Source organism: Thunnus maccoyii, chromosome 18 (genome assembly GCF_910596095.1).
Source record: "Thunnus maccoyii chromosome 18, fThuMac1.1, whole genome shotgun sequence".
Classification (NCBI taxonomy): Eukaryota; Metazoa; Chordata; class Actinopteri; order Scombriformes; family Scombridae; genus Thunnus; species Thunnus maccoyii.
In genome coordinates, this window is record NC_056550.1 from 13881304 (window position 1) to 14025482 (window position 144179).

Sequence of the window (144179 nt, forward strand, 5' to 3'; positions counted from 1 at the left end):
ATGCTGTTAAGCCTTACATAAATAATCAGAAGTGTATTTCAAGTGAATATTAAGGATGTGGTCAGCTTGAAGAACTGGGTCCCAGTCTAGCTGTCACTTTCTATGTTATTAAAAAAAACTGAATTTGTGACACCATGCAATGTAATATTCACACATGCAAATTGGAAATCCACCCCCTTTCTGTGTAAATAATGGTTGTACAGTAAAAGCTTGCAGCTAGTAGACCCAAGACTCTCCATCTATACCTACTATTTTCAAATACATTTGCCATTAAAGCACAAAAACCGCGCTTTAAAGCCCAAAGCTAAAGGTAAGTTCAAGGTAAGGTGTAGTCTTTGTAGTTAAATACTATCAACAGTGGCACATTATTACGAAATCTCTCCTAAGGAGGGCTTGCAATTCGGACGTCAGTGCAAAAGTAAACTTTAAAATGAGCTCCCAAGAATACAAGTTTTGTTGCATTATTAATGGTCACACTGAGACCAGATAGGGGTAGCGTAAAGGAAGAAAGGTGGAGAAAATGCAAGAAAAAGGAACAAGTAGGAGAGAGAGAGAGAGATGATGGCAAGAGGGAAAACAACAACAAGAAGGCAGGAAAAATGGAGAAAAAACAAGCATAAAAATGAAAAAAGAAACCAATAAATACTGAGAAAAAAAACAAGAAAGAAAGTAAATGACAGAGGATAAAAACAGCCAGAGAGAAATAGATTAAGATAGATCAAGTAGATCGATCTCATTTGAGCTCATTCAACTCATTAAACCAGTTCCCAGCTTTCTCCTCATGCGTGCTTCTGTCTGTGCCCGATCAGCAAGCCTCGCAGTCTGTGCCATCCTGACTCGCAGTACCTGAAGCACACGGTAAATTATTCAGAAATATCAGCACTGTGCTGAACAAACTCTAAAACTGATTGTCCCTGAACTTTTCATATCTGGTCCTATATGGTTGCTTGTTCTTTTGTAGTCATAAATCTCTTTCTCTCTCTCTCTCTCTCTCTCCCGCTCTCTCTGTCTTTCTCTTCTCCTTATGCACTTACTTATTCCATCATGAACAGGCTGGAAACAAAGCACGCTGTAACAGGACAGAGTGAAATTAATGCATCACGAGTAGTCTGGAGTGGTGCAGATGAGAGTTGTCCCTGGTTATCTCCAATCTGGATACAGCAAGCATTAGGATATCAGGCTTGAGGCACAAGACTGAAAATAGGGCACAGGCTGAGATACAGTGCAAGCTCTATTGATCTATTACAGTGAACAATGATTCGCAGGGTGGAAAATGGTATGTGATGGGAACTGGATTGTTTTCTAGCTTTGTGTGAAGTATCTCCTCAGCCATGCAAGCAAATGATAATGTCCTAATTGGAGCTATATTAAATAAAGGAGTTTTCAGAAAATAGCAGATCTTCTATATCTTACAGCACTGGCAGCAGATGAGCCACATTTGCAACTTTCATAATACCTCAACACCTCCCATTCCTTTGTTCTCTGACCCAGTTTGCTTCCCTCTCTTCCCTCTCAATGTCCCACCTCCAGACTCACCTCAGGGGCATCATCCCTCTGGCCCATAATCTTCATCCACACAGAGCGCAAACAATAACTCTTGTACCTAATTCCTCTTTATTTCCCCTGAGTGCAGTATTGAGTATGATTTTCAATAAAAAAGATTTAGTTTCCTCAATCAAAAAAAGGATATCTCGAAGCTTTAAGCTATGTTCACTCACTCTTACACGTCCTCTTGTTGTCAGTGTGATTGCTCAGTGTTGGTCTGCCAGGTATCGGGAAGTTTTATTGCTGCTGTATATCACAAAGCATCAGCCCATTGGATCTTATGTGGGAGTCTTTCAAAACTCTAAATTGAACAAAACACAAAGGAGATACTAAACTGCAGCAGCGCTGCAGTTTTTATAAAGTTCTATTTTACTCAGTGGATACGGTGCTGTATGAGTCACACGTAACAGCATCACTTTTTGCCCACAAACAAAAGTTCTGTGACGTGATTTTTATTGAGACTTGGTAGTTTCATCATCTCCTCACCGTAGTGCTGCAGGCTGACAACGAGCTGCACCTGTCAGAGGGATACAGGAGAGATACTTTCACTCCACACATCACACACATCCATCCATCAACTCATCCATCCCCTCCCTGCCATCCAACCTTCCCTCTCTTGGTGTCAGATTCAAATGCTGTCTAGAGGAAGGCTCACAGCAGTGTAAGAAACCTGTAAGTTGGCATTGGCAAAAACCATAAAAAATGAATGTGTTTTTGTATTGTGCTCTAGGGGAGGCTATCAAACCACCTTCTAAAGGCACCGAAACAGCTTCCTCTTTGTAGAACAAAGACAACTGGTTCCAGAAGTCTCACAGAGGATGGCACCCAAAACCTCAAAAGATGGAGAGAATCTGGTGCTTCTTCAGTTTTATTAACAAGAGTGAATTTTAGTGCCAAAGGTGAATGAAGAATATTTTGTCATTTATTGAATTTTAAAAATGTTGATGAATAATTCAAAATTGCATTAGTTACTTTGATGGATCAAAATAATTGCTGGGGCTGTGCAAGGTTTTTTGGATTGTGGACCGTTACAAAACAGGATGAAAGCCAGCAGTATTGAGGTGTATAGTGTGGTGGAAAAATGAGCAGCATCAATCCAAGAGGGATTTTTTCAGAGCTTTGATTTTTTTTACTTGCAAAAATAATTACAAAAAGTTCCACAACACTTGCAAAGACATAAAAAGGTTGGTGGACAAAAACTGGACTTGCAGGTTCAGCAGGTTTCCATAGCAGAGATGATACACAACCTAACCCCTCTCTCTGACACACAGCACTACTCTTTCACCCAGCACTTATAGTTTAGGCCCCTACTGGCCCCATTACAGAGCAAAGGGTAAGTGAAAATGCACAGTGAACTTACAATTTAACCTTAATAATATATATATATACAAAACACAAAGGACTTTTGACTACTACAGATTAAATTAAATGCATAATAATACATAATAAACTGAAGTAATACCAAACAAAAAACAATTTTAAATAAATCTCCTCTACCTACTGCCGTCTCTCTCCACTGACTACTTGGTACAGCCTAACAAGGTTATTTGGCAGCAGCTGGAGCCCTGTGGCTGCATTCTCAGGTGTTCACCCCAAGAAAACATGCCCAGCAGGAAGTAGACCTCAAAGAGAAAGCAATTAGTAAGGGTTCCAAAACAAAAGCACAACATAGCAAAATGAACTTCCTGTATTAGTCTATGACCAACTTAACAAAGACAATGTTCAATTGTGTTTTTCACCCTAGTGCTTTCTAGCTCCCTCACAGGCTGCTGTATGGGCAGAACATTCAAGGCTGCAGCCCCAGAGATTTTTTTCTTTAGCTCTGAATAATTCTCCACTTTGAGCGGTTTGGCACTAAAGAAGACAGCAGTGTTGTAATTTTGTATCTTCAGTGAACAGAACGGAGGCAAGAACAATGACAGATGGCTTACAGGAAAATATGTGGAAATATTTGTTTCTTATTAGCTGACAGGTGTCTGTTAATTCTTCAAGTGATGGGGCTACTATGCCAAACACTAGATCACACAGTCAGTCAGTGTGGGGAAAATATGGATATCGGTGATTTTTTATCACTAAAGGGGTTGAAGCTGAAGCAGTGGCATGAACATCCTCTCATGTTGGTGTGTAAATGTTTGTATGAGTTCCAAGTAACGTGAACATGATATGAGCAGAGCATAGCTAACGTACTTTGCACTGCATTGTAGCCAGCTAAACCGTTAGCAATGATAGCTTAGTTGTGCCTCCCCTTGGCTAGCGACGCCAAACTAGCCTAGTCTTGTGTTAGATTGCCAAAAAGTTTCATATTTTATCAGTCTGGTAGTCCTACAAACAGTGATAACACCCAAGGCAAGTTTTATGAGAAATCTAACTTTTTTACTGATCATGTCATACATTGAGAGCTAAGTTACCACAGCTTCCATAAAACAAAACTTTAGGCTACTAGCTTAGCTGATAACGTTAGTCAGTTTAAAATGCTGGCTCACTCACGAGCGATGTCAGATTAAGCTAGGAAATAAACACTGAATGTAATTGATTTAGATGTGTCACACACACATCACTGTAGGTCAGTGTCAGGTGTAATATACCGTATATTGTGTAATCATATATTGTGGTTCATATCAAGTAGGTCCATCGGCAATAATTTTGCAACCAAATTTTGCAAAGTTTACTCATTCACTTTGAGTAGTTAGCAGTTTTCAACTCTCATTCATGAAACTGACATTGTATTATGGGTTTTGAGGATTTTTCATCATAAAGGCCTTGTAATAATAGTAATAGGTAGGCTATTTGATATGACGCTCATTTTGGTTTGAGACATTCAAGTGGCTGGAATATTTATGTGCAGATTACATGGTAAATCAAATCCAAACTTTTCCTTCCTTCTCCAATTTTCACATTTTTAAGCAATGTGTATCCCTAATATGCAAGAAAAAATGCATGGAAACAGTCTGTTTAGAAGTACATTTTTTAAAGTTTTTTGATGGAGATGAATCTGGGCTCATGATAATGGTTAACAGTCCAGCCAAGTTCCCTGGGCTGCTATATGGTTACTCACATACACTTCAAGATAGCATAATTATAGACAGGGTCAAACACACAAGGAGGCAGACAAACTAACAAGCAAACCATCCAATATTTCAAGTTTAGCCAGGGCCAGCTAGAAGCCAAAGGTATATATAATGCTTACATACAAAAACAAGCAAACATCATTTCCCACACATAAACTGGCATTAATAAAAAACGGAATGTGCAATGAGTGTATGTATGCACTTTAGACCATACACATGGTTGCTGCAGGTGTTTTTTAGAGTATACAGAAATAATCAAATTACTTTTGTGTGATTTGTAAAGTCTGTTTCAAGATGTAGAGACCTATAAATTAAATTTTTAATGACCTCTCTGATACTTGTTGATGATGATTGAAATGGCGATTGAAAACTTTTCTAGAACTGATTTGGTATCCTGTCTTTCCCTCTTCCTGTTCTGTTCCAAGGTGTCAACATTAACTTTTCTCTATTGATGCAAAAAAAGTCTCAATGATGGACAGTTTATTATAATATGAAAGGCATATTTAATGTTGCTTATGCACATAAAAAACGTAAATACTTACTACTACTTACATACTTACTTGAATAGCTAACACTTTTCAATACAGTATACAAAATTGTGAGTAGTTCATAATAACAGTAATAAAAACTGATAATAATAAATTATTAATAAGTAGTTCTTGAATACAGTAACTCAGAATCAAGGACTATATAGTAGATACAGATGAGCTACTAGAGAACAGACAAGGAGATGCTGTATCAATCACTCATTAAGTAATTATTAGTTCATACTACAAATATCTGTCAACCAACATACTGACCACTTTCTCCACGATGTTGCTGATTAACTCTAAACTAGATGGTGAGCTGTATCTGGTTTGTTATTAAGGATCTAATTGTGAACTCGCCACTAAAAACTCAGTAGCTACTTGTTAGTTTTATAGGATGATGCTTTACTTTACTTTGAAAAGCAGGAAAATGGTAGGAAATAGGTATTCATGAAGTAATTGAGGGACTATGTAGTAACTACTCATGATGCACCATTTAACTAGAGGGTGCACATAAAGAGTAACTAATGGTTAAGTAATCAGTACTTAATGAGTCTTTTGTGCCGTAGGTTGATTCACAGATATTTATGAACTAATCATTACCAGTCTGTTCATCATTATCTATTATAAAGGTCTCAATTCTGAGTTACTGAGGAACTACTTATTAACGACTCATCAATTATCAGGTTGTTACTAATTCATTCCTCACTCGTTCCTTTGTAACTACTCACAGATTTGGTGTACCATATTGTATACCCTTAAATATGTGAATGTCATGATATACACAATGCAGCAAAAATAAAGGTCCATATAATAATGATAAAAATGACTGATGGAATTTGTATATCACTGTGATGAATTATAAATAATTACACAGCCACATGCAGCAACTGATATGTCGCAGTGTCCTATAGTTTTCCCTTATAGCCAATATGCTGAAGGATCTGAAACGACACACTACTAAGTGGAGAAAAAACATAATGATGATATTTATGATGAATGAAGTGTGATATATTGGTCATTCAATACAAAATTGTCTTTGCAGCAGTATCAATAAGCACTAAATTTGTACAGCCTAGATTCAGTGGACCATGACCTAATTCTTATGAATGAATGGAGTGCTTGTGTGAAATGCTCTAAGGAAGGAATGATCTGTCTATCTTTCAATCCATCTGTGTGTCTAAATTAATTTGAATACTTGCTGTTGTTTTGTCTCACTGTTCAGCTTCAGTTTCAGTAATGAAGAGGTGTTTTGTGAATTCAGCTTGTGTGTCAGGTTAGCAGGAGGAAGAGTGTGTGGGAGAATGTCTGTGGAGGGCTGTTACATGGAGTGAAGAAAATTACTAAGTGCATAATCATCACTGCTTAACAGTTTGATAAAACATTACCACACTGAATGCAGCTTCGGAGTGGTGTGGCATGTTAATGCCTTACTGCGGTTATCAGGCGATGGTGGTGTTTTTAAATTTAAGCACACATAAAATTATTATGAGGCATTCCCTTCAGGTGTTTAAATGAAATCTGACATTAAGAAATAAATTGTTTCACAGAGTGGCCATGAATGATTCTTACATATGATCCCTCTCATAGCAGTATAAAGAAGAGGTAGAATGATCACTTGCAAGTTTATGTTTAGTGTTTAACAATTGACTACTGTTGTCAATATTTGAGCTCCCTTACTGCGTCTGCATCCTTGAAACAGAGTGCAAAGACTGTGTTATGAACGCTTCAAGAGGGTGAGGCTGCAAATAAACAAACAGGATGCTGCTTGTGCAGCTTGTGGGTTCACGAACACTCCAGTTTGAGTATTAAAATTAACAAACATGAAATGAAAAACTTGGAATTGATGAAAGTGCATTTTAGATTTGCAAAGGAATTGTTAAACCTTTATGTAGTTTTCTAAATTTCCTTCATGATTTCATAGAAGGTGGCAGAGGAATTGCTTGGTGTTGTTTTTTGCCTTTTACAGTATCTACTGCAGCCCCCGCCAGGAATATTCTGTATATTATGCAAACTAATATATTAATGTGTACATAAATGTAAGACTCATGGATCCCTGCTGTATTTTGTGTTGCTGTTGCCATTTACATAGATGTCTTGAATCTCTACAGAAAGTATATGACCATCATTTATAAAATATCTCGAGATGTCTAAATAGTCAGTAAAAAGCAGGAAGCAAATTGGTCCTGAATGAAAAAAAAAAAAGATTTAACTAATTATTTACGTTTAGTATTCAAGTTGTGTGTCAATTATTTTCCGATGTACATATTACATATCGATCATCCACATTTCCATACCCTGGGGCTTCACACAGGATAGGCCTGAAGGCCAGTTTAATGTTCACTTGTTTTACTCTTTGACATCCACCAAGAACATATCTCTTTTGAAACAGCAAATATATCATGCAGCATGGTTGTTGTGGCATGTTAGATCAATGCAAAACACACTTGCTAAAATGGTCCCTCATGCCTTGTTTGTTCCACAGAAATATGATGTAACCCCCTGGGTTATCTTGTTCACAAACCCTAGGATATTTTCCATGTTTCTATGTGTATGGTTTCATAACATGTAATGTTGTGTTTGAATGTCTGTAACTATTTACATGGGGAGTTAATTTTGTAACTATTTACATGGGAGGTAGTGTGATTTACTGATGACAGTGAATGCAGAATAAGAATTTCAGTTGAAAGTAAAAAAATATGGACGTAGCCACCGTGATGTCACCCAGTGTGTGGCTCCGGCCGTCGCGATCTTGGCAGTGCTTGACTCTGCCTAACTCCTGACTAATCTGGCACCCAGCAGTCATCTTCTACAGAATATTCTCGTCAAGACTCCGAGTGACAATGAGCTCTGGCGGTCATCTAGAATTCATAGAACCTTAGTTACATTCGTAACTCTTGTTCTATGTCTTTCTTCCTGAATCTGTACTCACCGAGAATCAGTTGCAGACCGAAGGAACAGACAAAACTGCTGTCACCACAGGATAGGGGGCAGCCACGTTAACTCTGTAGAAGTAGGAAAAGGTACAGGAAGAAGCCCAAGCAGCTGCAGCACAGATGTCACTCACTGGAACACCTTTCAAGGTGGCCCAAGAAATGGACACATTCCTGGTTGAATGACATTTCACCAGTGGGACCTTGAGGCCCCTGTGCCTGTATGCGTGAGATATGGTATCGATGACCCTGTTCAAGAACCTGTTTAGACCAAGTACAACCCTTTCTGTGCCCTCCATAACAGACAAACAGCGCACCAGTCTTACAAAACCAAATGCATTGCCCTGAGACTTGCAAGGCAAGGTGAGGCCCACTGAAGGAGCCCCTGTGTCTGGTGCCCCCCTGGTGGTTCACATGAGGTTAACAAGAAAGGAAGAAATGCCTGAGGGCTAAGTGTACCGCACGCAGCCCCGGCACATTAATGTGCTGGAGCCCAGGTTCCCCTGACTACCCTGTGGTTCCACATAGCCTGAGAAACACTTGGCTACAAATCCAATTAAACCAGCACCTGTACTGCTGTAAGGCTAGTGATATAGTGTTAGAAAGAGAAACATTCAGCTACAAATCCAGAGTCACCGGTAATTCACACAGGTCACCCTGGTAGGTGTAATTTCATGTAATTACTGTTAACAGTGTTAAGTCAGTAGCCAAGGAGCAAAACAAAACACTCTTCTCTATGGTTCTCCGACTGTCGACACAGCTGTTGTCATGAGACGAAAACACCTCAGCAAGTCTAGTGTAGTGGTCAAGTATAAAACCCACCCAAGCTAATACAGCACATGATAGAAATTAAGCTGCAATGAGCAGAGGCGCTAAGTGGGTAAGTTAGCAGGGCACGCCTGCAGAGGAAATAAAGTTGGCTTCTTACTTGGAAAAGTCCAACACTTTGTGGTCAAAGTTTCAGCAATACTACCGGCGGAGATGAGCACCGGTTATGCAGCCTCTGGAGGACGGAAATGTAGCTCCAACTGATAGGTTACAAGGCTACTGGCATAGGCAGTAAAGCACTGATGCTAGCTAATGCTAACAGCATTCATGACCTGTGTGTTTAGGTGAGAAGATGAAAAGGAGACAATTGCTGGGTGCTAGGTCCCTTTATCAGGTTGCTTGCGTCACCCTGGTCACACATGTGACTTTGTTGGTATTATGTCTCAATGTCCTGTGCATACGTGTGATACATATCCAGATATTTCATACCATTTCTGATGGTCAGAAAGAATGAAATAGAACTTGAAATAAATTTTAAACTACAGTCAGTTTACATTCCATCACATCACACTGTGCTCCCTGTGTGATGTACTTACCAGGCCAGCTCCCTGAATAAAAAAAAATACTAAAAACCTTCTTCAAGGCCTCAGTGTCTCTTTTTCATGTGATGGTCTGGATAGAGAAATGCCAGGATGTTACTAATGAACACAAGTAGCGATGCCTGGAGAACTCGCCTTTTCATGGCTACTCAATGAACTGATTAGCCATTCCTTTTCTGCATTTGAAGCCAATCAAAGTAGCTGACAGAGCTTAATCACTTGATATATCCTTTCATTCCTCAAGCGTTTTTTTTCCCCGGTTTACATATTTGTTTTCAATTATGCTTAGAGCTGCTTTTACTCTTGGGCGCTAGAATTGAAAAATGGCTTTCTCACCGCTAAAGAGCAGGACGTAGAGGAATCAACAAACAAATGTAGCAGTTGCAGTCTCTTGATGTTAGGCACGTGCGGGGATAATAGCTCATTAGGCCTTACGGTCTGTGAATGATAGCTTATAGTGATCATGATAAGCCATCATTCGCTTTAATTAGGGAAAATGCATTCATCTTCCGCTGTGTTCTCTGCTCACACTGGATTCTCCTTGGGGATTCTCTCACTCTCTTAATTCCTCTCGCCTGCCTCCTCTATCTGTCGTAAGACGATGTAAGAGAAGAGGTGCACAATGTAATACACTTCTCAGTAATGCACTTCTTAGTATTAAAAGAGCCAAGTATTAGTGGCACCAGGACGGCATAATAATTAAGAAGACTATCTTTTCTCCTGCAGGATACATTAATGCCCTGTGGCAGTGCTGCCCTGTTCAAGTGTCCTTGAGTGCCACTTTTTGGTTGCAGATGTGTTGCTAACCTTGATGTATGACCTCCCTATTGAGATTGTAGTTATGTCTCTGCAATCTTTCGTGTATCCCAAAAACCTGCTGCTTATATTATAATTTAGGCTTAAATTGCTTTCAAGAGTCATTAACTCAACAACTGTACTCATTTACCCAGTGACCTGTTTAATGGAGTTTAGCAGAAGTTCACGACGCCTACTTCATTCATCTTTCTCTCCTCTACTGTTTCATTCATCACTCCTTTTAGGCACACCTCGTAGCATCTATCAATTCATTCATCATACACCTTGTCCTGTTAGTTTTAAGTCAAGAGAAAGCTCACTCCTGATTCATGCTGTCCTGGGGCCCATTTCACCAAATTTGCAACATGCAAACTGCAACATGAGATAATTTCCTCCTACCATGACTTCGATACCAGTTCCTGAATGATACTTTTTTTGGTACCAATTCTATAAAATCCATTTTAACAAAAAAATTACATAACATATTACGGTACACATCTTAAGTTTTATTTTTCAGGTCTTTGGCATTTTTCCACTCAAACCAGTTTTGAAACAAAAAATAAACCTATTTACCACTACTTGAAGTTGTTAACATAATATCAATAAATAAAAATGTATGAAAGCCGGAATCAAACTGAGAACCTTAAGATTAGATGACTGCTCTATCTCCTCCTGAGTCCTGAGCCACTGCCGCCCCAACAAAAAATATTACAGTACAAAGGAACAAAATGTAAAAGATACAATAAATCAGTGCAAATAGTTTTCATTGGAAAACGGACAGTTGCAAGTCAGTGTCTAGTGCTCACTGTTGCATTCTTAGGACCTTTACATCTTAGAGGTTTTACTCAGCAGTTCTTCTTCAGAAAAATCAACATGTCTGCTTTCTTCAGGTAACAGACGAGCCCGCTCCTGGCTGATGGTGTCCCCCGCAGTAGAAAATGTGAACTCTGAGGCTGTGGATGATGCTTGCACACAGAAACACCTGGATGCCAAGTCTGAAAGCACTGACAGTGTCGTTCATGTTCTACCACCAGGTCACTGGACTCACTGAGGTTAGGGTAGATGGCAGTGGTGGCTGGTGACTCAAAAAATTGGGGAGGACAGGAGGAAAACCAACCCATGGCGTCATGTTATTTTACACTAGTTGGCTACTTATCTCTACTTTCTTATGTTCAAGTTATGTTCTTATGTTCAGATGCAGGGCAGTGCAGAGACCTTTAGAGGGGCTGGTGCTTAAAGTTAAAAAGGGGCACAGGAATAAGATTTTAAAACATACACCAACACAATTTATAGCATAACCTATTGAATTATAGCAACCCATATTCAAACAGAATGTAACATGGAATCTTACAACAAACCGCATCATACTATATCATCATCCCTTATCCGATAAAATCAGAGTGGGGTACAATTTCATATGCCAATAAAACAATTTGCTTTCAAAAACAAAAACCCCTGAGTGGTGAAAAGGCTGCTTCTTTGAAGACATTTAGCATATACATAATGTCTCTAAACAAAGATTTTAGCCCTGGAGTGTTTCAGATGTGTCATTTAAACAACAATATTAAACAAAGCCAACTTCAAATTTATATTATTGTTCTACTGTGACAACAGATTTATGTTCTTATCAAAAACAGACAACATATCATATGATTTACATGTGTTTCCTTTGTATTTGCTGAGTACATAGAAATAAAGCACCACAAAGCTTATAATCTGATAGAGGTACAGATCAGTGCTAAACACTAGAAAGACTGAACACTAAAAACATTCACAGATCTAAAAGTGTAGGTTCACATCAAAAAGTGTTAATGCATGCATCACAACCTGGCTCAAGGCTGGACAAAGGAGGGGAGACCACACATGAGTTATAAATAAAGATAGATTTAATGTACATAACTTAAAAATAAATGAAACCAAACACAACCACAAACAACATGGTGAAAGCCAGAGGGAAGAGGGCAAATGACTGACTGCCTCCAGCTTATATGGAAGCTGGACAGTCCAGGTGACCTGAATCCTCCTGACGACCAAACTCCGCCCAACAGGCTCCTGCAGGTAGAGGTCTGTTCAGAGAGGGTCATCACACATATAACAAATACATGACTTACACACTTTTATCTAAATGCACGACATACAAACACTGTTGTTATTCTAGTTATTTTTTACTATTTAAAAAGCCTTAATTCTAGTTCATTTAAGCTTATTACTCAATATACGACTCAGCTTAAAAACAAACAAAAATGAAGAAATTCTTACAAGCAAGCAGCCAGACCTCCTGCATACTCATTCACAAATCACACAACATCAACAGGTGACTGAACAACCACTCAAGTAAAAAGTGAATGAATTCCACAGACAGCTCACTTCAACAGCTTCATTGTCCAGGCAAACTACCTATAGTACATTTATGATCTCTTTGCCGCATTCTTGTTATGGAGATAAATTCACAGCCACAGAGAGACATTTAACCATCAGAGAAGAAATGTGCGACCAAAGAGACAGAGAGAGAGAAGGTGTATCTGACTCATGTTATGTGATATCTTCTTTCTTTCATGGAGATGAAGTGTCCATGTCATAACATCCATTTGTTAACAGAACTTTGTTGCTGCTGGTTAACTAGTCTGATATCTTTAGCAACAATGACAAACAGGCCACTCACCAGAGGCGTCCTGCTGCTGCCATTCCCCCCAGTCCAGATCCATTATCGCTGTTAGCTTAACAACAGTCCTCAACAGTCCTTCAGGACTGCTACAACAAACTAACTATTGTGTTGGATAATGCAAGTAGCTATTTACTACTCGATAACAAAGGGAAATGTAGCTGCTAGATCTAAAAAAAGGAAATTTGGACTCTGTTGAAAAGGCCCAAACAAAATGTAATTTTTTAGTAATGCGTTTAAAAGTAGTTCCCAATTTGCATGTTATAATCTCTTAATATGCTACTGTATGAATTGATCTATCACTTTACCACATACAGTGGTAGAGAGTTGAAGATAAAATTTGGAAACTGTCATTGGACCAACACAATGTCAATATTGTATTCTGCTCGTTGATTGGTTAAGGAGGATGTCCTCCCTTAAAGCGCCTTAAAGTACATTAAATTGATATTCATCCTCCTCTACTTTCCACCACCACTTCACAGACTGACCTTTCCCTTCTTGCCTGCCCTGCAAGTGTCTCTGTTCAAGCATTTTAATCAGAATTTCAATAATTGATTTTTTCCAAAGAAGAGATAAAAAATTATTTTATAAATGATGCTGAGATTTGACAATGGTTTATTTCAACCAATTACTCTTTTTTTTCTGCCTCTATGGACAAGCCTCCTCTGGTAGATGGTAAACCTCGGCAGCGCTGTATCTCTTCCTGAACCTTCTCTGCAGAGCTGACAGTGTCCTATGATCTTACTTCAATTGCCATGTTCTCCTCTGCAAATAGCTCCTTAAGGGCAGAGATCTTTGGCTGCTTCTGCGAACAAAAAAGAAAAGGAAAAAAGAAAAAGAAAAATAGGACACTACCAGGGTATCAGTGTTGCTACTGCAGCTGTACTGTCTTCATCATGAGTCGTCATCATGGTCACTGGCTGTCTCTTCAAGATCCTGTTCAATCTGCCGGTCCTTGGTCATTTCATCTTTATTCTGTATTCAATAGATTATGAAGGTCATATACATTGATCTACAATGGAAGAGGAGAAAAAAAATTACCAATAACAATAAACACCTGTTGTGAGGTCCTATTCATGAGCTTCTCCTCTAGTCTGGTCCGCACTCTATCTGCCACTTTCGTCTTGAACCTTGGGTCCAAGGCTGTGCCCTCCAAGAACTGCCTGATGCTCTCATTGTGCAAGACAAAGACATAGTATAGTAGTCAGGTCTCTGGGTATACCTAATGAAAACAACTAGGCAGTGCTGCTGCTCCGCCTACGCAGAGTACGCAGAGCGCGTGGGCCCTCAAATACCAGGCAGGGGCCCCCAAAATTAACGCTCAGTAGGGGCCCGCTGGGGATGTAGTGCTCGATCCCGCGGGTGCAGCAGGAATAGGAGAATTTAACTCTCTCAGCTTCTTCTATTCATTCTCTATGGTGGTTCTCATCACTATGGGTGTAATACCCCCTCCCACCACAATGTGGGTTGCAATAGTAGAATGGCGCTGTCCGTATTTCTGCTCGTTAACTCTGCGGGAGGTGAAGACCGCAGAAGCAGCGATTCAAAGTTAATGACTAATTTCGCTGAAAACTTTATCCAAAATATGAGATATTCGCGCCTTTTTATATTTATGGTGAATGAAACTTGCCAGACAAAGTTTCAGCCTTCTGAGGCTCATTAAGAGCTATTTGCGATCGTGTGTGGATGAGGCCAAACTATCCAACCTCACTTTGCTGGGTGTTGAGCGGGACATAAACACTAATGACTAAGTGGTTGGCAGGTTTGCCACCTTGAAGGAGAGGAGGATGAAGTTTTAAAAGGGGCCGTGAAATGTACAAAGTTTGTTAAACTGTTCGGATTATTTTGTTCCATGGAGGATGGAGAAATACACAAATGGACTAACGTTACACTAAACTACAGTCTAAGCAGGGACAACAACTGGTGAGTGAAACATCCATAGTCTTTATTAACTTAAAAGTTGGTTATGAAGAAATGAGTCATAATGTTAGATTAATGTGTTGTTTAACTCCATGTTTACCGCATCTCAGCACCTGTATGTGTCACTGCCTGTGGTGTTGTAGACCGTCCACTTTGTCTTTGAATAGGCCTTGTAGTGTTGTGATGGCAACTACTTTGTCCTTTACACTGAATTCATCCAGAAAATCTCCTGTCTTGTCTGCTATAATGTTCCCTGTCTGGGATGTGTACACCGTCCTTGTATGCAGGATTTTCTCCTTCATGGTATCCCCTTCACATAATGGACTGAAACTGTTAAGTAGAGGTCCCACACCACACTCGTCCACCCATCAGCACTCACAGCCACATCCCTCACTCTCTTGACATTTTCCTTCTCTACTGCAGGTATGAGTGTATTTGAGCATGTCTCTTCTGGGGGCCTGAGACTTGGGGTTTAGGGCTCTTATCATCTCCCTATAATTGACAGAATACAAAATATCAACAATAGCATGGTTATATTAATACTGCTTATTATAGAAGTCAAACAAATTATCTATGCCAAAAGATTACCTCTGGTATATTTGCCAATTACCTTTAAGTTACAACAACACCCTTTACAACGTACTTACCTTACCACTGTAGAAAAAGGTAGCAAACCTTTAACAATAAAGTTGGAGCCCTGTGGCACTCATCTTTCTTTTCCTTGGAAATTTTTCCTTTTTCTGCCAGTGTGAACAGATTGACACTCAATGGCATTGTGCTCACACCAGGGTGGACAGGGGCAGAAGCTAATGTGAAGAGCTTAGCTGTTTAGCCAGCTGACCCAATAGATAAGCACATTTCTGCTCTTAAATTTATTCCATGGACCTTCAAGTGTTCCATTAAATTTGGAGCCACACTTTTGCATTTTTTACACCGTCGCGAGGCACACTGTGGTCATACACACACACCTGAGCCCTGTCTCTGAGAGTAATGTAGTGTTTTTCCTGCATGCCTCTGCGACATGTAACGTTAGCTTATCACCAGCAGCATTATTACTTGTTGGTATAAACATGCTGCATACTTATTGGTTCACTGACAATGATGAGATTAACTCCTTAGGTATTGGCACCGAATGACAGGGCATTTTTTAACACTTGGTAGTATCGAAGCAATTCGGTCGGGCCCCTGGTGTCATGGGGCCAGCTGAGGTAGACGTCTGGAGATCAATATGATGACTTTTTACTTAAATGTACAGCAGGTGGCACCAATGAAATGGAAACTAAGTTATGAATTTCTATACCTATTTATCACCTTTAATGTTTGTACTTAAACTAAGGAAGGTATTTCAAACAAGAAATTGACACAAAATTGAAATGTGGGCCTGGGGATTTAGCCTTGCCAGTGGCAGAAAAGAACGTCAACAACCAGAATTTTAGCAAGTTTTCTCCAAAGATGTATTCTCATGACAAACTGAGACATCTGGCTCCATAAAAATATCATCTAAGCAAGTGAGCCCCAAATTGTATGAGAACCGATGTTGACTTGGCAGATAAAAACACCTCTGTTGTACTCCTAGAATCCCTATATTTTTCCTTTTTGTTGATTTTGACAGAAAACCATGAATTCTATACAACCACCCCTTCATAGCTGGAAAGCCTGATACACCGCATGAGCATTCAATCTGGACAGAATTCAAGACTCGACCTACTGTTATTCAAGGGAAAATGTCCTTTATGATAGCACTATGCTTAAAAGGTACAGTGTTGTTATTACTAATGGGTCTATTCAAAGAACACTCCTACATTGACATTCACACCAGTGCTGTAGTAGCAAGAGGTTAAAACCATGATTTTTACCAAAGGGCTGTACTGAAAGCATCATGCTACATTGTAACTGTACACAATCATAACTGTAGTGAAAGAGTTTGATTAATTTGACATGCAAGTGCTGTTGATGAATGGTGTTTGCAGAGTAAATCAGCTCCATGTACAGTGTAAAGGATAAAAACCTTAAGTAAATTCTAATATGCATAATAAATGATACTAAACAGAAAATATTCAAGAAACTTTCCATTTAATTTAAAAGTAAGCTGCCAACATCATTTGCACAAAGACAGAAAAATTTAAAAAAACAGACACAACTGAAGGCACACTGGAGAGAAAGTAACTGTTTCTCTTGCACAATGCATTTATAAAATGTATCATTGACATGACACATGATGACTAAGTACTCCTGACTTTGCTACATTTAATATATTTTCTGTGTGTAGACATTTTAGTCTTTAAAAACAAACAACTGTTGCATAATGTATGCTCGTAACAGATCTTCGGTGGTTCTGGTTCCACATTGCCTCATTGACATTGCATGTATGTTCAAAAAGAACCTTTTAACTGATACTATGTCAATATAGTAACTAATAATCTAATACGACAGAACAAAAGCTAGTTTTACTGACAAAAAAGTACAAAAATACTTGTAAAATGCAGTGGTATTGTTAAACCCAACCCACTGATGCAGATGTCTACTGCTTTGAAATACCATATGACAACCCACTAAAGCATAGGTTAAAATACAGTTAGCAGCAGTATGTCTCTATGTCTCTTCAGTGAAGTTTGACCTTCAACTGTGTTCTCTACTGAGCGCAGTCGTCTTCGAAAATGAAATCTGGCTTTTTTTTTTTTCTTTTTTTTTGATGAAAGGGAAATTAGATTTCCCAGAATGCTCTGCCTGGTGGGCAAGGCGGATAAACCAACTAAGCTGAAGACTTGGTAAACATTTCACTTTTCATCATGAAAACCTCTCAAAATGTGCTTAAGAGGCGTCTGAAGATTCTCAGTGCTCCAGGTCAGGAGATCTGCAAGTAGCAACTCGAAGGCAACTGGGCCTGCTTTTTTGTTGACGATTCATCCAAGAGAAGAGGTGAAACATCCTCAAAACCTAACAGCAAGTCCAATTGCCTTTGACCTACTACTTGTGGATAAGGGGTGCAATCTTACATATATCTCAATCCTTAAGTCTCTGCACACTGAGTGAACAGTGATTTGGCAGCCGTTCTGTGTCAACAAAGCCCAACATATTCATGCACAGCTGTTCAACAGCAATTCTGCATGATTTCTGTTCGGCGATTCCTAGTAAATACCACATACTGTTAACCAACACAACACTGTCAACATGAGAGATCCCTCATTATGCAATCTCAGTACTGTCAGATTCTGTTACTGTTGACTGAAAAGAAATACAGTCCTGTACAGACTTATTTCAGAATGGTTGTGGCTCAATGAAACTACTTGGGCTTGATTAATACATACGTTGATGGCAGTAGACAGAGAAAGAAAGGAAAATTCAGAGGGTTTGATTATAATAAAGGTCGTCTTTAAATCTAGCAGCATGTCGCCGTCATTACTAAAGTATGCTTGGATGTAGCACTGATGAGCCAGAACACTTTGTCTCCCCTCCAAGACACATAAAAGCTGAAGTGGATTAATCATTCATGCTAAAGGTCCAACAGCCTCAAGTACCCAGCAGCAATGACAAGGTCTTATGTGCATGCATGAAAACCTTGGGACCTCTACTGTTTGTTTGAAAGTCTCCCATCACTAACCCTCTTCTTTATACTGAGCTGAAATATTGATTAGCATTCAAGTCTGCATTCCCATCTCAATCATGCCACTAACCAGTGGAGTACTTCTCAAAGCCCTAATCAAATTCCATTCCTTCTACAAGACTCTGTAAATTATTGTCCATATGGGATCAATTTAATCTTTCTATTGTATAGAGTGTCTTCCATTAAATGATAAACTTAATATATTTGCAAATATAGGAAATTGCAAAGATTTTGGAGATTCTTTGGCCTAAACTACAAAGCATCATTTTTCTGTCTCAGCACAAGGACACTAGTTAAAGGAGAGCAGATTTGTTGACAGTCTTGTTATTAACCCAGCGCTCATAGTCTGCTGAGAGGGACTAAGAAAGAGAAACAGGAGAAGGTCGTTTTGATCACTGGGAGTTGAGTAGCTGTGCCTGCTTCTTTCCCTTCAGTGGTGAACAAACATCTTTTTAGCATGCATGGTGTTTGCTTGGCCTCTTTGCATGTATGTTTTTGCATGCATTGTCGAGGTGTTTTGTTTCAGGCATCAGAGGTGTAGTGGTCCATCTCATATGCTACTCGTTTTGCTGAAACAACACTGACCCCTCTGTATTGATAAACTGCAAAGACATATTGACCAATTTACTGGCGACTGGACACCCTCCCCACCGTGGAAAGTTTTGTATGTTGTGTGGGTTATGAAAAGATCCCAAGTGGTCGTAAGAAAAAGGGGGTTGCTGAAAGATTCATAGAACCCTCGTTCAACAGGCGTTTCCATGGCAACACAACAGTCTCTGGCTAAAAGAACCGAAGGCCTCAATGCAGACGCAGTTCCACCGCCTCAAAGACCCTTTGATTTCTATGTACACAGAGAAACACAGACACGCACGCAAACACACACAGCTCTTTTTTTTGTGTGTGTGTGTGTGTATGTTTTAATATTGTGACATGAAATTTCCCTGCTCATTTTTGTGCCCCTCTTGGAAATCAGTTTAATCTCATTCTTGCTTTGCAATAAACACTTGACTTGATTTCTAACAACTCAAAGACAAACATTGTTTTCCTCATTTGAATTCAGCGACGAGTTTAAACAGATTTCCACGCTGTTACACAACTGATTAGATGCAATTACTTGGATACGGGATATTTGGATGAACGTGGGCAAAGTTTTAAATGATCATCTGCAAATTTGTCCTCCCTCATACTCATACAAGAAAAATTCAAACACATGCTCCTCCATAATACGGGTGCTTTGTTAAAATGCAAGTCTCATTTCGGACATATTTGACCTGAGGGACATGTGTCATTCATTATTCCTTAAAAAGATAGATCCCTTTTCATTTTTCTACAAATTGCCCCTTGCTATCCATAGACTCTGGCAATTAACCGTCCACCCACAGTGTAAGGTTCCCTTATTTCATAAATAAAGCATTCTTCTAAGTGAAACAATTTAGTGCACAAGCAGACAAGGAAGAGGTATTATTCTTGCAGCATCTCATAGACCCCAGCTAAGATTTGGGTGAGGTCTCACCGCATCTCCTCTTAACAATCAGTCTAACAGAGACAAGGGGGGCACAAGGGGAGCAATATCTGCTTACAGAGCATGCATGCTGAATAATAAAATGCTAAATATGTCAAAGCCCCTGTGAGACTATAGCAATGAAATAGGCTACTTAATGAAGAAATAAGATGCTCTACATCATTCAAGTTTCATTCATGTTTTGGCGGATTCAGCAATTGAATTTACAACCTTAACATAATGCACTTTTCCTCAAAAAAACAAACAAAAAAATAAAACAACAAAAACACACAGATTCAGTCCAATATGGCTACTTTTGCAGACATACAGTACTAATAAGGCTGCCCTGAAGAAACAGTCACATATACTTGTAGGATTTGTGATGCTAAAGACTATATGATGAAGTGAGAGGTCTGACCTAATTTGTCCATACATTCAGTTTTAATCCTTGTACTCAAACTTCCACAAGACTCTGGCAGTGCTATGTAAAATCTGTACATAGGAAGGCCATCAAGCAGTGCAAACAATACAGAATGAAGTGCAGAGGTTAGTAATGACTAGGTTTTAGCTCTTTAACACTGCTCCATCTTAATGTTGCACAAGCTAGGTGCATTCTTGCACTGTGTGATAGGTTACTTAAAACAAAAAGCTGCCTTGGACAAATGTTTTTTTCTTTTTTTCTTTTTACTCTTCCCTCACTTTGTTGAATTTTGTCTGAAGGCCTTTCAGCCCCAGCAGGCCTTGAAGCTAAGCTCACTACATAAATCACACACACACACACACACACACACACACACACACACACACACACACACACACACACCTGGGCCCAACAGCTCTACTTTCTCATCTGAACGACACAACCATCCTGATTCTCACTGGAGAGATTAAGAGATTACAGAACTCTCTTGCTGTGTGTGTGTGTGTGTGTGTGTGTGTGTGTGTTGTGTATGTGTGTGTGTCTGTTCGTTCCTTTGCCTGTGTGTAATGGTGGTGCGTGGGTGGGGGAACACGTGGTGGACCTGTCTGTAAGTAGGATCTTGAATTTCAGTTTTCAGTTTATGCATGTTGTCACACATGTGGGTGTGTTTGTGTCTGCATGTTTGTGGAGTAGCAACTACCTACATTGTGTTTGCAATGTTCAAAATATGTTTGGTCCTCTCTGCATGCATTTCAGTACATCAGTACACAGATCCTAAATATTGTCTGCATGATTGTTTGTGTGTTTAATGACTCTTTAGAAAGCTATTTTCTGGACCCTGAAAAGAAACCAAATTATTATCTGTTTCCTACTGTGCTGTTTTTCATAATGCATGTTCCAAAGAGGCCAGCTGTAAAGCCATTTAATGCTGCTTTAGGTTTTAATTGACCATCTCATATTGACAAAGAACCATGGAATGAAGACTGAAAGCATTTCTCATCTCAAATGTATGTTTCTGTTTCTGATTTATTCCAGCCTTTCCCACTGAACAAATCACATCTTTGATGACGTGTGAGCATCAGTGTGTCTGGTATTTAGAAATTTTGCATTAGTGGCGTCTGGGGATGACAATGACGTCAAAACAGAAGGACATGCCATTGTCCCAATACAAACAAAAAACTTCAGCTGTAAGAGAAAATATCACAGAAGATAAAGGACGCAAGAAATGACAAATCTCTTTGTATCAGATGAGTTATTTGATACATGTGTCTGTGCCTACAGCCAGCACTTTTCTTTCAAATATCTAGGAGTTAAAAAAATGAATGTGAAAAACTGGATCACCTAACTGGATATAGTCTGTAGCAGAGAGAAGTTTAAGCTTGCAGTGACCCCTGCTGTTATTTACCAAGTATTACAGTTGTGTTTCTTTATGTATTGGCTTGTAGGCAACAAGCAGCATACGGCAGGTCTATACTTTAGAAGATATTAATGTCACTTTGACATATAAATGTGCACGTGTTTAAAGGTATGGCCAGAATCTAAATAATTGTCGCTCAAGTAAAGATTTCCTGGTTATGATTTAATCATTATTTAACAACTTCATGACTTCTACTTGCTATGCTGGAAGACCCCATGATGCTTGTTATACTGTAGATAAAATCTGCCAGTTAATCGTGTATACTTATGTATGTCACTTATGTATCTATATTGAAAATCATTTGAGAGTTAACATTAACAAGGTCCGATCATATGGTATTGAATTGAATTAGAAAGATAGAGTCATAAAGAATGAAAGAAATGTACCATTATGTCCTAAGAATAATGAGATCTGAGTAAAATTTAGCCATAACTCAAATGATCTTAGCTCAATTAATAAGCACAGTTAAGAGAGTCTTAGTTATGTTGTATACTTGCCTGAAAAAGAAAGTGACCATGTTGTTTTTTATTTGTGTTGACAGAATTGTATTTTATATGGAATATTGTTTGGACCTAATGATTTTATTTGATCATGTAAATTTATTCTATGTTTGTATTGTGATATTTAGCATTGGCTGACATTAGCTTATCAGGGATTCATTCAAGGACTTGCATTACATCCAAAAGGATTACCAAGATCCTTGAAGTCAGATGAGTATCTCTCTGTTTGACACAGAAGCAGAAACTGCTCTTAATGGGGATGTCCATTTTGGACATATATTGTGTGTAGATAAAGCATGAAAGAGAACTGATATCGACTGACTGAATGTCAAGTTTTCATATATTGAATAGTCTTAAAAAAATGAAATTAATAAATAAGATTAAATAAATGAATAAGCCGAGCTACTGGGGATGCACAAGCCAGTGCATTCTTAGCTGTTCCCAAGCCCAGATAAATGGGGAGAGTTGTGTCAGGAAGGGCATCCGGCGTAAAACCTATACCAAATCAAATATGCGGATCATAAATCAGACTTCCATATTGAATTGGTCAAGGCCTAGGATACCAACAGTCACCACCGCTACTATTGACCAGCAGGGTGCCGGTGGAAACTATGCTACTGCTGGGAGAAGGAGAGGGGGAAAGGCATGTCTGGAGGCAGCGGGAGAGGAGGAAAGGTAGGAGTGTGGAGATGAGAGTTGGAGCTCTGGATGTCGGCACTTTGACTGATAAAGAGAGAGAGAGTTGGCTGATATGATGGAGAGAAGGAAGGTAGATATACTGTGTGTGCAAGAGTCCAGGTGGAAGGGGTTGAAGGCCAGGAGCATCAGAGGTGGGTTCAAACTGTTCTATCATGGTGTGGATGGGAGGAGAAATGGGGTAGGGGTAATCCTGAAGCCAGAGTATGTCAAGAGTGTGTTGGAGGTGAAGAGAGCGTCAGACAGGGTGATGAGTATGAAGCTGGAAATTGAAGGTGTGATGATGAATGTTTCAGCACATATGCCCCACAATGGGGTGTGAGATAGAAGAGAAAGAAGAATTGAGCTGGATAAATTGGTGAAAAGTATACCCAAAGAGTGGTGATTGGAGCAGACTTAAATGGGTATGTTGGTGAAGGGAACAGAAGTGATGAAGAGGAGATGGGCAGGTATGGTGTCAAGAAGAGGAATATGGAAGGACAGATGGTGGTGGATTTTGTGAAAAGGATGGAAACGGCTGTGGTGAATATGTATTTCAAGAAGAGGGAGGAGCACAGGGTGACGTATAAGAGTGGAGGAAGGCGCAAACAGTTGGACTATGTCTTATGCAGAAGGTACAATCTGAAACAGACTGCAGACTGCAAGGTGGTGGCAGGGGAGAACGTAGTTTGGCAGCATCGGATGGTAGTCTGTAGGATGACTTTGAAGACCAAAAAGAAGAAGAGAGTGAAGGTAAAGCCAAGGATCATATGGTGGAAGTTGAAGAAGGAAGACTGTTGTGTGGAACTCAGGGAGGAGTTAAGATGGGCGCTAGGTGGTAGTGAAGAGTTGCCAGATGGCTGGGTAACTACTGCAGTGATGGAGACAGCTAGGAAGGTACTTAGTGTGTCATCTGGCTAGAGGAAGGCAGACAAGACTTGGTGGTGGAATGAGGAAGTACAGTTAAGTGTGCAGAGGAGGAGGTTGGCAAAGAAGTGGAATATCCAGAAAGATGAAGAAAGTAGAGGAGTACAAGATGTGGCAGACGGTGAAGAGAGAGGTGGTGAAGGCCAAATCACATACCTGCAGAGGCATGGAGATGTCTGAGGAGATAGCAGTGGAGTTCTTAACTAGATTGTTTAACACAATCTTGAAAAGTGAGAGGATGCCTGAGGACTGGAGAAGAAGTGTACTGGTACCGATTTGTAAGAGTAAGGGTGATGTGCAGAGCTGTAGTAACTACAAAGGTATAAAATTGATCAGCCACAGCATGAAGTTATGGGAAAGAATAGTGGAAGCTAGGTTAAGAGGAGAGGTGATGATTAGTGAGCAGCAATATGCAATATTTACTTTGAGAATGTTAATGGAGAAGTATAGAGAAGGTCAGAAGCAGTTGCATTGTGTCTGTGTGGATCTAGAGAAATCATGTGACAAGGTGCCGAGAGAGGAGGTGTGGTATTGTATGAGGATGTCGGGAGTGGCAGAGAAGTATGTAAGAGTGGTGAAGGCTGTATATGAGGACAGTGTGACAGTGGTGAGGTGTGTGGTTGGAGTGACAGATGGGTTCAAAGTGGAGGTGGGATTACATCAAGGATTGGCTCTGAGTCTTTTCTTGTTTGCAATGGTGATAGACAGGTTGACAGACGAGATAAGGCAGGAGTCCTCATGGACTATGATGTTTTTGGATGACACTGTGATCTGTAGTGAGAGTAGGGAGCAGTTTGAGGAGAGCCTGGTAAGGTGGAGGTATTCACTGGAGAGATGAGGAATGAAAGTCATTAGGAGCAAGGGGAATACATGTACGTGAATGGGAGGGCGGACACTGGAATGGTGAGGATGCAAGGAGTAGAGGTGGCAAAGGTAGATGAGTTTAAATAATTGGAGTCAACTGTTCAAAGTAATGGGGAGTGTGGAGGAGAGGTGAAGAAGAGAGTGCAGGTAGGGTGGAGTGGGTGACGAAAAGGAGGTGGAGGTGGCAGAGTTGAAGATGCAAAGATTTCGTTGAGAGTGACGAAGATGGACAGGATTAGGAATGAGTATATTAGAGGGACTGCTCAGGTTGGACGGTTTGGAGGCAAAGTAATAGAGGCCAGACTGAGATGGTTTGGACAGGTGCAGAGGAGAGATGCTGGTTATATTGGAAGAAGGATGCTGAAGATGGAGCTGCCAGGCATGAGGAAAACAAGCAGGCCAAAGAGGAGGTTAATGGATAGGGTGAGGGAAGAAATTCACGTGGTTGGCACAGCAGAGGAAGATGCAGAAGAGAGGAAAAGATGGAAATGGATGACCCATTGTGGCGACCCCTAACAGGACCAGCCAAAAGAAGAAGATGCAGTCTTAAAAAAAATGTACATTCACTACTGCTAGTTTAAAGCACCTGCTATTCCAAAATGTTTGACAGTATTAAATAACTTTTTCAAGCATGCCAGCTAAAATGGTATTGCTGTATGTAATCCACCATTTGTCTGATTATTAATTTAGTAAGACACATTCTCACACAATCACACACACACACACACACACACACACACATACACACACTATTACTCGGTTACCTTCTTTCAGCACCTAATGAGAAAAGACTTTCTTAACTCCTTAATTTGCTCTGTGCTAATAGAATGCAGTGGGAAATGAGCTTCTAACAGCTTCTCGCTGCCCTCTGCCTCGACTCCTGTCTCTCTGTTGCCTCTTTTCTTTCATCCACCTTTCCTCTCCTCCCCTCCCTTTTTCCTGCCCCTTCCTTAATTCCCTCATCCCTTATCTCCCCTCCCTTTTTGACTCCTGTCTTCTCATTCTCCCTCCGCTCAGCTCAGAACACCCACTGCTCATGGCTGAGCGGTGGGCGCTCTCTCTCCCCTGAAGCCTGTCCCACGCTGAGGGCCTTGCCAATTAATGGCTGTCATGTTTGCTCTCCGGCGGAGCTGCCGTAAGTGGTGCGGACAATTTGTATTACAGAGGGTCCATCTCATGCATGGGTGAACTAGGTGATGGGGCCTGCCTGAGCTAATGGGCTGTGGATGCAGAGAGGCCATAGACCCCGAGCACTCCACAACTGGAGGACTTAAGTAGGTGCTAGTTAAATGCAGTATTCAGCCTGGACAGAAACTACATGGTTGCAGAAAATGGCAGGTATATGCATGGACAAGCATCATAGGTCATTCATGCAAACTGAGAGGCACACAGCTGTATGTGTACGTGTATAGTTGTGTGCTTCTTCTTCCCTCGCTCGTTCTCTCTTGTGAAGGCCCCTGTCTGCTGCTTTATGCCATCCAGACTTCTATAATTGGATCAAGCACTACAGATCACCTCTCATTACCTAAACTGACAGGGCCTGTCTTGGCTGCTTTGAGAGAGGACAAACAGCAAGACAAAGGAGAACATGGGTGGGAGCTCTGTGTGGGTGCACATGTTTGTGTGCTTGTGTGAACCGGTGCGAAAAAGTGTTGTCCTGAACATTAAAGTTTCAAATGCATAAAATATCAATGCTTTGACCCTTGGTTGTAGGTGAATCACCATCAAACATCATGCAACATAAAATTGGCTGTGTTTGTTGTAATGTAGGAATACGTCACCCATTCATACTGTATGTGTTGAATAGTTTTTGCAGGCTTTTGCTACATAGACAATTGTCAGTGGGATAAATGTGTTGTTGTTTTCATTTATATTAATATGATGAATAAAATATGTTTATGAAACAGTGAGCATTTACTGTAGCTGATATAACTGATGATCAGTCACAAAATGGCTCCAGATAGGTACGCTGAGGCTTGTGTATTCCCCCATTTTTATTGCTCATTTATTTGTTTATTGGTGTGTTTCTGTCCAATCTCCACAGGTGGTTGCTAAAACCCCTGGAGCAGGGGAAAGGTCAGCCAATCTGCATAATGTCCTATTACTGGTAATATGGGAAGTGATTGGATTCAGGCAGGCTGGCAATTCAAATTTTCATTTTGTATTTCATGTGTATGTGTGAATGATCACCAAGCAAGTTATGTGTGTAAGTGAGTGTGTGCGTATGTGTGTGTGTGTGCACTACATATATTGTGACTGCTATGCAATGATAACTTAACTCTGTATTGTACCAATATGCTTATATATACTTACATATATACTGTAGATAACCACCTATTATATGTATATAATAGGTGTCATTGTCCTTTACCATCTAATATTTATCTCAGCACTCTTTGCACTCTTCATTGCTTTGCACTATTTATATCCTGTTTACAGTTCACAGAAACGGTTTCACCTATATATAGTCATTCCTTGTGTATATTCCTGAATATCGTTGTGTTGTTATACTGTGTTGTTATTCTGTGTTGGTATAGATACCGATGATTCTGATACTGATATTCTTATATACTATATGTGCTGTATAAGCTGTATAAAAATACTTTCATAAATATCAGTCGAGGAAAAAGTTTTGTTCCTGAAAGTGTATTCAAAAGACAGATGTTGCCACTTGTGTCTCTCCTTGGGGGCGACGCGGGTAATTGTTCCATAATTAATACATTATCATGGATATGCTGAATGCAGTGCATATCCTGACAGAGAAATAAACACTGCTGTTAAAATCTAATATTGATAAGGGAATTACTGTACAATCAGAAAGTTTTCAGACCCCTTCACTTTTTTCACATTTTATTATGTTGCAGCCTTATGCTACATCACTTAAATTCATTTTTTCCCTCATCAGTCTATACTCAATACCCCGTAATGACAAAGCAAAAACATGATTTTAGAATTTTTTGCAAATTTATTAAGAACGAAAAAACTGAAACATCACATTGACATAAGTATTCAGACCCTTTACTCAGTACTTGCTTGAAGCACCTTTGGCAGCGGTTACAGCCTGGAGTTGTCCTGAGTATGATGTGACAAGCTTTGTAGCTGTGCAAATATATCCACTGATACTTCAGGACACACCTTCAGTGATGTTCCTGGAATCATTGGGTGTTTCGGGTCTTTCAACATCACACACTCTCCTCCGGGTAACCCAGCTAAGGCTGATCAGACCCAAGATTTTGACCAGATGGCAAACTAGCTACTCTGCCCCCATGTCTCTCCTCTCTTGAGCCACAGCGACCTTGAGGCTCTCTCTGCTGCATCGTTGGTACTGCAGATGGCTCTTCTCCTCCTCTCTCTCTCAATACCCAGTGAGCTAAGGGCTCTGGATAGAGATTGGGCTGCAAAGCTCCTGCACCCAACCCTCTATAGGCAAGCATCTTGCTCATCAGCCACCTTACTAACATTTTCTGATCAGACCATCATACTTGGTGAGCTTCCTCTCAAATGCCTCTTCAAGGTGGTCCCCCCAAGGTATTGTCAACTCCAGGAGCACGACTTGCTTTGTGGAATTGGACACCAGAACCAGGTCAGGTCTTAAGGTGGTGGTCGTAATGTGCTGTAGGAGCTTGAGTTGCCTCTCAAGGTCTACCATCAGCTATCAGTCCCTTGCAGAGGCCAGTATTCCTTCTGTTGTTCTCACAGAAGGTCCTGGCTGCTCCCCCGCTCTGACGAAGGCAATAGATTGTTTTGAGGGACGAGTCTTCTTGGCCGACTCCAGTGCTGATGGATTCTGTGATGGACCTCAAGACCTGGTAATGCCTCCATCAGTACCACCCCTCTCCCAGTTTTTTGGTGCAGCAGTTTAGGATGTGCTCGAGGGTTCCATGCTTCGAGCAAAGTGGACAGGCCGTTATCTCTACCTTGCCCTGTGTGTGGAGGTTTGACGGGCTGGGGAGCACATCATGGACCGCCTGGACAAGGAACTTGATCCAGTTGGACTCAACCTTCCACCGCTCAGCCCAGGTCACTTTCCACTCCATGGTATTGTCCCATCTGGTCAGTGCTCCCTGTTGGCTCATCGCCACCATTCTACAGGTCCTTTCCTCCTCCACCACTGCTCTCACCACCTCCCGGACTAAGTGTTGCTTCTCCTTCCCATTGGTGGTGACAATGACCAAAGGGATACACATCTGGATTTGTGGATTTTCTGCCATTCCTCCCTGCAGATCCTCTCAAGCTCTGTCAGGTTGGATGGTGACAGTTGGTGGACAGCCATTTTCAGGTCTCTCCAGAGATGTTTGATTGGGTTCAAGTCAGGGCTCTGGCTGGGCTTCTCAAGAACATTCACAGAGTTGTCCTTAAGCCACTCCCGCATTGTCTTGGTTGTGTCCTTAGGGTCATTGTCCTGGAGGAAGGTGAATCTTCGGCCCAGTCTGAGGTCCTAAGTGCTCTGTACCAAGTTTTCATTAAGGATCTCTGTACTTTGCTCTGTTCAGCTTTCCCTCAACCCTGACCAGTCTCCCAGTCCCTGCCACTGAAAAACACCCCCACAGCATGATGCTGCCACCACCATGCTTCACCATTGGGATAGTATGGGCAGTTGGTGAACGGTGTCTGGTTTCCCCTAGACATGACATTTAGAATTGAGGCCAGACAGTTAAATCTTGGATTCATCAGATCAGAGAATCCTGTCTCTCACAGTATGAGAGTCCTTTAGGTGCTTTTTTGCAAACCTCAAGTGGGATTTCCTGTGTCTTTCACTGAGGAGAGGCTTCCGTCTGGCCATTCTGCCATAAAGCCCAGATTGGTGGAGTGCTGCAGTGATGGTTGTCCTTCTGGAGCTCAGCCAGAGTGACCATTGGGTTCTTGGTCACCTGCCTTACCAAGGCCCCTCCCCCCCAGTCGTTCAGTTTGGCCTGGCAGCCAGCTCCAGGAAGAGTCCTTGTTGTTCCAAACTTCTTCCATTTAAGAATTATGGAGGCCACTGTGCTCTTGGGAACCTTCAATGCAGCAGAAATTTTTTGTAGCCTTCCCCAGATCTGTGTCTCGACACAATCCTGTCTCTGAGCTCTGCAGGCAGTTCCTTCGACCTCATGGCTTGATTATTGCTCAACTATGCATTGTCAGCTGTGAGATGTTATCCAAATCATGTCCAATCAATTGAACTTACCACAGGTGGACTCTAATCAAGCTGTAGAAACATCTCAAAGATTATCAAGACAAATGGAAGACACCTGGACTAAATTTCAGGTGTCAGAGCAAAGAATACTTATGTCAGTGTGATATTTCAGTTCTTCTTTTTTAATAAATTTTTCAAAAAATTCTAAAATTCTGTTTTTACTTTGTCATTATGGGGTATTGAGCATAGATTGATGAGGGAAAAAATGAATTTAAACTATTTTAACATAAGGCTACAACACAACAAAATGTGAAAAAAGTGAAGGGGTCTGAATACTTTCTTAATGCATTGTATTTGCCATCTCCTCCTGGCACCTCTGTAAGTGAGAGAGAAGTCTTTAGACAGTTATTAAAGCAGCTGCACTGACACCTTATTCCCATTCACCCAGCACTCTGCTATGGTTGTCAAAAACACTCCCCACAGATTAGCTACTAATGCTAACATTTCAGTCATCACTACAAATAACTGCACAGGCAGACACACAGACACTGTCACTGGAGGGATGCCTTGCACAATGATAGTTGATTTGATTTGCATTAACTGGTCTCCAGTTTAGGGGTTAGGCCTAGTTCTAGACTGGCTTTTTGTACCAGATTAACTCAAATGGTCTTTCTCAGACATGGTTTGGAACAGTTCTTGATTTACAGTCAGGTAGTGTTGAACAGGTTTCCTAACTAAAATAAAACTTGAATTAAACTTCCAAGGAGACAAGTTTACCTAGGCTGATGTGAGTTTCTCCTGTTTTTGTCAAAATATCCTCTGTGAGAAAAACAGTGATCATCTTCTCATATAATTAGAAATTAAGAAAAACAGCAGTACCAAATAAGAGTCAATCCATGAGTTGTGTGCTTGTATTGAAGAAGATGTCTGTAGCTCTATATGTGGACAGTTGTAAAATACCAGTAGAATGTGGGCAGATAGATGGAGTTGATAAGAGAGGATCATCTGATATCATGAAAGGTTGTAACTCATGAATGTTGCACAGATACTTGAATTTGTTTCACTTAAACACTACAATCAATCAGCAATTATAATTTGCTTTTTTGTACACAATTAAAGTTCAAATAGAAACTAAAATAATTACAAAAAAGTTAGATATAGATTTGTTTGCTTTCTCCAAGGTCATTTATCTATTTGCTACATTTCTACTGTGTAACCAACTACAATACTCTCTAACCCTTAAGTGGATTCCTGCCGCACTTGTAACTTCATGTTTTTCTTTCAACATGCAAAAGTTCTAGTATGCATCAGCTCATGCTCTGTCATAGTTTCATGCTATTTATTCTAATTATAGAACTCTTCCTTCTATAGAAGATTTCTAAACACAACCAACAGATTTGATATCAGCTACCTCTCCTTCTTGCCTGCATGGCAGGGCAAAATAAATTGGATACAGAAAAGTGAGAATGGTGGAACATATGGTTGATGTGGCCAGAATGTGTCATTGTTGTTGTGTAAAAGGGCAGGGCATTTTATAGCTGGAGGTAATAACTTCTCCTCACAGTTTAGATTCAGTGTTTTTTTTTTTTTAGCTTTGTTCTAATGGGGCTCTCAAGGTTGGAAGTCTATCAACAGAGGAAACATGTACAAGCTTATTATAAAACTGTGTGCATGTGTTTGTGTACATCAGCGTGCATGCATGGTACATGTGTGTTTGATTAGTTTGGTTGCGGTTTGCTTATGCACAGTTGTGTGGAAATGAGAGAAAATAACAAAAGGTACAGAGGAGATAAAAAAACAAAGATGGTTACAGCATAAAAGTGGAGTAATTTTTGAGCTGTAATGAGTGACAAATAGAAGCCACATATCATGTGTCAGTGTCATACTGAGTCATACTGGGATCTGTGTTGCAGAGAGAGGTTGTTTCTTCGCATCATTTTGTAGCTTAGAGATTTTGCATGTGTGCCTAATCAAAATGACTGCTTTTATAATTGGTTTCATTATTTTCTTTTCTGGGTCTCCCTGAGTACTAAAATGGAGGTGTGGTAGCTGAAAGCAGCTTTTCTATTTTACCAGTTTTTAGATCCTGTGTGTCTCTGATGTGTCCAGGCCTGTATTAACTAAAGTGTAAAGGATATCTTCATGTTAGTGCACTACAAGTACAGCTAATAGTAAAGAATGATAATTTACAGCAGTTTCTCACTCACACACACTGATAATTCTACAATAATCAGTCTAGTTGTGGTGAGAAAAGGTTTAGCTCATAATAAGGAGCTCTTTGTTTTTGAGCATGCAAGTTATGGATGATGGAATCTTGCAGTTGTTTTGTTTAATCATCATTTTCACTGTCTGTCTTCATGATTGATGTCTCATTATATTGCCGTCTTTGCTGTCTTTTATGACTGCTGCACACCACGTGTTTGAATTTGTCTCCTGAGATTGAAATGCTCCCTGAAAAAGAGATATCTGGCAGGACGGCAGGTGTACAGAAAATAAATGCTTTATCCATTAGTAATAGCAATTAGTGCTATTACCCACAGCATGCAATGCTGAGGGCGGCATCTGTGATGCAGTTGTCACTCATCTTTTTCATGATTACAGAGGCAGAGGCTTTAAACACTAGAGGGCACTCACAGATCTCATCACAATCACACATAGACCTGGATTCCTTTGTTCCTTTGGCTGTAGAAAATAAATACACATCACTTCCTTGTAGACACACTCACAAAAATACTTATAAATATACAAATAGTGACTTGTAAAGCCAGTATAAATCTTTTTGTTTTCTTTTTTCGTTTTGTATTTTAAAGAATTATACATTAAATTACAACAATTTTGTATTTTTTTCAATAAAACTAATAATGTATCATATTTACAGTATATACAAAAACATAATGGAGAATTTGTGTAGCAGCATAGATGTGGGTCTATATATATATATATATATATATATATATATATATAGACTTTTTTTTTTTTTTTTTTTTCTTACAACCCTCCAGTCCTCCTTAATAAATAATTGTTGGGAATATGCACTGATGCAGGACAACACACCATCAATAAATGCATTTGAAACTTTGATCAGTAACTTGTTCTTCGAGGTGAAAGAATGAAAGATGAGGAGAGAAGTTTAGAGGTAAAGTCTGAGAGTTTCTGAGTATGAAAACATTCAATTCAATTCAAGTAGGCTAAATTCAAGTAAATTCAGTGGGCTTTATTGGCATCAAAGTTTCAAGAACGATGTTGCCAAAGCATTAAAATACAATCTGGATAGTACAAAATAACAATAATATGAACATTAACACAACATTAATTATCAGTGGGTATCTGCCTTATTCTGCTCTACATGCATTTATTGGTGTTTTTCTGTGTACATGTAAAACATATCTGCAGAATTCTGCACGTAAAGATTCTGTTGGATGTTTGTCCCAACGGGTATAGCTATGATGATTGAGTGGACCCCATACTCCACTACCATAGAGCACAATGGGCAGGATCACACTATCAAATATTTTAACTGGGTTGCCACATTTTAATTAGAATTTGGAAATTTTCTCTTAATTGCAGTTAGAGCTCTTCAAACGTTTTCTTTTAGTGCATTCACTGCCATGTTGAAACTCCCTCATGCTGTTATGGTTATACTAAGGTAGATATAACTCATACTACGTTCAATTACATGATTATTTATGGTGAAGTGGTATTTATTCTCCTGACATCTGGGGCATTTTTGAAAAATCATGACATTTGTTTTCTTCATATTTACTGCCAGGGCCCAGTTCTGACAATATTTTTCTACTATGTCCAGCTGTTACTGTAGTCCTTGTTCAGTAGGAGACAGTAGAACAAGGTCATCAGCATAAAACAGAGACTTCACCTCTCTACCTAGGAGGGAGAGACCAGGAGCAGCACATTGATCCAACTGAACAGCAAGTTTATTTATATACACATTGAATAAAATCAGACCTAAATTGTAACCCTAACAAACACCTAATCTCTGGGTGAAGAACTCAGTTTGTTTGTCTCCAATTTTAACAGCACACCTATTTTCCAAATACATTGATTCAACCAGATCATACATTTTGCCCCCTATAGGCAAAGCAAAGCAAGGCAGGTTTATTTGTATAGCATATTTCAACAACATTGCAATTCAAAGTGCTTTACATAAAACGAAAAAGGCATCAAGAAAGAATGTGAAGCAAAACGAGGCAATATAAAAAGACATTTAAATATAATGAAAACAGTTACGGTGCAGTGTAAGATATTAATCAATACCACAATGTAGAAATCTGTAATAGAGCCCTTCATGCCAAATAGTCAAAAGCTTTCTTGAAATCAATAAGAATAATTTCCTTACGGTAGTTACTAGGGTCTGATTTGTCCCCACTCTTATGAATGTGGGAAATGAGCCCTTTGCACCAGATGTTAGGAAAACATCCTGATTGTAAGACGATATTGAGCAGCTTCTACACTGCACCCTGCATCTCTGGGGTGCTGCATTTGAGCATTTCATTTTTAATGCTGTCTAGACCACAAGCTGTCCTTGGCTGGAGATATTTTGTCTGTGTGGTCAATTCTTCCCAAGTAATTGGGGAAATCAAGGGGGTTTTGTTGTCTTTAATTGTTTCTTCTATTGTTTGGAGTTTTTCTTTTATAATACATTGATCTAAATTAATTAGATTTATTGGTATTTCTTTGCACAGATTTTCAAAATGTTCTCTCCAGATGTCACCATTCTGGATGGGTAATGCTTGTGGTTGCTTTGTGTTAAAGGTGTTCCACATATCCCACAATTGATTTTGATGAATGGCGTTCTCAATATCTTCAAGTTTCATGTGGGTATAATTTTGTTTTTTATTCCTAATTGTATGGTTATATTTGTTTAAAATTTAATGCGTACTTAATGCGTAAGGCTGGTTGTTTGGTTGGCAATGTTTTTCATTTGCTATTTTTCTCAGGTCTTTTCTGATGGTTTTACATTCTTGACCAAAACATTTGTCAGTGTTTTGCCTTTTAACAGGCTACAATTTTTATAAGGTCAGCTTTAATAGCTGCCTCATGGCCTTTTTTTTACACCATCTCTGGTAGGGACATATTGATTTTGGTCATATATTGATATGTCATTCATCAAATCAGGGGAGTTCAAGGCCATGATGAATCTGTCTCCACTGTCTGGGCCCCCTCAGATAGTTTTGTGTCACTCATTTGACCTGAGAGTTTAAAGAACACATTTATTTGGTCATGGTCTGAAAAGAGGGATTTTTGTCTGACAGTGAATGCACTGATAGTGGAGGGGTCCATATCAGTGATTGCATAGTCTACTACACTAGACCCAAGAGCTGAGGGGCATGTGAAACTCCCTGAAGAGTCCCTGCTGAACCTACCGTTAACTATGCATAGGCCTAAGGCCCAACAGAGATGCACTACCTCCTTGCCATTTTGATTTATTTCAGAGTCAAGGTTGTTCCGATGGGTGATGGTTGGTGTGGTAAACAGAGGAGACTGACCAAACACATGGTTGTTTTCCTGCGGGTTGATGACATCAGGTTCAATTCCTGTTCGTCCATTCAGATTTACAGTTAGAAGCACGTTTCCCTGGGCTTGGAAATAGGCAATTTCTAAAGGAGAGTCTCAAAAATGTCTTCTTCAAAATAAGAATCTTCTGGGGTTATACAAATAGCACAGAGATATTTATTGATCCCTATCAGTTATACCCAGGGTTTGATCTAACCTTAACAAAATGTTTGATTTACCTTGTTTTACTGATAAAATCTGATGGCAAAGATCTCCTTTATACCCCACCAAAACCCCCCCTCCCCCACAAATACTACTACTTTACTGACTACTGCTGTTGCTATTATCCCTGCTACTAACTAGCAATACATTCCCATGTTGTTCTGTTACTCAAGTGGGAAGGTATTCTCAGTATGTACATCTTAGCTGAACATAAGCAGGGTGCAAAGGGTGTGCACCATCTCCCCGATGTCTCCCAGCTCAGAGGTAGTAGGGGGAGGGACTGTGGCAATAGGCTGGGCTACAACTGCAGCATAGCTCCACTGCTGTGGTTGGGGAGAGGGACAAGGGGCAGCTACTGCTGTGTAGCTCTGCTGCTGATGCTATAAAGGGGGTTGGTGGGCATGGGCTGAGGCGGGGGAAGGTAGACTCCTCTGAATGTGCTTCACAGTGGTGAGGTGGTGGGCATGTGAGGAGTGGGTAAGTAAGGTGGCAAATCCTCCTCTGATCTCCATATTAATGTCATGGATGACATGAGGAGGGGTGTCTGTCCTAGGCAGCAGGGTGGAGACCACAATGAGGTGCTGCAGCGTTTAGACAGCACTTTGTTACCAGGAAAAAGCTTGTTTGTGGCCAGGATTTTCCCATTAGAGTCAGCCAGCAGGACCACTTGTGGGGCTTGCTCTTCAGGGGGAAGCTGAGATGGGCAGAGCTGGCAGTTTGCAGCTGACTGTGTGGATGTATCAGGATGTGCCAGGGTGTTGTTGGGCTGGGTGCAGAGTAGAGCGGGTGGAACAGAGACAAGGCAGGGGTTTGAGACACTCGCAGGGGAGAGTCTGTGTCTCTGTACTTGTCATTGTGGTGACTGATGAAAGTTGGTTTGTCAGGCGTTGGACTTGCCTGGTGAAGCTCCTCTCTTTATTCTCAGCATTCTCCGTCACTTTGGCTAACTGAACACGGAGCACACTGATCTCCTATTTGAGTGCCTCTACACTTCCTCTGAGGTCAGATGCCAAGGCCCGGTTGTCTCTCTTGAGCTGCTGGAGCTCCTCTTTAAGCTGCTGCAGAGTGTTGTCTGGGGGGTCAGACAGTCTGGGTTGGGTCAGCTATTTGAATTCAGCAAAGTCCAGCTCTAGCAGTGACATACTCTCCTTCAGCTGGTTGGTGGAGTTGGCAGGTGTGGGAGGGCCAGAGATGGACAAGGTGGTGGGCTCTCATCATCTTCACTGTCAGAGGGGACACTGATCTTCTTGGTGTCCACCTCAGCTTTCAACAGGGGGAATGTCTCTTCAAAGGACCTCAGATTGGCTTCATTCCCTTGGACCATGACCTTTCCTTTGGTGTAATATGTGATAGTAAGCAGAGGGTCATCCTTGTCAAGGTGTTCATCTTTACAGATCTTTAATCTGCCTCCTGAGCCAATGCCCTCACTGGATATGTATGCATAATCGCTGCACAGAGTATCTCTCTGGATGTAGAAGGAATCAGTGAAGAATATGAGGTTGTTCTTCCTTCCTTCTTTGTGCTCTTTGTGTTCCTGCCTTCTATTTGTGTTTCTCCGTAGCTGTTCCACTCTTACATTTAGCAGGGTTGTCAATTACCCTGCACTCCGCTCTGAGGGCTGTGCTGTGCTTAGCTGTCTGCTGACCAGTTTCCATGGCGACCGCTTGTTTACTCCAAGGGGAGCTAGGCTAGGCTAGCTTTTCTAGCCCATCAACACTGGCTAAAAAACAAAACAACCCCCCCCCTCCCTCCCAAACTACATACAGTTTACCAGATACATTAATGATACCAACAAGGATCCTTTAATTTTTTTAAGTTTGTCTTCTTGTTTTCATAAAATAACTCTTCTGTTAGCTTTTGTCCAAAGATGAAATTTCCTCTTCTGTTCTTGCTGATTAATGCTGTTACTTTTTCTTGAGAGTCCTTTCTTCAGATTATTTGAGGGTTATTTTGCAAAATGTCCCACTTTTTTTAGGTCCAAGTTTGAGATGTATTCAGGAGCTCATTTTTGGTGCAGCTACTCTTCTGGAATTCTCTCTGAATCAAGGCCAAGTGTTGTTAGATTGTAGCACACTGCTTTTCCTCAGAAGTCCCAATCTCTTCCTCCATAAGTTCCCCAGCTCATTCTTGGTATCCAGTTGTTCGTTTTTTCCCATAAACGATATCAGTCAAGACCTGCCATTTCCTTTTCCCTGGTTGACACGTGATTAATTGACAAAATGATTTACTGGCAAATGTCATATACCACACAGACTGGGGTAAACGGAATGGAGGATATTGGTATTTAATAGTGTGTGTTTATGTGTATTTGGTGTTTTTTGTTGTTTTTTTTGTTTTTTTTTAATCTAATCATTACCCTGTTTATCAGTTATCCTGTTCCTCAATGTCTGGTTGGTTGATTATAATATTGATGTGAATGTATGTATAAACTGTAGCCTCCATCTGCCACTTTTCCTATGTGAGTGATGGCTATAGGGGTCTTGCAAATAGCAATCCAATCTGCACAAACGTAATGAACATGGAATTATGTGTAATATGTGTATTGAACACTGCTGATAGAGCCTAGATGACCACACACACACACCCATCTGCAAAATATGGTTAAGGGCACAAACAGAGATCAAATTAACATATCTTATAAAATTATTAACACAGAAATGTAGATGACCAGGAGCAGTAATACCAACTACAGATTTGTTAACAGCCACACATTATACATGTCACCAAACTGTATTATTACTGTTTTTTCAAGAATCAATTGATTTTAGGCCAATTTTGTAGTGTTTTCCATTGCTGGTCAGAGGTTAATGTCAAAAAAGGACAATGAAAATAAATGAAAAAATAAACACTGTACTACTGTGACAATCGCTCTGCTCTTTTAGGCATATTTATATAAAGCAGTTTAAGTCTGCTACATATAATGCAGGTCCTGCGAGTATTACAAATACTGCACCTGAGTGCAGAGAACTTTAAAGATTGGCTCTGTAAGGGAGCAAAAGAAGACAATCATTTATATTGACTGGGTCGAAATGTGTGCATGCTGGTCTGATGCAGGAGGGAAATGGTGGGCCAGTTTGACTCTTCAAAGTGGAGTATGGAGCACTTTGTAAGTAAATTACTCTAATGATTCAGCCAATGGAGCTGTAATTGCCAGCAGACAGGGAGGCATGACTGAAGAGGGCTACTTTCTTTCCTTCTTCATTCCCATGAGAAACTTCTCTTATTGCTCATCTCCCACTGTGAGGGCGGAGAAAGAGACAGATCAGCAGGTTCAGAGTTGGTAGTGCGTTCATGGTGTTCTTATACCTTATATATACCTGTATGTGTGTGTATATATCTATATCTCTATATCTATATCTATATTATTATTATTAAGTGTTTATTTACTATATTTTGTAAATAAACACTTATCCTAAGTTACAAAACTCGTCTGGTTTCCCATATTTTGTCGCAGCCTATGAGCCGGGCTGTGACATATGACCTTCGCAGTCACCAGATCTCAACCTAATTGAACACCTGTGAGATTTTGGACTGATGTGTTAAACAGCGCTCTCCACTACCATCATCAAAACACCAAATGAGGGAATATCTTTTTGAAGAATGGTGTTCATCCGTCCAGTAGAGTTCAGAGACTTGTAGGATCAATGCCAACGCTGAGGAACACCATATATATATATATGCACTTACTGTTACAAATGCATTTTAATTTCATAGGACACTCTACAAAGTGACTGAACGAGGGCATTCATCTCATGTAACCCAGACAGGTACTAGTCTGACAGATAGTATAGGATACTGTGTCTATATACAGTTTGACCTTTGTAAAACTGTTTCTTTTCATGTTAACCTTCTGCAAATTGTTTTATTTGCTTTTTGTTCTGAAATTAATCAGATTATTTTTTACATCAATTTATAAATTTGTCTATATAATATCAGACAGTAGTGGAAAAATGTGCATCGCTTTATCCTACAGCCTAAATTAAGTCTTCATATTGCTATTTTTATTCAGTCAACAGTCCAAAACTTAATGGTATTCATTTTACAATAACATTACACATAAAAAATGAAACAAAACAAAACAAAAACACATTAAAACTAATTGTAACAATAAAGCTTGTTAATTCACCTTTTGGTTTAGTACAAGTTATGCTATAGGCCATGCACCTGTCGTATGAATCACAGGTCATACGACAGATATTATGTGATTCACAACCCCCTCTTCTGCTCTCTCCCAAACCACTTTAAGTGTAGCTGGCAGGCAGATCAATGGCACAGCCTTAGGGGGAGTGAGAGAGGGGCTGACTGTGGGTGTTCTGTCTCTTAGCTCTTCCTCTCTCTACTGGGTTTCTGCACTTCTTTATCAGAGATATAGAGAATAAGCTTTCCCCAACACACCCAGGCCTTTCTCCTACTCTCACATGCTGTACTACTCACTCATTTAGTGTGCTTTACCTGTACCTGAGTGTAGGCCATTTGTATGCCAATATGCACTGCACTGGTTATATTACTTTCAGTACACCAAGCAAATGTGTTTTTTAACAAGTACATAGTGTTTTTCAACTGTAAATGTGTACGCTACACAATAAAATTTACGGTATTTTATTCGCAACATTAAAGCAGTTTTACTGTATGATCAATGGAGTCATTAATCATCACATTAGTTACAAGTGAAACAGTTTGCTGGATAGTTTGCCAAACTAGCGCACAAGTTTAGCCTACAGTACTTCTAAAGCAAAGTCATATAACAGGCGTGTCTGTTGATTGCTGATAATGAGCACATTGCCCTCATTTGTGCTCAGATCATCACAGCATCACAGTGTCATCACAAGTTTAGTATCGCTTTTTATATATTTCAGTTCCGTCTGGTTCCATCTCTGCCTCTAATTATCCCAGTCTTCATCTTCTCCATCACATTTAATTCTTGTTCTCTTTTTTGTCTTTACACTCTGCATTGTGAGTAAAAAAAGAAAAACTTGTGTGCAATTCGTTCCATTTTGATTTTAAACGCACAATATTTAATTTCTGCTGCTAGGGGTCTCTCAATCAAAACGATAACAAAAGACGAAGTTTGATGACGTTGTGAAGTAGTGCAGGATCATGGGAGTTGTCTTTATTGTTAGACAACCAGCTTCTCTGGCTTGGGATTACTTCTAAAACAGATCTGACTAAATCAGACTAAAACAGACTGATTAAAACAGGTAAAAACAGTGAATAAAGCAATTTCTTCATTGCTGTTAGGCAGGCACAGGACATCCAGGAGGGGCTGCTAGCCGAGCTGCTGCTAATGTTTGCTCAGCTTGTTTCTCTGATAACTTAAGATCCAGACGTCTAACGACTAAAATCCTTCTTCCAGTTAAAAGTTACGGTTAAAAACGACCAAGATCTAAAAGTTTATTGTAAAAATGTTGCTTAAAACTGAATGAATATCCATTTATAACAGTTTCTGGCGGACAACCAAAACGCCAACGTATCATCTTGTATGCGCATACTCTTTGGTAAACGCCATTGTGGCGGATGACCACAACACCAACACATGCATCTTGTGCAAGTATACTCTTTGGTAAAGGGTAACAGTTTTGCTGCAATGATGCACAATTGAGACACAATTGAGAATGGGGTTTTGGTTTTGATGACTGTTTCTGTTTTGTTACAGTCACATACAGTGTTTGTTTATTGTATTTAATTTCATAAATAACTAAAAAATGTATGTTGGTGGAAATAAGCGGTTATGCTTAGGCTGTCAATCAGCTCCAATTTTAAGGCAGCTTTTAGATGACTAGTAAGGTGTTGCTTACTTAACAACAACAGGCTTAAAGCAGTTTATTTTTGGCGTCATCAGGCAAAAATAACCTTTGCATATTGTTATTCAAGTTGTCTGAGAGAACACTAGACTTCTGCACCTCCTCTTGGCTCTGTATTCAGGCTTTAGAATATCTAGCCCGTTACAGGAGATTTAAGCCAAGCATGGGTCATTCTACAAATGCAGTTCAGATGGTGAAAGCCTGTTTCAGTGGTGGAAAATCCTGGAGAAAAAGTTGTTATTCCAGCATTGGCAACAACCACCTACACTCCACATTTTTATGTACATGTCCAAGAGGTTCTCCTTCAGCCCACCTGTGTGTATGAGGCTTGTGTCCTGCCTGCAGGCCTGGATTATAACCATCATATCCACAGGCCAACAATGAAAAACAGGGATGGAATTTTGCTATATGTAAAACCCGATTACCGTGTTAAACCACTGATTTACCTGTATTTATAATTACAATTACAAATACAACTTCTACAAAAACTACTACAAATTAAGTGTCATCATGTACAACTTGTTGTGTTGTCTTTTTTTCTTTAGGTACTGCAAATTCTGAAGCAAAAATTCCAAGAGATTAAGCTCACATATACTGGTGCAGTTCCAAAGGACTACAGTGCATGCCAGACCTGCAGAGACCCATCTTGAGAGGACGGCTGGCTGATGACAAGGGGATGCCAAGGAAGAGAGTGATGCATCCCTCAGAACCACAGCAGGTTGGGCTTGTCTCTAGAGTTCTAGCCCTGACATCACAGAGCAGCTCCTTGAGCATCAAGTCAGCAGGAGACTTGGAAAAGGTATACTGACATACTTTTCTGGAGCAACAGGGTACCTAAACCAGACTCTAGGAGCTGCACTTTAATAACCAGATTCATTTACCTGACAGATCTAAATAGAAAGATATCTTTCATGCAGAAAACATTAAACTAAGATTCTGTTTCTTGTTTGCCTAAACGGCAAACTATTTTTAAAAATATTTCTGTAAAAAATAATAATTTGGAAACTTTTTTTTTTTTTTTTTGACACCATCAGTACCACATGATAACCAACAGTCGACCAGAACAGCCGCCTTCCAATCGACCTGGCAAATGAGAAGAAGAGATAACCATGATAGGAGATGGATACTGATTTAACAGTGTACGTTATTTTAGGGTTTGACATTTTATTTATCATGGTTGTGGTTGGTAATTCTTTCAAGTAGAGAGCTGACACATTTAGATGAAATTATAATTAATAAAATTTAAAGGTTCTATATGTAAGAATCAGAAATTCCTTGGTAAACGGTAAATGGACTGCACTCATATAACGCCTTTCTAGTCTTCCGACCACTCAAAGCACTTTACACTACATGCCACATTCACCCATTCACACACACATTCATACGCTGATAGCAGAGGCTGCCATGTAAGGTGCCTACCCATCAATTTCTGTTGCTCACACTCTTGTCAGCGCGATCAAGTAGCAGCGCAACACTATTGCAGGTAATATCTTAACATAACATAAAAGATCCCTAACGTTGCACCATGCTTCATCAAAGCATCTCTCACTCCCACTTAGTCATCCCATCCACTGTACGTACCTGCACACCACCAACTTTACACTTTACAGTGGTAGGCTCAATGTGGTGTGGCCGGGGAGCAACATGCTGCATTTTATTGTGAAATGTGTGGTGGTCGATGGAGGCAGCTAGCCGTCTCAACCTTTGTGAGACTGAGAGCTACCTGAAGGGTAGAGCATAATATGGGGGGCTACTTGTTTGATACAATCTTCCTAAATAATATAAATTTGCTCAGTTTACTTTTTAAATAATGAATATTATACATTTAAGAGGCTACATATGTTAGGAGACTGTCTGTGTTCACTGATTAATGTTAATGATTCCTCGAAATCGATATTAATGTTTATCCAATTGATCATAAGAAAACAAATATATATATATATATATATATATGTATTTAAAAATGCAAGTTTAATGATTTCTCTGTTAATCTCAACAATTAATCTGTTAAAACATTTGAGAGTCATACAATATCACATTTGTCACATTTACAATAATATTGAAGTTTAAAGTTAAAGTTCCTAAACTCCTTTTTTATGTTTCAAAAGAAAACATCTATAAACACCTGTAAAGGTCTTTTAGTGGGAAGCTTGGCATTGCATACTGTTTACAAGTGCACTGTAATCAGGGATATAACTTGACACTGCAACTCTGATTGAGTCGTCTAGGTGTGTATCAATAAGGCGTGTTCTGTGTTTATTCTTAATGAAATTCATATCAGAAAAGGCTGATTCACACTGATGGGTTGAACCAAAAAGACAGGCAACTTTCATAGCTGCTGTGCATACACCTTTGTACTTTTCTGGGTTCACAAGGCACCAAAAGTTTGGGCTTTGAGGTTAATGTCACTATGCAACGTGAGAATTTCCATCTTTACCTCACCAGCATCCAGGCTGAATGCTGCACTTAGTTGCTCAGCAATGCATGTCATGTTCATTTGCATGAAAGGATTTGAAATGAATAACACACATGGCTCCAGCTTATCAAAGTCACAGAACCTGTCCTCAAACTCTTGCTAATTATGAGTTGGGAGTACTTTTCTGCAGCCCTGTTGAAGGCCCCAGATGCAGAAGCATTGTTATTCAGCACTGACTTTATCTGTAAATGTCCATCTTGGCTTTCAATGTGTTTATAGCACTGATCATGTCAGAGACAGTCCTGCCTTTTCCTTGCAGTTCACAGTTCAAGGTCTAGTATCCACTCAGTGTCCTGAAGCAGCGAGGCGTGCTCTACTCTGGATTCCATGAACTCTTTGATTTCGCCCAAAAATAATAAAAAAACACTGCAAAATTCTTTCCCTGCTGAGCCATTGGATTACAGTGTGTAGTAACCAGTCACCATATTCAGCTGACAGTTCCTCCAACAGAACTTTGAATGACCTGTGTTGTTTAGCTTTGGAGCAGATGCTGTTTATGATCTTCATGACTGGAGTCATTACATGATCAAAGCCCATCACTTTTGCACATATCGCCAGCTGATGAATGATGCAGTGGTAATGTAGAAATTTGGTGAAATCTGGGTCACCTTTGCATTGCATGACAAAGCCTGTTTGACAGCTGATCATCACAGACACTAGTTTTTTCAACAGTACCTTTTTCTCCACGAAATACCCTTGCACCGCATTGTAGATATCAACACCCCTTGTAGTTGTCTTCAGTAGCAGTAGTGTCAGGCGTTCTTCTTTTGTGGAGAAATCATGGAACACCATTCGTACAAACACAACTAGCTGCGCCATACTGCTGGTGTCCACTGACTTGTCGCACTGGATGATAAACCACCTGCACATACTCAGATCTTGGTCCAGCTGACAGTCTTCTGGTGATTGTATTTACCCCCAGTTGGATGTCGGAAAAAGCAGAGATGACTTCGGGCCCATTCTTCTCGTCTTTGAAGATATTTGTGATCAGCATCATTGCTCCTTTCTGTGTAGCTCTAAACAAGGCTTCCGTTGCTGCTTGGGACTTTTTCACTGGCCTAGTGAAAAAAGATTGCTGTTTGCCCAAAGATGTCTTAACTCACAGGCTTTTTCTACCTGTAATGATTTGCCTGGCAGGTAGCTAGCATTTAAGGTCTTGCGGCATGTATTGAAGTGTCTCTCTATGTTGTGCCGCTTTGCCGTTGCTCCACAAATAAGACATACACCCTTTTCTTTTACTTTTGTGAAGAACTCTTCCTCCCACTGCTTATTAAAGTTGTATTTTTTCCTCCATTTTTCTGCCATATTTTACTGCATGCGTAGTTATTTTTTATTATCATCATGGCATTTCATACTTTTTACTTATGTTGTATAGCCCATGTAATGATGACAATACATTTTTTTAATGATATACATAAATAATGTGTGTGGGTGTGTCACCTGGTGATACATCATACAATAAGTTATACAATAAATTAAAATAATAAATAAATAAATAATGACAATTTTACAGTACTAACTTTGATTGTACAATGTTGTAGTTATTCTGAATTAATAGAAAAACGTCTTTGATCCCAGTTCATATTTGAGAATTTACTTGAAGTATTCCATAAATCCATAGTTTATTCTTCTATCAGAATTTCCCACCTTCTTCTTTAGAAGAGGAAGATAAAGAAGGAGAGAGGAAGAAAAAAAAAAAAGGAAATCTAAGACAAAACATACAGCATCAAAGAGCTGAGACAAAGGCAAAGACAAAAACAGAACAAAGTAGGAAGACAGGGGGAAGAAAGAGGAAAAAAAAATTTTTACAAGTCCTCACTCCAAGTAAGTTACATGTAGTGCACCCCTAAGTGACCCTCAGCCTTGAAATGTCCAAACCACAAACCGATAGCTTCAATTCCTTGTTCATTTACCATATTATAATAACTTGACCATTTGGACCGTCTTTTTTCAAATAGCTTCAAATTCCCCCTGATTTTATAAGTTAAGTATTCCATCTGATATATTTGTTGGACTGTGTCTCTCCATTTATCTGTCAGAGGACATGTTTTTTGGAGCCAGTTTCTTGTTATCTGTTTAAGTGCTGTTATACTGTTATATATCCTTAACAGGTATTTATCATTTTCATTCCGTATTTTGTCTACTGTATTGCCTAACAGCACAAAGTCTGTATTCAGATGAATAGTAGAATTTTAAGATAGTATTGATTTCTTTCTGTATATTGTGTACAATTGTAATGATGGGTAAAACCAAAAAATATGACTAAAGTTAGCATAGGGTCCACCACACTCCCTCCAGCAGTTCGGTGATATATTACAATTGTATTTAGCTTGTTGAGCTGGTGTTAAAAAGTAGTGTGATTGTATTTTCCATGCATACTCTCTCCAATAAGGAGATGCAGTGGTTGTATGTAGATTACGATTCATTTCCTTCCAAGTGTACTCATATGTTCATGTTAAGTTCTTCTTCCCATTTTAGTTTTACTCTTATGTCTTGTTGATTGTGGCTGTTTTCTAAGATAGCGTAAATTGCTGAGATTTGATGTGGCACTCTGATATTACTATAATTCTTTATCAGAAATTGCACAAGTGGATGAAGATCACTGCTGATCTTCCTTCCTATTTTACTATTCTGAATATAACTTCTCACTTGTAAATATCGGAAGAAGTAGGAGTGTGGTAAATGGTAATGTTGCCTTAAAGATTCGAATGTCATTATTCCATTTTCATTTAGGCATTGTCCAAATATTGTTAATTCTTTTTTGCCCATGTATTAAAAGCTGTATCTTGTGTGTTAGGGGTAAATTCAGGGTCTTCCTTTATTTCTCCCAATGCAATTAGGTCATCCCTCAAGTCACAGTTTTTCTTCATTCTACCCCAAGTCTCCAGAGTATTTCTGATTAGTGTATTATCAGTTATTTGTGCCCTCCATTGACTCTTTTTACAGAAAGGTATTGTTTTTATTGAAACTCGACACATGTACTTCTCTATTGGCCTCCACCTTGCTTCAGAGTTATCATTTAACCAGGTACGTATTGGTTATATTTGGGCTGCATAATAGCAGTGCTTTAGATTGGGGAGAACAAGTCCACCCTTCTCTTTAGCCATTTTAAGCGTCTTCAGTTTATTCTTGGTTTTTTACTGTCCCATACAAATTTGCTTATCATTTTGTCCCATTTTTTAAAAGCATTTGCACTTATATACAGAGGTATTGTCTGGAATAAGAACAAAAAACAGGTGAGTACGTTCATTCTGATTGCATCTATTCTTCCACCTATTGATAGAGAAACAGTTCTCCACTGATTCAGATCTTGCCTTATTTGTGCCTCCAAACAGTTATAGTTCACTTGATATAGTAACTTGATATTCTTTGGTATCACAGTTCCCAGATATTTGACTCTATCCATGTCCCATCTCCATTGATATTCCTTTTTCAATTCTTTGCTGACAAGTGCACCTAAAACCATTGCTTCACACTTCTGCATATTTAGCTTGTACCTTGATACTAAACCATAGTTATTAATAATTTTCATAGGTATTGGTAATGATTTTTCTAAGTTTGTGATATATAGAACCACATCATCTGCATATAAGGCCAATTTGTGATATTCCTGTGCTATTTTCACACCTTCAACTTCATTGGTCGCTCTGATGTATGCTGCCAGGGGTTCAATAAAGATCGCAAAAATTAAAGGTGGAAGTGGATCCCCTTGTCTCATTCCCCTATTTAATTCAAAGCTATCTGACAGGGTCCCGTTCGCTCTGATCTGTGCTCTTGATGTGTTATACATTGCTTGCTCCATTTGATAAAAGTGTCATGGAAACCGAACTTAACACAGGTTTCTAATAATAAGGACCATGACACCCTGTCAAAGGCTTTTTTAGCATCCAAAGTGAGGATCAATGTTTGAGTATTCATTTTCTGTGAGTGGTCTACTATATTCAGGGTTTGTCTTCCATTATCAGATAAATGTCTGTTTGTGATAAAGCCTGTTTGGTCTGGGTCTATAATGTGCGGAATTATTTTTGACAATCTATCTGCTAGGATACTGCATGCCTAGTTAGCTCATCATCGTAGCTATGCTAGCTAGCTGGCATAGAATGAATACGTGAGAAGAGGAGACGCATGACATAATGTCAAGCTAACCTTTGACGGGGTTGAAGCAGGTCAAAGTTATAAATTATACATCCATAATAAATTGATATTTATAAAATGTTATATGCAATGTTAAAGTAGTTATTTTCTACATTCTACTAATATTATACTAGTATACTACTAATACTAATACTAATACTAAAGCGAGTTTTGAGTGTGGAAACATGACAAAATTAAATATACTTAAAGCAGTCAGTATGTATATTAAAAAAAATTGATTGCTGTGCCACAGTTTGACATCTGACAGAGCAGGTATTGTCTTCTTGTTAGTATAAAATGGCAAAGAATGTTGATTTCTTCTATACTAACCGTAAAAACAGTATACCATAACGATTATATATAAGTAGTATAGGTATATAGTACACACTGTATACAAGTAGTAAGTAGTATAGAATTGGGACACAGTTATAAAAAATGAATAAAAAACCTTGGGTGTCCTTCTTGAGTCCTCTGTCTTTGCTACTCATCAAAAGTAAGACCAGAAAACCTAAAAAAATGAGCTAAAAGCAGCATAAAGCTTCAGACTCAGGTATTGATTCTCAGTGGGATCGGTGCTAGTACCAGGCAGTCATCTGATTCAGTGTTAATTTCAGAGCAATTGCTTAATTGAGCTTTAACCTACCTGCTCCCCTTCATTTTGTCACTGTCCCCCCTCCACTGTCTCCTTGGCAGAAGTCGGTCGAAGTGCAGCCAGAGGCATTTGGACAAAGACCTAATCACTTCACACCACACTCTCCACTTCACATTTTCCCATCCTAGGGTCCAACCCACACTTTTACAAGGACACTGTGCTTGTAGCCTGGGGATACTGCTAGTTAATGTGAAGAAGTCAAGTTAAACCACACACAATATTTGACATGAAGAGAAAGGAGTTTCTTTCTGTCCTTGGAGGCCATATTCTCTCCTCATGTAAGAGAAGGTTGTTTGGAAAAAAAAAAGCGCATATGATTTAAGACTGTAGCGCACACAGTCGAAGTGACTCATTTATCACATCTGGAGCTGTATAGGGAAAAACCACGGAAAAGGAGTGACACAAAAGGAATATAAAGCAGAGAGAAAAGAAGTAATTTCTTTAGGTGCTTTAGACTCATCAACCTCTTTTCCCCTCATCACCTGAGCCCCACCCAAGGCTCTGTCCCAGCGGAGCCAGTCAATTACATTGGGGCAGTGGTGTGTACGGTGTGTGTGTGTGTGTCTACCACAGAGTATTTGCGAATATGCATCTTCAATTATTTTGAATGTATAGCTGTGTGTGTGTTTGTGAGTAACACCTGAGAGGCACGAAAGATTGATGTACTGCCATGAATCAACAGAAGGTGTTGTAAGGGATTGTGTGCCTCAAAGCTGTGTTCAAGCTCTGTGTGTGTGTGCATGCACTCATGTGCAGGATTGTGTTGATCCAAGTCTGGCTGTGACAGCGGTTTCGCTGGAGTGCTGAACATGATCTCTATGGGTAAACTTAGCATTCTGCAATTCTTTTAGTCATAAATGTTTGTGTATATGTCCATGTCAAAGTGTGTCCGTGAGGTATGCAGGTTGGAGGTAATTTCAGACAGCTGAGCCAAATCAATACAAGTTTAAGTACATTGAGGGCAATCAATGTTTTAATTTGTCTATAAGTAGAGTTAGTGGGAGGAGCGTGGTTTCTCTGCAGTGGACAGCAATAGCCCTGTCTTCTGTATGTATGTGTTTGTGTGCACATGTCATGGCCAAAGGCTTTTTCATTGATTGATTAGACAGATATACACTCTGGGTTTAAATAACACAGGGACTTGGTCTGTGTTCCTCCATTGCCTTGAGATAATCAAAACATGTAACCTAAAGACAGCAATTCCCCTAAACATATGTAGGCATTCTTGAGGTGAACACACAGCATGCAAAAATTACAGGAAGGAAAGAAAGTTGAACCACTCCTCATTTTTATTGGCAGTTATTTCAATTTAATTGTCTTTTTTTCATTGGTGCTGTAGCCTCTAATTCATGTTACCCAGTATCTTATTTTGGCTGGGCTTTGAAGCAGTTCTCTGGTGAATCCCATGGGCCCCTCAGGCCCGGGTTCCCACGGTGTTGGTGGGTAACGTAGTCATTATCACCACTTTTAAATAGCTGCTATGTATATTCTCCAGAGTACTGTATAATGTGTCGGTTTGTGTGAGTGTGTATTCATCAATGTGTGTTCTTATGATTTTTGTTTGTTTGACAAGACTGTGGTGCTAACTGCCTGCTAAACAGCTGTCTACTCCCCTCTGTCTGGAAGGCTACTTTGATATCTAACTTTTAATAAACCTCTGAGGGGGATTTATTGAGTGACTGAACACTTAATGTAGATGATATTTATTTGAGCAACCCGCTCTGATCTCTTCTAATGTTAACATCTGTGTATTGTGTTAGGGTCACATTTCTTCTACCCTTTAAGACATGGTGAATATCTTTATAGGATGGTACAATGCTAGTTATTAAGAAAAGAGTAATACATAACAAAATTGCTTAAGGGACTTGTGTCTCTTCAGAATGACTATAGACTAGGCCACCTTATGGGTCAATCAAATGCAAACAGTGACAATAATCATCTCATGCCATTGCAAAGTATGCTTCACACCCTAATCTAAACAGTATTCAGATATTTTTTCAAATTGGGATGAATATAGTATATACTTAACTTAAGTGAACTTGAAATGTATGTGCCAGTTATCATCACACATAATTTATTGCCAATTTAGGTTTATTTGAGCCATTACAGCAAAAAACAACACTGTAGTTTTCGCTAATTTTGTGTTTGGAGCTTCTTTGTCTCAAGCACAAGAAAAAGTGGGTTTGTGCAAAAAAAACCTGGCATGCAGAGTGAAAGAGACAAGACCCATGTCATACACAGCTCTTTCACAGCAGTAACAAAGACTGTGCTGTTTTATAATTATAGCTTTGTTTGCAATATGTTACACTACTTTGTGACAGCTCCGATGACTAAAACTTTAGTATTTGAAGTTCATTACATAACTACAAAGTTGCATTAATTCAGGCTCTACATTTATCTATGAGCACACTGGTGGATAGGCTGCTATAACCTCCATGGATTTTTCGGACTGTTGCTTTCATAATGCTAGCGCTGGCTGAGATGTACTGAAGGGTCTTGAGAAGTTTGGTGAAAGATTATTTAATATATAGTATTTTTTGTTACTGAGCCTTGAGTTTTCTTTTTTTCAGACATTTCTTTATTGGTGGGTGCTTAGCTTACACGTGCTGCTGTTACACGTTTCAGAAAAGGCATATACTGCGGGTAGCATTGTGCTCGTACAGTAAATAGCGAAAGTGCACATAATGACTCATAATGAATCTAATAAGGAAAAAATATGGTGCAGTTAGAATTTCTATTCTAAGCTGATGTAGCTGCAATTTTTGTCATCAAAAGAGTCTTTGATCAGATACTTAAGTTGAGTCTCTGTAATTGGTACCTGTTCTCTAGGATATTGTTGGTTATGTTTACAGAGGTGGAAGTCTGTATTCTTCACTTGATGTCTCATGTGATCTGCATACCATTCACTCTTTCTTTAAATTTAAGCTGCTATGAGCTTATCTGTGAGAGGAGGTGAATGTGTATGCCATGTGCTTTCCACAGTGGATCCTCAAAATGTCATTGTGTTTACATAAAGCCATGTTATTGGGAGAAATCAGGTTAAGGCAGGAAATCTGAGGATACGCTACATGCAAGATACGTTACTGCACTGCAGTAACATGTTTTAGTGTAAAACTGCTGTTGACGCTGCACATGGTCAAAAATCTGATTTCCCCCCCTTTGACATTCTTATATTTGAGAACCAAGTCTGGCATATATTTAAGTATATCATTGCTATATACGATGCAGCAACCAGATTTCTATGATCTTTTGGCCTAAGTGAGATGGCATGGTTGTAATGAGAGAGCACACTGACGGACTGTTTCTGACCGTCTTCTTGAATGGAGGAGATGATTGCAAGGACAGGTGAAATGGGCCTATTGAACTGAGAGCAGAAGACACGCACAGACACACAAAAGATGCAATCACACATTTGTCACCCTGCATGTGTGAGGGTTGTGATTTTATAACTGCTGACTTCTTTGTCCTCATAAAGATCATTTTAGTCACACACACAAGCACTGGTGTGTCAAAGGGTCATCATCTTTAGCAACTTCTCAGCAAGTGTTTGCTGGCTTTCAGTAAACTGGCCTCTCTGAGCTTGTAAAACTGCATTTTCTTCTGCCCTTTGATACGGCTACATGTCTGGCCTTTTAAAATCCGTGTGGGCAGCAGGCATATAGACACCCACCAGACAACAGACATCTCATGGACCACCTGGTACATTATACTGTAGCTTAATATATGCACTGTGTTATTACCCTTTCACAAATGCACAGCATGCCAATAAATAATCAGTCTTTGTATTCTAATGAAATCCCAAATATTCTCTCAAATCATTTCACTGATATAATTTATAGATGCTAGAATCTAGCCTGCAGTAACTCATTATATTAGGCATTATACATTAAAGGTTGTGATAAATGAAATACATGTCATCTAAAAATGACAAAAGACAGGAAATTTCTATGTTTACCACAAATATCCCTACTCGGTTTTATATTAACCTTACATTTATCTACTTTCTATCAACGGGTGGTTACATAAATCTGAGCTAATGACTGAGAAAAATGGAAAAAAGAGGGGGAGTACGATGGGAGGGAGAGAAGGAAGAATGAAACGCCATCACACACTACCCCCTTGTCCTTGTGCAGCTTTTTAATAGAGTCATAAATACATGAAGATGTCAAGTGTTCCATGATGGTGGCACTGCACAGCTTCAGGGCTGTCATACATCCATGAGACATAGATACGACAGGGCAGGTAGACTGGAGCAGACAGCTATTAGAGAGCACGGTATGGCCACAGTACGTCAGCGGGCATGGTGGATGGCTACTACATCAACGTGCTGTCCGTGAGGAATTGTAAAGACATGCATATACTCTTTTAACACATAAATAAAAAACTATATACAGTTTGTTCTTCATATGTAAGATGACACATGCTCAAACCTTACCTGTCAAACTGCATGTGCTGAACAAGTCATAGACTTTATAATGTCATTCCAACAAAGAGCCATTGGAGAATTTGTTGCTATTTCTCTAGTTTTAGGTGATCATTTTTTTCGGTCATCAAAGAAGCTAAATCAAGACACAAGGAGCCTTGTGCAAGAAATGAATAGCATTCACTATGAATAAGAACATAAAACTTACACACCTTGAAATATTAAAGGAATAGTTCCACATTTTGGGAAATTCACTTATTTGCTTTCTGGCAGAGATGAGAAGATATCATATCTGTCTGTTAAATATAAGGCTATGCCAGCAGCTGGTTAGCTTTTTAACAAAAACAAAAACAAAACAAAACAAAACAAAAAAGCATAAGAAATTACAATTCAGTTTTTTCTTAGCTGGGACCAGTAACTTCCTGGATCCTACAGATTAAACAAATTAGAGTAGCATGTTAATTTGTGATCTTTAGCAGTGCTGGTACGCTGATTTTGTTTAAATTGGACAGAGCTAAACTATGCAGTTTCCCCTTGTTTCTAGTCTTTTTGCTAAGCTAACAGTATCCTGTCTCCAGTTACACCAGATATGAGTGGTTTCAATATTCTCATCTAACTCTCCGGCAGCAAATAAGTGTATTACTCAAAATATTGAACCACATTTTTTAAGATTTTGTGAAGCTGATGTTGTGTCTTTGTTTGATTTTCCTAAATGAGCAGAGTCTCAGTGCACCTCTGAGCTCACCTCATTGCCCATGCTTGTGTCAATGATCACCAGAGAACTGCATTTCTGCTCACCCATAAACACAGAACGAGGCAGAGGGAGTGCAAGCGAGAACACACCCGGTCCACCCACACACACCACAGCTAACGAGACTGATCACTCAGGCAAATTGCATTCATCACAGCCATCTGAAATTAATGTATTGACATCAAAGGAAATATGAAAAGTGAAAATGATGGCAAGGTAATTTTCAAGCATGAATACACATTTATGCAAAGCTGAAACACTAAAGCAAAAACACATCTATTGAACATAATTAAGCCATCACCAAAACGCGGTTAGAGAAAAAGACAAGCTAAAGGTTAGATAAGAGCCTGCAAATGCTGCTATGCTAAGGCACAAATATAGCCATAAATTGTTTTTCCAATTAAGCAAAAGTTCATCAACGGACTTGAAATAATCACTCTGGAAAAAGGTTGCTGTCAGTACATTACATTCATGTGTAGCCTTTCTGTTATCGTTCCCATTATTCGAAACATTTCCTTTGCTTTTCTGAGGACATTCCCTTTGCTTCAGTCTGTTTCCCTCTTTTCTAGAGGCCACTTCAAAATCAGTCATAACCTCCCTATGTTTATTGTCTTACCACTGTTTTTAAATCAGTGACAGTCCTCCACCCAGCACACCACCAGTGTCCAGGATTGATTGTTTTAGTATCAGAGGTCCATCATCTCACACATAAACTTAGCCTTAGGAATTTTATGTTCAGGTTCTTTTATCAGGCAGACAGCAGCACTGGGTAACCAAGGATCACGTGAAAGAAATTAATAAAATAATAATTTAGTACAGAACTTTAGAATGAGAATATAATAAGGTAAAAATGTCAACACAATAAATAAATAAAAGGTGCGCCCATGGGTATGCTGAAAGAGAGAGATACTCAAGCCATCAATGACCAAAATTGCACACACCTAGCATCTCTGTCATTCCCCTCAGGAACTCTCACACCGCCGCCTCCTCCTCCTGACACATGCTCTCTTCTCTGCCCTCTTTTCTGTTTCCTGCTGCCGCCTTTGACCTCTGGCAGGTAGCCAGTTGTACCTTCTCTGGAGGTACAGTTCCGCCTTCCCAGCCGCCTCTCTGGCCCACTGCTTGCCGGGATCTGCATGCATTGATTAATTAGAGGTACTAGACTGCGCAGAGGTGTGGGTGATCTGGCATGATCACACAGGCAGGTCAACATACATGCAAAGAAATCCAAAGCAACTAACATGCAAAGCAAAACTACATAAACACAAGATAACTCAAAATACATGCAAATACTACAACACAAGATCAATCCAGAATAAATACATAAATATTTAACTCAAATCTCTGCTGTGTGACAAACTCATCTACAACATCACTCAGTTACATTAAGAAGTTTGAGCCAGCATTGGCTTTTAGGCCCAATTATCTTGTAAATAAGTAAAGTAATTAATCTTTTGTTGGTATCTCCTTGTTGAACTACTGTTAGACCTGGTATGGGTGGATGCAAATAATCAGGATGACTTGATGCTTTGCCAAGCAAGCGTAGGGCTCCAGCCAGCTGCCATTGTACAGCACTGAGCAGGATGTGACTGCTTGGGTTGACAGATGGGCTCTGTCCCTCCATTTTTACTTCTCTTTGATCTTTGCTGTCTGTGACTGTCAGTCCGCCCCCCCTCCAGCTGTTGCAGGCAGGGTGAATGCCAGACGATGCAAGACAGTTGCAGAGATGCCAGCTGCCAAGATACCCTCAAACTGGCATCTCAGAAACTCTAGAGGGGCTGAAGTGGGGTCTATACCACCCTGGATCAAGGAGATCAAACTGACAGTGTCAGTGTCTTCTTTTAAACTGCTTTTGAAATCAAAGTTTTATCACAAAGCTTTTTCACTACTTTATGGTCTATTGTGTTGGTTTTTTGTAAGAGATGGGCTCAGCACCACATTATAGCCATTTGGTAGCTGTATATCAGTGTTGTTGTGTTACAAAGGAAGCGCAAGACTGTAATCAAAGCATAGGAAAATATCTGAAAAGGCATTTCACGGCTCACTCATTTTTTCCATCAATTGTCTGTCCTCTGAATTTGACTTGAATCAAGTTTACCGAAGAGGCTAATTTTAGTGAAAATAAGCTGATTGCACACTAAGGTGAGCAGAAATGAACTAAAAAGAAAATCACATAGTCTGACAGAACACTGAGATGTATTCTTTGTTTTTTATGTGGCTTCACTAATTTGCTGACGTATTAAAACGGTATGACATTTTCAGCAAGCATCTGAGGTTGGATGATGTAACAAGGTCAAACGTTGTGCTAATATGCACTATTTATAATGTATGTTATACAGTATGAAGTACAAGCAAGGTGCTCAAGCACAGCACCCTACAGAATATTACAACTACAGCTGATGCATCTTGCCTGCTTCATTATGAAACACAATCTGTCCTCGTGTCACTTTGTGCTTGAAACGTAAGGTAACTTGAGTGCAACATGGAGAACATGAGAAGAAAAATCACTTTTGGCCACAGAGAGAGTGCGGGAAGAAGAAGGATGAGATATACTGTAGAAGTTTTTGGCCAAGGAGAAAGGAGGGGTATTATTGTGATGATGAACGGAGGATGAAAATAGAAAAGCAGACAAACAAACAAGGCTCAGTGTGAGAGTCTGGTATGTAAGAGACGTGAGGTTCCTGCCAGGTCTGGAGCCACCGCTGATTTGGCCTCCCCCTCGTCTCTTTGGTTGTCTGATCCCAGCTCAGATGCTCTCTCTGTGCTGCAATTTGTCTCCAGCACATATAAAACTTTAACACATACACTCACAAATCTCTGTACAAGCTAGAAGGCTGGCTGTGTCTTTCATTCGGCTTGCTTGCTAAGTTTGTTTCCCTATCATGTTTGTTCTTTGTTTCGGGTTCCCTTTTTCTCGTCTTTTTTGTTTCTCTCTTCATTATCACTGCTTCCCTCTTTCTTTTTGTCTTCAACTCTTTTCTGTCTTCTAATCCTCACGCAGCTTTGAGACTGTACTCTCCGCCTCACTTTATTTCAGGCTTCAGGTTGTTTTAATGCACCAATTAGTCTGTTGTCTTGACTCATACAAAGTGAAAAGAGCAGAGGGGGGGAAAGTAGATTCTTTGGGACAAAACAAATTCATCATAATCTTTTATCGAGAGAACAATTGACTGACTGGATTGAAGCAAATACAGAACAGCAAACGGGCCACTTGTGAGCAGTTTATAATCAGTCACATGCCCTAAACGTGTGGGACTGGATATTGACAGTGACCCCGAACACACATACACAAACAGAACCTCTGACTGTCTTGGCCAGGTAGAATTAATTTGATTGTCCTTTGGCTCCCTGCAGTATCCCAACTGCCAGGGTCAACGGAGCATTGACCTTTGACACAACATGGAGGTTCAGAGAGTTTGGGCTCTCTTACCTAAACCTCTTGTGGGCTGCTATCTAACAGAACCCTCACTGAGGTAAGTACGTTCAAAGCCTTGACCTGCCCCTCTGACATCCCAGTGGATACCTTATGCTGTCATGAATATGGTCATGAATATTCAACAGCCTCTTTCTTCCTTTCAGATGGAGTTGAGAGAGGGAAGGTTCCACCGGCTGTTCTTTTCCACAGACTTAAAGAGGTGCCATATGCTTTAAAATGTCACTCCTAACTGTAGGAATCCCTTTGACAAACCCGGCTGTTAACAAATTCTGTTGTTTTAAAGATTACAAACAGAAATGTTTGTTTGAAATATGAAATATGTCTATCTCTTGCACATTCGGGTAAATTTATTTTCCTCCTTATCTCCTCCAGCCTATTCCACTTGGATCAGGAAGGTGTTTCTAAGCTCTGACTTCATTAGTTTTTATAGGTTATGGTTGGTGAGATAACCTTCAGGTTTAAGGAGGTTATGGCATGAAATTCTTTTTCCTCTTCAGGCATTGCATATGTATTCTAATATTACACCGATAAAAATATATTCCCTTTAATCTACTGTAGATACTCTATGAAATGTGTTATGTAACATCAACTCTAGCATGTTTCCGTCCTCCAAAAATCCTTAACTCAAGCAATTACCATATAAAAGGGCATAAGTAAAGAACATCTTGCTGTTACATTTATTACCTATTCATTAAAATTATTAAGCATTTGCCAGATGTGATTTGCATACAAATAATCTATAAATAAATCATAAAGTGTTTCTCACAGTTTTATATTCTTTTTTCTTCATTTGTTTCAGCATTAAATACTTGACTGTCATCATGAAATCATTCAAATACCATGGTAGTAAATAACGACTCATAGCGTGGTCAGTCACTACTTGGATGTGCTGAATGCAAAGTTATTTCCAGGGAAAAGGGAAAGGAATAGCGATGATGCAACTGTGATATTTCCACATTCTTAGCATTTTAAAAACACATTTTACACATGTTTGTATGATGACCAGTGTAAATATTCCTCATAAAAATGTATAATGTGTCATATTTCCATTCGGGTTGTGATACACAGATAGATGTATTTTGCATCTCCCGGCCCCAGCTGCTGAGGGAATTACTTGTGATTCCTCTGACAGTTGTTTCGTGATTAATGCTGCAGTGTGCAGGACAGTAGTGTTAACTCATATACCTTAAAAGTTGCAACTTAACTGTCAGTAAATTTGTTCTTTGTGCTCTTTACTTTAGAAAGACAGTGGAATATAAAGTAAATGATGCTGATGAAATTTGATCAAATTCCAAATCCATTTCCAGAAGTTTCACAGTTTGCTCTGCACGACTCCAGAGAGACCCAGGTACACACACTCTAAGGTCACCTTCCCATCACTGTGTCCTTGTTTTGTTGCTAAGATACGATTGCAACTGTTATGTTACAGTGAGAAATGACTCAAAGGATGCCATTAAAGTAAAATCTGACTTGAATATAAATCAATGCTAATGAATCTGTAGCTACAATCTATGGTGTACACATTTGTTCAAATGTTCTGGACCAACTCTATGTCTCACTAACAAAATTAAGATCTGATGACACAAAGTGTGCCCATTTGTTAATGTGATCATTTTTATTTATGCGAATTGTAGTAATTGCATAGAAACCAAATGTACTTTTCTTTTTATGAAGTGTAACACAACAGAACAAACTGTATAGATCTCTCAAAAACATGTCAGTTTCATTTTTTAAATTATTTTGCAGAGCTGCAAAAACTAAAGTTCAAGATGCAGACGAGTGTAACAAGCCACAGGCAAATTTATACTGCATCGACTTTGACAGCATACGTATCCACCATCGCCGCGGTATAGAGTATGTGTGTGTGCATGCATGTGTGTATGTGTGACCAATATTTCCCCCCATCACAGTGCCCTTTGACATGGGACAAGCTTGTAGTCTGTCACTTCAAAACTCCTGCAGGCCAGGTCAGACATCAACCAACAAAGGTGCAGAGGAAGGTGATGAAAGAGGGGGAAGAAGGAGGGAAAATAAACCGGAGGAAAATGCTCAGAGACCCGTCAGACCCCCAGTGTGTGTTGATATATTGGCCTAACCTTCACGGCCAGATTCCACACTCTGTCTCATTGCTTTGCTGCTTTGCCCTCATTATGGTGCTCTGACTGGTGTCTGGACTGAGAGTGTCCAAGACAGTAATACAGTCAGCCTCAAGCCCAGAATGCCTTTAATACACCAGTTGCCAGCAACGGACTGTATGGAGTACAACCAGCTAGTCCTCATACCTTAATAATAAAATATGTTGTTTGTTAGTGGCTTCATAAACAACTATTGACTATTCCTAAAATGACTTCTTTTTTTTTTTAAACTGTTGCCACTAACTCTTTGGTTAAGGTTATGGAAAGACTGGGTTATGGTTAAAGGAGTCATGCACATTTCTTTATTTATATTCTGGAGCTCTACTAGAATATATTTGCATGATTTACAGTTCAAAAAAGTCCTTATTTATCTTATACTGGCTCTATCTGCAGCCTCAGTCTCTAACAGGCCATTTTACCTCCAGTCTCAGTCAGACCCCCTTCCCGATGAGCCCACTCCGCTCTTATTGTCCAATTTTGGTTCTGGATGCTACGTAAACAAACAGTAGTGGTAGGATTTAATTTCTTTTTCTTGTTCTTAAGTTAAAATGTCAACTTTTCAAATACATCCATACATGTTCAAGCCTGTATCCAATCTGAAATATGTGAGTGGACAACATGCACAATGTGTGGGAACAACCTTGGCAACAAAGACTACAGAATGGACAGCAGTTTGTGGACATGCATGAACAATGTGACATCATCACGAGGAGGAAGTCGAGGTAATATTGCAAACCAACCACAAGAGCAGGTTGGAGCCCTGACTTTTGACTTGTAGGGAGCATATGTTCACCTCAAGTTTTAGAACTTTGACCATGTTTAACATAGACATCTGACATCATGACAAGATTGGGTTTTGGTTAAAAGAAATCCTCTGTCTCCGTTGTCGATAGGTTTACTTTGCAGCTTAATGAAGTGAAACACTAAAACATTATGAATCATAGGCCTCATTACAATATGTCATCTTAATTGACAGTTCCATTTCCTCTGCATACCCTAGAATACTATTTTGGTCATTCCTTTAATACAGTGGCGACCTGTTCAGTGTGTTTTTCTCTGCCTTATGCCCAATACATGCAGGGATAGGCTCTGTCTGTCTGAGCAGGAATAGGAAAGACTTTATACAAAGAATGAATATGAATCGATAGAACGCAAACACTTAACACACGTTTACATATCTACACACACGGACACACACACCTTTTAAATAAGATATTAAGTGATTGGTATTGAGTGATTACTCCGGGAAGTGTTTCACTCTTGTGGAGGAGAAGAAGTGGAAAAAGAATTGCTTGGCTTTTAATTAACAAAAAGCTGATAAGGTGTTCTAGGTTGGCTGAAGGTGTGTGTATGTGTGTGTGTGTAAAGTTTTATGATGTCAGTGTTTGTGTGCTCTGCACACGAAAGGCTTCCTTTTTAATCAGACACACAAATGTCACTTACTGGCAACCACGTATTTACATCTCACATATCTTATTGTTCAAGATTTAATAGTTTTGTTCTGATGTATTTATACTCATTTTTAATTAACATATACATATGCATTATTTCAGTTCATTTATATTAACATTTTAAATATCAAGCCAATCATCTACAGCACAGTTTGTAAACAGCTGTGCCACCCACTTATCTGCATGTAAAATAAAGATGATGCCATGTGTGAAGCCCTCAAAAGTATTTGGTAGATTAAAGCTTTAAAATGTCATTGCCAAAAACAAAGGTGAAAACTCACATGGCAACTCAAAGCATCATACATCATACATTTCACACAGGACATCTCATGTCACAGTTATTTTTACATATATTAAAATGTAATGGTATATGTTCATGACTTGTATCATCATCTCTTATATGCTAATATGCATCTCTAATGTATGAAAATATTTATAGTCACATATTTAGTGACTGTTAACTGATTTTTGATATGCAAAACAAAAAAATTTAATTTTCTTATCAAAAATATGCACTTTGAATTCAATTTGGGGTAATACTTTCACTTTGTAGGAAACACAGTAAATGTTCTTGACCCAAAAAATTCACATTCCTTAATGTTTTAGTTTGTTGCCATCATTTTTTCAGGTTAGTAAGGACAGTTAGGTCCAGTAAGCAGGTGATATAGGATAAATAAATGCATCACATCTGTTAGGATATACAACAAGATGATTATACAACATCCTACACTGACAAGGAGAAACAAGATCCCCATTGATTTTCATTAAACATCTTTATCTTACGTGTGTGTGTGTGTGTGTGTGTGTGTGTGTGTGTGTGTGTGTGTGTGTGTGTGTGTGTGTGTGTGTGTGTGTGTGTGTGTGTGTGTGTGTGTGTGTGTGTGATTGCATTCATACTAAACATCCAAAAAAGAGTGCAGTGTTACACTTTACAAACACGATCATTAAGGAAATACGTATCTGATGTTACATCTACTGTTCCTTTAGCACTGGTGTTACTTTCCCTGCCTTGCTAATGAACACGGTGTGTAGTCATGTACTCCCCCTCTTTGTGCATGTATTTGTGTGTGTGTGTTTTCATAAAACCCCCTAAAATAATATTAAGAATGTACGTATGAGTGTGTGTGTTTGATGTAATTTTCAGGCTCAACTGAAGAGGAAGGATCCACACTTGTTATGCACTTGTTAATGCAGAAATGTACCCAAATACTGCAACATATACACAGGAGATCAGTGAGTCAGTGCTTCCAGTATCTGATTATCCCTCATATTCCACTGAGAAAATGTTGTCTTTATTAGTATACACGTGTGCAAAATGAAAAAAAAAAAAAGTAGTTGCAAGCCTTAAAATAATTACAAGTGAATCCCAACTTTCTTTTTTATTACAAAAACAATCCTTCTTAGTAGGGCAGATAATTCCCATGTTTTCTATTTGCCTATCAATCCCACTTTTCATTTCAAACCAGGATTATAATCCACTTTGTTGTTGTTTGTAATAAAGGCTCTGTGCCCCTATAATGTGATTATAGTGAATTGAATTTTGGATCAAAGACTATCCTTAGCGAGAATTATGAAATGCTGATGGTATGAGCAGACAATATATTTAGACAACAAATTGATGTGGATTTAAAGACTAGTACTAGACAACAGCAAAATCCAATTTATGAATGTTCCCTTTAAAAGCAAGCAGTAAAAGAGACATAATTTTCATTGATTATGGACTAAAAACATACCAAGGACAAAGTACAAGAAAAAAAACTTTGATTTTAAATGTGAATTTACTGTACCTCAGATTTATATGGTAAAAACTTCCTGATTGGGCCTTTAAATGTCTTTTTGTGTGTTTGACTTTGAAACTTAAGAGCAGTTGTGGATGCTGCTGCCTCCTCTGGTTGCTGTTAATGATTTTAATAGCAGTCTTAAATGAACTGAGTGACTGTGAAACAGTTACTGCTTAACCTCACACTGCTTACACACACAGTTTGAGGGATACAGCAGGTGTAGATTTTGCAATAAAGTTTCTGACAGTTTCACTGCACTGGACATGAAATTTATGGTGTTTTTTATGGCTGTTTGTTTCCACTTTCTGTGTACAAGGGTAGAATATGTGATCGTTGTACTTTTTCTTTGTAGCCACACCCTGATGCTGCACATTTATACTATACATGTTTTTTTCAGTATAGACCTATGACTGTATTAAGAAATGCCTCTATCTAAAAGAACACTGGTATAATAATTATATCCCATAATAATATCCCAATATCTAGAATGAATTAAATTCAAGGGGCACACCACCCACTCCCATCTGCTCACATGGCTGTGAAAGAACTTGAAGAGTTCACTTCAAAACTTTCTGCATTTGAAATGCGAAGGCTGGTTACTGTGAGGCATAAAAACACATTTTCAAAGCAAACAACTAATGTATGTATAGAATGTTGTCTCTAAGAAAAGATAAACTGTATAGTAGGAGATAATGAGGGAAATATCGCTCTTGTGGTCCCATGGTGCAGTTGTTTTCCCACAAAACATTTCTCTAACACTGCACTTGTTGTTTTTCAGAAATTTTAGGGGTATTTTAAGCTGTTTGGGTTTTGTTAAGCTGTAAAAAGATTGTACTGTTAACTTCGAGAGCTTTTGCTATGATGGAATTACAAGGGTTTTGTTGATGATGTTCCTTTAAAATTAAATGTAGTTTCAGCTGACATGAGACTAATTAGATACAGTAATGTCTCAGGTTTCATTTTTCCTATAACTATTCCTTTAAATAAACACATTAAGTCATATCAAATACAAAAGGGCCAAGGACATTGTCAGAGGATTTGTCTCAGGAGGCATGCCCAGTGGACCAAAGGTGTCTGTGTGAATTCTGGTGCCTACATCTGGACAGGACTTGGACAGGTCCAAGATCTCTGACTGGGTGACAGGATTGTCTGTGAGCCAACCTTGGCCAGCTGAGATGGGGGATGTGGTGGGGTGGTCAGGAGCAGGGATTAGTAAGGTGTCAGGCTTTGACAAGGGCAGACAGGACGGCCAAGTGTCAGAGAGTGAGCCTATCTCTGCTCCTCTGTCTGCTCAATTCTGTTCCCCATTTTGCTTCCATATTTCTCCACAAGTCATTATCAAACAAGAACACAAAGACAGATCAGTCAAGCTTTCAGGAATATAATGAATGAATTACTGCTTTGTTCTGATGCAATTTTCTTTTTGCTTTGAAAATCTATCCAAGCATTAAATGGCCAGTTCTTAACAAAGCTTTTGAAATGTATTTACAACTTTGGCTACTGTGAGTCACATTTTCACTTAGATTAAAAGTGATTATCACGTTTAAACTTTTTTCCACTCATGCCAAGTCATAATCAGTATGCTTGGAGGAGAAATCCAATTCTAAATAACATTCCCAACACAATGCCTCAGCCAAGCAGCAATGGGCTGAAATAAATGAGAGATTTCCGGCTGCTGAAGAAACACTGTTGTCATCAGTCATATTGTTGAGATTTCTCTCCTCAGCATTCTCTCTTTTTGCCTATGTATGTGTGTGTGTGTGTGTGTGTGTGTGTGTGTGTGTGCAGCTGAGCACAAGAGAACATACATGTGCGCAGATGAATGCATTCTCCACATGTTTATCAGCTATCTGTGTTTGTGTCTAATCTCTTTTCTTACTGAGACACACAAAAGCAGAGGCTCTCCGTAAAGTCCAATAAAAGAGATTAAAAAAGACAGGGGTGGTACAGAGGCGCCGTGGAGCAGCTGCAAACCTCCCAAAAAGCTGTAATTACTTTCCCCTTCATCTTTCCCTCTCTCACCCTCTCCCGGAGTCTGATTACTTACATAGGAGAAAATCTAATTGACACAGCAAATTGGCAAACACACTCTGAGAACTTCAGCACTCAGCCAGTCGATCCTGACTAGATAATTGGGAGAAATATAGCTTTGCACCTTTCTAGGTCTTTGTGGGAGGGTTTAAAAGGGGATGTGGTATCTGTCTTTTCAGAGTGGTGATTAGAATCAAATAGAGTCAGTAATTACAGATTGGAATACCACTGGGAAGGCTAAAGACCTAGAAAGAAACAGGGTGAAGAGTTATTTGTAAAGACTTTCTCCACTTGTTAAGGCACACACAAGACTTGTTGGGGCCACTTTGAAGTTGTTTTTGTTGGCTCTGTGAGTCTTTATGTATTCTTTTTGTTCCCATTTGTTCCTAACTTGCCTTGGCAATGCTACTAGAGGGCTTGTTTTGTTACAGGTGATGATTTAAATCAGTTGAACTTCTAAAATTTGTTCAGCTAGTAGAGTTTTTAAGTCAGTGTGGTTGTGTGTTGGTTAGCTGAGTGGGCACATGCATTTTTATGTTGGATTATTAACTTTGGAAGAATTTTTTCTGCATGTATTGACCATTTGTTGCTTTGCAGTCAGTCTGAGTTAATCATTGATTAACTATTGTGGATATTAATCTGACTTTGGATCTACAGTTGAAGAATGTACCAAAATCTCCAGCCCATACATTCATTGTTAAAGGCAAGCTTATGTATAGCTGTTGCAAATTTCTGACTTCATTTTAAATAAATTATTTGAATGGATTCAAGCCATTTTGAAATCCAAGGCAACATTTTCAAGGTCGTAGGCAATGCCCTCCGCCTCAGGTAAACACGAGTTCACAGAGAGCCCAAACTATTTGTTTTTAACAATAAATGCTATGAAAACTGGTAGCACTAACTTCTGTCATGCCACAAGCTAGCGTGATGTCAGCTCTGGTGTACTGTGATGGTGCGTTTTTTTAATGGTGCACATCCTGCTAGTTATCCGAAATGACACACCAACGCTTCTATCAACAGTTTGCTTTTCAGCTGTGAAATTAGTTTGGTTGTAATGTTTTGGTTTCCAAATGCAATATCTATTTTAAACAAGGCCAAATAGACTGTCACTACTTTTTAATGCACCTTTATACACCTGCTCTTATTTATTTATGGAAGTGTTAGTGTTTTAATGTAATTTTATGTGAGTCTTTCATGGGTGTATGGTTTTATGTTGTTTGTGGCCCCTAAGACAAATTTCTATCATGTGATAGACAATAAAGTCTATAAAGAATCTTGAATACTGTTCAGTAAGTTGCAATATAGTCTTAAAAACCAACGTGAAAAAGAATCGTGATAAGATTGTGGATCACGATCCTGTCTGAAAAAATTGTAAGGAATTTTTCCACATCACCTACCCCTATATAGACTGTTCATGATATTCTTACAATAGTTAAAACAATATAACAACACAGGCGATTCAGTCTGAGACACTTCACTTACTTCATAGAATTCACCATTTATAACAAATGGTTACAGTTTGGTGGAAAAAAAAGCTTTGATCTTTTAGGGGGTTCTAACAGAATCTGAGCAGCAACACATACATGAACATTACATCTTAGTAAAAGTCTCAAAACATAAGGGGGAGCTTTGGTTGGTGGATAGAGCAGCATCAAATTGACTATTATAACATAACTACTTCAGTAGAGTAATAATGAGAAGTGTCAGGTTATAGTAGCCATGCTCTACACCTGATTGGATGTTATTTGTCAGCTGGTAGCCAAGCAGCTGATGAATGAGCCAGCGCTGGTGAAACATAATAGAGCAGCTGATGCAAATGGGATTTTGGGGCTCTGCTTGCACTACATAATTCAATATGCTATATCATAGGATAATCATCTACCGTATGTTACAAAATCTGTGTAAATAAAAGAAAATGCACTCCTCAAATAGTCAAACCTTTACCGTATTTATTTACTGAATTATAAAGGGGGTTTTAGTTTGAGTTCTATAGACAGCAGTGATTAAACAATGTGTACCAAAGTCTGAGCCTTCAAAGTTCAAATTAGTTAATATATAATTATAATTGATTATTAACCCTAATCACATGTACAGTAACTTCCCCCTGCACAGGCCTACTCCTGCATGCCAGCTGCAACACATTTTAATGAGTTCTGGCTGGACCTCAACATCGACTCTGACTTTCTAGGCTTAGTAAGGGACGGCTCAGTTTATTTGTTTGATGAGAGAACTTCTCTGGAAGTGTTGCAGAGAAGGTTTGACTGTATGACTCAATACATCACACTTACGCTACTCCCTCCTCGGAGACAGACTATCCTACAGGGAATACTGCAGGGAACGCTCCTCTTAAAAACCATAACAATCTTTGTGCCAACATAAATAAACAGCACTACAAGTGAAATTTATAACAAGGCCACTTACCCAAGTTCCACGGGGGAATCAGCATTAAACAGAATATTGGGACAATTTGTTGCTCATTCTTATCCCTTTGTTTGCTACCCATGAATTTCAATAAGAGTTATCCAGTGTTTCAGTCAGTTGATTTAGTGGGTTGTCAAAAATGTTACCCTCGAAGAAAGCTGGACTCCAATCACCACAAACAAAATGGAAAATCAATGCTTTTACTACACAGATGTCACCCTGCATCATGGCTTTATTATAATTCCTCTTGGAGCATTTCACCTCTTGTCATTCCCTCTGTCCCTTTGACTGCACAGTGGAGCTACAGGGAGGGTCAGTCTGGTCGGACCAGGGTTGGAGCAGAGGTCTTGTGCACCAACCCCCCCACCCCCTACGCTCATCTCAACATGTAAGAGCCACGGCAGGCAGGCTCCTCCAGGCGGTCTGCCCAGCACAGTGACCCCACTGACAGGGAGGGAGTCGGAGAGAGAGTGGATGAAAACAAGAGAGGGAATATGTGAGAGCAAGAGAGGGATGGATGTGAGAAAAAGAAAGATAATGGATAGAGAGAGAAAGGGGGAGCCAGGCAAGAGGGACAAAAGTGAAAATGAGACAGAGATGGAACAAGATGAGTGCAGAGTACAGAAAGACGAAACAAAGAAAAGTGACAGAGAGAGAAAGGTGTGATGCCCAGAGATTAAATCTAGAGAGACAAAGGACAAAAAAGAGAGCGATAGAGGAGCAAAGCAGAGACGGACAGTCACTGTGACTGCTTATGCACAACCCTACAGGCCATCGCGGACCAGTCCTCCAAATGTCAGCACAGTCAGGACCACCCTGGGAAGCCAGCAAGACCCCCTGGGACCTCTAGGAAAGCAGATAACAACTGACATGGGAGAGCTGAGCAGCCACTTGCACACATACAAGCACACGCCTGCCTCTTCTCAAGTCTGGGCTAGTTGTGTTGCCATGCCTGAATTTGCTCCCTCATCTACATGGGTCAGAGCCTGTTTTCAGACTTCACCACAGCCAGTGTGGGCTTGAGTTTTCCTCCAAATTTAATTCTCTGGGACTTGGAAGACTCTGTTTTTCCCCAGACATAGACAGCCTACAAAAAGGATGATAGAGGGTGGTAGTAAAATGGCCTCATTCTTTCAGTCTCTTACCAACAAGGAGATGAAGAAGAAATGAAAACCGTCCAGTCGAGGGAGCAGTCAGAAAGCATGTGAGAGGAGGGGTGGGAGAAAGGGATGGTGGATAGATGGAGAAGCAAAGATAGAGAAACCGAAAACAAAAGAGATAGACAGAGAGTGAGAACAAAGCGCCCTCTCTCTGCACAGGGGATGGAGACACAGAGAGAAATTAGAGCCAAAGGGAGACAGAGCAAAAAAAAAAAAAAAAAAAAAAGGAGGCAAGCAGGAAAGAGCAGTCTGATTAATTGAGACAGAGTCAACTGACCGCAAGTCATTAAGCTGCCACTGGGCTGAGCGCCAGTCACTATTCATTCTCCTCACTACCACTCTCTGCTCCTCTGCTCGGAGCCCTGTATCATCCCTGCGTCAACTCCCTGTTTCTTTCACACACTCACTAACACATGGGCGTAATTCCTTCCAGACAGGAGGCTGTTCTCAAAAAGAGCTTTTGTCTTCATTAGGCATCCACTTGGAGGGTTGTCATTTGGGACGGCTGCTCTTGAGTGTGGGATGACAAATGATGATTGTTTCACCGTGCTGAGACCCAAAACAATGCGCTTCACCAGTCTGAAGGCATACGGGGGGGGGGGGGGGGGGGGGGGGGGGGGATGACATAGCGTAAGCTCGTTTCACACATGGAAAATGGAACATTGCTGGTTGGTTTGAGATATTGGTGTAATTCATGCAATTTGGGGGATTTACGCACATCTCCTTCCTTGTGTCTCCTTCCACACGAACATTAGCGATTCCATGTAGACTCTTTTTGTGACATGACCGTTCTGGATTGAGTGGCTTGAGCTTTGCTGGAGAATGACTCAGAAAAAAATGATGCCATAGAAGAAGTGTGTTCCCAGCTCCCACAAAGACCACATTAGCAATGAATTTCAAAATGTACTTCTAAGTTTTTTGTAGTTGTCTAATCATCATTTCATACCCCTACTAAATCAATTTAGTCACGACAGCTTTAAAAGGTAGCTGACAATTAACATGTTTGAAAGTCTTCAAATCAACATGAGGCTACAATATAACAGATCTGCATTGAGACAAAGAGAGGACTAAGCACTTCATTTCACAATGACCTTTATCAGATGATTGCTGTGCAGTGCTTCGAGCTTTAAATTATCTCATGCATCAAGCAATTTAATCTAGTCCTTTGCAACCCAGTCTCACATCAAAATGTGTAATAGCTATGTTGGTCCACAATGCAAAACATATTAGTTTTACAATAACAGCTCTAAAATTGTGAGATTCCTACAGTTTTTTGGCCTATTATTTTTTATTGGCCTACATCCACATCATGTGACTGTCAAGTTTCTCTCTGCAGAAAAATTCTCATTCTCAGTGGAAAACGCTATATTTTAAAATCGTTTCGGCATTAAAATGCATTTTGATAACGTTTCTAGTGAGGAATGTGCATTTTATTTTCATAATCTTCATTCAGTGAATGTATATGATGTTTAGTTTGTCAGTTATCATGAAGATTCTTTCAGGCGTTCTATAGTTGCTATGGTGGTTGCTTTGGTGGTTGCTATGGATGCTACTATCGCTAAAATAGTTGCATGTTGTTTGAATCATTGTCTTTGTGTTGTGCAGTTATCTGAGCTGTTATGTTAATTGTGTTATTTTATGTAACTGTTTGATAATATTCTTTCAATAAAAAATGTAGATTTTAGAATGCGCAAGGGATGAATTGAATTTGAAATCCACAAGCTTTGCAATTGGCTGATCGGAGGACCCGCCCAGAAGTATTTTCCTCACTGTCACCGTGTTAAGGTTCTCTTTTAATGATAAACAACACAAAAACAAGTGTTCTTGACAACTCACCAATACGATGGGTTAATGTTAAGGCCATCAGTTTTAGCGACAGAACGGTATTGTGTATTTGACTACTGTTTTGGGTTGCCTACCATCAGTGGGCTTCATTATATTTCTACATAATATTTATATATAATATGTGGCTGAGGATATTTAATATAAAATCATCTTTCTTAAAGCTATAATATGTAACTATTCTGCATTAAAATGTCCAAAAATGACATATCATATACTTTGTAACTTAAATTATCAAAATGCCAAATGTTTCCAACAATTTTCAAACCCAGGGAAATCCGTAATTTTAATCAAAGTAATGGTCTGTTTCATTTGGTCACCTGTCAATGGCGTTATACCCCCTCCAAAAGAGTATGGGCCCTATCATACGCCCGGCACAAAGTGGCGCAAAGCGGCGCCAAGCGCAATGCAAGTGTCTTTGTTAGTTTAAGACCGACGCAGTTGTCATTTTCCCGTCCAGCATCCGCGATGTTTAAATAGCAGATGCACTTGTCTTAAAAAGAAGTGTGGTCAGGTGCATTGTTGGTGCATTGCTATCTTGAGGCAGCGGGGGGAGCGACTGCACTATTGACCAACAAAAACGTGGTCTGAAGTCAATGGCGCAGGGTTTCATGGTATTTTAAGGGCGCATTATCAAGACAGTAATATGCAGCTAAATTGACTGTCATTCAGTTTTAAGCCACATTTTTACAATAAACTTTTTTAGATCTTAGTCATTTTTAGGTATATCTTTTCACTGGATGAAGGATTTTGATCATCGGACATCTGGACTTAAGTTATTGGAAAAACAGCTGAACTAATGTTAGCAGTAGCTGGGCTCACACAGAGCCCCTCCCGGACGTGCTCTGTCCACTGTTGGAGAAAAACTGATTTTTAATGTGAAACTGCTTTATTCAGTGTTTTTAATGTCTTAATGTCAACAAATCTTATGTGCAGGGCCAAACCAACAATGAACCGATCCTACTTATTATTGTGTGTGTATCCAAAGCCTGATATATATTATTCCTCTATGCCGTAGACTTTTGTTGTTGTCCAAAAACATTAAAAAGACATCAGTGAGCCACATCATTGCACTGGGTGGCATATTCTTTATGGGCACACAAATTTGTTTAGAAACAGCTCCAAAAAATAATAACAGATAATAGATCACACTTTCAGTCTCTGGAGAGTAGTTCTGCATAAGGCAGACAGCACTGCACATGCACTGACTGATTTCAGCTACTTCAATAAATGTAAATTTAAACATTGTCACTGAAATGCTTTTAAAGCGCATTAAGACTATGCGCCCTATTTAAATTTTTTTAAAAACTCACTTTCAAACTACATGCTGCCACTGCACCATAATCCTGCTCACTCAGAAATATTAACATATAATCTCCAATATTATAGGAATTATGTTCCATCATTGCGACCAATCATATCATGAATGACAGAGATAATTGTTCATTGACCCTACGTGTCTAAAGCCTCATACAGAAAATTTAAACTGAGGTTACACATTATGTGCAATAAACATTTCAGTACAGGAACTGCTCTAACAAACTGACAGCTGTCTTGTGTGCACAGAGTCACAGTGTTATAAGGACATGCAGAGGTTTTATTCTGAGCTGAGGGTGAATTCATACTGTGTAATATTTGAATGTGACAGCAAAAACCGCTGCTCAAAGAAATGACTGATAGTGCATCAAAGCAGTAATTTTAGATAGTCCTTGAGTAACACACTAAGATCCAACCCGGATTTTGATTCTGACATACAGTCAACCTCTGCTAATTAATATGCTTCGATATGTGCTTTGATACAGACTGAATGAATGAGGAAATGAAACAAAGTGTCTGACTCTGTAAAAGGGAGGAGACAGAGAAAAACTCAGGGTTTGTTGAAGAAAACCTGCCAGAGAGCAGGTTAGCTTCACAGAGTCAGTTGCTACAGTAAATGACACAGAGTTTAAGTTATCTCTCTTTCTGAAACTGAAAACCCAGAGTTTCCCTCATCTCAGGGTTAACAAATTCAGAGTTTTCACTAAACCCACTTTCCAGATGACCACCCTATTGTGCTACATATGACACATGTTGTCACCATAAAATAGTCAAATTTGATTTTCCACCTGGATTTTTGTAATTCTGATTACACAAACAGTATAAATAGGCCAGGAATATGAGATTGTGTCACAGCAGGGGGCACAGCTACAGTGTCATGAACAGCAGGGGTCCATTTCACAAAACTAATTTGCAAGAACTGTTGACACGCAGAGTACAAATGGCAGCAGCGTCATGTCTCAAAAAAGATTGTCGCTGGGAAGTTGCAGATACAGTACATCTGCAAGTTCACATGGCCATCTTAAGCTCATGCACGAGTCGGAATCATGTTTTGATTATTGAAACATGAGCAAAAGGGAATTATGTCATGTAGCAAATTGCTGTTTGCATGTTGAAACTAGATAAAATGGAGCCCAGGGGCACAGACAATGTCCAGTCTCCAGATCTAAACTTCTCATCATACAGTATGATCAGTCAGATCCATTTTGCATATAAAGTAATCAGCATCCTGTTCTTATGAAAGACTCCTTTAACAGCCCTTTTTGGTTCACCTCTTGCTGAATATAAAATTAGTGAGACAGGATGGTGTGCAGACAGCGTTCAGTGTTGGGATTTGCCCACGCACACTCAATTTAGTCCATTTAGATAGCCTTCAATCAGAGACTCCTGATGAGGCTAAACAGTGCCAGAGAGAGCACGATGGGGAGCTGTGCTACATGGAGATGAACAGCTATTAGCAAAAGTTTTAGTTTTACTTTGATTAAAGCCAAGTGCACTCTGTGTCAAGTCGAGTTCATGCATCTCATTCATATATATGTGTTCTGTTCATCAAAAACTTCTGGAGCTCTTTTAGTCTATTTTATTTAGTTGATTGATGAGTTCAATTGGTATTGTCACTGCTTGAACTGAAAGGTCAATAAGTTAAGGATTAAGGCTTTCTTGCATACTTGTTATTAGCACATAATTTATGCTCATTGAGCTCTGAACTCTTCATTGTTATTTTCTGTCTACTCTGAACATACTGCACCTTTTATCTGCCTATCCAGAGAGAGAGATTCTTCCTCTGCTGCTATTCTCCTTTAAGGTTTTTAATGATTTCAGTGCCATTATGAGGTTGACTTTTTCGGTTTTGACTGAAATACCTTGACGGCTTTTGGTGGATAGCTGTGTTACAGATATTCAAGGTCCCTCGAGAATACATTTTACTGATTTTGGTGGTTGCCTTACTTTTCATCTAGAATTGTCATCAGGTCAAAATTTCTATTTGTCCAATACTTTGGTTTATAACCAAATACCTGCAAAACCTCAACCATACTTTGTGTTTAGTGCTACTGAGTAAATGATAGCATGCTAACAGGCTAATGTAAGATGGTGGACCTGGTAAATATTATATGCTGTTGACCAGTATGCTGATGTTGCATTTTGCTCAAAGCACAGCCTTGTAGAGTCTTAGTCTTGTTTGTTTATTTTTTTCTTTTTTCAAATCAAGTGTCTGATTATAGTGTCGGGTGTCGTATGTTGCACATATTTTAAAGCCCTCTGAGATATTGTTGCTGGTAACCTGTGCTCCAGTCATTTTTGCCCATTTATAACATTTTGCTACTCTCAAGTCTCAAACAATCTTAATGCTTTATTTTGTTATATGTATGTCTCCTCTTAAGCTGAAATTATAGTTGCCGCGTCCGCGAGGGTCCACGAGGGTCCGCTATGGTCCGCGTGACGTAAATTTCGTCATCAGATGGTGTGCGCGTAGACACTGTGCAGACATCCGCGCACCTGCAATTTGTTGTGTCTGCGCAAATCTGTCCGCACCAGTTCACACGGTCGCAACGCTGTGTTCCTGTAGAGGGCAATCTACTGCACAGGTGTGGAACACGTCCTCCATGTGGACCCCACCCAGAAGGTAGTATAAACACATCAACAATCTGTCCGCAGCTGTCCGTGTGTGCATCCGCTCAGGAGTATAAATGAAGCCTGAGATCCTACAGCATCAGGCACTTATTGACACCCATTCTTGCCATGCACATATTGACTATTAAGAAGCCACAAATTTTATCATCTGTATCATGCTGAAACTTTCATGTACTCTCTCTCTTTTCTCCTTTCACAATCACAAACTTACAGCCAAAGATGATATCACTTTTCCTACCAACTCAAGACCAGGCTTGTATGACAGTCCCATCTCCCAATTGTTTCTACACACCTCCTGACACACCCCTCCTGCCTGCACACCCAAAACAACAGGAGAGAGTAGGAGGCGGAGATCCACTCAAATTTACCCTTTACACCAAATGGCATGGAAACATTTCCTCAAAGCTTAGTCACTCAAATGGCTGCAAGCCACCAAGTTCTTTTTAGGCATACAGCTTCTCATTGAAACATTGGTCTGTGTTAAGCTTTGTACTGTCAGGCTGTCCATTTCTATTTCCTGCCCTGTGTGATCTGGCCCTATTACTGATTCCATCACCTGCTGTGACAGGATTGGTTCTAGATCAACTCCAGTGCCGGGGACGTCATTTGGCTCAATATTCCTCAGTCAGTGAACTCTGTCATCTTTCGCTTCACATGGCCTTTGATGAACAGCCTACTACAGTATGCAGGGGGGGTCAGAGTGTCTGCGCTGCATGTTCAGCTAATGGATTACTGGGTTGGTTTTTCTTTGTAAAGCTTTGATGATAGCCCTTCACTATGGCTCTCTGCAATGGCAGGTTAATATAAGTCTCATAAAACAATGGAAGGAAGAGCAGGGTGCCAAGAGGATGGTTAGAAATGTAACAGAATAATGATTTAGACTTTGACACAGGAATAATTTATCTTATTTTCATAAGATGACAGGGATTCATATTCACAATTTAGTTTTTTGAAAAATGTAAAACGAAATGTCCAATGCCAGTTTCATACATGCATTGACTGTTATATTTTGGGCCATGTACAGAAAAGTTCAAGATAAAGCCAACTATAATGATTAAAGTGACATTTTTAGCCATGCTAGTGGCATGGTTCCTGAGGATATCAATGTAAGTCTGTCAATTGGTCTACCACTTTGGTCCTCATGCACCACCATTTGTGGTTTTGAGTAAAATGGCTCAACAACTATTGGATAGATAGCTATGAGATTTGGTGCACACATTCATGTCTCCCTCAAGATGAATTGTAATGACTTTGGTGATCTCTTAACTTTTCTTCTAGCACCATCACTTTGTTTATGACTAACTACTAATGGCATTCCCTTCATCCTCTGCTGTACTTAAAAGTAATTAATGATATATAATAATTATCAGATATAATTATTAATTCTATTAAGCAATAAGATTTAATTTACATTAAATCCTCCTCAGGGCACCACCCTTAAAGAAGGGAAAAGGTAGCCTATTCACTGATTTAGTCTCGTAAAATGTACTAAACTATCAATTTGGAACTCTGATTAATAATTAACTTAATTACAACCCAAATTACCATATCAATAGCTAGTGAGGGTTGAAGGATTTAGAAGTTTTGCAGGGTAGAGGCTGGCAGTATTTATCCCTGTACAACATTAAACAGACGAGCAGGTATATTCAGAAGCAATCTAACTAAATGTACTACATACAGATGTAAATGTGTATGTGTGTATGTGTGTGTGTGTGTGTGTGTGTGTGAATTGCAAAAAGGGAAAGACAAAATGGTGAAACTCAGACCATGTGCTGGCTGAGACAATTTAAAACTACAAACAAGATGGGGGAATCAAGGAAAACTACAAGCAAGATGGTGGAATCAAAGATGGCTGCTGGGATTGCATGGTGTATGTATGAGAGAGAGAGATGATGGTGGAACTAAGTTATCTCCGTGCTCAACCCTGTGCTGGCTGAGATCACATTTGCGTGTGTGTGTATATGTGTGTGTTTGGTGCCAGATTAGAAAAAGGTGTTTGTTAGTTGCATGCAAGACATACTAGTTCCTGTATGTAGCTCCAGTCTTATGAATATGTGGAAGAAGCATAACTAACAACAAGACATCATAACAATAAAGTTAAAATGATTTACACTAAGCCAAATCAATACATTAACATTGACAAAGGTTAAATAGCCTTGTGCTCAGCCATGTGCCGTTGCTATGCTATGCTATGCTATGCTATGCTATGCTATGCTATGCTATGCTATGTTAGCTAAGCCCAATTTGTTACCAGCCTTTGGAGGGAGAGAGGAGTTTTGGCTTGCTGCTTTGTTGAGCTGGAGATGCCGTCAGTTGTTGATGAGCCAAGCTGGGAAGAGTTGTGGTGTGGTTCTGATGTTGGATGATGCAATCTTTGCTGTGCAGTCTTTGCAATGCTGGAGGAAAACTGGTTGCTCCTTTGTTCTGCTCACAGAATTAGCAACTTGGCGCAAACTTACGTAGTGGCTCCTATTGTTTGGTTGGCAGTGCATACCTTGCTAACAAAGGATCTTAGCCAGGCTGTCACATCTATGCTGTTGAGAAAAGTGTTAAGTAGTAAACTCCGGAAATTGGGGAGGGTCCATAAGCATTAGCTCACAATTACAGGAAGTGACTGTACAATAAACAGCTGTTTGATTGATACTCCCTGGGGTGCACACAAAAACATATCATTTAGGATAATAAATACAAACAGAGATATCTGTTATTACAAAAGAACCCCTCAAATATGTTCTGTAATTATTAAACAATACTTGCATGTTATGAAATTTATTCACATAAATAATAAAGTGAACAGTAGGACAAATTACATTTTTTTTTGATCTCTCTCTCTTCCAACACACCTGATTCAAATGATCATCTTGTCATTTTGCTCTGCAGAAGACTGATAACAACCCATTCATTTGAATCAGGTGTGGTGGAGCAGGGAAACGTCTAAAAACATGCAGGGCAGGGGTGCCCCCAGGACCAGGATTGAAAAACACTTCGATAAACAGTTCTCACGAAAAGCATCACAAAACTCATATGGCTGGAAAAACAAAGCCAGCATCAGTAAACAAACACCAATACATTTAAGCCCACGGCGCCCTGATTTAATAATTCATCCGTTTTGCATAAAACAAACCTGAAATGAAAATAAAATACCAGATTTCAGTCACAGCACAACTCCAGGAAGCTCCAATAAATATGGCCTATCACTCACTCACTTAGAAAACACCATTAATCTCATGTTAGGTGCGTACTCATGATATGATACTTGCCTGTGAAGACCCACCATGATCTGTCATTTTTCCAGAAGGCAAAACAGAAGAGAATATGAGGAATCAATGCACATAATTTAGTATGAGTGTATCTTCCGCCAACTAATTAGCGTAAGCTAACATAACAGTCTAATTTGTTAGCTAGCTTAACATACCTTTTGGGAAGCAAGATGAGCTAACCTAACTAAGAAACTTTGATTACCATTACATAGCTAACCAGCACACCTATTTAAACTACTGTATAAACAAAAGTATAATGGTTTGTGATATCAGAAAACATACCTTAAACATCAGGTGCCAGCTCCTCTACTGAACCGTCAGAACGGTCATGTAATGTTAGAAGCTGGAGATTTGAGGTTGGAGGTTTTTTGTTTTGTTTTTTCTGTTCGGGTGCCATGGGATAGGACAGGCACCCAAACAAACAAGCTTATGAGCGTATGAATTTCTTAATTTGTGATTCGTAGAAAAGGATTTGTGCACCTGCAATGAAGAATTTAAGAAGGTGTAACTGTTGTGTTGTTTGTAGGATGGAAAAAAATTCTACAAGTTTACAACTGCAATAGCTTTTTTTTTTTGTGACTTCAAATTTCCTGATACACTTGTGTGACTATTTTCTACAACTACAAATTCCACTGTGACAGGTGTTCAGTTGTTTTGCTCCAATAATACCTTCATATCGGGCTCCTGAAGAGCAGATGGCATTGCCTCGGTGCCACAGGACAAACACTGACATACAAGCCTGAAAAGGCGTGCCAAATTGTGAGGGCGTGTGCAAACACTCTGCCAGTGCCAGCTATGCGTTTTTTGACGTCCACTTTTAGGTCGGACCACATCTTTTTAATTTCAGCAATGGTCTGACCTTCTGAGGCAGCAGCATTCAAAGTGTCAGCCACATGCTGCCACTCTAACACCTTTTTGGCATTTGTAATGCCCACACTATGTCCACCAAACAAGATCTTTTTTTTCTTGTCTCAGCCTACCCAACAAGAACCTCGATTTCACACTGTGTGAAATTTGCATCTGAAATCAAATATTCTATGTAAGTAGTCATGTGTAAATGTAAATCTGTATGTGTATGTTTATGCATTCTGTGTCACCACATGCCACTCCTTGGCTTGTTTATGCTGTGTGTGTGTGTGTGTGTGTGTGTGTGTGTGTGTGTGTGTGTGTGTGTGTGTGTGTGTGTGTGTGTGTGTGTGTGTGTGTGTGTGTGTGTGTGTGTGTGTATGTGTGTGTACTGCATTGCTGCAGATGTGTTTTGGCCTGTCTTTCTGTGTGTGAGTTCTTCGTAGAGGTGTCTCATTAACGCTGCAGTGGCTTGTTCTCTCTCACATCCAGCACCTCAGGAGTGGATCTAGTTACTGACTAATGGCCGTCACCCACCCCAGTTCCCCACTGGGGACAACCTGACCCAGCTCCGCAGTGCTGTCTTTGAGTCACACCAGCCAACTCGGTCCAAGCGGGGGCGTCTGGATGGCACAGTATGAGCTGTGGGTCGATTTTACTTGTATTTCAAATACTGTGTGGTTCTTAGTTTACTCACATGGTTTTATGTTTTCATAAAGTGCAAGGAGCATATGTGTTTGTTCTGTCTTATGCATGGGTTTACGAGTGTGTGTAAGTATGTGTGTACATGATGCCTGCATATGCCTGCTGTTGTCAAAAGAAAACAGGCTGGATGCTGTCTGTAGTGAGTTGTTTACCCTCCTCCTTGTATCACTGTTCCCACCTACCATTTCAGTATGTTTAGCCCTCATACAGCAACACTCGGGGAGACACTGATGTAGGCAATTTAAACAACCAAGACCTCAGCAGTTTAAATGTATCAGTCATCAGGAGTTGTCTATCAGACACACTATCCTGCCTGTCTTTGAGAGTGCTGCTTTTCTTGCTGTTCAGAGTGTTTACATAGAGTATGCAGACACTGACAATGCAGAGTTGAGATGACACTGATGTGTATCATCATAATCCACCAAAACAACATCATATCAAAAATAGTTAAGAAACAAGACAAGTCAAAACCTAGTATATGGCTGGACTGTGTATGATAAGTGTGTGAAATTGTGGCAAATTTGTTACAGGGATAGTCAATGGTAGTGTCTATAATATGAATTCCTGGATGTTAAATGTTCATCAGCAATTTTCTGTAGTGGTCCCAGTAATATTTGTTGTCAAATTGTACTGAAGTAGCATATCACATGACATGGTTAAGCAACATTTGAGAAAAACAAACAAAAAAAAACCCAAAATAAAAAAAGGGTGTAAATGCAGTTGCAAGAACAACACTCATATGTCACCTGGCCAGCACAGTGCTGTTAAACCAGAGACACAGTGGCTACACCTTATTTTTATATAGTCGATGGGCTATACATGGTAATGCCAGCGATGCAAGCCACGCTAACTATCTGCTAGCTGCCGTGCAAGCTGGTCAAATGGATGCATTGCGTCTCTTTGTATCCACGGGTTTGTGCTCCTGTCAGTGTTTGAGCATCCATGTGAGATGCTTCAGTCAGTAAATGTGTGTTTTAAAAAAGTTAGTTTAAAAGTTATTTTCACTCTTAGCAGGACTGAGAGTGAAAATAGGGGGCTCCGCTTTAAACACCCCCTGAGGACGTAATAGAAACTGTTTGCACCAATTCATTTTGAAAGAGCAACAGCCAGTGGGGAAACACTGGGTTGGCCAACCAATGGTGTAACTTCATCACTCAGTGACTCAGTGACTCAGTGATGGACAGACATTTGGGGTTATAGGGCTGGTCCATGGCCAGTCCAGCCAAAAATATGCATCTAAGCTATAATGGAACTGCACTTGTATTTTTCCCATACCACTGTAGATACACACACTATACAAAAACAAGTTTCAGAAAAAGTTGTTTTTGTGCTCTTTCAGCTGACCCCTTTAATTCAGTTGCACTTAAAAACACTTAGCAAATGTTACTAAGCACCTTGTGCCCAGGCTGATCGACTGTGCAGAAAACCATTTTACTTTACAGAAATGCCTTTAAACTTAGTAATGCTTCAATGGAATATCCTCAGTTATCAACACATTCTCATCCCAGGGCATCAAATACCAACATCTTGTCACTCAACATTTAACGCTTTCTGTCATAATGCTCTTTTAAAACCCCTGTTTAGATCCTTGTGGACCAGTGTTTCGTGACAGTTTAGCAGTCAAGTCAACCTAATGGTTAATGTCTTTTATGTTTACTCTATGCAAAGCTCTGCAGTTAGCTAGATAGTAATGTGGCAGTATTAATTATATTATTGTAGTTAATGTTAGCTGGTCTGTTTGCCACAGTAGGTTGAGGATGACGATCATATTACATTTGTAATAAACGTTGCTGATCGTGGTCGTGGACGATAACTCTGCTGCAAGTCTCAATCATTGTGGCTAATATTAAGATAACTAATGGAAGCTAATTATTATGACTGGCTCACAGAAATAGCTATAGCCACAGCTACAGCTACAGAAATGGATACATACATAGCTACAGCAAGGCACACCCATCTGCACTGTGGTTGCAGCTAGTGGCTATAGAAACAGTTGGAGGTCAGCTTTCTTTGTTGTGTGCATGCGTCAGACATAGTAATACATGTGTTGATTTCTGGAGCTTTTATTGTTGAGCACGATGTTCGCATACCAAAAGTTAGTTCTCACTACAACAGCATGCCCCCCAGTTCCAGGTTTTAACCAGTTTCACTCAGTTCTGTTCCGTTGTCTCTGTTAAATAACACTGACATCACAACACATATACACATACAACCTGACCACAGATCCACCTGTGACCTCCAGGTCCTCTTTAATTCTGCTTTACAACTTTACTGTGGCAGTGCAGCATACTGCAAACTTTACTAAAACTTATCCAGACATTGGCAAAAAGTCTTTTACGCTCTTGTGAAACACCTGAACACATATAGTACAAACACCAACCCATGTGTAAATTACACCAGCTGCGAGGCAGTTTAGGAGCTGGGGGTCATGCTGATTTTAACTATCCCAAACTTTTTCACTGTTGACATGAGATATTCCCTGACCAGCCTTCCCACTTCAAAGTTTCCTAAGCTAACATACTTTCATAAAAGACAGAAGCGTTGTGCTTCACATTGAGCCCCAAATTGTATGAAGGGACTTGAAATTAGAGCTGTTACGAAGGAAAACATGCTGTGTTTTTTTCTCCAGTGTTGACAGAATTGAAGAACCAGGGTAAAGTTATGTTCTGTAGGGAGGGAAACTGAGGTCTCTCTGTCTTGTATTTGTATCATGTTGCCTAGTGATGATGGCTTCCGTGCCACTTAAATTATGTACCTCAAACTGCTCTTATTACACATTCCTTCCACTTCTTGCTTTAGTTCTCTTACGCCTTTGTAAAGCTTCATCAGCAGTCACAAGTCAGTTCTTTACAACCAAAGTACGATGTGTCTTTTTTCCTTTTCACAGTGTTTTCTGTCTACACAGGTGATATTTCAGAGCACATCCAGAGGTGATAATTGAAATGCTAGAGTGCTCTTACTCATCTTTTCTCCAGTTCCCTCATTAAAACAGTACAATAACTTCTCTCAGCAGCTAATGGCAACTCATTCCATTATCTGCCCTGCGCTGATGTACATCCACAACACAGCCTAAAGGGATAACCAGCACAGTCTTCTTTATTTTCTTTGAATCCCTGGATCAAGTGGTAAGACTTTTGTGTTTAATGCTCTGACGAGTAGTCAGGACCCCTGGGTAGGAATCCTAGCCAGCTGTCTTCTCGCTGTAAAGCTCTTTGAAATGAAAGTGAATTCCCCCTGCTTAAACAGCCTGAGTAAATAGCTAACTAATAAGGACTGAAGAGAATGGAGCTGAGCGAAGATGTCAGGATAATAAGTCAGCAGCAGAATTAAGTTAGACTTTAAACAGTGCAGGATGTAGTTTCTGTCTCTTTCATTGTCTCTCTGTCTTTGTTTCCCTTTCTCTAGTCTTGTTCTCCCATCATCTATCTTTCCATTGGCTACTCAAAAATGTACTATGTCCCACATACAGGCGTTTACAGTGTTTTGGTGTAACCAAATAGTAAATTGGAAGAGATTTTATCAGTGTATAGGTACCATCACCAACCTGGGCAGCATGCCAAGTAGGCATTTTCTCACAGGAATGTTGGAGATAATCAGTTACTGGAATCGCTGACTCACTTATCTATGTGTTTGTGTGTGTGTGTGTGTGTGTGTGTGTGTGTGTGTGTGTGTGTGTGTGTGTGTGTGTGTGTGTGTATGTGTGTGCGCGCGCGCTTGTGCATTTGTAAACTACACAAGAGAAATTCATAAAGTAGGTAATGTTTATTCAGCCTTTATTTCAGCCAGTACTGTCACCTAGATCAAAAATCTTGAGTTATTAGTGTGCAATTGCACAGTTCACAACAAAAACTGTGGATAAGGTCCCTGTCAATGTTCCAGTTAATGCCTGTAGTGCATTCTGCTTTTTTTTCTGGCCCCACTATCTAAGGACTACATTACTTATCTAATGGCTACATAGGTGACTGTCTGGTTCAGTTTCTACCTGAAATGATGGACTGAATGTTGTATTGATGTTGTATCTGCTTTTTAGGTACAGATGGGCCTTAATGTCTGTAATCACACTCTTTTTTTTCTCTAATTTTTCATCCTGTGTCTCTTTATGATTCATTCTATCCTCCCTCTCCCTCTCTATCACAATGCCTCATTCCCCCTCCATCACCTTGGAAAACATTTTAGGATAATTTAGATGAAATTTTTGCCCCCTGTGTAAATCAGGCAGTATAAATAGCTCTCTTTAACTGTGGTAGTGATTTGAAGGTCATAGGTGGCTTGTTGAGCAATGGATGGCTTTTAATTAAAGGCGTAAATTTTCACCACCATTAGGGCTGGGTGCCGAAAGACAACAGATTAATTATTAAGATAATAAAGCATGTTCAGGATGCCCTCAGTCTTGATTGGATTAATTGGAAGGGCTGTTTCTGAACAAGTGGTCTGGGATCATGACGAGCCACTAATTAAGACTCCAGCATAGACAAAACTGTTGCTTTTTAATAATACAGGAAGGCATAACTAAATGTAAAGGTGTCTGTACTCAATAATAGTTTCCCACAAACACTTTCTCTCCTCCACTGGAGCTATTGAATCCCTCTCTGCAGTTGGGGCTTGTGTGTGTTTGATTGATCCACTTGTTAAAAGCAGACTTATTTTGTCTTTTGTTTACAGGATTTGCACTCTGTTTCATTTGCATTTATTCTTACAAACTTTTGCCACACAGGAGAGCTGTAAGTTGACATTTTAGCATGAAAAGTAATTGGAAGAAACAGCTGCAGGCTGAAAAGTTAAGCCAATTTTCATATTGAAGTAACTCAAGGTCATACTAAAGTATGTATGACAGTTGCAGTAATGTTAATGTTGTTTGGCAAAGGCCTTTTTGTTTGAGGACATGCAGAAGTCTTAAGCACACAGCCACACAGCCACATAAATGCCAAAAACTGCCTGGTTCCCACAGTCTTTTTTCTTGGTAAAAGGGAGTGGATTTTGGCTAGAAATCCTGGTAAATACAGGGATTTCAATTCGAGGGTTACAAACCTACAGTAGTAATCATCTGTAAAAAAAGAGAGATTCAAGGCCCTGAAAAACTCTGAATAAGACCTCTCTATTCTATCCTATTTGGTTAAGAATGGTTTTCTTAGCCTTATGAACTGTGGTGATGGTGTGAGGTTGCTTTTGATTGGACACATGCACAGTCTGCACTATGACTGTTGTGGTGTCTGCCCTGATTCCCGAGTCATGCTCTCTGGGAATGTCAGGTATTGATGTAAAGCCACAATAGAGCCACATGTTTCAGATGTGTAATCCATGGCAGGACTGCAGGAGAATATTATCCCTTTTTGAATCAAGGGGATGGTGCCCCACTTCATGGCCACTGATGTTGTGTATATATGCAAAGAGGACAATGAGAAGAGGCTCACATGCATAAACCTTAATCTAAAAGAAGACAAAACCAATAGAGTAAAAAGAAAAATCTTCAAGCCATTGTTTGCACTCTCAGAAGAGGTGATACGTATTTCTCGTGTTAAGCCAGCACTAAGTGGTGGAGAATACGGGCAGAGCTGTCAAGCTTTTTGTATGAGGTACTCTGCATTTATGAAGAAATAGATATATTCTTTTCGTCTCATATAATCTGCTATCCCATTCCATGCAATAAATTCATAAAACCTTTGGCAGGTTGAATGTAAAAAATGCCTCATTATAATCCTTGGCAGAGCCATTCATGAAAGGTAGCATTTGTATTCAAAGTCAAAGTGCATTCACCATCAAAGGACTGTATAGAGGAAATCCAGTCGTCTCTACTTCATTTACTGTAGGTAATAGAAAGATAGAGGGGAGAGGAGATTAGGGGAAGGGAATGTAGAGAGTGGAAGAAATGTGAGATAAAAAGTAACCTCTGGGGATTAGCACTTTCCTACAGTAGCAGCAAGTTAACCATTTATTACTTTCCCTACTAATATAACATTCGTTTTAATTTCTTGTGAGGATGTATGCATGTATGTAACCAAAGCAGAGCCCTTTAATGTGGTTACAACAGCAGACTTAGGATACGAGTCCTTTTCTAAGGCCAAGCATCGCTCCACTTTTAGACGGAGAGAGACAATTACTTGTTCTTACCCAAAGGTCACAACCAAATGCACAAATGTTATGTTGTGATTGTAAAAACACTGCTGAACCCCATTTCAGACAAAGCAAACAATACAAGGCAAAATATTCATAAATGTACCCAAATGTCTCTTAGCTTTTAAGACTCCATTTTACAATAAAACAAAATATGAGTTCTTTTGATTCATTTAACAACTAATTTAATAAATACTCAGAGTAGTTCCTTGTCTTTGAGGCCCCACTATGTTGACTGACTGTTTGACAGAAGCTCTACATTCCTGCTGCTTGAAGGGGGAATAAAAATGCAGCGTTTTTTTGCAGTTCTTTTTAAAAAACCTTTGAGGACTGCTCCAGAACAAGATAAAAATGGAGAGAGAGACAGAAGTGAATATGAGAGAAAACAAACAGTCCAACAAAGTGAAACAATTAATTAAAGTTCCAGGATGTACAATACGGTACATTTATAGCAACCTCACATTACATCTGCTCATTTAATATCTCTTTTTATTGTGCTTCCTCTCCCACTCTCTTTCTCGATCTCTTTCCCTTTATTTCTGCTATTAATGTAGAAGTTTTAGATTTATTTCCTAATTCTAGCAGGAGTCATACATATATATATATATGTACTACCAGTCAAAAATGTGGACACACTTTCTCATTCAAGTGAATGGGAAGGTGTGTCCAAACTTTTGACTGATACTATATTTTTCTCATCATTTTAGAATTGAGATGTGTTGACTGAGCATGTGGAATGGGGGAAAGATTGAAATGCTCAGAAACATTTCAACACAGGGTGGTGCAGGTGTTGACTAGGTTTTCAAGCACCAAAATCTGATCAAAAAAATTGGTCACTGGAGATGTTGATGCCAAGTGTGAAGTCTGATCCTCCTAAAATGAATCTAGACACGATCTGAACATATTTGGTACAAAACAATCAACAGGAATTAGCTGTACCTTCTCTTTCTGACAGCCATAGTGGTAACTCAAAAAAAAATCTGAGTATGTTTACCCTTTTAAGGGATGACAGTTTATTCCAACAGTTCAGCACTTTGAACACCTTGTTGTTTCTTTGTAAAAACAGATAGACACAACAACAAACACACATGTGCAAACCAGTGCATACTGATGAGCCCTTATTATATCTGCATGGCTAAAGAATTGAATTTGTCATTAAAGCTCCTCCTTTCGTAATGGCAATGTTTCAAGTTGGATCCAAATTGCTTTCCCATTTTAAAGGCTAAAATGATAAATTCCCCCTCTGATTGGCTTAAAAAATCAAGACCCATGTCACTTGTGCTCCATCTCCACTATGAGGTAATATCGATGTTTTGCTCAACCTGAGATCAATTGCTTGTCACGGCTCATTAAGCCAGATAGAAATGCTGTTTACTTTGCACGCAGTCGTGGGGTCTGTATAATCTCTGACCATAGAGCGTCTCTGTGATGCATGCTAACAATGTAGGTCTCATGGGTGTTTGGTGGCGGCTCAAGGTCAGGGGTATGTCACTCAGGTCTTGGATTAACTGCCCTCCGGAGGTTTTTCATCTTTGTGAAACAGAGAATATATACCTTGGTGTTTGACCTTGGGGAGGTTGTTTTCTGCCCCTCTGGATCTGACAACACAATTTCAAAGCTGTGGTCAGTGGCTCCGTAGCCAAGGTGAATGTTGAGGAAATGATCTGGCAAAGTGAGATAAATTCTCCAATTTTTCTTTTCCATTTCAAACTTCTCCAGAGCAGTCCCTTTGGGATGGTACAAGGCTTGTATGTGTCTTACAACTGAACAACTTACACACATTCTCATATGAATCTATTGATTGCTTTACTTTAAAAATATGAGCTGGGAATAGTGGTGCCTCGTTCTTTGTTCTGAGCCAGAATGTCGGTAGACTGTAATATGACAACAGCAAATATGACTCACCAGACATTCTGCGGTGGATCAATTGTTCTTAAAGGATCAAGTGTTTGTGAGACAAACATGAAAGAGTTTTAAGGTAAAATTTCACAAAGACAATCTAACTTTACTTCTCTTGTATTTCTTTTGTGGTTTAGTCTTTGACATCTTTTCATTTTTTTCGAGTAATAAAGAACCAACAGTCAGCAGCTAATATATCTAAGGATTTCAACACGGTTTTCTTTATTGATGTGTGTCTTGATGTCTTACAGCCTCATTTTCTTTGATCAACTTAAAAGTAAATCTTGGCACGCCATGAGTTGATATACTTGCAGTAAAAACACAACCTGCTCAATTATTTGTTTTTATTGTGTTTCAAAAATGATGAATGGAAACGTCCTCCCGACAAACCTTCCTAATCTGTCTGTGTGTGTTTCACTTTGAATAATTTGTCTAGCTTTCCCTCTTTTTTTCAATCCTTTTTGATACTCTGTTCTCACTTTATCTATTAATCTTAATCACCAATTAAGAAATGGAACACTTTCCTGAAAGTGCCTGCAGCCATAGTGCTGGTTAGCTCAAAAGTCCCCATCAAAAAACTCATAAAACCATTACAGACCTATTCAAGTCACGCTGGATGAGATTTCAGTAAAGAGCCTTTGCCAGATGGTTTTCTGGGAAAGGATTTTCAGTTAATACTACACTATAATGTGTCTCCTTCCACTCTGTGTTCCCCCCATTGTTCCACTCACTCCACTGCCTCCACAGCTCTTCTACTGTATGCATCTAATTACCAGGATGCCTTGATAAGGCTGTCTGCATACTATATTTTATTACTCCCTACTGAACTTGATAGCATCATTATATATTGTATACAGCTGGGCATTCCCAATCCCCTCTATGTCTCTGTACTGTAGCACTCATGCCAGATACGCTGATAAATATACAACTATACGTGTCATGTCTATATCTATGTACTTGTTTATACCTACCGGCTGCACAAAGTCCTGCACATACATGCAGATAAACACACACCCAAGCACCCATACTAACACACAATGTGACTCTTAACCTAAAAATGAATAGTCACTGCTCATTTTTAGGTGTCATATAAATGAATGAAACTATTGCTAAGCTGTTAAACTACAATTTATATTAAAAATACTAATTATATAGTTGGTAGTTACTGAAGAATTAAAAAAAAAAAAACATACACATAATTTGAGTATGGAAGGTCACTCTTGACCTTAGGAACAGTATGTATGACAAAATAATCTCAATTCACTGGTCCACTTACTAGCGTCACAAGGATTAAATATGTGAAACATCAGTCTCATGATAACAAGTCGTCATATATGGGTGGGGATCATCGTCTCTGCTTTAGGAGGCTCTTTGGTACTGGATGTGGCCCACTTGATGTGTCTTCATTTGTCTACTGATTGCTGGTCCTGATTACCAGTTTTCTGCTTGTACAGCCTCTAAACATGTTGATTGCATCATCATCATTCACAAAATTTGTTTGACGTCATCCAGGTTACATCTAGTTTTTGTTGTCTTTTATGCTGTGCTACCTTATTCATTGTGTCTTTAGAAGCTTTTCTTCACAGCACAGCAGCCTATCAAAATGTCAAATTTAAGGAAATATATACACTTGGAAAGAGTCTTTGCAAATAAATCTGAAATTGATATATTTTGATGAGATACCTCATCTATGATTATAATCTTTGTAACAGTGAGTCAAGTACGATTTGAATCTCTTCAAAGTTGTGGAAAAAGCACACTACCAGATTATTTGCTTATACTGTATCAGTTTTTTCTGGTAAACCAAATATACAAGTATAATCAAATCAATGCTATGAGACTCCTCTACAACAGAAACAGAAGCTGCAACAAAACAGTGTGCAGACGATTTTGTTTCTAGTCTCCCAGCACCTGTATGGAAATTACCACATGTGCAACTTTTACCCTCAGTGGTAAACCAAATATAAATTCCAGTTAATCTTAATGTCTGTCTCTGTCATGACTTCAAACATACAGTATTTAACTTTGAATCTCTGAGTTTGCAGAAGCATTCAGGTAGGAGAGTCTGGTAGCAACACCAGCCATGGCTGTATCTATAGGATTACCTCTCCAAGGTCAGAGTAGTTATCTTTCCCTATTTCCTGCCTTTCTTATCCTCCACCTCTCTTATTCTCTACCTCTGAGCTCCCAAAACGATGGTCCCAGCTGGAAGGAAACAGAAAAAGATGTGATGGTTATTTAATATTGTTTCTGATTGATCTCTATCACAAGATAAGAATCAGATGCTTCATCTTCGTGTAAAGATGCCACATTATTTATAATTGGGTACAGGAAGACACTCCATTTGTTATTGACATTGTCAGGCAACAGAATGGGCAGCCCCCCAAGTATTTTGTTATCTAGGTGATATATGAGGCAGCAAATTAAGGTCCCCAGGTAGTTTGGCTGAGATGCAGAGATGGGATATGCCACCAGAATGTATGTGTGTGTGCACAGTTATGCTATATATGTGTGTCAGTGAAATGGGTTATTGTAGGCTGGGATCAGATTCTATATAACACAGATTGGTTGTGATGAATGTCAGCCTAATGTTTCTGCTCTGCTGAGTGGCAGACTGATGCATTTTAACAGCAGCATATGCTGCATTTGCTCCTGACAGTCATGTGTGATCACAGTTTGCATGAAAGGAAATAATCATGAGAGAGTGAGTGAGAGAGAGAAGATTCTGATAAAAAAAAATGTAAGTATTATTCATTGATTTGTTCTTTTGGGAAATAAAGATGAATACTTGAGAAATGGAAGAAGTCATTCATGAGATAAATGCTTTGGCTTTCTTTTACCAATACTATTGCACAACTACTCATCCAATAAGCCTTAATACATTAGCTCAGACCATCTGTGAGAGTAGAGGTGGATTAGATAAGAATGAAGTCAGTGTTAACCAAGCTATACTCTAACAGACATAGCTTATTGTTATTTCATTTGGATGTTTGAATTTCAATGTGCAGAATGATGTACAGTATGTGCAGAGTTTCACACCATGAAGCTATTTTCACATTCATCTGCTGGAAGAGGAAAGTTTCTCTGTACTCACCTTAAATCTGAGTTTATGCCATGTACCTGCGAGCATGATTTTGTGAAATCTGGAAGCCAATCCTGGTTCAAAATTCAACTTATACAAGTGGGATATGGAAATGTGAAGCATCCAGTGTGCATACACTGGAAACTGACTTTTCAGTGACAAAGGAGAAAGTTATGTCCAGCAGTTAAATTCTAATTCTTAGTTCTAATTCTTAATTCTAAGAATTTTTAACAAGTAGCTTTTTTTTCTTTTTTTTTTGCTGAAAAGCCATATGAAACACACACACTAGTCTCAGTAAATAAGGTTTTAGCTAATCTTTTTTTCCTCTGAGATAATTTCACATCTGTCTTTTCACCTTAATGTCTCTGGCTGTTTTTGTAGCCCAGTGATCTAAGGTTCTCCATTGTAAAGGATATGCAGTTTGTGATAGTGAATCTTTTAAAAATGTGTCAGGAGTTTACTTTTCTGATTATGATGTGCCAAGCTTGTTATTGCTAATGAAAGAATACATTTTCATCCCTGCCATTTATAGAAGATAAATAATTGTTCAGGGAGTTTGTCTTATTCTTTAGAATGTCCTTGCCATTTTCATTAAGTTTTTTTCTGTGATAATGTTTTTATTGGCATTTAAACATGATTATATAGAGGTGAGGTTATAAGTTGGTAGATCACAAATAAAGTAGATAAATATATAGTAATCACCATTTTCATTAAGTTTAAATATTTTAGTGAAATCTTATAGTATTGTTAAAAGAAAAGTCCTAATAAGGCATTAAGGGAGGCCTACCATGTGCAGATCTACAATACATGCCTTTCCAACATGCCAGCAAGAGTAGAATGCACATGCTTTTAAAAAAAAATACTAAGGGGTTGAAAAGCCCAATGGTGTCCATTAATCACAGATAGTAGCACTCTGCACTTGTGTATCAAATGAGCAACAGGGACAACCTCATAAAGGGTCTTCTGAACCACGACATAATCATCAATTAACTGTGTAATTGAATTTAGCACATAGACAATCCACATTTATGTCACATTCACTAATGAATAGCCATGCTCTCAGTCCTTAAGACCCTATTTCTGTAGGCACTGAGTTGACTGTTGTTCCTAATAGAGGAGTAGCATCAAAGCCTTTCTCCCTGCAGCTTCTGAGTGAAGCCTCCCGGGCACTGGCTGGTCCCTGGGGTCCTGGCAAGTTGACAGCCCAGTGATTCCTGCAGGCTTCTTCCCAAGGCCAAGGCATTTAACTAGACTTCCTGTCTCAGCCATTATACCCTGCTTCTGTCTCCCTCTCACACACAAACTTGCACAATGTCAGTATACTGTATGTACTGTGACACACAAACTTAGCTAGACACACAAAACTTGGCACTGGGGAAAACTTTATATTTTATTAGGGAGGAAATAAGATAATAACACAGGTTGTGCAGGTTTATAGCTCATGTATTGTTCTATATATTCAACACACGGAGGAATACTTTTTTTTTTTCTTTTGTCATTGTCTCATCCAGGCAAATCCGGACTCACCAGCTCCGCTTCTGCACATGTTGTTCACTCCCTGAATCCCCAGGCTCCAAGCTGATTATAATATGCCCTGCTTGGGAGAGGAAGAACTTGATACATATCGCACACATGCGCATACACGCACACACACACTTTTCCTTTCATGTTTCATTCAACCCTTCTTCTCTCCCTTCTTTTAATATTGTGCATGGCCTCCCGCTATTTGTTGCCATAAGCATCATCCATGATGCCAGGAAATTGACTTGCAATAGCAGTTAGTATGTTCCTTTTATTCCTAAACATAGCTGAAGATGGCAGCTTCTGCCTGGAGTAAATCCTGCAGTGACCTGTGTTACATCTTCATCTGTTGTCTTGTCAAAAACCAGATATAATGATAATCTAAATGTATGAGTTATTAAGAGTGCTGGTGGGCACCAATCACAAATGTTGCTAATTTACAGACTAAAAATGTATCTAATCACCCTGTATAGGAAAGGAAAAGTTGATGATGAATAGTAGTGTTGAAAGGGTCTAGCAAGTAGTGATAAGCAATGTTTGCTGTTATGCTTAAATATAAAAGTATATAAAAAAGTTTTCATTAATTGCTTTATAAAATTGTAAGAAAATTTTCTGTTGATTTAACCAGGAGGTGGAAGGACTTCCGGTATGCTGAAAAGTACCAAGATTTTAGCTCTCTGGCAAATCCTAGAATTTAAAGTGTAAAATTACCCTTGAATCTTTAAAACCACTGAATATTCTAAAACTTCTCCTAACTACCTCATGGGGCAGAAAAAAAAATGTCAGCGCAAAAGAGATCAGAAATTGGCAAGCAAAACTTGCAAAACGACTACAAAGCATGTGAAGCTAACATGGCCACCACACAGCAGGGGGACACCAACAATGCTAACCCAAGCAACGGAGGCGTTGTGAGGGCAATCGAAGCGATGGGAAACTTTGTCTCTACCAAAATAAATGGAGTCCTAACAGCTGTAAAAGAAAAAAGAAAAAAAAAGAAAAACTTAGAGAGGCTGAGGAGCATATATCCTGTGCAGAAGATGACATAGGAAAAATACTCTTCTGTCAAAACACACTGGAAGCCCAAGTCAAAGCCCTTCAAACTAAAGTGGATGACTTAGGATAACGCAGCTGAAGAAATAATCTCAGAATCGTGGAACTGCCTGAGAGAGAAGAAGGCCTGGACATGGAGCAGGTCCATTTTTCCCACAATTTTGTGGGTGTCTTCCTCAAGCTCAGGTCCTCTATCAGAGGCAGAGACCTCAGATGTTGTACCTGGAATCTGCTGGAGCCACTCTCCCAGTTTGTGGGTCACAGCCCTCAGAGCTCCAATTACCACTGGCACCACTGTTGCCTTTACTCCCCACATCTTTTCTAGCTCTTCTTTCAGCCTTTGGAATTTTTCGATCTTCTTGTGTTCCTTCTTTCTGATGTTGCTGTCGCTTGGGATTGCTACATCTATCACCACTGCCTTCTTCTGTTGTTTGTCGATCAACACCGGTTGGTTAGCCATTACCAGCTTGTTAGTCTGGTAATGGCTGGAAGTCCCACAGGATCTTGGCTTGGTCATTCTCAACCACCTTAGGAGGTATCTTCCATCCTGACCTTGGGACTTCCCAAGCTCAGTGGTTAACTACTAACTACTACTGACTTGGTGCAGGAGGTCGGGGGTTCGAATCTCATTCAGGGCGGGGTTACACACATCCAGTGTGGACCCTTAGGCAAGGTCCTTAATGCTGTTAGCCTACCTCAGAATGAGTGAAACCATAAACCTGAGAGTCATACCGGCTTGGACATCGCCCAGGTCAACAAGGTCCGCGTCAGGTGTTGGGGAACTAGGACACCGTGATGAGAAATGGGCTACTGGAACAAGACATAGATGGATTAGAGCAGAGAATAGGGATCTGTTGGACATATGTGTATATAGATATATTTGACAACGATATACCAGACAGGATTTACATTTTGAACTTGTACCCTTCAAACTTAAAACTAAAGAAGGATTATACACTTACAGACATCTGTATCTTGCAGGCCAAACAGCTTATTGCTCTTTATTGAAAGAAAACAAAGACCAAGTATTAAAGAATGGATTAACGAAATGGCATTGAGAGTACTACCTAGAATGCAGGCATAATTTTTATGTATTTTTTATTTTTGGTTGTGTATTTATTTATTTCTAATCCACCTCTACAACACTTGTGTTTGCTTTGTGTTATTGGGAAGGGTCTGGGGAAGTGGGGTGGGGGGAGGGGGGACATTATTTGTCCTTGTCATTTGAACTTATAAAGGAAAACTAATAAACATTATTCACACACAAAAAAACAGTGGGTGGAAGGTGGCAGATAGTGAGATCAAAAGGTTACAGGTCCAGTGCTGTCCCAAGGTTGCGTAGGTGGCTAAATGCTGATTCACAGCAAATCATCATTGCTTTCATCTGATGTGAAGTGGTGCCAGGGCTTAGGGTGTAAGACGGGCTATCTAACAGCATTGATCAACATTTTGTGCTGAACACGCTAAAAGTGGAAAGATAAGTTTTTGTGGGGATTAACTAATTTGATCTCTCCTCTTACTTGCGAGGGGAGGTGAGAGAACAGATTGCGAGAGTCTGCTGTTATCCATCTCAAATGTGATGCTATGGGGGGTCCAGTTAGTGAGTGTTTTTACCATCTTTTGTTGGAGGCATCAGCATAATGCAATGACAGATGCTCCTCTGGGTTCATTTCTTGCATCTCATAAATGTTGCACAGGCAGGACTCTTTTGAAGGATAGGAAACCTGGGCTGCCGTCAGGTTCTTCAAACAGCAATATGTAGCAATATGCTAAACAAATGATTAGTGACCCATTTCAACACACCACAGCTTGTGTGTCATTATGTGTGCATGAGTGTCAGTCTGTCTGTACATTTGTCTGTGTGTGTGTGTTTCTGGCAACATGCTTGTTATTCCTGTACAACCTTCTATATCTTCTGCGTACATACCACCATGTTCTTTCTCTTACAAACAAACCTATTGTTATTATTAGATTGCAAATATCACACACACAGCTGAAAGATATTGTGCATGAGCCTAGAGCTGCTACAGTTACGGCATTATCGTGGTAACACAATCACGTCACGCCCACCGCAGAGTCAAGCTGATCACCACTTCACCGCTGAGTGAACAGCTCAAGTGATGGGACAATAGTTATTCTCTCAGGCTTGACATAAAGAATGACATGCCTGCTGAATGCTGACCAATACACCTGCTGTAAAATTGGACTCTTAATGGAATAAAGATAGACATTTAGACTACAGAGGCTATAAAGAATAGACTACAGGAATAAATGCATTCGAAAAGTTTACCGTATTGGTCCAAATATGAGACAGATTTTTTTTCCTAGAAAAACGTCTGAAAAAGTGGGGTTGTCTTATATTCAGTCTAGACAATTACATGTTCACAACATCAGATATTCTTTTTGAATGGATAAAGTAACTGTACAACTGACTCCTACATTGAACATTGCATTATAGGTTGTTTGTAGCCTTAATGTTGCCAGGCTAGTGAGTGTCTTAAAGTCTGTTTATAGTGAGTGTGTTAGAGTCAGTCAGCCCAAGTGTTTCATTAGTCCAGTTCAACCTGCAGGAGTTTCTAGAGGCTTGTGTAACGTGTTTTTTTGCCACGGAGGAAATAAATTCATAATGAGTGAAAATGAGTCCAAAGCGTCTTCTGACATCTCTACTGCAGAAATGGAATATGTCAAGCTGCCAAATAATACTGTCACAGATGATGAAGAGCTCAAAAAAAAAAATAGGCAGTCTTATAAATACTAACTGCCAGAGAAAATAATTTTTGACCACTTCCAAGAGCCTGGGGGAGAGTGTGTGAGTATGTACTATACTATGATGTAAGTTATACTCAAAAAGTATTTTACCAAAAACAGGTGTTAAAAGGTGGGGGGGGGGGGGGGGGGGGGGGGGGGGGGGGGGGGGGTTGTCTTATAATCAGGGTCGCTTTATATTCAGGCCAATACAGTAGGAACCAATTATTTTATCTGAGAAGTTATTTTTTTACGGAAGTTACCATGATCGTTTGAATGGCTTTGCTAATTTGTGTCGTAAGGAAAAAAATCAATACTGCGGCAGCTCTAAATGAGCCTCAGCTGCAGCAAATAACTCTACGCGGGCTTTGGCATGATTCTTTGAAACAATGAAATGTGTCTGCATTTGAAACACTGACATAATATTATGTAAATGATGTGCTATGCTATGATACCAATAATATGGAGTGACAGACAAGCTTAGCCGAGAGCCAAGAGAGCGATTAAGCAACTCTGAACATTTTCAGTTTATGGGGCTATTGCCACCATATGGTGCTGCAGCCATTGTGATTGTGCAGTTTGGCCACTAAGCCTGATATCTCAGACTAATGTGGTTATGAGTGGAGTGCAAATTAAGTGATAATGAGAGAGCACAATACTTAAATTGATATTTTAATTTCTTCTGACTGTAGTTCTGAATTATTTCTGTAATTTGGAAAATGGAGCATGAACTAAAGACCTGAGAAGTAAGTTCAACAAATGCATTTCTTGATGTTTGTATTCCTTTTTATCCTTAATTCAATAATGAGATAATTTGAGAAACAGAATAATACTGCTTCTTTAAGACAAACTTTTGTGATATGATTAAAAGAATATATAAATAACAATAAAATATGTCCTTGACTCATTATTACTCTGGAAGAGTAGTTCAAGCAAACAAACTTCAAAATTATACCAAGCAAATTATGTGATTTTTTCCATCATTCTCAAGAGGGTTGCCATGGAGTTTTCATATGGAGGGAACACAGAGATGTGAACGCCTACTGTCTCCAAGAAATAGTCTCTCAAGTGGAGTCATAACCAAGCTGAGAATTTGAGATAAAACAAGATTCTGTCACAAACAAACACCCACTGTTTCATCTTCTTGCGGGCAAATTCATATTACTCTAATTTTCATCTGGAATCTAAAGTTGATATCTAATTACTGTACTTGTCTTGAAGAGTACTCATTTTGCAGTTTTTTTCCTCTTTGTTGTGCAGCTCTCTTTGGGACTCCAATCTTTTCTATCTTGTCCTCATTTGTACACAGTGCAGATTTAAGCAACTTTAAGCGTAAATTACCCTCAGGGCGTTGGAATATGCTTCCAATTTCTTCAACAGTAAATGGCACAGAATTCATGAACAAATGCAGATGAGCAGACTTTGTCAACATTCAATAACTGTATCCTAACTGCAACTGTTGTTCTTGGATGACATATTTTAATCAGTAAATCAGCTGATGAAGGATCTCCTCTGATACCATTCTGGACATTCTATTAATTTATCCATTAGTCTGATGAGTTGTGCATTATTTCCGTAATCCTCTAAAAGTCGATGAGATGTAATAAACTGAGTGCAGCTGTGTGTATGCATGTGCCAGCAGATGTGTCTGTATTTGATTGAGAGGCTGCCAGATGTGTGATTAAAATTGATTTAGAAATGTCAAATGTCATGGACGCAATCATAACACAAATACATGATTGAAGTAAAATTACAGCATATAACAAAACTGAGTACACTCCTTTGCAATATCACTAAAATATTAAATGATTCAAAATTGTATCATCTTACAATAATTTCAGTACTTCTAGGGTGAAGTTCAGGGTATTAAAACAAACAGGTTAGATAGATTACATTGAAAGTGAGTACACCTGTGACCACTGAAAGAAAAATATTACACCTGTGACTTCTAGTTAAGACTAATTGCCTGAACAAGGTAGGAAGCTGAGAACACCACAACTTTCTCAGTTTCGGCCTGGGTTGTGTCTAATGCAATATGGCGCCACATGGTGAAGAATTGCCTGAACAAGTAAGTAACCAGATTGTGAGACTTCATAAAGATGGGATAGGGTACAAGATCATTAGTAGGCTACTGAACAGAAGCCAAAACACAGTTGTAGTAGTTGTTAGGTGGTACAGGAGGACCCATACTGCCAATAACAGAAGGGGCAGTGGCCGTACTCAAAAAACGTCGGCACACACAATTCACACTATATGCAACCTTGCATTGAAAAACAGACAAGCAAGAGCTTCTGACTTGGCATAAGGATTATTTGCGAAAAATTGGTGTTTGAGTGACCTTTCAGACAGTGCGAAGGACATTGCATGAAGTCAACCTCTATGGACATCATCCAAAAACAAAACCATTACTCACAAAATGGCACAAAACTGCGAGATCAAACTTTGCCAAAGAACAGGAAAAGAAGCCTGATGAATATGGGCAGCACACTCTTTGGTCAGATGAAACCAAAATAAATTAGTTTGGATCAGATGGGGTCCAGCATGTTTGGAGAGGAGGACTACCACAGTGACTGCACAGAGCTGACTGTAAAACATGGAGGTGGGAGTGTGCTGATATGGGGCTGCATGAGTGCAAAAGGGTTAGGGTAGATGACATTTATAGATGGCACAATGAATGCAAGTTTATATACCCAAATACTGAATGAAAAGATGACTACCAGTCTCAAGAAGGTTGGCAGGAGAGGAATTTTCCAACATGACAATGATCCAAAACACACTGCAAAAATCACATAAGAGTTTTTAAAGAAGAAAAAAGTGAAACCTATGACCTGGCCGAGTATGTCCTCTGACCTGAATCCAATAGAACACCTTTAGAGTATTTTAAAGAGGAAGGTAGAGCAACAAAACCCCTCCAACAAAGAGCAGCTGAGAAGAATCATCTGTGAAGACTGACAGAACATCTCCCACAGATTGGGGCAAGAATGGTATCACCCACAAGGATGGAATCTGTTATCTGTTATTCGTTCTTAATAAATATGGTACTTTCGTTACAGTTTACAAGTCAAACCTTCTGTTTTTCAAGTGAATTGGCTTAATTGTTCTTAGGTATTGTCTGAAAACAACAAATATTGTATTAAATTGAAATTATTTGTAAGTAATTAACATTTTAGTGTTATTGACCAGGGGTGTATTTGTTGCACCCATGAATCACACTGGACTCAGGATGAACATATTTGTTTTTAAAAAAAAAGATGGATGGTCTTATTCTGAAAGAATAAATGAAAACAAACAGTGACTTTGCTGGTCTTCAGTAGCTTCACTCTTTACTAAGTGTAACTGCCAACTAATCTGGCTTTGAACAATGTACAACATAGGGTAACAATCACAGTATTGTATAAAAAATCACAAAGGTATTAAAACTCATTCATTGATCTACAATTCTTATAAATAGTATATTTTGTAGAAAACAATATATGAACCCAAAGATTACGATAAATTAAATGGTATTACAAATTAAGCTCTTTTCCAACAGTTTACTAACTACTAAAATCCCACTTCCTGTGCTAAATACAATGTATCTTAACTATATTTACAATGACGCCTGATTCTCCACTCCCACATCCCATGTGAATGTTTACCGTTGCTATGGCAACGAGTGACAGCTGACGTTAACTTTAGTTAGCTTAGCTCAATCGTCCGATAAACAATAACACATAAAATTACAATTCAACATATTTAAACAAAATCAACAACAGCTACCAACAACTATAGTCCCTACACCCTTAGCCAATGTGTTGTCACAAGTTAGATTACAGCTTTAATCCCCGATGAACTACGCTAGCATACTGACGGTTGCATCCACTCGTATTCAGCTACTTTACGTTACAGTTCGACCAAACAACACAACGAAGCACAATACAGACCATACAACAAATTAACCATTAAGGTTAGACTACTGACAAAATCTGACGGTGCTTCAGTGACATTTACCCACCTGAAAGAATACATGAAAACAAACAGTGACTTTGCTGGTCTTCAGTAGCTTCACTCTTTACTAAGTGTAACTGCCAACTGAAGAACGCAGCGCCAATCAACCGTTTATACACCCAGATTTGTTCTCGTGTCTTTTCTCAAATCAGTTATGCTTTAAATTGAATGGCGGGTATCTGTAAGATACAAAATCAATATCATATGCATAAAATAACACACAATTGAGTGGGCAGATACACATAAATATCCTATATGTCACATATTCAGTTTTGTTATATACTGTAAGCAAAACCGAGCCTCACCTTGAACCAACCTTCTGCTGTAACCTATATAACTTCTAAAAGTCACTCAGGTTCATTACACCAGATTACCAACAAAGTCCATCACCTCACCACCTCAACCTCCTGCACCAACACATCCAATCCATCACTGTATGACTAGACCCAGCTGGGTATCATGGGTAACAGCGGTTATTGGATTCACATTCATCAACAGGTTGTATAAATTCTGTGTATGCCCTGAATAACATGATGAATCCTTAATGATCCCAGTGTGGGGTTAACATTAAGGGCATGACGAGTGAATAATAGTGATGCTTATGATTTCCCACTGTGCCATGGATGAAATTAATATCCTCTGGTGTGAGTTAATTGGCACAGAGCCCGAGGGTTGAAAGATGAGCTGGGTGAGGGGTAAGGCATATGTGCTTGTGTACTTGTGTGTGATCAGAGATTTAAATGTTTTCATGCATTAGAAGTGTTGTATCTGTATCTTGTATTCTTCACTGCATACATCTCTGCCTACACATACCCCAAATGCAGCAAAACAACATTTGTCTCATGCAAACTTAAAACTTGATTTTCATTTTTCTTTTGAATTTGCTGGTGTGAAATTGCTTATCCTTTAAAAAAAAATCCATCAGTGCCTCGGAGAGGGAGAGAGAGAGAGAGAGAACATGAAAAACAGAAGAAAAAGGGAGCAGACAAGTCTCAGATTTCCATCCACAACATCAGTGATCCTCTCTGAATTCCACAACACAGCATAATCCTCAGCCAGTGGGGAAATGTGAGAAACTTCACACATTTATACTCTAATGTCTACTTTCCCAAAGAATAGCAATGGGACATAATTTGAGGATACCACAGTTATTTTTTCCTTATTTTCTAAGATAATACCAAGAGGCCTATATTGAGTTCTATCAACTTATTATTTTTTTCATTGAATGAATAACATGCTCCGAATAGTGAATACACATCAGGGCAAACAGATTGTTTCCTACATGAAAATAGGCATCACAGGCAAGAATTCAATCAAAAGTTTGAAACACATTTATGAAATTTACTGGGTGAGCAGTTGGCAGAGAAAAGAGATAGTTGCAGGTGTCACTAATTTAACTTTTTTTGTTGAGACAGACAAAAATGATTGATATTTATATTGTATTTGATTAAACCTAAAGGTAGGTGTGTGGCTTCTCACCAGATCATGACTGCAGTGTAAAGCTGGGGTAGACTTTTCAAATGACTTCATCATTTCAGCTGCATTACCACATGATGATAAGTTAACAAGAACTATTCACTGTAATGATCACCCATCATTTATTTCAACCTGAAATTAATGGAAACCAAAAAATGAAAAATACTCTTCCTAAACTTTCCTGATGGAGAATTCAAGACACAAGACACAAGGCTGATCTCAATTTCATCTAATTTTATCCAGTGTATTTGAAAGGCAGAAGTTGGGTTACTGGCTCTTCGATGTTTAGATGAGGAACAAGTTCAAGCTTGCTGCTTGAAATTCGTATAAAACTCTGTCAACAACAAGGCAGGAGCAAGTCTGATAATGTCTGAATTGTGAGAAGTGAATTGTGTGTGCACTTGAGTGTTATCTATAATTGCATAAAAAGACACATTTTTTGGCCATTGAATTGTTGCAGAAATCACAAGTTTGCAACTGTTTTAGAACCAGAGAAACTTCCCATTCATATATGAGGAGAACTGCTAAAATAAAATCACCTCCAGCTTACTGGCATTCAGGGGCAGTCCACTAAAATTTTCTGATCTAAGAGAAAACTGAAGTTACAGTACTGTACATACTGCTGATTGCTGTCAAAATTCCTGGTTTTCTTGCAGTGTATGTGTTGTTGACAGAGTGACTTAAGGTAGATGTTTAACATTTATCATATTCTGTAAGTTACCCTGTCTTTTCTGCAATTTTCCCTCCTCATCTCTTGCTTCCACTCCTTTCCTTTTACCTTTTCCCTTTTTATGTCTACCCTTCTGTCATTTATCTTTCCCCCCTGTCTCAGTGGCTGTTCTTCCACTCTCTTATCTCTCTCCTCTCCTCAGGCCATCCCTGCCTCTCCTCTCCCTGCCTCTATCCTCCTCCCAGCATGTGTGGCTCTCCGTGCTCCATTGCCCTTTATGACCTGTAATCCATGCTTATTAAACAAGGTGCCAGTGCCATTAAGAGTGGAAAATGAGCCCTAATAGCGACGCCGCTGGCAGCGCCTGCTGCCTCAATGCCATTTCGCACTTATGGGCAACGCTACATTAGCACCCTAATTCAAGTGGCCTTGCATCGCTGCCTCTGAAAATATTTTCATCATTTTCCACTCCTTCTACTAACCCTCCACTGTCTCCAGATTAGTGGGGAAGGCTGCACTGGATTGTAGTATAGTCTAATCCTCCCAGAAGCATATGGCCTGGGGGTTAAAAAACAAGATGAGTCTATCAAAAGGACTCTTGTTTTTAACCTCCTATGCTCCCGAAGGAAAGGACCTCAATGCATCATTTGAAAAAGTAGTAGTGGTGGGAGTCTGATGGAGGGAGTTGAAGGGGCACAGAGAGTTGAAGGTTCCCTATAATAGCAACTTGATTTATCTTTATCATACTCATGTATGCTATGAGTGACAAATCAGGGAGGACAACAGAACAGCTCTTGGTATGTGGACCTGGATCTTCCTGCACCTCATGAGGACAATGTCTTTGAATCTCTGAGACACTGAAAGATAAATGTGGGGATGCAAAGTCCTGATACCGATGTTGTTGAGTGGATGTTATTAATCGGCCACGTCAAATACAGTTTTCTGTTCCGCTACATTTGCTTGGGTAAGCTACATTTGACGTGTTAAGCTATTTCTGATACTCATCACTCCCTCAATGTGCTTTACAGGAAATGCATTGTTTATTATGAAAGTGTTTATCATGATAAAATGGACTCACTTGAGTTTTTCTAATAGTATGTTTTCTGCACGTGGTCACTGTGAAAAAGACCGGCACCACTTGGACAATTCTGCCCTCCGTCTCTTGGAGTAGTATGTTCAATCACCACAGTGTAGCTCATCAAGACCGCTGTTCAGGAGAGTTTTTCTTTCTGTGTTCAAGGATTGAAGCTAATTAAGTTCATAAAAGGGTGTTACTGCCTTTGGTTTTGGCTGTTGTGTGCGTCCCTCGAATTATAAGTACTCTTAATGTAGTTACATGTGTATTCTTTCTTTGCTAAATAATTACTGCTGTTTTTGTTGGCTGTTACTGCGGGTCATGCTAATTAGGATAGTTTTAGCTTAAGTGTTGTACAAGGTTTTCTTACTTTGTTTTTTTAATTCCCTTTTTAGAAACCACACACACACAGACACACCTGTGATATACACCCTGTTAAGCCACCTTTTTGGCAATAAAGCTTTTTAACTGGAACTTTTGGACTAGTCGTGATTTGACCAGTGACTTCAGTAGTGGGCTGTGATCCTCCAGAACCTACATATTATGAGAGAAGCCACTGTCAGCTCATCTTTCTATTTTAGAAACAATCTGGCCCAGATTCAGTGACAAAAATTGTTTAAATGACATTGTGTCATTTAAACAATTTTAATTGTGTAAAAATGACATATATTGTCAACTGAAGCTAAAATAAAATAATAATAATATTATTCAACTATATCAGTAATGACTGTAGTGTGTGATACGTGCAAACAAAACCCTAACCAAACTGGCTGGTGGAGGTCTGGGAGGAAGAGAAGAGAGATGTTTGAAATTAAGTGACTTAAATAGGCTGGGGCCCAATTTACTCAGGTGTAGGTACTAGGCAGTTTCCTGATGTCCTCTCCAACTCTGTCTATTGGCTCCTATTTGCTTATAGTAATCAAGTAGTCTGCTGACAGTGTTCATTTTGGGTCTTTTCATATATGAAACATATGGTGAAAAAAATTAAAACTTTTTGTTTGTTTGTTTGTTTTTTAACTTAACTCCCATGATACACATATAATATGCAATTAGCGGCTTCGGCACCATTATTGCCTCGCGGTAACCCGTCTGCTTCCAGCTGGTTACCTGAGGCTGGTGCTGCATGCACATTGAAGTCATGATGGGGAAAAGAAATTCATATTCTCTCAATGAAAATAAAAAAACTGCCAGAAACAAGCCAATCCAGCAGCTAAATAACAAGCGTTTGAAACTGCTGTATTTTGAAACAGTCAATAAAATTCAGTAAATGGCAAAGCTGTCCTTTTTATTACTTTATATTCATGTAATATATATATAAATGTCGATTATATGGTAATCTGCATGAAAAATAAAGAAAAATTGGTTATAATAATCATCTGCTTATAGTGATCAATTTGACCCAGACAGACTTGATCACTATAGGCCTAAGCGGTTTTGACAATATCACAAATCAGAAATTTGTGATTGAACAAATTTTTGATGAACAGGGGGCTTTACAATGCTTAGTACCTCAATTCAAATAAGGAAAACCACCCCAAAAAATCCTTTAACAGGGAAAAAAATGGAAGAAACCTTACGATGAACAACAGAGGAGGGACATGCAATAGATGTGTGCACAGAATAGACCAGATAGCAAAATTGCAGAAATACAGCAAAACAGACGGAATTATAGATTACTGAATCTTTCTGTCATATTCTAGAGACTATTGTTTTAAGACAGACTTGACACTTTTGTCTTATGTTGATCCAGTGTATTACTGTTGTCGAGGTCTCCAGTTGTATCCAGCTTTGGTTCTCTTCACTTTTATTCTAACTGGCATGAGATGCTATGCCTCATCAATAAACTGTTGGTATTGGTAACTGACTGGTATGCATGTCTTAAAGGGGGTGTGATCTTTGCTTGGTGCTGCTGCATACGAGCAGCTTTTAGTCAGAAAATTTATAAGAAAGAACAGATTTTCCCATTGTTATGACCCAGCCACAACAAACAGGAGACATACCATGGTAAAGTTTTAACAAAACAATATTTTATTAACCCAAATTAAACCATGGATGTGTGTGTGGAGGTGTTGTAAGGTGCAAAACCAGGCATAAGAATAAACTTAAAGCACATACTAAACCAAATGAACAGGTGCCTGAAGGGGAACGGGAGAGAGGCCTGCAACAGTAGCCTGGCAGAGCAGCAGACAGAGAGCTAGAGCTGCACTACAGCCAGGCTTAAATAACCTTGGAACACACTGGGGCCCTCAGGTGTTCCTAGTTACACTAATGATCCACCTACAGAGTGAACAGAGACAGGTGAACCACATAGCAACACAAGATGACACAGCAGGAGTCATCACACCATTGTTTTGTACACTGCATGTATTTTGATCCCATTTTACTGCAATCATGCAGTGTGAAGAGACTTTCGGCTCGTTGCTTAATTCTGTTTACAATGTATTAGATGAGTATTTCACTGCTGGCAGGTGAAGTATTGTGACATTAATTAAAGTTAATAGGCAGCTGAGGGAGAAGGATGTGGAGGCTCCTGTCAAACAAACATGGCATTGAGGTTGTGTGAAAAATGCTACGAGCAAACTGCATTTCACTGCCTTTTCACTTCACACACAGACACACACGCACACAAACACATACTGAGACACTGGCCCAGAGTTACAGAGCAGGAGGTTGAAAGTGGGCAGATGTTGAGAAATGACTCATGTTGTGCCAGAGGCTCTGTGCATGTGTGTGAGTATGTTTCCCATGTGTGAGAGTTGTGCATCAGTGAACATGGGAGTGTCAGTTTGTGGAACTGTTTTTTGAAATCATTGTCTGCACAATATGTGAATTAATGTTTTTTTCACTTTAACTTTCATGTCATCTGTGGGTTGATCCATAATGTGACATCCACCATTACACAAAAAGACACAGAATCCTATTTTGACTTCTGACATGAAAGGACCATACCAGTGTCAGCTGCTACTAATGATGGGCCCTAGTGAGAGGTTGTTTGGGCTTTGCTGCATTATAGATCAAGTCTGATTTTCTTTACATGTGAACAAAAAAGTGGGAGATCAGTGACTGTATTTCTTTTTCTTAGCTTTACTCGCAATGTTGTGTACCCCCAGCGCATTCTCTCTCCATCTCTCTCTCCTCATCATGTCATACCACAGATTGCAAGTAACACAAGTAAGGCACAAATTGCAAACATGATTCTCCACAATAAAAGTTTTTCATTAGAATGGACTACAGACTTCAGTTCAGCAGTTATCCCAAATGTGACCATGGTCCTAATGAGAACACAGGTCCTCTTAGATCATAAGTACTGCTTCAGGCAGCCATTGGTTTGTTTTATATGAGTATGGAACTTGAAACATCATTGACATAGGAATTCTGAAATATGAGAAATGACTGTCGAACCACATTGTATTGACAAGACATATTCCTCCATTAAAGAAGTCGTTGTTTGTCAACTGACTTTAAAGTCTTGGAGGTTGGAGCTTAACCACAACAACCCAAGAGATGTTTCAACCCATGCTTTCTGATGCATTACCACATAATAATAATGCAATGCAAGTTAAGTTTGAGTCATCAAGTGATACTAGCTGGAAAAACATTTTATTTTTCTAGAATAGCACATTTTTCAAAAAGCAGAGTTTGTGTTTTAAATACCGCCTGATGTTGTGTAGCACTACATGCACTGTATGCATCAAAAATGTACATTAATAATGTCCATTTGTGTGGTCAAAGGTGTGAAGAGACCCTAAGTTCACTATGTCTAAAACTGCTCATGTTCTCAGTCTTATTTACATAGCATCATGCAGCCAGGGACTTGCAGTTACACTTTCCCTTTGTTTTTCCCTACCTACGCATCTCTGATGAACAACTCTCAACATGGAGGGCTCCCTCCTCCGATCTGATTCTCAGTGACCCTTCGTGCTCTACAACATGCAGCTTTCCTCTTGCAAGCTATGAAATATTCATAGGGCCTCCACATGGCAGTGGAGTACAGTACATTTAGGCTGCTAATTGTTCTATGTATGGTTGGACCTCAGGGTGCTGTCATCTGCTCGACCCGGACACAAGCAAGGACTCTTGCTGCCATGGAGGCACGCAGCTAACATTATTACTACAGCACATTGTGGTTCATCAACTGGAACAAGGTTGTGTGTGTTTTGTTTTTTTTCTGTTTGTTTTTTGTTGTTGTATGTTTGTTTTCTTTTAGCTTTTCATATACAGACTGTAGCTCTTCCTGCAGAGGCGAACAGATCTATTAGTTGTTCCCACGGCCCATATTCTTTCAAAGTAATTAGAAAAAATTAAAGACAGATTCATATTCCCCCAAACAGTTTTTACAACAGTAATAACAACATGTCAAGTAGTAATCAAACCCAAGAAATACCAGCACATGTTGGTAGATGTCGTCAGAGACCTTATGCACCAACACTGCATATTTTCCAGATCCTGATCCAGCTGATCATGTCTGTTTAGTGCAGAGCAGGGAAAGATGTGGCTGTACCCATGAAAACCAAGACACTTTTACAGACTGGACCACCATTTGTGCCACTATTTGTCTCTGGCCAAATACTGAAATAAACCAACCAAAGATGAAATACACAAAGCTGCTACTGAGGATCAGAAAAGCAGCAGGACCTGACATCTCTGCTGAGCCACATTGAGCACCAGAGATGCTCTACCCTCTGTTTGAAAAGATGTGTAAAGAAAATCAGGTATAAAGAGGAATATAACATTCCAAATGAAAGGCAACTTAACACCTGATATTATGAAGTGTCAGCCCAGACCACAATATACACTAATGTCCTCTTGTAGTAGTAGTAGTCTTGGCCTGAGCATGGGTGCCTACTATCCCCTTTTCTCTCCCTGCTGGCAGTTGACTGGATATCTTGATGATGCAAGCAGTCTACAGAAAGGTGGGCACATGAGACTGCCTTGAAGACAATTTGACAATGTGGACTGCAGATGGCCTCATACCCCAATTACATATGAACACCAACCCAGTTCACTGGAAGGTGAATCTTTGGAAGAGAAGCCTTTATATACCTAAACAGCCTTTTTATACATAAACAGTGTTGTTACTGTTAGCAGACTAGAAGATGCTGACACAAGAGCAAGAGTAAGCAAAGAAAAAAACAAGCAGTTCTACAGTAACAGCAATTCCATAGAAATTACACTATAAGCCAAGATCAAGTTGTTTAATGTATAGTAGGCCTTGGAACATATTGTATGCAAGACATAAGACCATAAGATATGATCATAATTAGTTTACCATGAGCGCAATCTTTCCCAATCGAAATAGTTTTAGATATTGTAGGAATACAGTAATCTATTAAAAACATGTTCATTCAACTTTGCAATTGGATGTTATTCATGATTTAGCAAAATTGTTCTATATCAGCTTTGTATTTGGTGTGTGTAAAGAGCAGGAGTCCAGAATATTCTTCAGATCTTTTAAATGTCACTTTTTTTTCCAGATGACAAAGGCTGTATTGGAAGATAAGTATGAAAAGTAATTTATGAAATCTATGGTTAAAGTGAAGTCAGTTTTATGATAATGTATTTACATGTTTTAATTCTTTCATCAGTTTTTTTTCATGCATGCATGCGCTTCAGCACAGGCATAATAGACTGCTGGCACACAGTAGATGTGTTTTCCCTCTTGACTGCCTCAATCAATTCTTTATTATCATCAGCAATTAGGATACCTCACAATGATCAATGATTCCAATAAGACTCTCTGTGGGTTTAGTTGGTAGGTCTGTCTGCTTTATCTTTCTGCTTCTCTCTATTCACATGGCTAAAAAACACATTTGATTTGCAAGAGTTTAAATACCAACTCACAAAATGACACTTTCAGTCAAATTCAGTTTATGTCCTCCTGCAACATAAACTAGTTTGAACCACAGTCATCACATATTATAAAACAAATGATAAATTATTTGCTACCTCTGGTGATAATTCGCCAAAATGCACCACATTTGGCCCTGCGTGGACCCAGAGAGGGGCTACTGAGCTGTCAGTCTGTCAAGAGCATCAGTTTCAACTTGACTCTTGTGGGGCTTCATTTCCTTCCTTGATGTTACCCTGTCTAAAAGTTGTTGTGAACTTTTAACAATATGTAAATTTGACAAAAACATTGTTGAATCCCAAAACTATTCCTCATTTGCATGACCATTTCTGGAGTCTGACAACTGCAAACACATCAGTCAGTTTTAGTTTTTTGTTAGAAAAAAATCTACTGAAATTGAAAAAAAGAGCAGGGGTTTCTCCCTTCTTTGTAACTGAACTGATACAAATACTTCAAACACATGCATGTTAAAATGTATGCAGACATGTCATGTACACTCAAAAATGCATACACTCACATATAGAGAGATGCAAGTGTCTGATCTGTTTCTGTGAATTAGCAATCAGAAAATACCAGTGGTGTCAGAGTAAATGTCTCCCCTCTTTCAGTGGATTGCATTACAAAGCTATTTCTGAAAATCCACATATACAGTATTTCCCCACAGGGAGTCATGAAACTGTTCAAGATGGTTGAAAGGGGAAGGATGGTTCACATGCAGATGTAGCATCACATTTTTTGCTCTCTTTCAGCATAAATGTTGTCGAGAACAGCATTATAATTTGGAAAATCATATTTAATCATATTTTTGTTTAATCAATTCATTTATTTTTTGTTCATTTTGAAAGGGTCATTGCATGTCCATATTTATCAAAAGACTGGGACTACAAGCTGACTTCAAACAAGATTTAATCAATTAGAGAGTGGGCTGCGTGTGTGGTTGACGAATTCTGAAATGACCTTTTGACAGCTGTTGATTTTCTTGGTATGAAAAATAACGAACAAAGGATGATCATGTCGAGCGGCTGCACCATGTCCAGTCAAAGTCATTTTACAGTACAGATGATGGTTCATTGTGCTCAAGATGAAAACCTGATGGACAAACTCTCATATTTTATCCTAATTTACCCGACATGATTGTCTACTTCTGCTTCTCTGGCTTGAAGGGGACATAATGATTTTTCATATTTGTTTATTATTTGTTTTGTATACTGCTAAGATGTTGAACATCTACGTTAAACATGGTCAAAGTTCCCAAATTTGTGGTGAACATATGTATGTAATGCATGTATTTGTGAGGTTGACATTTTGAGTAAAGAATGAAAAAAAGAAGTGAAATCCTGCTCCGGAGGCTACAGGGTACAAACACATTCCAGTAAAGCCCCAGAATAAAAATATAGACCTGGAAATGTGCATGTTATGTCCCCTTAAAGTCTAAAAAGCTGTCATACAGTATTATGTAAAACATATTTTGGATTGAAAACTTTTCAAAATGGACATGATGTAGTCTGAAGTTTAGTGTAACATGAATTATTTTGTTAGGTCAATTATTTTCTGAATGAGGTAAGGTTAGGACATTACTTTCATAAAATTTTACATATATATCCGGCATTTAGCAATGCCAAATGTCATTCATTTCACCTTGATCCACCTAGATATAATCTGCTTTGTTCAGTGTACCAAAAGTGCCGAACAAGTAAACTTTTAGCTGCAGGTGGGAGCTGTATGTAGGGCCACACTAAAAAGAGATAAACACTGGCGATCCACCGCAGTGAATGAATAATCCCTCCCTACTGTTTTGCTTTATTCCACTGCTCGAGGGCAGTGGAAGTTAGGCTGCAGCGTTTCTCCTCTACCCAGTCTTCCCCCCGCTGCTCTTTGAAGACTATTGTTTCCCCACTTCAAGACATCTCTGATCCTTTCAAGTGATACCTCCTTGATTACACAGGATAAATACTTGGCAAGTGTTTTTTTTTTTCTACCCCCTGAGGCAGGTAGACAAACTTTGTTCATTGCCATAATAAGGTAAATCAGACTGTAAAGTGTTGTATTGCTTCAGCAGTAGCCCCAAAGAAAACTGCTGACAGAGGCATAACACGCTGGCAGATCTTCAGGGGGAGAGAGCTTGTTTGTAATTGCCTCAGCTACAAAGCTGTCCCCCCTTTGAAATATAGACTCCACTTGACTTCAGTAAGTAGAGTCGATCCATGCAGTTTGGTACTTTGATGAGAAAGTGGTTGATAATTCGGGTGTGTGCGCTTCTTCTGTATGGCCCCTAAATGAGGATAGTTGAGAATGAGAACCTTTCAGACTGAATGTAGTTGAGATAAACATACTGTACATTTGTACCTGAACATGTTACTCTGGTTTTTGTTAAAACAGGAATAGGTGACAACATAACTCTCAATTCTGCAAAATAAGTCAGAGTAGCTTGTTAATCACTGAGTAATACCTTTTTTATAGCAAATATACACTCAGTTGCCAGTTCATTAGTCTGACCTCATTGATATAAAGGGGGTGGACAAAAAAACACCTCTCCACATAATGCAATTATACAGAAGCACCACAAACTACAGCCCAAAAAATTATCATGAAGTTCAATCAACACCTCTCTAAAAGATGTTATAACCTTGATGAAGGTAAGATTTGTTGCAGGACTTTGGTTTTAGTTTGGTATACCTAATAAAATGGCTACTAAGTATGTCTCTTATGACTTGGTCTATTTGAATTTGCATGCAATGAATAGTCCACAGTTACATAAATATGTTACATATATCCAAGAAGAAGAATTATATTTTCTCCACATGATCACAAAAAAGATCCAGATCCAGTACCGACAACAACAAAGTTTCAGTACATTTAATCGATGCCAGCCTGGTTTTCATTCAAAACCAACCAGACAAATCCAGATAGTAATACCTCCGGAGAAAACAACAAATTTTACCCCATACCATGCACTGTTAAACTGCATTGCTACCCCCTCTGTCAGACCTTACTTTGTAGACCTCTCAGGGTTCTAACTCTAAACATCCTGCTGATGGAGGGAAAGTGATCCAGGTCTGACTGCGGGCAGCTGGGCCACTGAGCCGAGGCTGATGACTCACATCTCTTTCTGAGCTTCCCAGAAGCGGTTCAATACCTGTACTTCCTCAACATTTCAGGGCTGAACTCAGCCCCCCTGTGGCCCTGTTTGGCAGTGTAGAGAAAAGGGTTTATATGATGTTTGATAAGGTTGTAAACGATGATAACAAATTGATGTGATGCTCAAAGTCTGACAGCAAGAAGTCTATGGGAAGGAGGGAAGTTTCAAAGGATGTCTATGGCCTGTCAAACTTTGGATTTCTATATTGAGTCTTTACTGCTGGACTGTATGTTGATTTGCAGCATTAACAATGCATGTTTCAACTGCACAGTTTGATAACAGTATATCATTTAAAATACTGAGAAAACATAATTATCCATAGTCTTTCATAGCGAAGGAGGAAAGAAATTGGATCACCTAGCACTGTCTAAGTACAGAAGTAAGCAGTGAAAAACTTTAAAAAGACTTCTCTTCTTTCAGACTTAACAGTGCTGCAAAAACAAGTTTTCCAGGAGAGATGGTTCAAATTTCTGACCTTTTGCCCATCGATTTTAAACAGTGCTCACAAGGAAGAAGAAACTCAGAAGCTGAAAATGCCACTTGCCATTTCTCTCCATTACACTTTCTTCATGTTCGGTAAGCTTTTCCTTCACCCTAAGTGTGAATGGATGGATAATGACAGATAATTATATATGTTGATTCTATTTAGTTCACACTTAATACTAAGTACATAAGTACTAATTAGTACTTATGGAAATTGACACCTAAATTAATGTAATAAGTAGTATAAGTCAAAGTCAGCTAGATGTTTTAGTCTGCAAGGTTTAGATTCAAACAGATATTCTATGACCGAGAAGACTGAGAATCTTTATAGACAAGGTAATATATAATACTGTCCACACAGTGCCTCTTCAGTATTCATTTAGATAAATGTATCCTCATAATTTATCATATGCATTTTTGACCCAGCCATTCTTATCAAACACAACAATAATTTCAAACATTTTGTTGTAATTTTACATTAATTGTTTGCTTCTAGTGCTTTTTCTAATCATTATTGAAATGTCACCATGTTATAAGATATGGTGCTTCAATAAAGCAGTTTTCAAAAAGGGATTCAAAGTGTATTACTAGAGTTTTTGACAAATTGGCAATTTATATTGATATTGACACATCATCACCTTATAAAGTTGGTATGATGAACATCAGCAAACTGTTGTCTATTTACACGTCAGTAGCATTGGGCAGCATTAGCATTCATTTGTAGTTGTGTTTCTGTCCACCTGATGAATATAAGACCAATATTCACTCTTCTTTCAGTTCCATTTTGGTCTCCACCAACTCCCGTTTACTAGATAGTCACTGACTATGTCTGCCTTTTGATGCAATCTCCGGAAATTACATAGACGAGAGCAGTGAGACTGAAACAAAACAATAAACCTGCGGATAGTTCAACCAAAACAATGAGCTGAAAGACTCTAAAATGCCCTGTTGAACTGAGGGGAGCTGCAGTGTTGCATGATAACTCTCCAATCACATTGCATTACACAAAGTACTTTGACCAAAATCTTGATTAGTGCAACTTTAAATAAAAATTGACTACATCCTTTGATTCCATTACCTTCACAGTTGTTTTCAATCAGTTGTTTGTAGTACAGTAATGACTGTTGTTTTGTTTTTTGTTGTTTTTTAAAATTAATTTAGTACCTAAATTGTTTTTCAATGATACACAGTATATCAAACACAGGTATGGGTTTTGCTCCCAGTGACAATGGACTGAATGATTCTCTGAAGTAGTGTATGGATTAGCATTAAACTGGAGTTTGTATAATTATAGTAAAACACACCTATACTCCCTCAGCCTCCTCCAGTGCAGTGAGAGAGGAGAGAGAGAGAGACACTGATCAAATTTATCGCAGGGTAGCTTTATAATTATTTACTCCATTAGCCATTAGTGGTCGACACAAAGTGCACTGGCTCGCAAAATTAGAATTCTTATCTGAATGTTCCAGAACCTTCACTGTATTCTCAAAGAATGTGTAAATACAGCAGGATGTGCCCTAACCAGGAAGCAACGGGCATACAAGGACATTTTGAGGACACGTCAGTATGTGGCACCAAGATGTTTTTGCAGTGCAGTCAGAGATTCCAGAGAAAACGTAATGATTTCCTGAAGGGATCAAAGCTCTCATTTGCATTGAAATCATCAAAACTGTTTAAGTTGCTTGTGCCTGTGGTTAGATCATTTCAAGGTCATACTAATTAATTCCACATAGTCAACATCTCAATCTTCAGTCTTCAGTTCATAGCGAGTATACCTGCAGATTCACATTCCTCTAAAAGTAAATGTGCTGCTGAAAACTTTGTTCTCAGTTTAAAAGCCTCTGGTGAAAGGCCATATGCTGTGGGTGCTATGACTGATTGCAAACATGTTGTCATGTGACACATCTTGATATCTTTGAGTCACTTCAGACTGCTGCAGGCAAGGATATTTTGTTGCCGGTGAATCAGTTTTCTGTTTCCGCATATCGTTGAAATGAATTTTATCTTGTCTCATAACAAAGGCTATTGCAGAGTGTTTGTTGATAGATGGAGAAATGGCTGGATTTATTTGCACTGGTCCATTTGTGTGGGATGTGGCAGGGCATAGTAATATTTTACTTGAAATGACTGAAGTTGACTTTACTGCAGCATAATAAACAATTGATGTTAGATTTATTGATCTTGATCTGATTTCTCAGATCAGCTCTTTCACTGTCTGTTTAAATATTTTTAGCCAAGAGATGATCAATACTTTACAGGACAGCACATTAACATTTGAATCCAGAGGCAGCAGGTTCGTGGGAAGAAAATATCAGGGTTCAAGCCCACAACATGTGCTACATAATCCCTGACTTCCCATTGACATGGAAGGCTTCGACTGACCCCCTCTAGGCCCTCAGTGGGATTTTGACCTTTCTGCTTTGCCGGGAGGATAATTGAGGTAGAGACTGGCAATTCTGCAGAGCACAGCCTCCAGTTTGATCTCCAATGCGTGCAGAGTACTGTATCCTACATGACATCTTGTATTGTTTTCAGATGCTAGAGGCGAGTGAAAAATACAAAAGACGAAACCCACAATGCGGAGCATGGTTTCTCACTATGAGGTTCTCTTAGTTTGATGGAAAGATGGAAAGATGATCAATTAAAATAAAGACTAACAAGAACTGAGGAATATTTTCTGAGAGATGATGCACCAAAACATGCTATAGGTGAGGAAATGTGTCACACTGTATCACAGAGAACTTATAAATCCCTATGGTCTTCCTGTAGGAATAGTAGAAGCAAATGGCAGAAAGGGCAACACACATCTCAGGGGCACAACAGAGACACAAAGACCTCCAGCACTGAGCCAGATATCAACACAATGATAGAACTTACACTCTGTCTGTGTCGCTTCCTTTCTCTCTGCCAACCAAGGGAAACTTCAAGTACCTCATCAGCTCAAAGTCTCAAGTGGAGTTGTACTGGGATAGTGCAATCTTCTGCAATTTCTGAATCATATTGCAGTTTACACACGGTCTCTGCTGTGGCTGCCTTTACACTTAGAATAACTGAGCAGATGGATTTGGAAAGTTCACTTCAAAGGTTGAAATGTTTGATGGTTGTTATAATGAGGGAATTTGTGGTTACACCGGAATTCATATGATGCTATTAAAAGCTTCAAATATGAGAGATCTATACTTTTTCAATACATTAAAGGTCTAGTGGATGGAAAATAGATTTGACTGTAGCTTAGAAAATTCTCACCACCACTAACCATGGGATCAGTGACATGTTCGTTGAGAAGTATGAAAGATACAGTATCAAATTAATATTAAAAAAGCAATATGAGGCCATCCAGCAAATTTTATCTTTTCCATTTTTGAAAATGAGCCAATTCAAACAGACACTATTTCTGAAGCAATGCACTGAAGTCCCCCTATTATTTACCTTAAATATCTATCTCAATAGCTGTGAAGAAGTATATGAAACTGCTAACAAAAAGTCTCCTCAATGTAGAGAAACATTCCATCCAATCTGGACCATGATGAGTTGAGGAAAAAGAGAGTTGTGGCCATGAATATAAAAGGTATGTTTTGCTTTGAGTGATCACCAAAAAAAAAAGGAAAGTCTCTGGCTTTCTGCAGCCTATTTCTAAGCTCATTTATGACTGTGATAACTTAGGAAATATGTTTGTAACAGAAGAAAATTCCAAAAGGTTAGGCTAAGTTAGATGGGAAGCAGGGGAAAATGTTTGAGATGGGCAGTGGTTGCACTCCATATGTATCTAAAATCAATGATTTTTACAGTTTTATTTCGACAAATGATTAAACGTAACTCTACTTTTTTTGTTTTATTTGTTAAAATATAATTGTAAGTCATCTGCATGGTTGAGTTTTGTTAATGTTGAAAATGTTTTTACTTTGTTTCTCCGATAAATGGTGTAACAGTTGCTGCTTTAAAAACACCTTGAAATATCTAAATAATTACTCACGTTGTATACTTGCAAAGTAAATGTATCCTTTCCAATTGAAAGTCTCCTCTTATTCAAAAAATCTCTAATAGTGTAGGATTGAACCACCACACTACATCGAGAGCATGACGGAGAGTGAGACTGAGCATATAGCAATTGCCTGTCAAGGTGATGTCTGTTATTGAATTGCCTAGAAAGCGTAAAATTGACACCAAGACACACACAGAAATCAAAAACACACAAGCACCCTGTGAGTGAAACCTCTGCAGCCCAAGGTTAGTTACACAAGCATGGTTTTCACATAAATGATATTTGAATGTGATCTCAACATTATAGTTGCTGCATGTTTTAACCATTTCAGTTGCGGCCACTCTTGAAACATCTCTCGTTGGCCTGATGGATTTTGTTCTTTTCACTGCTCAGGTGCACTCACTTAAAATGAAATTGTAGAGTTTAGTATACTCTTTTTCAGTTTCTATTTCAGAGTAGCTCTTTTGAAACAGCCTTTGTGGATGCTTGCTGTGTATCTATGCCAACCACTTGAGAGAGAAAAGAGAGGCACATATGTAAAAAGGGACTGTGCTGACCTTAACACATGACATCCACAAGGGAGCTTAAACACTCTGGCTAAATGAAGGCCAAGTCAGATAGGCATTAAATGGGAACACAGTAAGCCCTTCTCTGTCTCAGTATCCCCCTGAGCCATGCTGCAATCAGCGTGTGCTCCTCAGTTACTGCGCCGTTCCCACAAACACCCTCACTTATGCTTGCATGACATATCACCCACACACACACACGCACACACACACACACACACATGTAGATACAAATATTGTGCTGTGCATCCTACTATCTCTCTTTCACACATTAGCAAACATGACAACTACCTTGCTTTTTATTTTTGGTCTTGCTCTTTTATAACCTATAATACAATATATCTTTCTTTTTTTTTTTGTAATACCACCAACACTACTGTATACTATACCCACACTAGAGTGAAGCTTGGGCCGCATATTTCTGTCTGAACCCCACCCAAGTCTGAGAGGGTAGTAAGCGAGCCTGACCCGAATCTGACAGGCATTCTGTTTTTTATGTCCGAACCTGACTGAAGCACTGAGTTTGTGTTACCCTGTCACGGAATTGTTGTTACCATAGTTGCAGCTTGCCTGTTTACAGGAAGTAGACCAACATAGACAGTAGGTCCATCATTTTTATTTATTTTTACACTATATGTTCACTTAAACCAAACCAAGTGTGACACTGTGAACTAAAAATGAAAGCAAGGTTAGAGATAGAATATTATTCAGCCTTCTTTCTCAGTTTGCAGTCGACATAACTATTTTTAATAAAGTATGTGTAAATTTGAATGAATTGCTTATGTCAGATTTGTTGATCACATATATTGTTATACATTTGGACAGTTTTGCGTAGATGTATGTACTGTGTTTAAGCAGATCGAGTAGAGAGCAGAATGAGAAAATATTGCACGTCCACATGCTCTCATGCTTGTGAGCTTTTCCCTCTCTCAGATGCTACAACCTTGAGACTTTAACCTCTGAAGCACTCTGTTCTCCTGTGGTTAGATCTCTTGGGTGACCACTTAACCTACATCTTGCCCCCTGGGACCGAATGACATTTCAGAGACTGTGGCAACACCCACCCAGACTGAAGCTGCAGTAACCAGCCAGTTCCATGAACTTTACTTGTCTGACCCAAGTCCCAGCCCTTGCAACAGAAACAGAAACTGTGGTTTAAACAATGACAATTGCAGATACACAAAAGATGTCTTTCCCAAACTGTTGACGATGATCAAATAGAATAAGCAAAGCAAAAGATTCAGGATAGTGCACAGAAATGCTTTTTCATGACATGTACATTTTATCAAATGTGCAAACCTCCCATTTTAAACACTTTGTGGAGTTAGAACATATTTACTTTTCCCCTAACTGCAGCACTTGTCTGTGATGGCTACTGACTACTAAGAACTCCAACTCAAAAGACTTGCTTTGCGTCATCCCTTCAAAAATAATGGCGCTTTCTTATTTCTGCTGCTGAATGCTGGAAATCTTGTTTTCGCAGATGCTGCCTCTGCATCATGTTACTCTCTCTGAGGTACACTCCAATCATTGCTTTAAACTCCATTTTCAAAGTGGTTCCCACTCTCCTGTCTTAACAGATTTTTGCAGAGATTTGTATTATTTAGAAAGCAAAATGCAGCCACTTCAAAAGTTACCTATTGTTGGGTTTGCCTAACCGCACAAAAGACTTTGATGTTAATGTGCTGTCCCCCACACGGCACTCATCAATGAGTCAATTATCCTGAGATTGCGCCATTCTCCCTCACACTTAGGTGCATAGTGTGCATTTACATCTTTCAATCCCCCACTGCCACTATAGCTCCATCAGTTTGAACATTCACCCAGTTTCAATGCAGCAGAAAAACAGGTGGCTGTTCTCATCATGTGCACATGTTGCTTTTTATCAAGTTCAGGTTTGCAACAAAGGGACATGAGTCTTATCTGAAGTCCTACCGAGCATTATTATACTTTCTGCAGTGGTCCCAGTTCTTTCCAGTTGATCAATCACTGGAAAATAATGCAGTTTCTTAGCTTTTTCAACTTCAATCTGGAGTTTATCAGTATTGTCCAAATATTTTGTACATACCATAATTAGACTTCTTGAACATTTCGTTTGACATGACACAAATTATGGGTGGCGGTCATATACTTAGAGGTAATGTAACCCCAGGATCTGTTATAAAAATGAAAAAAGAGGGAAAACCACATAGCATATGTACCTTTACATGCGGGAAATCAAGTCTGGCTGAATAGTTTTTGATAAAATATTTAAATATCAGTATTATACTCCATGTATTCAGCTCTTTAAAAAAAACAATGACAGTGACTACACCAATGTGCCACTGTATATTTATTCTTCTTATACATAAAAATGAAAAGAATAAGAATTCCCCCAGGCCATCGCTCAATTAAATAGCTGGCATTCAATACTTTCATTTCATATCTCCCTGAAGACCTCACATCCAAATAATACCTTCGTCTCACACAACACAGTCTCATTATTTATACAGTACCTGTCTGGGAAAGAATATTGGAGATTGGAGTAAATAAGGCACGCAGTGTGTGTCTAGAGGCAGGAAGAACATGAGCATTTACTTTAAGATGTCTCTGTGGAGGACAGCTGCCAGGAAGTGGAAGTGAATCAGTAATGGCCTTCATAACAGGAAACCCATCCTTGATACCTGACATTTACACTGCAGAGGACAGAAGCTTCTCATAGTCTCTCTCTGTCTTTCCCTCTGTTTCTCCTCCCAACCAACACAGATGCGCTTCGTCTCCCGGCCATGGAGTGATCTGTGCTAAATTGTCTTTTAACTTCAAGGACCTCGTGGCATGCCTGGAAATATTTTATCCAGTGTTTGTCAGGTTAACCTTTAACATTTACATGAACAAAAATCAATTCAGAGCCTTTGTATGAATCCAACTCAATATTCCATTACCTTGGGAAGGGCATGAAGCATCCTCCGTCGACTGAGACTTCAACACATTCTTGCAAACTTTAATGAAAAAATTGGAAGGCATCCACAGGCATGTCCTCAACATGTTTCTCACTTTTCACCTTATTTCCATTTCAAGATATTTCTTTTTATGTCACCTAAATGCATTTTTTTTTCTGATGAAAAAATATCTTTCTCTCACTTTTTGTGCATACAGTATAGGAGTGTACAGCAGCACAAAGTGAACATACAGAGATTAATTAGCATGATATAATGTATCTCAAAACTACATTTGTTTAGCAATCCAGCAAACATTTTGTAGATACTGACGAACTGCTGCAGACCACCACAGAATCCACTGAATACATTTTGGAGGTAGCAGATTTTTCAGAAGACAGGCTTGTCTCTGTTCCCTCACTGAGGATGCTGTTGAAACCACTTTGGGGTTTCGTGCAGAAAGAAGCTGTTCGCTGTGTGTTGTCTCTCTCATCTGCTGGAAGGCTTTGATTTCAATTGTTCCTCATTAGTGCTTCTATTTGGCAAAAAATGGTGTTGGCCATGAAATATTCAACAGTTCCAATTGAGAGAGTTGAAGCTGCTTCTTCTGGATTTAAACTTTTTTTTTCTTTTTTTTTTTTGCATCTAAACAATTTTCAGGACATATTTCACTGTTTACTTTTGAACACTCAGAGTTTTCTTTTGAGTGATCTCATAAACCAAGCTGCACTCTGAGGGAGTAAATCAGTCAGAATGAATGCAAACTTCAATTTGCAATAGCTTCAATACAATAAGAAAGCCAGGATCCCAATGTACTGTAAAATCTGACTGAGTCAGAGATTTACACTATAATGTCAAATGTCTCTTACATTTGAACATGGATGGTTGCAGATGCCGCAGTGTCTAATTAAGAAAACACACTATATATAATCCGAGGATATAAAGACATCAATTTCTATAGCAACACATTGAAAGTCAGACCATGCCTTTGCACTACGTCATTCATACAGTATAAAACCTCAGAAAGGAACATACGACCCATACATGCCAAATTTGATACAGCCACTGGGGAAAAGAAGATAAGTGTATTATGGTGTATTTCATTATTTAAATAGACCAATACATGCCATGTAGCTGACCAAAAGAATTCATCCGAATGACACTTACTTGATTTGAATTCCAAAAGTGGCTCTGTGTAAGCAGAATAATCTTGTATTGGCTAATATTAATGTTTTATTAGCTGCCCAAGCTTTGTTCTGCCTATGAATGGATATTATCAAGTCATATGAAAAAAAATCACTGCTAAGCTCAGAATTAAGTTAGTACCATTGGTATTCATCTTGTTAAGCTCATATTCTTTTTTTTAAATCAGTCTTTAGATTCACAGTTTCTTTAGTGTGGAAAGCCATTTTCATATTAATGAGTAGAAGCTCAAATAGCTGGAGAACGTATGCAGTATGTGTCTCGGGGAAAACTGGTGTACATGCAAATGAGCTTTTAGAATTAATCAGATTATATTATGGAGTTATATCTTTCAAGTCCAGTGTGTTGTATAGTGATTAAAGGTAGTATATGCACATGCTCTTCTCATAAGAAATAAGCTTTAACTGCAGTAGCAGTACTGGAGGAGCACTTTCAAACTTCAAGCATGCACTTAAGAAATGAAATTGAGGAAGCATAACCTGACCACCAACCACTTTAACATAACCTTTAGAGGTTAATGCATCAAGAAAAGAACCATGCTACCACATGTTTTCATATTTTTTTATGGTGAACGAGTTATATTAAGTATGAGGAGAACGGAAAGTGATGAGGCAGCCTGTACTCTGTGTAACCTTTTTTTTTTTTTCTTTAACCTGATTTGTGATTCATAATTTTTTGGAATTCAAAGAGGATTCAAATAGTTTTTAGACTGGTGTGATGTTGAAAGCGACTTCTTTAAAAAGCTTTACAGTGTCTTTTGTGTGAGCTGTCTGTGAGATAAATGCTTTCTGGGCCAACATCAGCCCCCATTGCAACCTGACAGCAAAATCCTAAAGTATTGTATTGCAGGCTGTACCCACATTTTCATATACAGTCTCACAGAGCATCCTCCTCACAGAATATGTTGGAAGTTTTACATGCCCAGGCATCAGAACACCAGGATACAAAAACTTTCCATCAAGGTACACAAAATTCTTCCTGATAATTAATGAGTGGCTTCTGAATAACCCTGAATCTAGGACTTTGCAGTAGATAATAATACATTACCTGAGAACTGATGGATACAGCAGTTGCTGTACAGATGGAAGAACTGGGTCGTTCATGAATCTCAGGGTTGGTATTTCGATTCTTGACTCCTCTTCTGAAGAGTCCTTGAGCATGGCACTGGACCTCAAACTGTTCCTGATGTGCATGCCAGTGTGGGTGGGTGAATGTGAGACTGTGTTTAATCAGACATTAAAGATGAACTCAGAATCAGGTGCTAAATCAAGCATGTTAAAATCAGTCATTACATACCATACATATTAGTCACTATGATTTAGCTATCAAGTTATTACTATTTTAATTATGCTTTTAATTTATTACTTAGCTGTACACCCTGATTTGTTCCTCATTCATTCCTCTATAACCATTAAGGATTTTGTGTATCTGATTGTAAAGTGTTACCAAACACTGAAATATGTACTGTGTGTATACATTAGAGTCTAAAGTGAACTCATCCTCAGTCGAATGCTTCTCCTTTAGGCGTTATAAATATAAATAAACACGCAAAGAGACACTTTTCCAGCCCAATTCCCACAGTGCTAACAGGAAGTGCACAAGCTCTGTCACAATAACATCCTACATTTAAATGTAGCCAAATACTATACAATGCTCTATTGCTCAGAAGGCTGTCCCCAGCACATCCAGGCAATTAGGACTACAAGCCTGAGAGACTATACAACAGACATGAGAATCCGTGCTGCTAATAGGGTTCTGCTGACCACCAGCTCTTTTCATAGCATCAGAAGTATAACATGCTTTGAATTTCATCTCGGCAACGGTTCTCTCCCTCTTTCTCTCTCTCACACACAGAGCAAGAGTGAAGTTGATATTGTCAGTGACTAAATGCTAAAATTATCTTCTATATTACAGACATCAAGAGAGGTTAACAACGTTTGAACCTTCAGTAGGAAGTAATCATGTGGGTGATACTGTATGTGAGAACAGAGTCAATCAAAATCTGAGAAAGCTATGAAAATGGGTGACAGGAATATACTGTAGAGAGTCAAGAATTTTGCTTCACCTTTCAAAGACATAATATTAAAATATCTTGGTTTTCACAGTCTATTAATATGGCAACACTCAAACATCTGGGAATGAAGTGACCATGTAACAACAGGACCACGCTGCGAGCAAGAACTCTAACTCCCTTTTTTATCCTTTTTCCTCTGTCACGCTAATGTGATTTTTCCCAGGCTGTTTCTTTGCTATTCTGTTGTTGTTTTCTTCTTCTTCTCTATTGTCTTTACTGGCTCTAAATTGTATTGTGCCTGACTCATGTAACAAAGCCTGTGTTTTAGAAGGTTTGTATAATAATCACTAGCATTTCAAAGTGCAGTGCATACCATATTATTAGCACATTCTACATTTTGTTTCTCCACCTTTCTCTGTCTTTCTAGCTCTCTCTTTCTTTTTTGACCCAGTATAATGCAATAAAATGTCAAACTAGCACATCAATCCCAAAACTATATGTCCCTAGGCAACGCCTCACCTTGTCTTTCAAGGTTACACCAGCTTTGATTGACATGTCAACACCATTCCCTGTCCCTACAGACAGTGAATGACACATTGAGTGCAAAAAGACATCCATAAATAAAACCTGGCCACCATCACAATAAACTTTTGTTGTGAGCATCATAGCAACTTTTTTTTTCATACACTGACTTTCACATCTACTAATTATATAGATTTATTACATCTCTCTGTTGGGCTCCAGCAATGGTTTGTGGCCATCAGAGAAGATTTGATTGAACCAAAGCAGGTGAAAGCAGCCAAAAATAATGCAAACACTGAAATATCAACACTAAAGTAAACTCAAATATATTCAAGTTGATGACATGTTGTCTTTCGAGGTGTATGTCAAATCTACATTCTGCTTTTTTATTTGCAGGCTTTTTTACAGGTCCCATTTTCAGAAACAGCATTAATGTCTGAACCTCTCTGTTGCTGTTGTTACTTTAGTGTATATGTGGTAGGCCATGCGTGGAGCACCCCATTTCTTTTCTTTTGTGGGAGCCTCCAGATGAGCTGTCGCCTCCAATACTATCAGCAATAGATGGCAGAATCGATGGGATTGGTTCGCTGAGCAGAGGCATACTCAAATTCAATTTCAAAGTACAGAGAGACCCTAATTTCAAGAGTCACTATCTCAGTGACTGGAGTGGGGATGAGCAGGGAATGAATTCTGACATTGTCATCTACAAAACACGTTGTAGTTTACATACAGCCCTTATTTCACGCTGTACATTAACACTAACATGTCAGTGCAGTTATTCTCTTTCATATTTACAGATGTTTACAGCTTTGCCTCAGGCTTTTCTTTCAGAAGAAAGATTTACAGTCAAATCAATGTTCATGCCACTCAGAATGTTGACAGCTCTCAGGGAGCACAAAAACGTACAATTGCATGGAATTTAATAACGTCTAACTGAAAAAAAAAAAAATCCATCAGCAGCTGAATGTTTTCATTGTGTCCGATGTAACATCTCAACGGTAATGAATTGCCACTCTTTGGAGGAAGAAAATTACCCAGTAAAAATTGAAGTACATGCTAAGTGTTCAGGAAGGAGGGGGGCAGAAAAGGGAAGGGGGGCACTTCCCACCTGCAACACAGTATTATCACGCTAAGAGAACTACTTGACCTTCTCCATCTCTACATTTTGGCGCTGAAAACAATGTCGTGGGCGATTCTTAAGCACTGCTCATTACGAATGATTCATATTTTTCATCACCACAAGGTCATTTGGGGTCTAATAAAGAGCCACTTGAAAAGCATTGTTGCCGTACTTGCTTTCATGTATCACGCAGCTCAATCCACCTTAATGACTATCTTGCACGGGATAATAGCTCTGCATTTGTTTTCATGGAAGCTGCATCAATAAAAGTTTAATCAAACATTTTCCCTACATTTCAAGCACTGTGATAGTCAAGTTTTAGTCATCATCAGTGACCTTGTTTTAATTGTTTGGCAGGCCAAATACTGCCCAGAAACCCAGAGGATTCCTGTTCATTAAGTTAACAGTGAAGGATGAGAGTCAAAGGTCATGTGGGTATGCATTGAATCAATTACACTTACAGCTGATTATGTCCACATGCAGTTACTGGCTACTGAAATGAAATATATCATTTTAACTGCCTAATGATCTATGCTAATGTGTTTGACCATTTGGTGCAGTGTGGTAGTGCAGATTTATTATTTAACTTAGTGGTCCATTGTATCTCAAATGCAATATTTTCCAAAGAGGCCATATATCTGCAGCCACACACTATGAACAGACACATATTCTTTTTCACTACCCCTCTGAGGAAGCAATTTCTGATGTTCAAAAGGTTTTCAATTTGTTTAAAATTTAGTGTAAACTACGAGTCAAGGTAGAGGTTCTACATCGTTTCTATCTTCTGCCGTAGATAGATATGTAGGGAGGTAAGCAGATAGGTTAGTAGGTAAATGGTTTTTTACTTTCATCACCCCTGTCATTCAGTTAGTAGGCAGCATCAGCACACCATGCACATAGCCCCACAAATGCACTTTGCTATATATCATTATCCCTTAATTCCACTCTACGCCATTCCTCATACAGTGTTTTTGTTTTTGTTGTATTACTTCTTTTTTTAATGCTGTTTTTTAGTCCTATGAGAACGAGCATTTAGACAAACGTGAATGTCTGAGCTGCCAAACTCTCATTCTCTGCAAACATCACAAAGGGGCTCCTGTCAAAGGAAATTAGCCAGTTACAGAGATTGGACTGGATACAAAATGTAGTCTTTTATCCAAATGTCAATTGCTGCGGTACTGTGGAGAGAGGTAGTTATCCTTAAATAGATAGTGCTTATTGTGTACTGATCAATACTTGGAAAACCAGCAGCCCATTAAGTGGTGGAGAAATAGCAGAATGATGAACTAAAACCTATACACAGCTTAAGATACTCCTCAGTATAAAGGTTTTTTTATTTAAAAACCTTAATTTCTCTTTGTATTCCTATATTTTAAATGGCTCCAGATTTTAATTTGCTACTCTTTGGACTGAAGCAAATGTGTAGCAGTAGTTCAGCCTATGTACTGTAAAAAGTGGGACTGAGTGCAGTTTTTTAATTCTTGACTACCAATGGAGGATGGGCCTACACTCAGCATTCTGTCACTCAAACAATGAAGCGGTAAGTGTGCCACTGAAACTCTTGAAGGGTATAGCACCATACATTTCATCTAGTGGTCATTAGACTTGCAAACAATCTGCTTGTTTATCATAACAGCCAAGGATGCCCCGGTCAGACAAGCTTGTTTATTTCTCCTTGTCTTTGGCTGAGTGTCCTCACTTGATAAATATCCCATTAACTCTTCTGTTCCACTTAGCAGTCTGGCTGTGTGGGAATCCTGTTTGGCCACAAACACACACAGTTTAACATTCTCATGTTCAGCTAAATGTTTATGTCAACCTATTCACACACAGGGCACACACACCACACACACACAAATATCATTCCCCATTTCTCTTTGTCTCCAAACCACACACACACACACACACACACAGAGCATATTTTGGAGTTCCACAGGCCCCCGCTGGGTCTGCTTGGGCACCTAGTTTGCAGAATTATATAGCACCTGCCTGCAGGCAAATTTGTTCACATGTTGCCAAATCTTTCACTCCCCTTCACCCATCCCCTTTAACTACCCCCCACCAATTCCCTTTTGTTTGCTAAATAACTAAAGAGAATATAAAAAATAAAAAAAAATACTGTGCAGTGTCTCAGAGGTCATTTATCTTTCATGCTGCCCACAGTTTAAGAAGAGGAGAAATTAATTTACTATCCCTGTCACGAGAGCGCGTCAAATTCGGCAGCAGCAGGCACGCTCAGTTCATTTATTTGCATCTTTCTTGGCTCCATTGTGTTTCAAGAAGATAGGGGATCCCTTTAAGAAAGAAAGGCGGATTAGAAACTTTTATTCATTCCTTCAGAGAATGAAGGTTGTAAAAAAGTCAATATGATGCTTCATAAAGAATGATAATGAGGGAAAGAGAGACATATGTCACAGCTGACTAAATGTATGAAAATGTGGTCGTAGATTTACTCGTTGAAATAAATGTCAGTTTCTGTATCAACTTTATGAGCTGCGAGTTTAACTTGGGTGTTGGTCTCACTTTTGGGTAATTGTGGTCCGGATGAATAATCGCCCCCTGCTACTAAACATTAAACTCTGTGGTCTGACAGATACAAACAAGGCTGAGAGGGGACATTTCCATCAGGCCTCTGTGTGTACATAAACAAGAATCAGCAAAAGCAGGCTTGACAATATTGCACTGCATATATACACAATAACAAAAACACACAGGGCCATATACTAAATATTTGCAGTGATGCCAGTGCATCAGTGTGCGCAAAAACAACAGCTGTTCATCTATCAAACTCTGAGAACCAGTGATTTGTACATGGAAATAAGACTACACTGAGCAGCTGGTCTGTATTTTTAAAAAGTGGCACTGGAAAGGCACAAAAACAAAGGATGTAACAGTCAAATTTGACAACTTTGACTGATTCACTAAGCAGGTTAAGGTCTGTGTATTCTGAAGATGAGCAAGATATTTTGTGCCAAATAGATAGTAAAGTAGGTGAAAGTACAACAGTTACTTTCTATAAAAACAATATTCTTTTAGATGCCAGAAGGTGATATATAAGTATGAGTGTGGGTCAAATGAGGTATGGTTAAACTCTACTGTCAGAGCTAAAGTCTGTATTTTAAGCACACCCACCTTTATTATAAATATTACATATCACAGTACTTAATTAGTGTTGAACACTGTTCATATATGACCTATTTAATTTTCCTTTCACTCCGTAATCGCTTTTGTTCTGTGCCTTAGAGTGCGATAAATGCAAAGTGTGACGGTATGCTAATATACTATATATTTAACTATTTGACTTGAATGTGAGGTCTTTGTTGTTCAGCTTGAGTCAGCTGATCTAATTAAATTTTAGCACATGGTTGCTATTTAGTTCCATCTTCACTTAATTTCTCCCCTTAGACGTTTTCGTGTCACAAACACTATCTTTAAATCATCTTGAACGACGTTATGCGTTCATTTAGTATTCTTAAGGTGTACTTAGTGTTCTCTTCCCCTACCTGCTTATTCCAAAATAACTGCCATCAACCAAATGACTATTTTACAGGATTGGGGGTCAGCTCTGCTTGCTAAGAAGTTGCCACTTTATGCCAATCTGAGGATAAGTCACGGATCACATACAGTCGCTGTCTCTTGCTCTTTTCATCCTTGCTGTGTCTCATTTTAACACACTGCCAAACACAAATGTGAACATTAGAAACAGCAGTTTTACAGCCATTTATGTCCTAAATATAACTACTCCACAAATCATTTGCAGTTTGTGGCACGTGGCATTGCCTGCTGTTTCATGAACAGTAAATGTTCTGTCCTGTTTCTCAGAAGTGATCTTACTTTATTTTTCTGTGGGCATTTGTTAGGATAATACTTTCGACAGCATGTAATCAGTTAATAACATGAAGTTGGATTGCTAGAAGTGAATATTTTCTGTCCTGTAGAGGCAAAGGTTAGAGGTTGGCTGCTAATGGAGTATTTGAAATGTGTGCTGGAAAAAAAAAGACGGCTAATATCGTTTCCAAGAAACATTATAGGGCAGTGGTGAAGTTGAACTCTCATTGCACACCACATGATCATGACTTCTGACTTCAGAGCCCCTTTTGAACTGAGTCTAGAGAGTGTGGCAGACAACTCTTGAAGTTATATAAGGGATGAAATATTTAATATTCTGAAGATGTGCCGTTGTAGTGGTGGTGTCGTGCCCTGCACAGATGCACAGAGTTCACACAGACACACACCGAGAGCGCCAGTGAAAATAGAAATGGAAGCGCACAGAATATCGATCATGCGGTACATTCATGTCTGCACTGCAGACTGATGAGAGGTTACAAATATATGCTATTGTTAGGGTTGCAATTGTGAACATGTTAGGATGAATGTGACAGCAGGAAGGACGTGTTTTTTTGGTATTGCTTCCTTCCTTTGCTCATCACAGTGCACGCTGTGGCGTGAGGCCCCTTGTGTGGCAATTTAGTCTGACAGATGTGGTCAGAATGCTTAATAATAGCATTGATCTTCTGTGATCTGATTGCGTTTCCATTGGGCTGTCATTTGTTGGGCCATCCCATTAGTAATGTGTCCTTTTAGGCAGAAATGCAGCAGATCATTAGACTTTTCAGTGGGGGAGCCTTGCTGACAGACTCTCTGGTCCCAGCCAGCAGAAGTTGCTGCCACATTTCCTTCCAATTAAAGCACATTTTAAAGATGTTTTTATGTAATTAAGTAAAGTGACTCAGAGCATGATGGCTATCCTCCTGGTTGGCTGAGTCTGGAATATTTCGACAGGTTTAGGAAGCATCCTGATCCCAGCACTTTTTATCATCACTGTGGGGAAATACTGTCTCCTCTAAATGCAAAGGAACACACAATATCCAAAATAAATCCATGAACACAACTCATGAATTAATATATTAACACATCAAGTATGTTTTTTATAGCCAACGTCAGTAAAGTATGCAGAGTGATATTGATTACCTGTTGGCTGAGTGGCCTCTGCCCCTGAATTCATGCGAGTTTTAGTTGTTCTTCTGCCCCTGAGACATACAGTATCCTCTTGGCCTTTATCAGCTGTAGGTTAAGATGACAAAAGTGCATGCTTAAAATACAGTCAGCTTGAGACCCATTCTGTAGTGTATTGTAAACTACTTCTGCTGAAAACACACAAAACACACACAGAAAGAAGCACACAGCAAACCACGCTGCATGAAGCTACTCCTCCCCTGCACCATGTACACACTTGTCATGTCCCTAATTCAGTGCAGTCTCGGGAGCATAAGATAAATTGGAGCCATTCTTCAACCTGCAGTGGCTAGGTATCTGAGAGAGTCAATACGCCGCTAATTACATGGTGTTAGCAGTCCAGGTCTGGCACTGTGGGTTTGGCTGCAAGACATTATTGGAGTCCCTGTGTGCCACAGATCTATTGGCATGGAGCTGACATGGGGATTAGTTCTGAGTGCCAGAGAGACAGTGAACACTGGGGAGGTGTAGGTTACAAGACCACTCCACTCTGTGTTTGTGGAGGGAGAGGGGAAATGTAATTGTGCTGAGAGGCTGTCATGGTCTACCAGAGGTGGAATACACCAAGGTGCCTTCATTTATGCATCCACTCAGACAAGGATAGGGGGCTGTTCGGAAGATGCTTCACTTTGGGAATAATCAAAGTATGTTATCACAAATTATTAAGGATTTTTATGGGTAGTTTTAAATTCAGTTTTGAGAAAACAATTTACATGCCCATTAATCCATTTGTTAATAAAAATAACCACTGAAATTAAAAGCGAATAACAGATATAGAAAATACTGTAAAAACCAGGAAACAATTACTGTATATCTGTAAGGCTATTTTCAGTTTCTGAGTGTTGTGCAAAAATATATTATCACTACCACACTCAACTAGTTAAATTAAAGTTATTTAAAAAAAAAAGAAAAAAAAGAAAAAAAGAAAAACATGATCAGCATATCAGCAGAATTCCCAGTGTGCATTGTTTGAGAGTTAAACTCTCCCGAGTCTTTTTTTTTTGTAGTTTGAAGAAAAAAATGCTCAATGGAAACTTGCTGTGTGTCTTCAATACATGTCAAGATAAGTCATGGTTGTTGTAATGAAAACAATGCAAACCATGATGGAGGTTAGTATTGAATTCAGTCCCTACCCTGTACACTTATACAGTAATTTAACTAAATTTTTGAGAACAGCCTCTCATGATGACTTTGTGCTGACTCTGGTGTAAAGTATCTCCAATAGCAGCAGCTACAGCTGTAAGTTGCTTGTGTTAAATGAAAATTGACTCTTCAAACTGGGAATATGTAAATATAAAGCAAATCTGACTGTAACCTTTTGTCAGTGTGACTGATCAACTTAATACCTTAAGTTTATAGAACCATCTCAGTTAGTTTTACATTTTCGCAACTCACGAGCCAACTTTGAATTAATTATTATATCAATTTAAGTTGAATAACAAATAAGTTCAGTTAACTCACATTTTTAAGGCAGCAGGGGAACTTATGTTTCTAAGTTGAACCACCTTAAAATGCGTTACAGTGTGATTATCTACAGTAGGTCATCTATATCATGTGAATAGTTAAGTTTGATGCTTGCACGCATTGTTTGTCATTTTGTGTCTTGAACTCTAAAACTGAAGATTATTTTTGATCATACTGAGTTCTAATACCAAACAAAGATCAAACAAGGATATTCAAGGTCACTGCAGCCTACTTTATCTTGAATGACCTAAACATGTTTAACCGTTACATTTTGTTTTCTTCCATTGGCTGCGATAAAAGGTCGTATACTCCACGGGCCTCTATTGGTAGTGTTGGTGAGACTGGCGATCATATTCTCTCAAGTCATCAATCAGCGACCATATGATCAATCACATGTCAACTACATCTTGGCAGCTATCACCTTATTGGATCATCTATCACATATAATCGCGTGCAGTGCTTGCGAACTGTAGTTCATGAATTATCCAAGACGTGAAAAAAGAAAAAGACACTTTCTTCCTGTTATTCCAAAAGAATATGCAGCAGAGGGTTTCAGGTGCTTTTGATTGTAACAAGGATGACATTTACAGACAGTAAATGTCTGTGTGCATGTCCTAAACCTACAGAAAAATCCCTTTCCAGTGATGATACAGAAAAGTTGAACGTTTAGAAGCAGAAAGCCGGAATATACCTACAAAAAGCAGGGGTGGGATAGAGTGGAGTGGAGGAGGGGGAGGTGTGGGTTAAATTCATGTACACGGCCCCAGAGAGGAGAGGAGAAGGAGAGTGGGAGGACTAATTGTCTTTGTAGAGGCTCATAAAGTGTAGGGTCATTAGTGTTAATCATGCCGTGCTGCCACCTAGGCTGCTGTGATTATCTGGCTTCCATTGTTGCTGCTGCTATCATCCTCCTCACACTGTAAAATCTCTGTCTCTTTGTTCCCTTGTGAGCCTGGACATCTAGCCTTTTCACCTGTGTCTGTCTGACTGTCTTTGTTGTTCTAGACTGGCTTTCTCACAACCTCACAAGCCATTGTCAATTTGTCAACTCTCTCTCATTCTCTGTGTAATTATATTGCAACCTGAATGTCGACAAAAGTTCAGGGTATTTGTTGTATTGGTTGATAGGTCCACCACCACACTTTTAAGGTTTATATCAGTGGCTCTTTTCACTCTTCGGGTTGCATGTACACATGTGCAGTGTAAATTCCCACCACAACCCTCTTCTCTAGCTGTATGACTGAACACAGATACACTGTAAAGACTGCAAGATCAGTGAGTCAAAGTCTATCTGCCTCAGCTGTTCAAGGAACTCTGAAACACATTTATGGGTGAACCAATCATTATTTTGCACACACATAATATTAAGCTGTTTAAATGGCAGGGGCTCACCCCAAAGTGGGCCGCCGTCATGCAGCGACTCCTGCTGCTACTCTGCACCATCACAAATCTGAGACAGCATTCCCAACTCCTCAAATCTCCTCCTCCTCAAATCTGCTTTTATGCACTCCCAATCAAGTTTAATGCGTGCACAGCAGAGCACTTTAAAAGCAGATCTTTTCTTTCAAAACCAAGGACAAAGTGCTTTTTTTCTATCTGACAGCATTCAGTTTCATCTTGGATAAATTAAACTGCTGTGAGCAAATAAGTGGAACACAAGTGGTCACTCAAGGCACAATGAGATAGATTTGTGAGATGAATGTATCTCTACTGGATCAAAAATGCAATCTATTATATTGATACCGCATACAACACAAGGTGTGAACAGGATCGGTGTGACACTTTAAAGCATCTCCACCACCCCCACAACCACTCTCAGGCAGTCACAACTGCAACAATATTGTTATTTGTTCTGGCCTATCTTTTAGCAATTTGAGATTATCACCACCCTTCAGTCAACTGTGAAATGATTGGAAGTGAATAATAATCAACTTTAACTAACAAACAAACTAACAAACACTGACTCATAACTGATGGTTCCTGTAGCATTTTGTTCCTTTATTGTTTGTATTAATTTTCATGACATTGAGTCTGCATTAAATAATATTATCCATATCATTCCAGCATTTGGTTTTCTGATGTACTTTACCTGCAACGAGGTCACTAAAGCAACGTGTGCCCTACTGTATGCTGTTGACAAAATATTGCTTAAATTTAAAGAAAAAATAAGAAACATAAGGAAAAATATGTAATGTGTAATTTTACCTACTTTAGTATACTCAGAATCCAAAGTATCCATGTGTTTGTTGCATTTTTAAGGTTAAGATACAATGATGAAATCACTGTGAAAGACTGAACAGCAAAACAATAAAACTTATGTGTTGATGCGGTTCTTTAGAATTTGAGTGCTTCACAACACTTTTTGTAGTTATTTAAGGATACAGATTGTACTAACTTTTAACAAAAATAAAATGCCAATAAACTCTTGCCAGAGCCCCAACATAATTAAATTATCCCATTCATTAGATACCTAAAAGTAAAATATGAAACAATGAAAATGATTAACAGGTTAGATTCAAGGTTATAGACATTAAGGTAAAAGGAAGGTGCTCTGCATGTCTGGAAGTGTCAAGGAGCAGCATGATTAATAACCTTAAACTCTCCTTGGCAAACACACCTGAACCACGAATGTCTGCTCTGCACCAGCAGCCTGACAGTTCCTTTCTTTTTTCCTCTCTCCTCCCTCGACTGAGCCATAAGCTGGAGACAATAGGTTTAATGGGATTATAAAGGGCATCAGCGGAGTTTCCATGGATCACAAAGCTCACAACAGATTCACAGGGCAAGTACGTAACAAGACAGTCGACATGGTGAGATAGGTCTCTGCTTCCTGTAATAATATGCTGACTGTCCATCTTGTCTGGTTGGAGTAAGCAGCCTAGGGACCTGGGGACCTGCGTGACGGGTCAGGAAGAAGGTTTGGGTCGATGTTCTGGGGCTCTGAACTGAAAACCCAATTATCCCAGCATTTCAGTCAGGCTTAATTAGGCTTGTCAGATGTGCAGCGGATTCATTATGTTTCTAATTAAGTCCCTATCAGCCCCATAGAAATAATGGCTTCATGGTACATCAAAACCAAGCTGCACTATGCTGACCTGATTGCTAAACTATCCTCTGGCAATCTTCCTGAGTGGGTGGTCGCATGGAGGTTGTTGTCTCCTTCAAGAGAGGCTTTTGAGCATTTTACAATATAAATTGCACATTTTACAACACATTACATGACTTTTTCATACTGGTTCTGCAGGTGGAAACCGTCACAGGAAGCGATAACGGAGTCCTTGTGAGTGCCTTGACTGCAGGAGAAATGATTTGAAATGATTTGGTTTCCTTCACAGCAGCATATATTTTTACATGGGAAAAAGGAGATTTTGATTTGAGAACCTCTTAAAATTTGATTCTTAATGTCTGATACACCACAAAAATAACTCTTATAGTCAAGGACAAATAAGAGCGCTTGCGAAGTTATTTTGACCTTGAGAAAAAGTTTCTAACCTGTTGTTATTTTGTTCAAAATATAGCCTTGTTCATGTGCATTCATAAGCAAATGCTTATGGGAGCTGTGCCTCAGCAAAGATATAAAGCAATATCAGTAAACACACACTGCAAAACATGTCACAACCACTCAAACAAAGCAGCATAGCTAGTGGGGCTTTTGGCCTTTATCTACTTCATGAATTCATGTGCCACTCAAGAGAAAACAAAGAGAGAGTGTGTTGATTTTGTTTAAGGCTACAAGTACAAGCTAAACAAGTTCTGGATGAGGAGCTACTAACTGATGCTGATTTAAATATCTCTGAGGATGAGGCTTATACTCCAGTGAGAAGAGAGGGCTCAAGCAGAGAGAGCATGCGGAAAACATTTGGATTGCAAACTGAGGAATGCGACATGTACAGTAGCAGCTGATGAAAAAAACATTTGAAACCAGCAAACCAGCCACCATGTTGTATAGTCAACAAATTATACAAACAAAACAGACTCTGTGGGTGGCTTCTTTTCTTCTTTTTTTTTCTCTCTTTCTCCCTTTTTAACAACTAGGATTCTGTATATATACATTTGAATGTGGTTTCCAGTCACATAAACACATATTTTTTCAACAGCAGTGAAATACAACTACTGCATAGCTACTCCAAACAATGGACTGAATTTTTGTGCAGGCACAAAACCAACAGAGGCACAAATGTAGATGCAAAGGCAATTTGGTTGGGCAGATGTCTACGTTTTGTTTTTGTTCCTTTCATTCGTGTCTCTTCAGTAATTTCCTGGCTCTTTTTAGAAAGACAATTTTTCTAGAAGCAAAAAATCAAAGTTAATCAAAGTAATGTTTTCTATATTGTAAATTGGGTTACTACCGGGAGTCCTTGGGAGAACTTTGTCAAAACTTAGACCATTTTCTCACAATAATTGCAAAAGTGACATCATTGTGCAGATGTACATGTTCTATGACTTACTGCATATGATATTTTAATGACTTGAGTGAATCAAAAATAGAGAAAAATACACTGCTCACCCAGTATCAGATTTAGCTAAGGTGCTGGAGCTAAAAAATATCAAACTGAATGAAAAAAGGATCCGCACAAATCTGTGCAAGAATCTTTTAAATTAGCAAGCTTTCAGTTAGAGACCTTTTTCGAGGCATGAACAGGTAGCAAGTGAATGCAGCAGTATAAAGGGCTGAGAGATCATCACTTGGTTACCCTTCATGCAGAACACTTGTGTTAATCAGTTAAAATTGTGTGGCTAAATGACTTGAGTAAAAACAAAATACATGCAACAGTTAAAAATACTGTAAAGACATTTTATTGTGCTGTAAGTTGCAGCGTGTATTTCGACTGAATTGTCTACTAAATATTGCAAATCATCACACATGGAAAAAGATGATGACCAGGATGTCAGTGTCTATTCTTGTGAATTCCATCTAAAAATTTAAAATATGTCCTTTCGCTGCCCTTGGCAGCATATTTGGGGTGTGGAATATTAACCATACTTTGAACTGATGTGATTTGCCATTGCCACCACAAGTCCACCAACACCACCTGCTTATAATATATTCCCCCAACAAACAATGTTTTCCTCCAGGTTGCATCTCACCACAATTAATTGGCCACACCCATATGTCCATGCGACCCATATTTCCTCTCACTGAGTAGAACCCATGGCCATTCAGTGCTGTCCGCTATAGCATAGACCACTTTGGAGTCACCCAATGCATCAGAGAAAAATCAATATCAATATGGCTCCCATGATAGTGACCAGTGTTCCAAACAGGTTTCTAATGATAGGACCTTTTCTTTTATCAATGGTAGATCAATGGCGAATGTAGTGATGACAGAAAACCCATTGTTTTCAACGCCCAGTAGACATTGTGGTACAACGAATTATTCAATGCACATTGTTCCACAGTGAATTTCTTCACTGTGGTTTTCTTTATATCATCAGTTTCCTGTTCATGATTATTTGAGTAGAACAAGTCACAAATTGCTATCCAGAATGGCTGACAAAGAAATTGTATGTCAATGTTTACATGTGAACATTCATTTATATTTATATTTTGTGTCCTATTTTCTTTGTGTCCCAATGTCACTGTAAAGCACTTTGTAACCTGTGTTAAAAAGGTGCTATATAAATAAAGTTTTACTTACTTACTTACTTATATGTATTTATTATTTAAAATGAAGTAAATGTCATATCCCGGGTAAAAATGTGATCAGCCTACAGTAAAATATTTTAAGCAAGGCCTGGCATGATTATTGACAGAGCCTGTTGCACTTGAAGGCAATAGATCACTCAAGAGACCTGCTTTGCATTCAGTAAGAGGAGTCACTGTGCCTTTAATTGTAAATCCTTCTTGCAAAGCACTTAGCACTGTATATTTGCGTGTACGTGTACATGTGCGTGTGCATGTGTGTGTGTTCGCGGGTTTGTATGTGTGTGCAGCTGGCAGGATTTTATTTTATCGTCCAGTGGAGCAGAAATATGGGAGCCAGTTGGAGAGCGATGCTGCTGGGAGACATTTAGAGAAGCAGTGCAGGTTCCTCTTGGGGATAATAGGTACTAGGAAGCAGGTGATTGCCTAGAATGGCCCAAAACTGCATTTTGTTTGTCCCAGGCAGAATATACTTTCTTCTTAAGTGACAGACGGACAAAAATAAGCTTATTCTGGGTTGTTTTGTGCAATTTACTGAAAGGGGGACATCGTCCTGCACACAAATCACTGAACACATGAGATAGACCCCAGTGATAACCATCTTTTTCTTTTTTTGTGGTCAAGACCAAACAGGACATACTGTAAGTTTATATATGAAGTAGCATGTGGCCCTGAATGCTTGATAGTCCAGAGGCAGTGAGTGAGAGCAGCTGTATTATTTTTCATCCTTTTACAGAGTGCTTGACACTTGTTTTTCGAGACAGTGTTTTGAGCTGTCACTGTAAATTTACACTGTAGTTGGACAGGAATAGGGAACACTGTCAGAGAGATTGAGTAGGTTGTCAGAGAAAGTCAGATTCTTGACGGGTAGTTTTGACTGAATCACTCCAAGATGCAATCAATACTGATTACTGATTACTTTCTTGACAAGCGATTAGTCTTTGATTCTATCTAGATATATATAAATTTAGAGAGAAAATTTAGAAAAAAAATGTATTATCTCAAATCAAACTGCTTATGACATTGTAACTTTTAACAAGTTCCTATTTACTACCAGCTAATAGTGCTATGCTACTCTTTTAAAACATATCACCTGGTTGAGATAGCTGTGGGATACTCTAAAGCTGCCTTCAGATGATAAGAAATTTGCTCACCATGAGGTAGGGCGCAGAGCATAGTGCAGACACTTGGTGCAGAGGTTCCCTACCTCCCTTGCTTGCATGTGTCGCTTCTGGCCACATTACATACAGCTGTTATCTCATTGGTTGCACTTTGAAAGTTCAGCAGCAACCAAGGTCAAAGTTGAAATAATTTGGACTTTGCTCAAAATCGCTCGGTGGCAATTTCGAGCGGTGCGCTACGCCAAGGGTAACGCTTCCACCAAGTTGGGCGCCACTGCTCTCACCATAGGAAAACAATGGCAGAGCAAGCACAGAGCAGTTTTACCATTGATCATGTGTCGGCACCTTCAGAATGACATAATTTTCCACTGATCTCATAACAGGAAAGATGCACCTTATCTCACAAAAGTATTCAGTTCCTCCATACTGTAAATGGTGAAGTAAATGTATTTGGCTCTAAGGAGAGCATTGAACAGCTACCGTTATAATAGTTTAAATAAAATAATGCTTAAATGTTCTTAAACAAAGATTTGACCCAAAGTGTTTTATTTGTTAATAGAAAGAAACAATGAAGGAAAAACAATTATTTGGATATTGGTAAAGTGTTCTCATTTTAGGATGGATGGATTCTTTGGATTCTTTCTGTGCATCTAGAGGGACAGGACACATGGCAGAACACACCTTATTAACTATAATAGGCATTTTTGACTGGATGATTGCATGTATCTCAACAATGCCTTGTTGACGATGAGGTCTTAAATTAAACAAATATGAATTTCACTTATTTGTAAAACAACAATCAAATAAAAGTAGAATCTTATTAAATCTGACTCAAGATCAACACTCCCTGACTTCTGCATTGCATTTAGATGAAAATAGCTGATGAAAATCCTTTTTCCTTGGATCAACAATGCCTATGTGACAGCTTTAACCAAAAAGTTACTTGTGATGTTAAATCACTCTTCAAGGTTGGACCACATTTCTCCAATATCTAGTTTGTCTTAAGATTAGTATCAGGCTATTTGTTGAGTGACTGAAAATAAAAAACAAGGTGGCTTGTCTGGAATTTTGAGTAAAGCTACAGAATGGGATACATTGGATTATTGGCAGATAACATGATTTTCTACTTATGAATAATCCCAGATTAGCTGATTTAATTCACTGCCAAAACCCATAATAACCATTAACCCACATGGTAGGCTCAATATAATAGGGGAAATAAATAACAAAACAGCATGTAAATGTCTTTATGTTTTGATCAAGCATTTTGTCCCGAAGCAAGCTTTCTTCTTCTCAAAACTCAAAGTCAAGTTTTTACACTACCAATGACACTGAACATAGAGTCTATACAGAGTATAAAGCGACAATGATCCATTACCTGCCATTATTTAATGGTGACTGTATTTTTTATTTATTTTTGAGATATATGGATTTAAGTCTTAACAAAAATCATGTGTAGGCCAAAATCAACAACTGTGGCAAAACAGATGGTAGGAGAGACAGTGATGGACTTATTTATGAGCCTAATTATGATGCTTTCTTCCCACATTGTTACTATAGCTGCATACAGAGTTATCTTCAGGCCTTTCAATATCCCCTTCATGACATGACATAGTTGTCTGCCAAGCACGCTGACCTGATACTTTTGGGAACATTTTCACCTGTACCGTAATAGCATTGTGACCCGAAAACAGCAAAACTGATACTTTGACATCACAAAGCCAACACACCTGCAGATAGAAACGCACCACACACTGAAAAATTCTTTTTTATCTAACTAAAAAAATTCCCTTTTGACAGTTTGTGATGTAGTGAGACAACTGCGGGTGAGTGAAATCCTTACAAAATCTTACTCTTTTAGTACCAAGAACATAATTGGACTGTCTCAACAAGTGACCTCACAATCATTCCCTCAGCTGCACACTCTTTCAACTGATGTGCACTCCATTTGAGAGAGATTTCCTATCTGGACAAAACTGGAAAATCACAAAGTGAAAATAGCCCTCTACTTATCACGTTTAAGAAACTGCTCACACTGCCCTAGTGCAGTCCGTCTGTTGTGCAACATGCATGTCATGTTGCATATCATGTAAACCATTAGTTAACAGGCAGTTCTTCATTAACTCCTAATCAAATTTATATTCTATTTCATATTCTTATTTTAGTAGCTAATGATTAGTTTATGATTAGCTAATTGAGAAACAAGTGAGGAATGAATCAGGAACGAACTGATAATTGATGAATCATTAACAAGTACTTCCCTAATAATTCATAATGGAGGACTAATAGTAGATACTCATGAGTTACTTGAAAACGGGCTGGGAGGTCCTATATAAATGAATCATTAGGTAATGATTAGTTCATGAATGTTTGTGAATGTATCATATTGACTGTCTTCATGAGTCATTCCTGATTAACTCTAAACCAGCTGCAGAGTGGCTCAAAACTAGTGACGACTCGTTCATTACTAATTACTTAACCATTAGTTACTGTTTTAATGTACATTATTGTGAAGGGGTACATGATACTGAGTAGTTACTGAATACTCCCTCATTACTTCATCATTATCACATGACAGTGACATTCCAGGATGGAACACGTAACATGACAATGACATTATAGAATGGAAAGCTTGAAAATAACATTCCAGAGGGGAGCACAAAACACAATGACATTTTCAATGGAACACATAACTTGAAAATAATATTCTAGAATGGAACACATGCTATCACAATCACATTCTACGATGGAACATACTACATTCCAGAATGGAACAATCACATTGCAGAATGGAACATATCATGTTCCAGAATGGAACACATTCTACCACAATCACATTCCAGAATGGAACTTATCACATTCTAGAATGCCATTATGATATTATGTTCCCTTCTAGAATGTGATATGTTCCATTCTGGAATGTTGTTGAGAGGTTAGTTTTACCATTCTGGAATTTGATTGTTGTATTCTAGAACATGATGAGTTTTGGAAAGTGATTGATCCATTCTGGAATGTGATATGTTCCATTCTAGAATGTGGTAAGTTCCATTCTAGAATATGATATGTTCCATTCTGGAATGTGTTATGTCCCATTCTGGAACATAGTATGCACCATACTGGAATGTGATTGTGTGATAGCATGTGTTCCATTCTAGAATGTGATATGTTCCATTCTTGAATGTGTTATGTCCCATTCTGGAACATAGTATGCGCCATTCTGGAATGTGATTGTGATAGCATGTGTTCCATTCTTGAACGTGATGAATTCCATTCAAGAATGTGATTATGGTGGCATGTGTTCCATTCTAGAACATGATTACTTCCATTCTGAAATGTGATTGTTCCATTCTAGAAAGTGATACGTGCCATTCTGGAATGTGATTTTGGTAGTATGTGTTCCATTCTGGAATGAGATATGTTCCATTCTGGAATGTGATTTGTTCCATTCTTGAACATGATAAGTTCCATTCTGGAACATATATGCTCCAATCTGGAATGTGATTATGGTAGCATGTGTTCCATCCTAGAATGTGATATGTTCTATTCTGGAATGTGGTTGTTCCATTCTAGAATGTGTTTGTGATAGCATATGTTCCATTCTTGAACGTGATAATTTCCATTCTAGAATGTGATTGTTCCATTCTGGAATGTGATTGTGGTAGCATGTGTTCCCTTCTAGAATGTGATATGTTCCATTCTGGAATGTGGTATGTTCCATTCTTGAACGTGATAAGTTCCATCCTGGAACATAGTATGTTCCAAACTGGAATGTGACTGTGTGATAGCATGTGTTCCATTCTAGAGTGTGATACGTTCCATTCTGGAATGTGGTTGAGAGGTTAGTTTTACCATTCTGGAATGTGATTGTTGTATTCTAGAACATGATGAGTTCCATTTTGGAATGTGATTGATCCATTCTAGAAAGTGATACGTTCCATTCTGGAATGTGGTATGTTCCATTCTGGAATGTGGTATGTTCCCTTCTAGAATGTGATATGTTCCATTCTGGAATGTGGTATGTTCCAAACTGGAATGTGATTGTGTGATAGCATGTGTTCCATTCTAGAATGTGATACGTTCCATCCTGGAATGTGATAAGTTCCATTCTGGAATGTGATTGTTCCATTCTGGAATGTGATTGTGGTAGCATGTGTTCCATTCTGGAATGTGGTACGTTCCATTCTGGAATGTGGTACGTTCCATTCTAGAATGTGATAAGTTCCATTCTGGAATGTGATTGTTCCATTCTGGAATGTGATTGTGGTAGCATGTGTTCCCTTCTAGAATGTGATATGTTCCATTCTGGAATGTGATAAGTTCCATTCTGGAATGTGATTGTTCCATTCTGGAATGTGATTGTGTGATAGCATGTGTTCCATTCTAGAATGTGATATGTTCCATTCTGGAATGTGATTGTGGTAGCATCTTTTCCCTTCTAGAATGTTATATGTTCCATTCTGGAATGTGGTATGTTCCATTCTGGAATGTGGTATGTTCCCTTCTAGAATGTGATATGTTCCATTCTGGAATGTGGTTGAGAGGTTAGTTTTACCATTCTGGAATGTGGTATGTTCACTTCTAGAATGTGATATGTTCCATTCTGGAATGTGGTTGAGAGGTTAGTTTTACCATTCTGGAATGTGATTGTTCCATTCTGGAATGTGATTGTGTGATAGCATGTGTTCCCTTCTAGAATGTGATATGTTCCATTCTGGAATGTGGTATGTTCCAAACTGGAATGTGATTGTGTGATAGCATGTGTTCCATTCTAGAATGTGATATGTTCCATTCTGGAATGTAGTATGTTCCATTCTGGAATGTGGTATGTTCCATTCTGGAATGTGATTGTGGTAGAATATGTTCCATTCTGGAACGTGATATGTTCCATTTTGGAATGTGGTTGTAAGGTTAGTTTTACCATTCTGGAATGTAGTATGTTCCATTCTGGAATGTGGTATGTTCCATTCTGGAATGTGGTATGTTCCAATCTGGAATGTGATTGTGGTAGCATGTGTTCCATTCTAGAATGTGATATATTCCAGTCTGGAATGTTGTTGAGAGGTTAGTTTTACCATTCTGGAATGTGATTGTTGTATTCTAGAACATGATGAGTTCCATTTTGGAATGTGATTGATCCATTCTAGAATGTGATACGTTCCATTCTGGAATGTGGTATGTTCCAAACTGGAATGTGACTGTGTGATAGCATGTGTTCCATTCTAGAATGTGATATATTCCATTCTGGAATGTGGTTGAGAGAGAGGTTAGTTTTACCATTCTGGAATGTGATTGTTGTATTCTAGAACATGATGAGTTCCATTCTGGAATGTGATAAGTTCCATTCTGGAATGTGATTGTTCCATTCTGGAATGTGATTGTGGTAGCATGTGTTCCCTTCTAGAATGTGATATGTTCCATTCTGGAATGTGGTACGTTCCATTCTAGAATGTGATAAGTTCCATTCTGGAATATGATTGTTCCATTCTGGAATGTGATTGTTCCATTCTGGAATGTGATTGTGGTAGCATGTGTTCCCTTCTAGAATGTGATATGTTCCATTCTGGAATGTGGTATGTTCCATTCTGGAATGTGATAAGTTCCATTCTGGAATGTGATTGTTCCATTCTGGAATGTGATTGTTCCATTCTGGAATGTGATTGTGTGATAGCATGTGTTCCATTCTAGAATGTGATATGTTCCATTCTGGAATGTGATTGTGGTAGCATGTTTTCCCTTCTAGAATGTGATATGTTCCATTCTGGAATGTGGTATGTTCCATTCTGGAATGTGGTATGTTCCCTTCTAGAATGTGATATGTTCCATTCTGGAATGTGGTTGAGAGGTTAGTTTTACCATTCTGGAATGTGGTATGTTCACTTCTAGAATGTGATATGTTCCATTCTGGAATGTTGTTGAGAGGTTAGTTTTACCATTCTGGAATGTGATTGTTCCATTCTGGAATGTGATTGTGTGATAGCATGTGTTCCCTTCTAGAATGTGATTGTTCCATTCTGGAATGTGATTGTGTGATAGCATGTGTTCCCTTCTAGAATGTGATATGTTCCATTCTGGAATGTGGTATGTTCCAAACTGGAATGTGATTGTGTGATAGCATGTGTTCCCTTCTAGAATGTGATATGTTCCATTCTGGAATGTAGTATGTTCCATTCTGGAATGTGGTATGTTCCATTCTGGAATGTGATTGTGGTAGAATATGTTCCATTCTGGAACGTGATATGTTCCATTCTGGAATGTGGTTGTAATTTTAGTTTTACCATTCTGGAATGTAGTATGTTCCATTCTGGAATGTGGTATGTTCCATTCTGGAATGTGATTGTGGTAGCATGTGTTCCATTCTAGAATGTGATATATTCCATTCTGGAATGTTGTTGAGAGGTTAGTTTTACCATTCTGGAATGTGATTGTTGTATTCTAGAACATGATGAGTTCCATTTTGGAATGTGATTGATCCATTCTAGAATGTGATATGTTCCATTCTGGAATGTGGTATGTTCCATTCTAGAATGTGATATGTTCCATTCTAGAATGTGATATGTTCCATTCTGGAATGTAGTATGTTCTGTTCTGGAATGTGGTGTGTTCCAAACTGGAATGTGACTGTGTGATAGCATGTGTTCTATTCTAGAATGTGATATATTCCATTCTGGAATGTGGTTGAGAGAGAGGTTAGTTTTACC

At 39.0% G+C, this 144179-nt stretch overlaps 2 long non-coding RNA genes across 3 annotated transcripts; one reads left to right on the forward strand and one right to left on the reverse strand.

Annotated features, from left to right (window-relative positions):
- Positions 1 to 12062: 12062 nt before the first annotated feature.
- LOC121884188 lies at positions 12063 to 14279 on the reverse strand. Its single transcript, XR_006092311.1, has 3 exons — positions 13955 to 14279; positions 13753 to 13872; positions 12063 to 12301 (listed from the first exon to the last, which is right to left on the reverse strand). It is a non-coding gene; the product is annotated as an uncharacterized LOC121884188 (long non-coding RNA).
- Positions 14280 to 14451: 172 nt separating this feature from the next.
- Positions 14452 to 58013, forward strand: LOC121884187. 2 transcript variants are annotated; one of them, XR_006092310.1, is made up of 5 exons: positions 14452 to 14820; positions 41922 to 42175; positions 57167 to 57285; positions 57392 to 57447; positions 57621 to 58013. It is a non-coding gene; the product is annotated as an uncharacterized LOC121884187 (long non-coding RNA). The 2 variants fall into 2 exon arrangements; XR_006092309.1 differs by having other exon boundaries at positions 14455 to 14820; positions 57392 to 58013.
- Positions 58014 to 144179: the final 86166 nt, after the last annotated feature.